The sequence below is a fragment of the Eublepharis macularius genome, chromosome 6, assembly GCF_028583425.1.
Source record: "Eublepharis macularius isolate TG4126 chromosome 6, MPM_Emac_v1.0, whole genome shotgun sequence".
NCBI lineage: Eukaryota > Metazoa > Chordata > Lepidosauria > Squamata > Eublepharidae > Eublepharis > Eublepharis macularius.
In genome coordinates this window covers 140,255,885-140,400,063 of record NC_072795.1, presented here as the reverse complement: position 1 = coordinate 140,400,063, position 144,179 = coordinate 140,255,885, and positions in this window count along the sequence as shown.

The following is a 144,179-nucleotide window of genomic DNA, read 5'->3' as shown; positions in this document are numbered from 1 at the left end:
AAAGTCAGCGAGGACACACCTGATGCCTTTTAAACATTACTTTGTTAGACTTTTTGGTTCTTATTCATTCACTACTTGTCAGTACTGAGCCACTGGCTGCCAAGGCAGAATTAAACTTCAAGATTTTCAGAACCACGCCTCAGCCGGCCTTTTTGCCAGCAAACTCCAGGAACCATCAGGCTGAGGTTCAAGGCATGATACAAAAAGTTGATATCCAATGACTGAGATCCAATGCTTGTGCCAATGCAAGGATGCGGCGAATGTATTCAAGCAGGCTGGGGGTTGGCAGCCACAATAACTCACAAACAGAGCATGGTATCCCCTCCCAAGCCACTATCTGCTTCAAACTTTGCAGCTGTGCAGTAGCCATGGTAATGGAGTTTCGTTTCCTTCTGCCTTGAGGTCACTTCTGCATCTACACAGCAAGTGAAATCGATTAACCTCCAGGGTCATAGGCGATCAGGTTAGATAATTAACAGTGAGGTCCTCAACAGAGTTACTCCAGTCTAAACCTTTTTAGTGGGGTTACATCAGAGCAAACCTGATGCAGGGTGAAGAAATTGTGACTCCCATAAAGTTGTGAGAACGCACATGCATGAACAGTCAGTAACACAGACTTCAGTACAAAACAGTAAGACTTTAAAATAATACTGTGTTCTTTTATAATCACTAACTGATTGATTTGTTTACTTGTTATTTAAGCAACTGGCGGCAGAGCAGTGCCCAAGGACAAGAAGTCAGGGGTTGGAATTAGGACATCCCAGGGCATTTTTCTGGGGAAAGAGTTGGTGGAACTCAGTGGTGGAACTCAGGACCGCACAATGACTCACTTTGGGTCAGCCAGAACGGGGGGGGGGGGAGTTTTTTAAAGTTTAAATCGCCCTCGGCGAAAATGGTCACATGGCTGGTGGCCCCGCCCCCTGATCTCCAGACAGAGGGGACTTTAGATTGCCTTCCACACCACATGGCGCAGAGGGCAATCTAAACTCCCCTCTGTCTGGAGATCAGGAGGCGGGGCCACCAGTCATGTGACCATTTTCTCCAAGGGCAACCCACTGAGTTCCACCACCTCTTTCCCCAGAAAAAAATCCCTGTATCCACCCATATACTGACTTCCCCTTTCCTCAAGGCCTTTGTATTTGACCTTCACGGAGTCTCCCCTTCAGAAGAACTATCTTGCCCCAATTCTGCTACAGTTCTGATTACATGTAGCTATTAGAGTTTTTTTTTCCTTTCCCTATTTAAGGAACAAGGATAATTAATCCTCTGAAAAGCATTGCTGCTCTAGGAGATGCCGTAATCTCAGTTGTGATTCCCTGAAGACTATTTTTGCAGACTACAAAAACTGCATTTCAAGTAGGAGCAGTATTTAAGAAGCAACGTAGAAAACAGGCATCTCCTCAGTTCATTTATCAAAGCCCTCGCAGCTTCCCTTTTTGGAGCTGATGGAACAATAAATACCCAGGAAAGAAAATTTATCTTTATTCTAGGCATTTTAGTAAATTACACTTATTAACAACAACCACAAAAAGATTCAGTGTTGGTTATACTGCCTTGTGACAACTGTTTTGGTTGTAGTTTGTCATGATTTCATTTCCTGGGTTGAAATGTAATGAAAACCTTGAAATTTACAGAGTCATAGCTGTAGTTATTATTGCTCAGTTTCTAATACAAGGTTCGCCTTTGACAGCTTGGAAGGATGGTTGCAGGTTGGAGTAATTAATGACACTGAAGGAACCTTGAATTATCCCCTATGGGCTCATTGCTTTATGCAACACTGTGGACTGCAGGAAGAGGTGGGGAGAGGCTGCTGTAGACCCAGGAGCTCCATATAGCCACTTTCTGCTTTCCATGTGGCCTTCAACAGAAATCGTCATCACCGGGATCGCTTAACACCACCCTAGTTCGAATGAAAGGACAGACACCAAGTTTGGCTATAAGGGCCATTTTATTAACTTCATACAACTAGAACAAGCCAGAACAGCAGCAAGGGCCTAAAGTGATACAGGTCAAGCCATGGGGTCCACCCTGGACCACCGCCTTGACCTGTCTGGGCGAGCCCCGAAGCCCCGGGTGCGACCCGTCCATGGATGGTGTGGACTCGGCCAGCCAGGCAATTTGGTCGCCCCCTTTCAAGCTCCTGAACACCTCAGCCGCACAGCAGTGAGGGAAGGACTTGCACGTGGGGTTCCCGAAGGCAGCCTGCCCCTGCAGCTGGCAGCCGTCAAAGCAGTACCAGCCCTTCAGGCAGGCCCCTCTTCCCACCAATAGGGAAGCGCCAAGGGTGCTCACTGGCCCACACCCTATCTCAAACTCAAACCTGTCAACACCAGGGCCAAGCCTCTGCTTAGGCCTTAGCGACCCCACTGGCAGCCTAAGTCTAACCGGAGCCCTTGCCGCAAATCCTCCATAAATTTTTTTATTGCCGGCTGAAGAAGATGTCTTTGCCCTTAGTGGCCAGGTGAACCCCCATTACCTCGGTAGAGGTTGGCAAATTCAGCCTAGTATGTGGAGGTGTGGCAAATAAAGGCCCATACCGTCCCCGAAAGCTTTCTCTATGGCTCCGTTAGCCTTTCGCCTAGCCCTCTCGAGGGCTAACGCGTCCCAAGCTTCCCACTGCACTGACATGGAAGCATTATGGACCAATCATCAACACACCAGGCCACTACTTGCCTATGTATTGCAAGTCTCTGTGAGCCTGTAACAAAAGAGCCATGCCCTGCAGCCAAGGTCATGCCCAGCAAACCAAGGTCATTACCACGCGGTGAATGACCAGAATGTGAGGCGGAGGACTCCAAGGAAACTCCTCTTCTAGGTGCCAACACCTTGGAGACAAGGCTTGGTGCCCCGCCAGCTGCTGGAGCTCTCATAAATGTAACAAGCAAAGGCAATCCCCGGTCAAGACTGGAAAACAGAATGGAAGAACCACCCAGGGATAACAGAACAATATGAAAGTGTATTCACTAAAGTTATACCAAATTGTGTTTAAAGTGACAGTGCTATATGTAAACATATACAATAATGCTTACACTAAATACAATAAATACAATTTACAGAGACGTAGTTCATATAATAATGTCTCTCAAAGCTGTGTTAGAGGACTAACAGCCCTGTCCCGTCAACTGTAAGAACAGGGAAAAGAGCTCTGAGTTCAAAATTAGGTAAGTCTATAATGTAAATGTTCCAAATACGTTTCTTTTCTTTGTTGTTGTAGGTATCTTCCTATTTTTCAAACTGGAGATCCTTTAAGGTGGTAGCCCTAGCTGAGGCTGGCTGATCGGCAGATTTCGTCACTTGGACTTCATCAGGGGCTGTAAAGGACCACCATGTTCAGTCTCATTATTTCACTGAACCCAGAGGGTGACGGAGATCAAATAAACCTCACATGCTAAACTGTGAAACATGAAGGCAAGACCCAAGACAATACAACTCAGGAGTCTGAACATGGGAGTCAGGAGACTGTTGCCTGACCCACCCACCCCGAGCCCCCACAGCCAAGCACTAGGGGCCAGTGGACTTACCTACCTTGTCAATCATCCACTGTCACCTCAACCTGACTGGATTACAGCAACCCAGGCCAGATCTGCTACCGGAAGTCAATTGTGTTAATCTAGTAGAAAGAGCAGATAACATCTTAGACTTCAGTGCCCTGTGTGACAGCATTGCAGATTTCAGCAGATGCCATAACACAGCAAGTCATTAGGTGGCCTGAGTGACAAAACCTAAAAAAACTGCTCTTTAGGCCACCGAGGCTGCAAAATTGAGCAGGGAAAAAGGAGGAGGGGTTTAACCATGAAGCTGAAGTTGGTTCCCAGTTCCCAGTTCTTTATTCGCAGTTCCTAGTTCCTTGTTCGCAAAGCCAAAGAAAAATATTTTGGGGAAATTGAAAAGCTCTGAACCCCAAAATGAAGCTTGCATGGACACGTATACACCTCCAGATTCAGCAGACTCGGCCCTCTAAGTGGACCTATACTGGGTCATCCTACAAAACCAAGACCTTGGCCGTTTCCACATGGCTCCCCGCTGCTCGTAAGAACCCGGAATATCGCGAAAAACCGCGGAAGATCGCGTTTACTCGCGCGAGATTTGTGCGACATAAAATCTTGCACGAGAAAATGCGATCTTCCGCGGTTTTTTGCGATATTCCAGGTTGTTACGAGCAGCGGGGAGCTGTGTGGAAATGGCCCTTGAGTTAACAGCTTCAAAATAGAGTGCCCCCAGAACAATTCAATAAGAAGAAAGGGGTGGGAGCTGCAGCAGAAAAAAAAAACTTTGGATCACCCCAAATCACACAGCTTTGAATTCCAGAAACTGTCCCCTAAAAGAGGACATGTGCTGGTTCTGATCCAGTCTCTAGTTCTGGAGCTGAAGCCTACTATTTCACCTTTCTCTCAGAACCTTGCATCAGACATTGCTGTGAATAAGGAACTGGAAAATATAAGAGGCCTCTGCACCCCAAATAATCTTTGGATCACCACAAGTCAAACAGACCTGAGTTCCAGAGCTTGTCCCCCACAACAGGATGTGTTCTGGTGCTGATCCAGTCTCTACTTCTAGAGCTGAGGCCTTCTATTTTACCTTTCTCCCAGAACCTTCTTTCAGACATTGCTGTAAATAAGGAAATGAGAAAATAGAAGCCCTATAGGCCTCAAAACAATCTTTGGTTCACCCCAACTCACACAGACCCGAACTCTAGAGACTGTACCCTACTAGAGGACATGTGCTGGTTCTGATTCAGTCTCTACTTCTGGAGCTGAGGCCTACTATTTCACCTTTCTCCCAGAACCTTGCATTAGACGTTGCAGTGAATAAGGAACTGGGAAATATAAGAGGCCTCTGCACCCCCAAATAATCTTTGGATCACCCCAAATTACACAGCCCTGAACTCCAGAGACTGTCCCCTACAAGAGGACACGTGCTGGTGCAGATCCAGTCTCTGGTTCCAGAGTTGAGGCCTCCTATTTGGACTGCCTCTAAGAACCTTGTTTCAGAACAGCTGTGAATAAGGAACTAGGGAAAATAAAAGAGCTCTGCGCCCCAAAACATGCGCTGATGCAAAACTGCACCTTTTGCTCATAAAGAATGGCTTAATGGTTGTCTCTGGTGGAGACAAAGTCAAACTGTCTTTGAGGTGGGACAATGTTGTAGGAATGTTTGATTGTGCCTCCCTGTGAGGAACTATAGGTGTAAAAAGATTGTCTGATGACCGATGTTGTCTGGATGGGTGAGTAGTTAGTCAGTCAGTCAGTCAATCAGAGTTTATTGTCTATAGCCATAGGCTGTCACAAATTTTCCCAAACATCAAGTCAACTAATAAACAGTTAACTTCCAATATCAGTAAAAACTTCCAGTAAAAAGTTAATTAAAACTTTACCGTATACCAAACTATCCCAAGAGTCCCGAAACAGGTGAGGCTATAGTAGGAAAGGGGGTAAAGATAGATTTCGAAAGATGTGTGAATGAATTCATTCAAGTTCTTCTGGAGGCCTCCATTGTTCAATGGTTATGCATAAGTGTGTGGTGTGGGGCTCAGTTAGTCTGACCTCTCTGCTAACATCTCGTGTCTAGCAAAGCAGCTAGTCTGTGTTTTAAAAACATAAGAGGGGCTAATGATATTGCCATAGTCATAAGCCTTCTTAACAGCGTGAGGGCAAACGTGACCACTTATAATTGGGCACTCAAATGGATAAGTTAACACTCTAGTCCAGGCTGAAAATCTTAGGAGGTCCAAGACCAGGCCTGTTTTGAGACAGAAGCTGTTCCCAATAAGAGCTACAGGGATGCAGCCCAAATAGGAAGTCATAGCACCAGAACCAATGTTTAGATCAGCACCAACACATGCCATCTTGTACGGGAGTGTCTCTGGAGCGCGGAGCTGTGTGATTTGGGGTGATCCAAAGATTGTTTTTGGGCACAGAGGGCCTTTATTTTCCCCAGTTCCTTATTCATGGCAATGTCTAATAGATGGTTCTGAGAGGCAGTCCAAATAGGAGGCCTCAGCTCTGGAACCAGAGACTGGATCAACACCAGCACATGTCCTGTTGTGGGGGACAATCTCTGGAACTCAGGTCTGTGTGATTTGGGGTGATCCAAACATTATTTGGGGGTGCAGGGGCCTCTTATGGTTCCCAGTTCCTTATTCAATGCTATGTCTAATGCAAGATTCTGGGAGAAAGGTGAAATAGTAGGCCTCAGATCCAGAACTAGAGACTGGATCAGAACCAGCACATGTCCTCTTGTAGGGGACAGTCCCTGGAATTCAGGTCTGTTTGATTTGTGGTGATCCAAAGATTATTTGGGGGTGTAGAGGCCTCTTATATTTCCCAGTTCCTTATTCACAGCAATGTCTAATGCAAGGTTCTGGGAGAAAGGTGAAATAGTAGGCCTCAGCTCCAGAAGTAGAGACTGGATCAGAACCGGCATATGTACTCTAGTAGGGGACAGTCTCTGGAGTTCAGGTCTGTGTGATTTGGGTTGATCCAAAGTTTTTTTCTGCTGCAGCTCCCATCCCTTTCTTCTTATTGAATTATTCTGGGGGCACAGTATTTTGAAGCTGGTAACTCGAGGTCTGGGTTTTGTAGGATGACCCAGTATAAGTCCACTTAGAGGGCCGAGTCTGCTGAATCTGGAGGTGTATAATATGTGCCCCTGTAAGCTTCATTTTGGGGTTCAGAGCTTTTCAGTTTCCCCACAATATTTTTCTTTGGCTTTGAGAATAAGCAACTAAGAACTGCTAATAAGGAACTGGGAACCAACCTCAGCTTCGTGGTTTAAGCACTCACCACTCTGGGACTGTATATCCTTGCTACACCAGTAGAAATAAAGTGTGAAGCAAACCACTCTTCAGGTGATTGCAAGCCCCCCACCCCCACCCCGGCCTCAGCCAGGCCTTCACTGCTGCTGTTGCTGCTGTAAGTACACTCTCCAAATAAAGTGAAAACAGGGAGGCCTAGATAGGCTGGAGGCCTGCAGGGGCTGGGCCTAACCCTGCTTCAGCCCTCCTGACTGAGAGACACTGATAGCCCAGTATTTCCCTCCTCCCCTCGGCCACTTCATCATCCTCAAAGGAAGAGTCTGCAGGGCCGCTTGGCAGGAGGCCTATTTTCTGGCTTCTTGCCCTTAGCAGGGCTACTACCCTTTTGGGGTGGCATGATGGAAATGTACAGTAATGTAATGTAATGTACTATAAAATAACTGCTTTTAGAGCTTCGAAGCCCAATAGGGACACAGCACCCCCAAAATGGCAGCCCAAACCCTGTGTAGCCTGTAGAGGCCTCTATAAAATGGCCACCAGTGCAAGGAGGCTAAGCAGGCCGCTGTGAGACACACTCAAAATGGTCACTGCCAGCACAGGAGAAGCTGCAAAAAGCCCACAAAAATGGCCACTACTGCCAGTAAGCAAAAGGCAAATCAGGCCACACAAAGCCCACACTCAAAATGGCTACCCCTGATGATATGCATATTATAGATGCCTTCACAACATGGCCACCATTGCTAGGAAGCTAAGCAGAGGCGCCCTTCTCAAAATGGCCACCCTACCACATGATAAGCTGCAAAAGCCCCACTAAAATGGCTGCTACTGCCAGTAAGCAAAAGGCAAATCAGGCCACACAAAGCCCACAGTCAAAATGGCCACCCCAGGTGCTATCCATATCATAGATACCTTCACAACATGGTCAACATTGGCAGGAAGCTAAGCAGAGGCGACACTCTCAAAATGGCCACCCTACCACATGATAAGCTGCAAAAGCCCTACTAAAATGGCTGCTACTGCCAGTAAGCAGGAGGTAAATCAGGAAACACAAATGCCACACTCAAAATGGCCACCTCCCAGAACTCTGCATATTGTAGATGCCTTCACAACATGGCCACCACTGCCAGGAGGCTAAGCAGGTCACCGGGTGCCACTCTCAAAATGACCGCACCCAACTGAGTAAACTGCTAAGCCCTCCTGCAAAATGGCCCCTGCTGCCTGAAGGCCTAGGCTGAGCTATTGCTGCTTGAAATGCTCCCTCCCAAGTAAGTGTAAATGGCAGGGGAGGGAAAAGCCTAGACGGGGGAAGGGGGGCTACCAGCATCCACCCTGCCAGGCCAGTAGCAATAAAGTACTAATTAATCCACCCTTCAGATGGCTGCATCTCACCCCTGTGGCCTACAGCAAAGCCTGCTGCTGTTGCTAGAAGTCCTCTCTCCCAACAAAGTAAAATGGGGGGGGAGGTGCCTAGGTAGGCCAGAGGCCTGCAAGGGCTGCGCCTCGCCCTGCTTCAGCCCTCCTGACTGATAGACAACAGCCCCCCCCCCATGTAAATAAGAAAAAGCCTCTGCCAAACCCCTGAGCCTGGCGCTGGGCCCTGGCTCTCCTCCTGGAGTCTGAAGGGAGCCAGCAGGGGAGCATCACAGCTTCTCCAAGGCAGCTGGCACTGCATAACCAGGAGGGCCTTTGGTAAAACAGCCTCAGGGGAGCTCAGCTGAGGGAGCTTGAGATGGCCTCTGCTCAGGCCGGGCGACTCTTCCCCACTGCGGCTGGGCAGGGCAGAGCAGCCTCCTCAGGCCCTTGTTTCTCTTCCCTCCCAGCCAACCCCTGGATTGGAAGGAAGGGGTGCTGCTGCCTCCCTCCTTCCAGGGCGGCAACTAATGCCCCCCAGCTTTAGCAGTGTAGCTTCATGCCGGGAAGGGGCCATATTCACCTCTGCTGCTTTACCATACAAACTCCAAACACAAGGAGTTTAGCGTGATGGTTATAGAAAGCAGAGTACTGGTTGCAAGGGAGAAAACGCTGTTAAAGTATGGCAACAGATACATACTTACAATGCAAACAACAAACTATTTAAGGCAAGATATTTCATAAACAATGAAGAAAGCATGTAAAGGCAGAAGATAATGCAGTAAAAGCAATTAGGGTTGCCAGTCTCCAAGTGGTGGCTGGAGATCTCCCAGAATTACAATTGCTCTCCAGGCAAGAGAGAGCAGTTCCCCTGGAGAAAATGGCTGCTTTGGAGGGTGGACTCTATGGCATTATGCCCTGCTGATGTCCATCCCTTCCCCAAAACCAACCCTTTTCAGGATCCACCCCCAAAATCTCCAGGTATTTCGCAACCTGGAGCTGTCAACCCTAGCTACCATCTTGGGGTCTTATCACATGTGTGCTAAACACAAGTTTAAGAGGGGGGAACCTTAACTCAACTTGAAGCGTACCTTTAAAAAGGGTGGTGGTGCAAATCTGTTCCTGTGCATACATAGATCTGCCAGTATTGCCTATTCACATCTGGGCAGATATATGGAACAAGCCGCAAGACAAATAGCCTCCCCCATGGACCTTCTCTTCAAGTTAAAGTGCACCAGACGGAAATGAGGGCATGCCGATGCTCCTCCTGCCTCCATGTGTGCATGGGAACTGATTTGCATGCACACACTCACTGCTTTAAAGATAAGCTTCAGGTCGTATGTTGAGGTTTCCTATCAAACCCATATTTAGTACTCAAGCAATGAGACCCTTATTCTATTATAAAAGTACCCCCCCCCCGAACTATTCCATTCCACTACAGTTCTCCTGATCCCTTTATGGGCATGCCTTCCTGAACTTTTCTGTTTGGCACATTCTGCAGAATAATAGAAACATTGGAGCCTTCCTAACCTCCTCAGGCAGGTCGCTAGCTGGGACACACTGCAGAGAATTATTATTATTATTATTAATGTCATTTATAGTCCGCCTTTCTCACTGAGACTCAAGTTGGATTACACAGTATGAGATTAGTACAATCAGTATCAAGTACATTTCAATACAGTGTCAAGGACATTTCCATAAACAATGCCATAGGGTAAATAGATACGAGTTTAAAAGACATAGTATTAGCAAGAATCCAATACAGAGTGGAATGGGTGTGAATGGGCAGCTGCCGATCTTATTCCTTTGCAGGATGGCATCCAGCTGTCCTGGTAGAGCAGGTATGAGGATGCAAGACCATTAAGGGCTTTGTAGGAGATAACCAGTACCTTGAATTGAACCTGGTAACTGATCAGTAACCAATAGTGTGACTGCAGGATGAGCAGTGTACACAAGCAAAGTGTACATGCTTTGCTTAACATTGAACAGTGAACAGACTGGGGTGTTTTGTACCAACTGGAGTTTCTGAGTTGATTTTAAGACCAGGACCATGTGGAATACATTAGAAAAGTATCAAGGCAATGATCACATGAGTCCATGTGGCCCGATCAAACGACTCAAGATAGGGACCCCTCTTCCAGTCTAAATGAAGATGGAAGCAAGATTTTTTTTACTGCTTCTCCAGCAATAATTCTGGATCCAGGCCCTTAACTCAGTCATCAAGCGTCGGTTGGAGCTGGGTGCCATCAAAAATGGAAAGCATGATATCCTTCAAGATCTCAGCCAGTTGAAAATCATGAAATGGGTAAGATCTCCAGCATCCCATTGAACTGGTTCATGGACGGCAGCAAAATAGCTTCAACTGAACTGCAGAGCCGTAGACTGAATCTTGCTTCTTTTTTATTTTCAGTGGACCAATTTAACACGTTTTATAGTGTCAACAAGATATAAGAAATCTATGGGGAATGCACTCTTGCAAGGATTTATTATATGAACTGCATGTATTCTTGACAGCAATGCATTATTAATTAATTTTGAATGTATTGAGATATAACTTGACTCCCATCATGTACTTTTATTTATAAATATTTTCTCACAATTACTTATTTATCACAACTATCTTGTCACTTGTTTTTGGTAAGAGTTTCTCTATTTTTGGCTTTCTTACAGATAAATCATGCCTATCCACGATTGGGGAAACCTGGAAATAAATAACCTTCCTAGTACAGCCGTGCATTATAACAATAAAAAGCATATTTGCTGACACTAATATAACTTCTCTGTGGAGGGAGGAACAAGATGTCTTCATAAACAAAATCTGAAATTTCTTTTTAAAAAAATACAACAAGAAAATGGAATCTCTTCATCTCATCCATTACCTAGCATCACGGTTTCATACTCATAATTTATTCCTTCAGAAGTTAATTTGCACTTTAATTTTGCCAGATATCACAAAAGATTATAATATGGTAAGTAGACAGGAATTTCCAAAGTCATCTCATTTGTAATTTTATTTATTTAGAAAATATATGTGCTGTCTTTCCAGATAGCTGCTCGAGGCAGCTCACAAGAAACAAGCTGTTAAAACCATTGGTGGCATAAAAACAGGATAAAATTAACACTATGCAGCCTAAAATGATATTCATGAAACAGACAGAAGCTGACCATAAAACAGCTGTTAAAAATGGAACTCTTCAATTAAAGTCTGGGTAAAAAGAAATGGCTTTGGTCTAGTGTCTGAGGGAAAATAAGTAAAGTCACAGGGAAATGCTTGGTGCCAGCCAATTCTCAAGGGGGGGGGGACGTTCCAGAGGCAAGGTGCCACACTGAAAATGTCCTGTCTCGAACTGCCATGTTCATTACATCTTCATGTGGGGACACAAGCAACAGGGCATGAGAAGAGGATCTGAATTTATTGGATGGTCAGTACAGGAGGAAGTGGTCTTTCAAGTACTTTGGCCCCAAGCTGTTTAGTAATAATAGAATTAGGCACCCTCAAGTCACTGCCGATTTATGGCAACTGCTCGTGGAATTTTTAAGGTAAGAAATGAGCAGAGGTAGTTTGCCTGCCATTTCCTGCCTCTGCATACGTATCCTAGTCTACCTTGGTGGTCTCCCATCCAAGTATTCACCATGGCCAACCCTACTTAGCTTCCAGGGTCTGATGAGCTCAAGTTAGTTAGAGCTATTCAGGCCGCTGGAAGAGATGGTCCTTCAAGTACTTTAGCTTTTTGTAATCTCCATTCTGTAGAATTATACACAGGCACACGACAAAGTGCACTCTTTGGGAAGATGGCTCGAAAAAAATCTCATACAGAAATATATGTAAAAGTTGGCTTCGTATTTGTCAGATGTAATTGAGTAGAAATAAACACACCCCTATACTGTTGTGAAATAATGGCACATCAGTACTCTGGAGTAGTGCTGTGCATGAATGAAATCCCAAGCTATAAAAATCGTGGAAAAACCTGTCTTTGTGTCTTACTTGTGACTCTCCAGAACAGAGACGATAGTCGGGGCTGCTCAGTAGAAACTGAAATGCCCACCCCAAACGTTCTGTAATAGTTTTCAATTTTGAGTGCTTTCAAGTCTTGACTAGTATTGCTTGCTTCTTCATAGAAAAGCATGCAAGCGCTTCTTGGTTTTCGCTTTAAAAAATATTTCCCCAGGCAACCAACTAGCAGACCCAGGCAACTGACTCGGTGTACCCTTTCTGTGTGCTTTTATGCACAGAAATGCTTTTACACGCAGAGAAAGGAAAGAGGCGCTGATGTCGTCTCTGTGCACCATGAGGCATCAATAGAATCAGGGAAGGAAGCAGATCTCTTCGCCCTGCAGAACAGCAACAGATCATGTTATGCAAATGAGGGTGAAATTTGGAAATAAATGGGGAAAGCCACAGTGATGGCTGGGGCATTAGACTAAGTGGGTGTATGAACCAGGTCCCCCAATCTCCTATTTCTGGGCACTGATAACAGCCACACCAGACTCCTTGGGCAGAAGAAAAGTTTTGTAATCACTCTGGTGGTAATACAATAAATCGCTGTACTCACAGGAGCTGCTGAATGTAACACTGCTTTATTCTCAACCAACAAAGAGCCAAGACAGAAAAGGAAAGTAAGTAAGAGAACAGTCTAGGGGATAGAGTTTTCCTCCATCCAATAATCAGGATCCAGGTAAATCTTTACTATCCATTTTACTACATCCTTCCCTCTTTAGTTTTTCTTCTTCTTCTTTAGTAATCACTGAAATACAGTCTTTCAGATACCCAGGAGGTCTTCTTGCTCTCACTGGATAGCGGTATGCTTCCACTATATCATTATCCCTGGGTCTGGAAAGGTCAGTTACAGTAGAAGTTTCCCTAACTGGTAACCTGGAAGGGGGCATCAAATTACAGTGGGCATCTGTCTCTGAAATGCCACAAGGACTCTGGCTTTATGGGCTCTGGTTTTCTGAGCAATCCTGTTCCTCTCTCCCCTTTTCCGACTCTTGCGCATCAGTGGTCTTGATGCCGCCTCATGACCCACCCATCAGGTAAACCAATCTTAAAAGACAGAGGCCCTGTCTGTACTTGAATCCTACCAGGGATCCAGATAGGTTGAGAGAAACTAAAACGTTTGGTATAGACCAGATCCTGTACTCCCAAGTCTTTAGCATGGTAAAATTATTAGGAAACATTGGCATTTGGTTCAACATATTCCTGGCTGTCTATTGCCTCCTAATATTAGATTTCGCAGCACTCACAACTTCAAAGATATATTAGTACGTTCAGATTTACAGATAGAAGGAGTGGCAACAACCAATACACGAGGTCACTGGTGACCAGAAAAATGCCCACATGTAAAAATACCTACATGGAAAAAAGCCCACACAGAAAGAGAGTCACACAGAGAAAAAAAGCCCACACGGAATGAAGCCCACATGAAAATAATATTTTTTTATTAATTACACCTTTTTAAATTGAATTGCGGAGCTTTCGGGATATATGCTGTTGGGTAGAGCAACATTAAAATAAGTCGATTTCCTATCTCGATTTCCCTTTACTTGCATTTTAACAAATATATTGTGGTGCACCCAGTGACCACGACAAAAGACTACCTGACACTAATAATAAAAGCAACAATTATTTAACAACAATAACAGCAATAATAACAACTCGGATATAATTTTTCATTGCAAATTTACCACTCTCCTTTCGTAATAAAGTTATCTTCCACCTACTCATATTGCTGCACAGAAGTAGCAACCATGTCATGGAGTGCCTCCTATTTCCTCTTTTTCACCTCTAGGTGACCTGCCTGTGCATTAGTCGGTGTTAGTTTGTGGCAAGTCCATCAAATAGAGACCACACACTGGGATGATTGCAGTGGAATAGGGAATTAAGAGTTGTGAAATCCCTCACAAGAGTTTGTAATTTTTGGCGACCGTTCCAGGGCTGCATCATGATGATTCCACATTCTTATAGGAAACTGAGGATCTTCTCTACTTGCTGCACCCTCAATACATGTCGAAAAGAATTACGAGAGCACCTCGTTGTAGCTGTCTTCATCTGGAAATGTGGCAGCAAGCTCATCAAAAACAGTTCTCACATCATTGATTGGGCCAAAGGCTAATGCAGCAAGAGATTTCAGTGTAATTTTTATGTTCATATTAGTTTCATGTTCAGTCTTCAAGCCAATACTGTTGATTTTGCTAATGAGACTCTGACACAGGTGGAAATAACACCCTTTGACCTCAGCGTGTGGAAAGGCAATACTCACTGCATTCATACAATCCTTCTCAAAATCGACCAAAACCTTTCGAGGTGCCAGTGTACAACTAAAAGATATGCCCCTTCCCAACTGCGGAGACTGGCCTGACCCAGCAGGGTTCTTCTTATGTTAATCATGTTACTCAACCCCCTCGGCTGCTGCCACTGCCTCCTTCTCCTTGTCTTTCTTGAATAGTAGGAGTAGTTAAGGCCTCTTAGATCTATGAAGCTAAGCAGGGCTGACTCTGACAAGTATTTGGAAGGCAGGAATCAATAAACATAGCTGTAATGAATAAAAATCATATTTGTAATTAATAAAAAATGATATCGTTCAATGTGGGCTTTTTTCCATGTGGGCATTTGTCATGCCTCAGGTGGGGTGGGCCACCTTATGCTGCCACCACTCTGGGATTTAGGGTCCCTTGGGAAGGCCCAGAGGACCCTCCCAACCCTTCTGGCCTCCGTAGCTTGGCCAATAAACAGGCGTGAGGACCCAGCAGAGTAACAACAAACAAAAGGGCTTATTTACAAGGAGGTCAGTTAATATCAAACAACAAGCAAGCAAGGTGCCTTAGCAACAATGGATAGGTGAAAGTAAATTATACAAAAGGCCCCAGCGCAACTGAATTCCCTGTCCCTCTGTCTGCCAGGCCTGTCTTCTCACCCTCCCTGGATGAGGGCCTCCCTGGGCCTCCCCCCCCCAGCAGAGACCCCCTCTGGCCTGCTGCTCCCTGGGAGAAAGAAACACACAGGCTTTCCCCCCTCCCAGACGTATATAGCACCAGCCCCCTGTGTTCTGATTGGCCAAAAAGGGTGCCAAAATGGCCCAGGGGCTCCTGGGAATTGTAGGTAGGCCTACTCCCACTGCTAACAGGCTTCTGAGGCCTTGCTAGGCCTTCCTGGCACAGCCAGATCACGGCAGCATTTTTCATGGAACCTTTGGATATATGAACAAAATGCAATTTCACCACGGGGTTTGAACCAAACGATTGATTTGTCATGTTATTTATGAAATACTGAATACAACAGGGTAAATTATGGGATTCATATCCCTTTAATTGTAAGCAGCAGGAATGATTCTTATCTCTTAAAAGCATCAGCGGTGGTGGGAGAATTATTGTGCTATGGAGCGGAGGTTGTAATATCAGGAGCACAAGAGACCAATGTGGTGCGAGTATAAGAATTTTATTAATATGTAGAGTTAAATAATGATGAGACAGATACTGTCAATATATTACTTGTCTCCTACGGACACTGAATATCACCTTGAAAAAGTTTGAACGAAACGGAAATTTAGCTAGCAATCTGTCGATACTACGCAGCGCACCTTTTTCCATTCTATGACCCAAGGAGGGATAGTCAACAGCTCGGCTGAGGAACTGCAACTCCATATGCACCTGGAATTGAAACAAAAATAATCATCAAAAGAAGGAAGGAACTGGACTTATTGGCAATAGGCACTGAAGTGCGTGCCCACCTTACAAGAATGATGTTAACTGTTGTGAACTTATACCACAAGAGCATATGGACTATTGTGCTTAAAGGACTACTAGTTCAAGCTGTATTTACTATTGCTATTTCCATATATTTATTGTACAACATTTATTGCATATTTATTGTATAGGAAATATTTATTAGGAATTATATCGGTAGTTTGTATTTATAAGATACATAGAGTTGTGTCTTGGTGGTTGTGATGAAGTATTGATAATGTTATTGTTAAAACTATAGTTCACTCTTACATGCACTTTGCACTTTAAAGAGATAAATTGTTTGAAATATTGTCAGTTGATTGTTAATTCATGGGGACGTCAGTCTTGTTGGTTTTTGCCGCTCCTGATACCAGCTGGGTGAAGTCGGGGGGCGGGCATTGCCACCTGCTCCACTCCTGATCCCAGCTGGATGAAAACAGGGGGTGGGCATGGCCGCCTTCTGTGTGCCTAATCCCGGCCTGGGCTTCCTGCCGTGGAACACTCTCTGGCGGGATTGGCTGCCTCATCTGGGCAGGACTGCCTTGTCTCCATGGTAGGACCCTCTGGAGGTGCACCAGGGTAGGAGATGAATTGTCAGGAATCCGGTTTGCATTTTATATAATAGAATTGAGTCAGTGAATTATTGTGTAATTGGATTGAATTCAATAAACCCAAACTGGCTATCACAATGGCACAGTGAGGAACTTGCTGCCGGCGTGGCATGTGAAAGGACTGCTCACCCCCCACCGTCTGCGGGGGAGCTCGCTGCTGGGAGAGCGGACAAGCAGCCAGGCAGCTGAGGCATTCCTCGTGGTGACGTGAAAATTTTTTGTTTGGAAGCTTGTGCTGTAAGTAACATATTGAAATAATTGCATTTAAAGTATTTTGAAATGGATCATTGTGGATTGGCTATTTGTATTGTTATTTAACAGTAAATATGCCTGTGATGAAGCAATAATGTGAAACGGGATGTGATAAAATTTGCTAGCTGAACCTGTAGGCGTGACCGTCCACAGCTTCACAGCCTTGGTGTGACGACCTGAACAACTTGGAAGTCTCCAGTCTCTCTGCTCCCTAGAGTTGGCTTCTGGGCTATTTCTAGCCTCGATGTTATTAGAAGAGGGCTTTCGCACCGCTGAAAAGGAACTCCCTGTGAATGAATTAACTTGTGTTGAACCATTCCTTCCACCATTTGAAATCGATTATAGATTGTATATGCATTTTGTATAGATATTGTAGTATGAGTGGTTTGTAACGTTTTGTAAATATTTTGATACACTTTTGCACTTTATAAAATTGTTAAAAATTTGTTACAAAAAACTATTTTGTTGACTGTAGGGCTTTTTGCCTGTGTTGTTTCCCCTGGGAATAGCTTGTTGGTTTTCAGTCTGTAATCCCAGGGTTTCTGGTTTCAAGAATGGGAACTACCAGGAAAGGGCAGAGATGAGGGGGTCATGTGACAGTGACGTTACTGGCATCACTACATCACTTCTGGGTACAACATTGAAGTGACAATGGGTAGCTCTAGGAATCACTGCAGCTCTATGGCAAAACTGTATGGATTTAACATAGAATTTCCAGTGATTCCTAGAACTACCAATTGTCCCTTGCAGGATGTGCCTGGAAGAAATGTACTAGCACAGAGGCTGGTGAATTTTTTTTCTGTCAAAGAGACAGTCAATCTACACAGGAGCAAAAAATTCAAATTCAAATTTCCAATGGAAAAATCAGGATAGAGCTGATCAGGCAGGAAAACACTGTTGGACTGTTTTGTCACCTAACCTTTGATAAGCAGGAAGCTGCAATGTAGGGCAGCCGTGCTGAGCCTAGCAAGTGTCGGGAGGGCTGGAGGCAGGAATAAGGGTGTGTGTGTGTCACAGTGGCAATGTTGTTTTCACAATGTTTCTTCCAGATAGAACCCAGAAGTGACAGAGGACCGTCACTAGTAATTGCTGGGAATTCTGTGTTAAACCCATAGGGTTGCTGACAATTCCTAGAGCTACTCTTTTCAGTGAAGTTACTTTACAGTTTTATTTTTCTCCTCCCCTCACTGCAGCAGTGGTCAATGGCTTATGATACTATTCTGGTCACGCAGAGTAGTGGCTCCCAAGCACAGCAGAGAGCAAGCTGGTGGTACCTCCCTCATCTGACAAACTGCCTCCGTGGTCCAGAGAATAAAATTCCGATGCTTCAGTCTCCGACTCCAGACTGCCTGTGGCACCTCAGTGAGCCAAACCATCCCTTTTGTGACTCAGGAAGAAGGAGGGGAAGGGATGGGAGAGAGACAAGACTCCTGATGTTCAAAGGCCGCAATAAAATGGTTTACTAGCGGAATTCTTAATAACATATTTTGTAAACCACTCTGAGTTGACATTAGGTTGTCCTGAAGGGCGGTATATAAATCAAATGTTGTTTTTGTTGTTATTGTTTGTTGTTATATTAGGCTTTTTCTAGTTCAACCTGAAAAACTGCAGGAAGCAGAGGAAAAAATTATCTGAGGTGTATCCATACAAAAGACAGAAAGCATCAGTTCAGGAGATGGTGGATGGTCTGAAAAGATTAAAGGGTGCATGGCAGGTAAAATGCTGTCTTTCCTCACACTGATGGAAACTTCCTAGAGTTTCACAGGGCACTTTTATCATACACAATGAAAAAAAACCCAGATATTCAGAGAAGGCTTGCAAGGGACTGAAAATCACTTGCATCAAAGGAGTCTTGTGGCAACCATAAATCTATTAGTCTTTCAGGTGGCCCTGAACTCCTTTTTCTTTTTCCTGTAACACACTAACACAGCAACCCTTGTGGGAATTATTTACATTAACAACACTGTGCTATTTACAACATTTGAAAATTTGCATCGTCACCTCTGTACATGTGCATTTATTTAGAAAAGGTATGTGCTGCCTGTCCAGAGCATAGGAATGCCAACTTGCTCTTTCAAGTAGGAAACTTATGTGTATGCCCAGATATCGTGAGGAACAGTCACTGCGGTTTTTATGAGGAACTAATGTTCTTGGAGCAAACTCTAGAAATTGATTCTTTATCACCAAATGTTGGATGTTTGAGTTGTAATCCAGGAAAGAAGTGATGTAAGCTATTGAGAGCACAACATCCATGCATAGCTCGACAAACACAATTGCAGCTAGCGTAAGGCTGCAGGTCCCATGCGAGCTTTCTTACCAAACTCAGCAGGACTTCATTCCAGGAAAATATGTGTTGCACTGCCTCTTGTGGAGTTGTTCTTCACTGAATGCTATTTATTATGTGCTGAAGACTTTGCAGCACAATACAGCCCTGTTACTAGGTACTTAAGGTAAAATTCTACCTCACATTTTCTTTTTTCTTTTATGCACCAGCCTGCAATCCTTTTCCAAGGGAAGGCTCGTGGCTCAGTGGTAGAAGACAAGGTCCGAGATTCAATCAGTGACATCTCCAGGTTAAAGGATCAGGTAGTAGATGACATGAAAGATCACCCTGGGCAACCAGTGCCAAAGTAGATTGGAGTGACCTCGATAGACCAATGTTACTATCTTATGCATACTTCCCAAGGCATAAACTTATAGAATAGAGTAACACTTACTAGGGGTGTTTACAAAAAACAAAAATCTGGGAAATCTGGATCCGGATTTCAGGGATCCCCTCAAAATCTGAGATCTCTGAAAACTCAGAAAGATTCTCTGGTCAGGTTTAACAAGATTAGAGTATCCTGAATTTATTTGGACATTATTCCCTGTAGGCGAAACTATCCAGGGGCTCTCTGGGGGGCTGGGGGAGCATTTTAAAACACACTAGAGACCCCCTCAAGTTTCAGGAGGACTGGACCCCAGGGTCCAATTCTATGAGTCCCTGAAGGAGTTGTCCCCAGCCACTTTCCATTGTTAACAAAGAAACGATTCTATTTCCATTTCCTCAGAGCAGCTGTAGCATAGTGGTTAAGTGGTTGGGTTGCAAATCAGCACTCTGTTGGTTTGAATACCACTACTGCCATGAGAGTAGGTGGCCTTGGGTAAGCCGCTTCTCTCGGACCCAGCTCCCCAGCTTTATTGTGAGAATTGACTTTCTTCACTGCTGTGAGTAGGACACTAATCTGTGTAGAAGAGCAGTATATAAGCACCATTATTACTGTCGGTAGAAACCCACAGGGGCAAGGCTGCCAGCAGCCAGAGGCACACTCCCAAATGCAAGCTCTGCCCAGAGAAAGCCCAGCAGAACCAGTCTGAAGCAAGAGAATGGAATCCCTCCAGAAGCCAAGAGAAGCAAGGGGACCAGCATCACATCAGGCAAGGAGAGCTCCTGCATGGATTGGCCACTCAATCAGCCCTCCCTTCTGCCACACACTCCCCCTTCCTCCCCCCTCTCCCCTCTTGGAAAAAGATGCAGGAAGAAGACAGGGGAACAGCCGGCCAAGAGGTTGATGCTGTTTTTCCCAGATTAACCCAGATTTATCTCCGAGTCTTGATCTGGATTCCCGAATTCAGGATTCTCTCATTTGAACTAGAAAAGCTGGATTTAGCCAGCTTGAAAAAAATCCGGCCTCTTGACCTAGTTCCTGGGCCGGGATTGTACACAACACAACACGTTTCTTTGGGACATTTCTCTGAATCTATTTTCAGCATCCCAGACTGCCTGGGCAGTACATCGTTTGCTGTAATGTATTTTCCAAGGTTTCTGTCCTGTTACTTTGAATGAGCTGGAAGGACACCTCAGCAGGTACCTGGGTGATGGCACCTGATTACCAAGGTGCTTCCCAGGGAACCTTTGTGGGAATAATAATGACATACTTTGTAAACCACTCTGAGTGGGCATTAAGTTTTCCTGAAGGGCGGTATATAAATTGAATGTTATTATTATTATTATTATTATTATTATAATAACTTTGGCCTAAGGAAGTTCCCAGCAAGGAAAGCCACTTCCCCCCTTCCCAACTGCAACGGCATCTCATGCTCTCTCTCCTAAGGCCCTCTGAATATTCTTTCATGCTCCTGTTTTCCTAACTGGTAGGAAATCCGTGGGAGGGTGAGGCAGCCTTTTCTAAGCTCGTTTCCTTGGGGCAACCCTAGCAGGTTCCAGTGGTCCAGAGAAGCCCCAATGCAAGACTAAAAACAAATTCCACGTTGCATATAAAATATTCAGAATTATAACTGTTGATGTAAAAGCATGCCTTACTCAAAACTGATGCTTTATAATAGGATATCTCATCATGTTGTGGATAAATCTGCTTTTTACACACAAGCATACACAAAATAACATACCAAATTAAGAAGTTTGGAAGTTTATTTGCAAAATATTTCAGACAACATTTGATTAATATTTTCATAGGGCATAGAACATGTAGGTAGAAATTCGAAGAATGGCTGGCTGATATGCTATCTTCTACTAAATTGAAACTGACAACTGAAGTAGCTCCTAGAAAATAGAAGGAGAAAGCTGATCTAATATCACACAAAGGCAGGTTGTATTTGAACACCGCTGGTGTAGACTTCAGTACACTGAGGAACTTCACATTTGTAATATCAACAATACTAATAAAGTATGTATTTACAGCCTGTGGATTTAAATAGATTCAAAATAAAAACAGCATTTTGAATATATATTTAAAATGATTTTATATGTACAAAGGCAGGGACGGCACAAACTGTTTTAAGGAAACTCAGCTGCCAGACTGTTCCAAACTTCTTTTGGAACCTCAAAATGATTTCCATCAAGGTAACAGTGGAATCTGTTTGACAAGAAAGAAGACTGAGATATTTTCAAAGGGAAAAAACTCAGTTTTGTCAGGAATTGAGAATGCAGGATTTGGAAAGATTTCTCTTGCCTCTGCTCTAAGAGAACTTGATAGACTTCGAGGCTTTTGATTCGGGCTCCTTACAAAGTGGGAGTTATCTGGACTTGACATACTTATGAAGTTAACACCTATAATAATGTCATTCCATTTAACCTACTCTTCCAAATAAGTAATGGTATGATCACAATTTTTGAACATCTGCAGCTGAAAGTTCCTGTCCAAAGTATTTCTAGATATTTAGGTGTCAAGAGTCCTACCAAATTTGAGCAATTGATGATTCAAAGAAATATCTATTATCCCAGGTATATGGAATATTACTTAGACTTAACACCAATAGATGGATATTTCAAGGGAAGTGGAATAAAGATCTTGGATGTGAGATCTCTGAAGGAACTTGCAGATACATATTTCCATATAAAATTTCCTGCTTGGTTTGTCTTTTATTTAAAGAAAATATAATGAAGATGGTACACCAAAGGCACCTCAGGAGACAGAAATTAATCAAGTATAAAAATCGTGGATGGGTATATGTTGGTATTGTAAATCTTCAAATGTAGGTTTTTATGCACATGTGGTGGTCATGTAAATGAGCCCTCAAACCCGTGGAAAATAATAGTTGATAAACTAAATTAAAGTTGAGGAATCAATGTTCCACTGAGGGTCATTCTACACATCTTTCACGGTTTCTTCATAGTGCCAACCTGTCCTCTGTGCGGATACACGTTAGCTCCAGAAATTGGCTTCTATTAAAAAATAAAAATTAAACAGAGTGCAAATGGGCTCAGAGAGCTGCTGCAGGGGGTGGGCTGGGGGGAGATGCTCCTTCCCTCCCCCCCCCCATTCTGCCAACGTGCACACAAGACCTCCACGTGGAACAGCAGAAATGGGGATCTGTCTCCCCTCTGCACTGTTTTTGCACCGGGGGGGGGGAAGCTTGGGAGAAAGGCAGGCGCTCTCCCTCCCCCAGAGGCAGCTTTCAAGCCCATTTGCACTCTTGTTTTTTCATAGCAGCAGCCAATCCCCAGAGCTGACGTGTGTCTGCGCAGAGCACGGGTTGCCTCTGTGGAGAACTTGTAAAACAAGTAATGTATAGAGTGATTTCGAGATCAGAAAGATTAGTACTTAATGAGGTTCAAATGGTCCCCTAAAAGAAACCAGGAGGTAGTATTGAACCCAATAATGGCAGCTGGAATAATTTATGCGAGAATTTGCAAATGATATATGAACAAAGATTGTGTTATGGATCAAAAAAGGGGAGTGAAATTCTATCATGATAAAACTAACTGCAGTTCCAAAAAGAGATGATGCACAGCAAAAAAAAAAAAAAATCATTGTGGAAACATTTAATCGAATAGTTGGGAAAAGAATATCTCTTGTTTTTAGCTTGACTGGTGGCTAAAGAGTCAATTTCTTGGTAATCTTGTAGATAAACTATTTAACATATGTTCCAATACATATGTAATTCTATATCAGATTTGAAATGCTTTGTTTTATCACAGTTTTTTAGAATAAATGTAGACTGAGCTAGGGACATAAAGTACTAAAACATTTAAAGAACAAAGGAAAAAACAACGAGAAACAAGTTGTATCTCTTCACAGTAGTTGCACGCTACCGTTACACACTAAAAAACCATATTTCCCACACATTCAGTTAATGAATTTAGATACTGGATTGCAGGGGCTGAGCTTTTGCTTCTGCTGGCATTCCACTGCTCAACATTACGGTCCTATCGGTCGCAGATTTCAACCCACCGTTTCCTTCTTCCGTGCTTGAGCTGGGTGCTTGAAGCGGCACAGTAATGAATCCAGAATAGTTCATCTCACTCTCAAATAAATCCGTATCATCCAGTAGCGTCGTCTTTCTCTGATGCTTGGTCTGCTGAGATTCCCCCCAGGACTGCCTTCCTCCAAGCAGTCGCCATTAAGGGGTGCGTAATTGGAAAATGTTTCCGGCGTTGTTTTAAGCAGAGGATTCGTCTGAGCTGGTTCTGAATCTAAAGTAACTGGTTATAGTAAAAATGAACTCAAGATTAAAATTTGCATCTTTCTATATTCCTGGAGGATATGTATTAGCTTACTCCATTCTTCTTTGGATGTGATTTCATGCTGTAAAAAATGGAAATTGTCCCCCTAGTTGGAATGAAGAGACAGACACAGGTGTTGGATCTAAGGGCCACTTTATTAAATTAACCTCAACAGTGAACATTAAACCATAACTGCAGCAAGGGTAACAGCGGTACAGGTCAAGCCACGGGGCCACCCCTGGACCTCCGCCCTGAGCTGTCTGGGTGAGCCCCGAAGCCGCCGGGTGCGAGCCCTCCATGCGGATGGCTAGGAGACCCGGCCGGCCAGGCAAATGGGTTCCCCCCTTTGCTCCTAAGCCTCAGCCGTACGGCAGTGAGGGAAGGACTTGCACATGGGGTTCCCCCAGGCAGTCTGTCCACGCGCGCTGGCAGCCGTCAAAGCAGTACCAGCCGCTTCTAGCAGACCCCTCTTCCCTACCAATAGGGAAGCGCCAAGGGTGCTCACCGGCCCGCTCCCTCTCACGAAACTCTATCCCGCCAGTGACACCACTAACCGGCACCACCCAAGCCAATATCCCCAACGCCAGTCAAGGTGCAAGGTAGGCGAAAAACCCCTCGTCCCCAGGTCAATTCGGGATAAGGGGGAAAAATTCCTACCTGGCTCTGAATACAGCAACCGGCTAATCCTGCACCAAAACCGGGTGAGGAGGGTGGGCCGAGCAACTGAAGCGACTGAGGCTGGGCGGGCGGAGCAGCCTGAAGAGGCTGCAAGCTCCACCCACCCCAAGCCAGGACCCGGATGCGCGAGAAAGTGCCTTGCTCTCCCTCCTTCCAGGGAGGCAATGCACGGCCACCCACTAGAGCAGCTTACGCTGCCCGTGGTTATGGCCGAATAAGCAGAGATGAGCAGGGACTCCTGCAGGGGACTTGGTGGTAGAGAAACCTGCCTCTGCGCTGGCCAGCACTGACAGTGCAGATGAGGCTGTGCACGCAAACTCTTGATCGAAGGGTGACACTCTAGCCTATGACTCTATGATGACCATAGAGCTAGGAAAGCAGAGAATGGTGTGTGTGTAGAGTCAAGATTTCAGTTGCCATTTCCTAAAGATGCAATGGAAAGGAAACCCGAAGAAGGTGCTTCTCAAGAGGCCTCCTTGCTTTAGGTCTCAGGAAGGTGGTTGTATGAAACCAGAGAAGGGCGCTTCTGCTTGCGTCTTGCAAAGCTGTGCTGTGTTATGTCTGCACGTCAAGGGCTTTCCTGATATGCCGTCTGGCGTGGAGCTGGAGCCACAAGTTGGATACTATGACAAACATGAAGTTGGTTCCCAGTTCCCAGTTCCCAATTCACAGTTCCTGATTCCTTACTATGAAATCCAAACACAAATATTAGATAAAAAATTAAACTGCTCTGCACGTCAAAATAAAGTTTGGAGGAGCACATATCATACACCTCCACGATCTAAGTGGACCTATGCTGGGTCCTGCTCCAAAGCCCACCTCTGAATTGCTTCCAAGTAGGGTGCCCCTAGGACAAATGCACAAGCAGCATTAGTACTGACCCAAAGATTGGTTCTGGAGAACTTTTCCATTTTCCCTAATATTTTTGTTTGTGTTTGTGAATGGGGAACTGGAACAGATACATGAGGCTTACTCCACCACATATCATTAAACCCACAGTTAGGGGGCTCTGCCCTCCAAGTGGGCCAATGATGCTTCGGGCACCAAAGCCCAGTTTCTGTGTGAAGTCTCCAAAGTGGGCTGCCCCTGGGAGAAATGCACAGGCAGGACGGGGGGAACTTGACCCTCCAAACAATCTTTGGATCACCCCAAATCACACAGCCCTGCACCCCAGAGAATGTCCTGAACAAAAGACATGGACTGGGCCAAACAGGAGCTCTTTGCGCCAGAACCAGCGTTTGAATCGGGTCCAGCCCATGACAGTCTCAGGAGTGCAGAGCTGTGTGATTGGGGATGATCTTCGGGGGTTCCCCCATCCTGCCTGTCATTTCTCTTTGGAGCAGCTGACAGAACCCAGAAACGAGGCTTTAGTGCCAGAAGCCTCATAGGTCCCCCTGGAGGGCAGAGCCCCCTGACTGTGGGGTTTATTATATGTGGCAGAGTAAGCCTCATTTTGGGGGGCGGAGGGCATGTACCTCTTCCAGTTCCTTATTCACGTCTCTTCCCAATACAAGCTTCTGGGAGCAGTCCAACGAAGACCTCTTAGCTCCAGAACCAGTCTTTGATTCGGCACAGAGCATGTCATCCTACTAGGGAACAGTCCCTGGAGTGCAGGACGGTGTGAATTGGGGCGATCCAGAGAGTGTTTGGGGGTGCTGCTCCCCCTCCTTTTCTGCTTGTGCAATTGTCCTGGGGGCTCCCTACTCTGAAGCAATGGATCCAAGAACTGGGCACCGAGTTCCCTTGGCCAGACAAGCAGCAGGCAGATAGGACGAAACTGCACCTTTAATGCAGACAACCCGTCATCTCACCAATAGCTCACTCTGGGAACGCAGCCCTATGGCAAATGGCAGGCAGAGGGCGGCCCGGAAGCCTGGGGCGTGGCTTCTAGCCCACCCTCTGCCCCCTGTTCAGTCCACTTAGAGGACAGACTCCCCTGAAGAGGGAGGTGGATGTTATCTGCTCCTCTGAAGTTTTCCATTTTCCCTAATGTTTGTGTTTGGATTTGTGAATAAGGAACTAGGAACTGGGAATGAAGAACTGGGGACCAACTTCAGCTTTGTCGTCCTACGGCCATTTTGCAGAGGGGAAATAACTGGCAGGCAGAAACAAGACATGGAAGAGACGAGGAACTGTGCTGGAGTCTGAAGGCAGCCTGTCTAGAGGAGAAATCGCGTGTCGGTGTGTTGCAGGTGGCCCTGTGATTGGCAGAAACAAACACGGTGGATTGCAGCCGCTGCAACACCAGACGGCAGGCAGGAATGACAGAATGTCCTCTTACTTGCAGGCAGCCTGATGTGGTGAGCAGAGGTCTCTGGAGGGAGGACCCAGGAAAACCTCTACAAGAAGCATTCTTGCTTGCAGCAGAGTTCCCTCGGCCAGACACGGGGCCTGCAGATCGCATGCAGCTGCACCTTCAGCACAGACAGCCCATCGCCTCACCAATAGCTCACTCGGGAAATGCAGCCTTGCGGCAGACGGGAGGCAGAGGGTGGCTCAGAAGCCTGGGGCGTGGCTTCCGGTCCAGCCGCTGCTCCTTGGCCTGCCGCTTCCGGTTGTGAGCGATGTGGGGCCTTTGGGGCAACCTGTCCCAACTGGGAGCTGAGGTTGTGCCTCCCCTGGGACAGAGGGCTGCCTTTCCTGAGTGGATAACTAGGTGCTTACAAGACTGGCGTTGCTTGCGGTGTTGCTGATGCAGGCAGTGCATTCCCCTTGCCTAGCAAAGGGGGCCTGGCTGCAGGCAGAGACTTGTCTGGTGGAGCACCCGGGGTGGGGGTGGGGTGGGGGGGTCCACTGTCTTCAGTCCTGCTGCCCATGCCACCGGTCTCCCTGAGAATAAACAGGTCTCCCCTGTTTCCAGCCTGTGTTCTGGTGCTGCAGATGTGGGCAGGGACTCCCCGGCACCAGAGGATCGTGGCTGCATCGGGGGGGGGGGGGGTGTTGGCTGTGCTTGTCTCTGCCCGCCATCAGGCTGCTGGGCCAGGATTGCCGGCTGCTGGCAGGGTCGCTGCAGACTCCGGCACATTTGCTCTCCTCTCCATGGTTCGGCAAGGGGTGTGCCTGCCAGTTCTTCCTCGTCTGTGGAAAGGCCAGAGGATGCCGATGGGCAATGCTGGCCCCCTGCCAGAGAGTCTGATGGGAAAGGAGGCCCACGGATGTGTGCAGAGGTGCAACATGTCCTCTATCTCTTGCTGCTGCACAAAAAGAGCCGTCTCAAGATGGATCTCTTCTTGGTTGATCTCCTGGTCTCTGCCGGATCAATTTCCAGTTCCTTGGATTCTGCAGGAACAAGAAGGGAAGGGTGGTTAGTCCACTGCATGTTACCTTCCCCCTTTCCCCGTCAATTCCCCTGGCGGCATCCCTTCAGTTGCTGGGGGGGGGGGAGCTGCCTGGATCCACCACCAAGTCTGTACAAACCCCCCCACAAAGGATTAAAGGTTTTATTTATACAATGGCACTCACAATAGAAAAGGTGAAAAGGCATAAAAAGGACCAATTTTAGTTTCTGCCCCCATGTCTCTGCACATATTCCTTGGTACCAGAGTAAGACTGAGAAGAATGAATGCATGGATGAATGCAGAGGAGGTTTGGACCGAGCAGGATCTCCTCCGAAGGAGGAAAGGGCGGAGCTTCTGGCTTGGGAGCCAAGTTTGCGTCTGGGAGCAAAGCAGGGAAAGGGGTGCAGGAAGGAGCCCTCACAGATCCTGGCAGCCAGAGAAGGAAGGGGGCTGAGCAGCGTCAGGCCAGGGCGCTGGGTCACCCCTCCAAAGGGGCTCAGCCTCCTGCCCAGTCCCCCTCCCGCTTTTTCCTATCCCAGGATTCCCCTTCCTTCCGTTCTCTCTTCCCACCATGCCCATCTGAAATGAAAGGTGTGGGGTGGTGGTTAGAGTGTGGGGCTAGGAACTGAAAGGCCTGGCTTCGAATTCCACCCTCCCCCATGGAAAAGCTTGCCCCGTGATCTTGGGCCAGCCATACTCAGCCTAACGTACCTCGCAGGGCTGTTGTGAGGGTAAATGGAGGCGCAAAGCACTTGGGCGCACCATTGCCTAGAAGGGGGTGGGGTGGGGGTGGAGAGTGCCTTGTAGCCAAAGCTGACTGATGGTGACCCCTGGTGGGGTTTTCATGGCAAGAGACTACCCTGGTCTTCCTTGGAGGTCTCCCATCCAACTACTGAAGCGAAGGAAAATCAGGCTGCACATGCTCCATAGGGGATGGGATACTGAGAGGAGCTGAGAGCCGTTTCAGGAAGGGGTGGGGAGAGAAATCAATCGACTTAATCCCCCCCCCCCAGTTTAGAGAATCCTGGAGGGGGAGGGGCTTTCTGTGCAGGAGTTTCCAGCTTGTGCCCTCTCTTCAGTTCTTGGCACGCACCTTCCTTGTTGTCAATGAGAGAGCACTTAACTTGTGTCCTTTTAAGGACCGTAACAGGCAGATGTCCAATAGGGATAGATGTCCTTAATGTGCTTTTGCTGTAAGAAGCAGCCCCTTTAGAAGTTATGTCTGCCCAAAGTTACATCACGCAAAAAAGACACAATCCTTCGGAAATGTAACCTGGCACCCCCATTGTTGACCGTGACAATAAATATACATTGTTCATGCGGTGAATACAGGAGCAGCGTGGCCAGATCTCACAAAACATACAGCAAGTTCTGCATCCTGCTCTCCACAAAGACCATGAAGGGGATAAAGGCCTCTCCCTGTTTGTGACACTCACACACACACACCCTTAGAAATGTGTCGAGTGTTCTGTTGTTAACTAGGACCGAGGCGGCCCAGATTCAAATCCCCACGAAACTCACTGGGTGACCGAGTACCACTCATTCTCTTCAGCCTGTCCTACCTCACAGAGTTGTTGTAAGGTGTTTAAACATCTGGGGAAGAACCACACATTCTGCCCTGGGCTCCGTGAAGGGAGGGCAGGATGAGGACAGATAGCGAGAAAGAGAAATTACCGTCTTCTGGTTTCGGTGGAGGTTGCCAGTCGGTGTTTGAGGGCCTGACCTTGGCGTCAAGGGAAGAGTCCAGAGATGTGTTTTCCAGAACCTGTGAAAGAAAGGCCCTTTCTTAGCTGCCACGACTGATGCTCTGGGAAATATTTCTCTTTTGTAATAAGAGGGGTCAGGGCCCAGTCATGCCTGGAAGAGGCTCCCATAGCATCGAGTTTGAAGATCAAGCCACTTCTAGAGCGGGTGTGCCCAGGAATCACCGCTGGGATAGCTGCTTAGATGCAGAGATGTTCTTTAGGCCAGCTGCACCTTTCCCCAGCCATGCTGCTTGGAGAAATTGGCTTGGGAGATTCTGGCTCTTTGCAAAATGTTCACAGTCCACCTAGAAACAAAACTGGCTAGGGTCGCGTGTTTTGGGGGTGGGGGTCTGTGAAGAGGAAAACTGTCGGCAAGTAGGAGTGTTTAAGAGATTGTGCTGTTAGGAAGGAAAGTGGAGGCACACAGCCCGTAAAATTAAATCCACATCGTACTTATGGGAGACGCCAGGGGTGGGATTTGGGATCTCCTGCGTGCCAAAGCGAGTTTCCCCCTGAGCATGAGAAAGACGCTTCCCTTTCACAGGCATGCTGTGCAACTATGCAAAGCTGCCTTCGGTGCACCCAGCCCAGTGGCCCATTGAGGTCATTGCACGGCAGGGGTTCTGTCTGGCTGCCAACTCCTGCCTCCCTTTCAAAAGTACAGCCTTTCCAGGATGCTGCAGAGGTTGCCAGCAGTGGACAATCAGGCTATTTCAGGGATGGAGCCTGGGGAGGGGAGGGCTTGGGAGGGGAGGGGAGGGACCTCCGCAGGGCACATTGGCATAGGACCCACCCTCCAAAGCACCCATTTTCTCCTGGGGGACTGGTCTCTGTAGCTTGGAGACCTGCTGAAATTCTGGGAGATCTCCAGACATGGCCTGGAGGTTGGCCACCCACCAGCCCTGGGGTAACAGAGTTCTCCCAGTAGCGGAATCTCTTCCTTATCCACTCGTCTGCTCACCACGGGTGCTCTGCATTCCTCCTCTGCTGTCCCAGCCGTTGGATGGTCCAAGTCAAATGTCCTCTCCTCCTCGGCCTCTTCTCCTCTGTCCTCATCTTGCTGGTCGTCCTTCTCCTCCTCTGCTGCTGCTGAGATTTCACAAGGCATGCCCCATGTCAGACTTGCTTCCCAAGCCATCCCACACTTGTGCCACTGCTGAATGGGAGCAAGATGGGCTACAGAGCAGCTCATCAGCCCCCTGCCTTAGTCCTGGGTCTGGAGAGCGACGGGAGGGAGCTTCGGGTGACCCAATTCATTCAGCCAGCCCTGGGCACACCTGTACTTTTTGAGCCAGAATACCTGGCATCTTCAGCATTTTCGAGCTGCAAGAAAAGCTGACATGCTCGAGAAGCTGACCTGCCAACCTCACATCCTATTCTCCTGCACGCTTGCGGATTTCATGCAGTCCTTCCTAGTATTGTTTAGCCTATACGACATCCAGACCAGTTTCCCAAACTCCAATGGTCATATTTAGGGCTTATTTGCTTTTTATCCCACCTTTCTGCTAAAACAGCCATCAAGGTGGCTCACAAACCCAAAACAGAATGTCAAGCTATGGAAATCGGAAGGAGAAAGGAAGCCAAATCTGGCAGGAAAAACAGAACATCAGCAATGAAAGGAGGAGACCTCCTGAAAAGATGTCGCGAGCAGGACTGGCTTCCCCTCGAAGGAGCGGCAAGCCCAACTGCTCTCAACGCCTTTGAAATTTGGGTGGAATATTCGCCTAATCCTTGATGCCATTTGGCAACCATTGGTCTTTGGAATCAGTATGGAAGGCTGATGTGTAATGAGATTTTCAACTGACAGTTGACACTTCACAAATTATTTGACATTTGTCAAAATCTTAGCCATTCCTAGGTCAAATTTGGCTGGAGAGGGAGTGTGGCACGAGGCAGCATGCGCTGCTGAGACTTACTTCTCATGGAGACGGGGTCCTTGGGGGGGTCCCTGTCACCGGTTGATGAGGCACACTGGAATGGATCTCCTCGGCTCCTGATGATGTTGCAGAGAGACTTCGCCTGTTCCTTTGCAGAGGTATAGATTTCAAAATGGGATGGTCCCACCTCCTCTTCCAGCTCATTCACGATGACCTCCAGAATGGTCAAGATGATCTTTTCTGTGCACCACCTCAGAGTAGCATGTTCTCTTTCGGCGAGATGGGTGGGAAGAGAACCTGTGGCATGCAACAGGTCTGAGTGTAATTGCTCGTTGGCAAATTGGAGCAGCCGGTTGAAAACTTGATCAAACAAGTTCCCCCCAATGTCACCGAGGAACCCATCAGAGTCCACGATGTTATGATTTCTTGGCTCTGCCTCCGTCTGCCCCAAAGGGTCACCTGTCTTTCGAATGACTTCACACAGGACAGACTGGATGGGACGATGGAATGAGGTCTCAGAGTTTGGGGCACCTGCCAGAGCAGAACTGAGGTGGGTAAGAATAGTTTTTATCAAACCGTCTGCAAGGAGCACCGCCTGTCTTTCCTCCAGGGCTTGGTGAAGATGAGTCAAGGTATCAGTTCCTGTCTTTGGCATCTGGAACTGCCCCATTCCAGATGCTTGGCCAGAAGGTGGAAGGGCGCTTTCCACATCGAAGGTGATCAGGTCGTAAATTTTATTCACAGCAGTTGTTACGCTGTGTGGACTTTTGATCTGAAGATATCGCATGTAATTTGGACGTCTCCGAAGAAGCTTTTCCAAAGTGCATGCTTCTTCAACCCAGGGGTGTTGCGTTTCTGACCAATTGTCGCAGGGACTGAAAGAACTGGCCAGAACACTGGCAAATTGGCTTTTGTAAAAGAGAGAGTGGGAACTCCTCTCCATTTGGTTATCAAAAGCCTCTTTGATGTCCTTCAGAACGCACACGGCAAGTTCCTCAGCGTTTTCTTCTAGAATAAATGATGGCATCAGGAGCTGCTTTGTATCATCTTCATCCATGGTGGCAAAATGACCTGAAGCGGTTGCAGGTGTTGGATTCTGGGCCTCTGAACTGAACTCTGATTTTAGTTTGGCAAGAACAAAGGCTTCCAGTTCCGCTAAGGACATTTGTACCAGAACATTTAGCATGTTGGAGGGAGGGCTGTTGTTTTGCTGCTGGACGCTTGGAATTGCGTCATCCTTGGTGGGTCGAAGGCCCCCACGGGAAGTTCCCGGTTGCGAGGACATTTCAGGCTCTGAGGAGTGCAAAGTCGTCTCTCTGCTTGCGGCATTTTCAGCATCAGCAAGAGTGGCACACGCAACGCTCTGTAAAATCCCAACCACCAGTTTGGTTGTCAAATCCGCAGCCTCCACTTCAGAGATGGAAGGCGGGGTGCCGAACTGAAGGTGCCTTGCGGTGGTTGACTGCTCCCCTCGATGGTCTGTAGGGAAGCTCCACTGGTCCAGAGAGGATGGAGAAGGAGGAAGAAGCGTTGGTACAGAAAGCTCTTGAAATTCAGTGGTGAAAATGTACATGAAGGTTTGATGTAAGAGTTCCTGTACAAGCTCAATGATCTCTGATTGTTCCTCCCCCCGAAAGCTTTCTGCGATCGTTGTCAAGGTCTTCGCCAAAGTAGCCGTGTCTTCCTCTTTTCCAATCTCCAGAACTGCCTGCAGGAGTTTTCGGGAACCAACCTTGCTTCTCTCTTGGGAATGCACATCGTATTGATGGCCAGATCTCGCTTGGCCATCAGCCTCCTCTGTTTGTGTTCTTGAGCCACTGGGGGCATTCTCAGAACCCCGAAGGAGCCACGAGCTCCCTCTGATGATGAGCACTCCTTCCTGAGTCATCTGAACGTGGGCGCAGCGCAGGATGATTTCGATTATCTCTTCGATGTAGCTAAGGATAATCCACTCAGGTCTTTCATAATCTGTGGTCTGTGGCCAAATTTGCGCATACATCAGCCTCAGAAGCGCAGCCGTAGTTTTCGTTCTGGCTTTGAGTTCAAATGGTACCAGGGCTTTTTGGCAGGAAGCAGCAAAGTCCTTCAGGGGGCGTTTAGTGATTTCGACAATCTGCTTGAGAGTCTCCTCGGCCAAAGTCAAGGCTTGAGGGCCCCAAACTCTGCAGTAAGGATGCAGGCAAGTGGCAGGGGACTGCAATCTGCAGAGGACAGGCGTGTTGGATTCAATCCTCTCAGCAACAGAAGAAACCTTGTCCAGCACCTTTCGGAGTATGGTGCTGGCCAGAGAACTGAGGGTCCTGGAGATGGGATCCCTCGTGGCTCGACCTGTTGGGTGGCTGTCGAAGCGGCTCTCTGCGATGGACTCCAGCAGGCATTCCAGGGTCACGGCAGCTGCACTAGCTGCAAAACCCATCTCTTTTAATATTTTTCTGAGGACGTTCTGCAGAAGAAGACCAGATCTTTGGGAGAGGGGATGGGAGTTGTCTGTGGCTCCTCTTGAATCTCCCTCTGTAAACGCAATGCCCACGCTGGCCACTGAGAGGCAAAGAGAGAAAGAAGAAGTCACCAAAGCGAAGGGGCAAAGGTGATGGAGAAAGCAATGTCTGGTGTGCAAAAGAAGAGAAGACCCTCTGTGTGGGGGGCGGGGGGGGGGACTAATTGAAACACCCTGTGAAGTCAGCGTCTTTCCTTCTAATGAGTGTCTATTTCCTCATCTAGTCTCCAGAATGCTCTTCTCAGGGTAACATCCGGCTTCTTCTCCAAAACTGGGAAACAGAGACTCTCTCTCAGCCTCCTAGATAGCGAGGAGTCCACCTCTACCTCTGTCTTTACTATCAGGTATGTTAATTCCTGAATAAAACATTCTTTACGCTGTAATTTGTTTGGCACTCTGCCAACAGAGGTGTGAGGGAAGGTGCATGCATGTGAGCGGGTGATGCCACCGGGCACCACCACAACTGCTTTCTAGGCTGGCAGACTCATGCAAGAGCCCTGGGGAGATTCTCATTACCTGCATCGTGGGCGGCCTCCAGCTTTCCATTGTTATCCTCTTCGTCATCATTGTCGTCGTCCTGTAGTTCTTCCTCCACAATCTCCTCCAGGTCTTCATCACTCTCAATCTCTTCCTCGAGTTCTTCCTCCACTGTCTCCTCGCCAGCTGTGGGTGACAAGAACAGAAGAAGTTTGTAGGAAGAAGGTTCAGGTCTTTGGGGCCAGAGAGCCTGGACAGCCACAGTGAAATGGAAAGGGAAAGAGATGAGAAACACTTGATTGGGGGCTGAGGCCTCCCTCACTGAGTGGCTGCTCCCTGGAGTGAATATTTCTTTCTATTTTAAGGCTAGTTAAAAAAACCCTGTGAAATCAGCATCTTTCCTTCTAATGAGGGTCACATCCTTGTCTGGTCTCCAGAATGCTCTTCTCAGGGCAATCTCCCGATTCTTCTCCAAAACTGGGAAAGAGAGACTCTCTCCCAGCCACCTAGATAGCGAAGAGTCTACCTCAACCTCTTTCTTTACTATCAGGTATGTTAATTCCTGAATAAAGCATTCTTTACTCTTTAATCTGTTTGCATGCCCCTTGTCGTGTAGGCACTCTGCCAACAGAGGTGTGAGGGAAGATGCATGCGTATGAGCGGGTGATGCCATGGGGCACCACCACAACTGCTTTCTAGGCTGGCAGACTCATGCAAGAGCCCTGGGGAGATTCGCATTACCTGCATTGTGGGCGGCCTCCAGCTGTACATCATTCTCAGCATCATCCTGGCGTTCTTCCTCTGGTATCTCCTCGATGGCTGTGGGTGACAAGAACACATGGGAGAAGGTTCAGGTCTTTGGGGGCCTAAGAGCCTAGACAGCCATAGTGAAATGGAGGGGGGAAGAGATGAGGAACAATTGGTTGGGGGCTGAGCCCCCCCCCTACTGAGTGGCTGCTCTGCTCATCCACAGACTCAATTTTTCATGTTTCAGGACAGCTACCCCCCCCCCTTTAGCAATTCAGCTGTTTGTTCAGATCTCGGGATTCCTACAAGTTTGCAGAGTTATGAGGTGGTGACTGCACCTGCCGATTGAGCTCTTGGCTATCAGATTGAAGGATCATTTAGCTCTTCTGTCCCCTATAACTTTTTCATCTTATCAACCTCCTTGCAGTGTCATTCCTTTGGATGACTTTTCCTGTTCTATGAAGCTGGTTTTTCTTCCAGAGATCTCCTATCTACTGTTACAAGAGCTCATTTGCTCCACAAGTTAAAGAAGACTGGATTCCATAGGATATGAACTTAACTACTGAAATAACCCCTCAAAAGTGCAATCTAAAGGGCTCTAAGTTCAGGCAGGAGGCAAGGCCCGAAGTGTCGGAGCCAAACACACCTTCTTCCAAGCTGCAGGCCTTCTTTCTAGAGAACACTGCCCGTATTCTCTGGAAGAAAGATGCCTTCTTCTTCTTCTCCTTCTTCTCTGGCAGTTCACCTTCTTGCAGTCCGCAGTTCTTCTTCCTGGTGAACAAACCCCGCACTCTCTGCAAGAAAGACAGCTCCTCCTTACTCCCCTGCAGAATTTCACTCAGCATCGCTTTCAGAATTGCCTGGCACAGCCATCAGACATTGGGGGAAGGGGGGAAATGGTGTGATTGGTTTTATTGGAAAGACTGTTCACCAGGGCCCCCACAACTGGCAAATGCCCACCATCCCTACATCATATCTTCTTTGGCACACGAGAGGCCATCCCCCAGTGGTACAAGGAAAGGCTTTTTTTGCTTTCTAGCCACCCTTCACTCCCCCGTGAAGATGTTCCTCCCTCTCTCTTGCATTCTAGATTGCCCTGAGCTTTCGAGGGGGAGATCTGGAGACCTTCCTCGGTTTTCCCGCAACTCAGGGGCATCCAAACATTTTGTGCTAAGAGACACTCTAAGGAATGATGCTGTGAGTTGAACTAGGGGCTAGATCGGCCCCGTGTTTTCTCCACAGCTGCCCCCAGTTTAGGAGCAGGGAGGATGGGCACTGGTCTCTTTCCCATGTGGCAGCATGTTTTCATGTCCAGCTGTGAAAATGCCCTCTCGCCAATTCCTGCATGGGGTGCAGATGGCCAGGCAACCGGGGCTAGGGGAAGAAGGGAAACCGGCAGATAAAGGAGTCAGTTAACTCCGAGTCAAAGGAACGGGGCTTCATTAAGGCACCCCACTGCCTCTCTTGGTCTTCCTCTTAGGAGTAGACAAATGTCTCCAAAGCCCAGAAGCCAAACTCTCCCTTTTTTGAGCGCTACTGAGTGTCCATTGCTGCACACTTGACAGCCACGCACCACTCGCCAAATTCTGAATCATGCTGAGAAATGTTTGTCATTCCCAGTCTTTTTTTATCATTCTCTGAACAGATCTGAGAATAGGGGAAGGGGAGTGGAGCAGGTAGAGAGGCAATTTTGCACATACAAATTGGGAGTGGTGACCACAATGCTATTAGAAGAGCAAGATTCGGGCCCAGTAGCACCTTAAGGACCCACTAGATACCCTAGAATTCTCATTGGTCTTGAAGGTGCCACTCGACCCGAATCTTGCTCTTCTACTACAGACCAAATTGGCTACCACCTGAAACCACAATGATATTAGGGTTGGCATTCTTGTCAATGAAACGACCCCTCAAGTCCAAAACAGTAACATTTGATTTCAAGAGAGAGAACTTGGCAAAGATGAGGGGGTAGTTCAAAGGAGGTTGATAGGGAAACACAAGAATGTTAAGAACTTAAAGGATGCTTGGAAGCTACTGAAGACCACAGTACTGGAAGTCCAGAGGGAATACCTTCCTCTGGATAGGAAAGGAGTTGGAGCACCTTTCCGGTGTGGAAAGGCTGAAAAGTCCAGGACTTTTCAGTTTAGAATAGATTAGACTAAGGCAGGCATGATAGAGGTTTATAAAATTATGCCCAAGGAGTGTGAATTCCCACGTTTTAAAAAAGTAAACCTATAACCCCTTCTCTTGTGGTGATATAAGGGAAAAGGCATATCACTGCAAGGGAAACATGATTATTACAATGTTATGTTCATATGATGGTATTCGTTTGTCAATTAAAAACACAGCATTGCAAAAGCCCTTGTGGCCTAGGGGAGACGGGGATAGCCACATCCAGGGGATTGAGGCAGGAAAATTGTGTTAGCAGTGAAGCCATACCCTCACACTATTAAAGAACAGCTTAGGCAGGACAGTTCCCAACTCCAGCTGGAGATGGAAAATTACTGGAACATGAGTCAGGAGGCAGGACTGGCTAGCGGCCCCACACCCCGGAGATGTGCACGGATGTAAAGGACACAAAGTCTTCCAGGGGTTCCTGAGCTGATCACCCACACCCTGTCGATTGTCCCCCTTCCTCCTTCCTAATCAGAGTTAATCAGGGGCATGATGACTCTTCCTTTCCACTAATCGTAGGCCATCAATCACTTTTTAAACCTATAATTCCACCCAGGAAGGTATAATCAAACCTTTCCCATTTTATTGACTCACCTCCAGAGACATCCATTAAGCTATTGTTTTGCGGGCAGAGATGTCAGTTTTGCCCCAGGATGTGTTTTGCAGCATAATTGGGCTCTCAGCCACGTGCTCAGTGTGTGTGTTTTGAACCCATGCATGCAGCCTCGAATTCTTCTGAACCCTCCCCTCTTCCCTTCCATGAGACACTGGCCGTCCTCGCTGCCGCTTCCACAGACCTTCTTCTCCCCCCAGAATGGTAAATATAGCCCTTCCCTAAAGCTCTTTCCCTCTTCCCATTTAGCTCTCTCTCTCTGTGTTGTGTGTATTTTGTGTGATTGCTCTCTTGCTGCTTCTTTAATAAAAAAAAAACATTCCTGATGAACATCTGCCTCTTTACTTGAGAGTCCTCTGAGGGAACGATCCTCGTGGAGTTCCTGCTAGTTACCCCTTCTCGATGATTCTCCTTGTATGCCAATTCCCCCAACTCGCAAGGAGACCCTATTTAAGTAACCATTGGAGGGACGCTGGTCATGTGGGGGCCCTGCTGCTCCTATGCTCTCTCTGCAGCTGCACCAGCGGTGGGGAAGCCACAAGACTCCGTCCCCCTGTGGAAGACACCGTAGGCTCAGGTGCCCAGAGAGGGCCCCAACAGTTGGGCACTGCTGCCATGGGCCAATTAGGCTGGGTCGCCAGAAACCGACACATCAGTTTCTCTCCCTGTAGCTTTTGTGCCAAGGGGAAATCCAAGGGGGATATAGACGTGTCTTTCAGTGGGAGATCACTACCTTGGTCTGGGCTTAAGCATTAAACTGATTTTTATCTAAATAGAATTACTGGATCTCATTTGACTTGAAAATCTGGGGCATTTCACTACCATCAGTCTACGTTTTAAAACCCAGAAGTGAGGCATCACCTGAGATAGGCTCTAGGCATGACACCACAGGTCTGAGAAAAACCGATGTTCTCCACAATAGGGAAGGTGATAGGGAAGAATATGCAGAGAGCGAGCTTGTCCTATAGCTGCCATTCTTGTAGGGCCTGCTCAGCAGTGGCCCCACGGGTATTTTGTTATTGGAAAGTCAAGGAGAGTCATGTGCCCCTGCAGCTCGGAAGAGGACACACTCTGAGACCCTCCCTTTGCAAACACTGATGGTGGCCTCTGTCTCTTGCCATCTACCACTACGCCTCAGCTTGGGGTGCCATGGTGGGGAATAGGATCAGGACCCTGGGTGGGAACTCAGAGGCCCTCTCTGTGCATTTGGTGGTGGTGTGGAAAACTTACCCATCTGGACTTTGGGCGCTGTGCCATCGGTGGCCTTTCTTCCATTTTCCTTCTGAAAGAGAAAGCGAGCCTCCTGGGTAGTGTGCAGAGGGCAACGATGCCAGGTGGATCCTGGCACTCAGCTTCTCTCCACCTCCCTCTATCCCGCCCCCCCCCCAAATGTGGTTATTTGCTCTGATCTGCACATACACAGAGAGGCACCCCATAGCCACAACAGACATCTGGTCAAGGCAGACGTGGTATTCAGCAGCAAGCTCACTCAAACTGTGTGTGCCCGTAGACTTCAATCATGTTCCTTTTCTCGGGCTTCTCCCATCACTCAGCCCATGCCAGTACCTCTTTCTATTGGAATATGTAGCCATTCCCATGCTGAAGGGAAATACCTCTTCATATTTCGAGACAAATCTTCAATGGATGTTGTAGGTTCAGAATGACTGTAAACCACACAGGAAATGCAGGGCTTCCAGGGGGCACTCCCCAGGCCAAGTCACATGATCGCATCTCTTATGGGAATGCCAGAGGGCACCTGCTGCTATCACAGGCTCAGGTAATCAATGGCTTGATGGCCAATCAGTGAGCCCAGAATGCTGCAGGAGTCTACAGCCCGTAGGCCACTGCAAGCAGGCATTTCCAGGCGGCTGCACTGCCTTGGAGAAAGCCAACCCATGCAGCGATCCAGAGGCATTTTGACAGCCATCCAGCCTCCTCAGCTTGGATAAGGACTGTGCTTTGGCATGGCTTCTGCTCATTTCAATTAAGGCAGCAGAGGAGACATTCCCCTTAGATTCGCTGTGTTCATAGGAAGCCATACATGGAAGAGCATTTATTTTACGTGCAGGCAGTCACTGGACCAATCAGGTCACAGGGATGGGGAAGATAAATACAGATTGACTTACTTCCTGTATTCCCTGACTTTCTCCCCACTGGGGTACTGAGCAGTTTCTCCATTTTATCCTCACAAAAGCCTGATAAACTAAGTTGGGCTGAGAGTCTGTGACTGGCCCAAGATCACTTTGAAGGCTCCCATGGCGGAGTGGGGATTCGAACCTGGGTCTCCCCCATTATACACAGCACTTCCTGGTTTTTTCATACTTGAGACCCTGGAGAACCAGCCAGATGCACCCACGGTCTGACTTGGAGCTCAGCTACACCTTGGGAATCTGGGTTTTTTTGTCTCTTATCTGCACCTGGCATTTTCCTGCGCTGTTCTGCAACTGTGCAGAGATTAAAAAAACCGTCTCCCTCCCCGCCCTGAATCCATCAAGTGGACCAACAAGAAAAGGAGGGCATGGCAGGATCTGTCCAGAGGAGAGCTGCCAATACCAATGTAAAGGATTTCCAGCACATACTTGGTAAAGGGGTCTCACGCTGCTCTGGAGGAGGCGGGCAGGTGGGCAGAAGGCTGGCTTGGGCATGCGGGTGCCGGAGAACCTGGCAGGCTGGTGTACCACCATCTTAAGCCAGACTTCACTTTTAAAAAAATGTTGTTGAGGCAGGAGCAGAGATGAGAGAGAACTGAGGGGTTGGGACAGAGGGGGTGAAGAGGGTGAATTTACCTGTCAGATGGAGCCTCCTCAACAGGAACCCTGACTGCCTACTTCATCCAAAGTGACACGGATGGCTTTGATTTTGAGTCGCCAGGGCGACGCCGAAGTTCTAAACTGCCTAGAACTTCCACAATGGAATTCAATTGTCTCCCCCTCCTCAGGCCAGAGGCAAATTGGCCAATATGTGAAAGGAAGGGCAGGCAAAGATATTGCTGGACATTGAGGCCTCTTAGACACACCTCCCCAGGCTCCGCCCCCAAATCTCCAGAAATTTCCCAACCCACAGCTGGCAAGACTGGATTAAGGGCCTTGTGGCACACATGACCTCTTACAGCTGGTTCAAATGTTAAAGTCCCTGCTGTGGACAGAGGCAGTCCTTGGCCCTTTAGTTCATCTATGCACTTGCAGCTCTGTGCTGGGAACTCAATTCCATGTGTGAGGGGCCCAACTTGGATCACAACCTTGGTGCATTTTGCTGAGCTGGAATGGCTCTGGAGATCTGCTAACTGCCCATTGGGTGCTGATGGGTGAAAAGCAAGTTTCCCCAGCGGAGCAACTGGCAACTCCTGGGACTTTTTAAGGTCAGGAAGGGGGAGGGGGTTAAGCACTACAGTTGCCAAGTCCCTGTCCACTTCTGGGAAGTGCCATCATCGAGTCAGAAGGACACATGTTCTCTCACTTTGTGCAGGGCCAATTCAGCCTGTTGGGAGTCCAAACTGGCCCCTGCAAGGCGCATGCCTGCCACCTGCACAATGGTGTCACTTGAGGACTTGTGGCTCAGCTACACCTCGGGAATCTAGGGCCGTCGTCACACAGCCATAAATTTAGCGCCAAACTAGCGCCATCTCCCGCTGAATTCTCACCTTATTCTGGCTCTCTTGCGATTTCACCATTCTCCCCAATTCAGGCTTTGTGACTCTTTATGTCGTCTTTATCCACTTCCATGTGAATGCCCTGGATCGACTATGAACACTTTGCAGCACCAAAACACTCACTCTCCCTGATCATCTGTCTCACCTAACACTGTCTCACCTGCCCTACACTCCCACAAGCCCCAGTGCGACCTGCAATTATACCTCAAAGTAATTTTAAAAAAAACAACCATCAGCCTTATACCGCTATAACGCTATAGTGCTATTCTGCCATGGGTGGGAAACCTCTGCTACCTATCACGGTTGGATTTGGGCTGGCCCAGCACAACATTATAATAGAAGAGTGATATAACGCAAATACGCGAAAAAAATTTATAAAGGGGGGGGATTTTTAGGGCCCCGTTTCCGGATGCAATTTGACTGACCGTTGAATTGCGCTTTTCCCTTTTAATGGGACTGACTGGAAGCGCAAGCAGTCATCAAGAGATGGGAGAATCCGTTCTAATAACGATAACAGAAAAAAAGATTTCTAGTGCAAAACTGACAAAATAAGGGCCCGTATGACGACAGCCTAGAACAGTTTATCCCTTCTCCACACCTGGCATTATCTTATGCTGCACTGCAACTGTGCAAAAATAAAAAAGATTGTGACCCCTGTCCCCTTGGACCCACCAGGTGGGCCAACAAGAAAAGGAGGGCAGAACAGGATCCACCCAGAGAGGAGTTGCCAATACCAATGTAAAGCCCCATACTTCATGTCTCTTTGCTCTGGAAGGCACGGGGAGGCAGGCAGAAGATGGGCAGCCAGGTCCCCTTACCCTCCCAGTGGGAGTGGGGGCCCAGCGCTCACCTTTCTCCTCTCCTCACATACACGCACTCCAAGTGCAGCACAACAACCTCACTCTCAGGAATAACACCATTGCACAGGACCTGGGGGCACTCCCATGTTTGTCACCAGGCTGATTATGGCCCCCAACATTTGTTGCCCAAATCAGCCCGTTGTGAGGTGTGGAGTGCTCCCGGGGCCTGTGTGATGGCATCATTGAAGAGAGTGACATTGTCATGCTGCCCCAGGAGGGTGCCCGGGTGGCCTGTCCCCCACCAACCCCCCCCCACGAGCCAGATGCCAGGGGCTGGGGGTGGGAGTAGGGGAACACTTGCCCACACTGGGAGACCTGGCAGCCCTAGGCAGAAGTATGTCTTGGGCATGTGGGCACTGGAGAGCCTGGCAGGCTGGTGCGCTGCCATCTGATGCCAGCCTTAACTTTTAAAAAAAGTGTTCCTCAGACGGGCCAGAATGAGTGTCTTACCGCCAAATGCATAAAGATTGTGACAGAGTGCATGAAGAGGGTGGATTTACCTGGCAGATGGAGCCTCCTCGACAGGAACTCTGACTGCCCTCTTTAGCCGATCAACCAAAGTGGTTAGTTGAGTCTCCTCAACTAACTCCCTGACCACTCGCTTCAGCTGATCAGCCAAACTGACATGAATAGTTTTGATTCTGAGTCGCCAGGGCAACGCCAAAGTTCTAAACTGCCTAGAACTTCCTCCATGGAATTCAATGGCCTCCCCCTCCTCAGGCCAGAGGCAAACTGGCCAATTTGTGAAAGGAAGGGCAGGCAAAGATATTGCTGGACATTAAGGCTCCTTAAACACACCTCCCCAGGCTCCACCACTAGATCTTCAGAAATTTCCCAACCCACAGCTGGCAAGACTGGTTTAAGGTCCTTGTGGCACATGACCTCTTACAGCTGTGGCAAATGTTATGGAAGTCCCTGCAGTAGGCAGAGGCAGTCCTTGGCACTTTAGGTCAGCTATATGCTGGCAGCTGTTAGCTGGGAACTCAATTCCATGTGTGTGAGGTACAATTTGGACCAAACGCTTTGTGCATTTTGCTGAGTTGGAATTGCTCTGGACATATGCTAACTACCTATTAGGTGCTGATGGGCTAAAAGCAAGTTCCCCCTGCAGGGCAAATAGCAACTTCTGGGACGTTTTCAGCTCAGGAAAATGGGGGAAGGAGTCTTAAGTGTGGCCCCATTCGCACATGGCTTCCAGCACTCAGCTCCCGGCAGAAGTCTTTTGACAGGCCACCACAAGTGCGTGTGTCATGTATGCCTCCTGCATTACATGCCGTGTGTATGTTATATGCTGCCTATTAATCCTCTGAGACTATGGAGAGTTCTGATTACCATTCAAGGCCTGTTACTGGGGTGTTCAGTGTGTAATCTATGCTTTGAAGTTAAACATTCTCACTGTGAAGTTTCATGCTTTCATTTTCAGAGCCAGCGTCCTTGGAGGCAGCTACAGCTAGTCTGATTTGTATCTTCTCTGGGAACAGGGGTGATTTCATACCCATCTACTATTGTAGTCTATTGTAGTCTAAACTGTGATACTTTTTGTCTCTGGCGTTTGCTCCAGAATTTCAATGGGTCTCTGACCTGGGGTACGGGACATTACTCTATATCTAACCATGCTTCCTCTTAACACGTCACTTCTGCCAATTTTCCACTGTCTGAGCACCTTGAACTTGATGGACCTCTAATAAAAGTTACTTCAACAAAATCACGTGTGTTTGCTCTTTACGTTCTCTGAGTTCATTCTCTGGGTTTCAAGAAATGCAAGCACTGAGCCAAGAGATCCTGAAAAGCCCCTGAGGAAGGTCTTTATGATGAAATCTGCCATTCAGCCGGCCCGAGCCGTAGGGCTACCTTCGTGTTGGATCCTCAGTGTAACGTCTTGGAAGACACTTAAAAGAAAGGAATAAGAACTGTTACAATTACTTTCATTGGATTTACTTGCCTCTTTGGACCTGGGGCACCTTCCCTGTTCCTTAAAGGATTTGGAATCGGGCATACAGTCCCTTGTTTGATTTTGACTGTTGAATTTTGTATTAATGTACCTATGAATGAACTGAATATATGAATGCACGATATTTATGACAATTGTTGAGCGCACCCATTGTATAAACCTTTGAGCTTTTTGCCTTAATACATAGTAATAATTTTCTATTTCCCTGGGTGGTTGTCCACTTATCTTATACTTTGTCTATACCGGGAAATTGTCTTGTCCTTTTGACGTGCTCCTGATCCTGGCCGGATGAAGAGGGGGGGGGGGGTTGCCATCTGCTCTACTACTGATCCAGCCTGGTAAAAGGGGATGGGCCTTGCCTGCTTCACCATGCTTGATTCTGGGTGAATGGGGGAGGGCATTGCCGCCTGCTCCACACCTGATCCAGGCAGTGTGAAGGTGCGGGCTTTTCCACTTACTTTGCTCCTGGGTGAAGGGGCGACATTGCCCTCTGTTCCGTACCCTGATCCCAGCTGTGTGAAGGTGGGGGTGGGTGGGCATTGCCACCCTCTCTGCTCCTGATCCTGGCTGGGTGAAGGGGATGGTCATTACAACCTGCTCAGTGCCTGATTCCAGTTGAGTTTTGGTGGATAGTGGGCATTGCTACCTGATCTGCTCCAGATCCAGGCTAGGTAAACGGGAGCGGGCATTGCCACATGCTCCACTCCAGAGCTAGGCCAGGTGAAGGGGCAGGCATTGCCTCCTGCTCTGCTCTGTATCCCAGCTTACAAATTAGATGGTCGTTGGCTCATTGATCTTGCCCTGCCATCTTTGACAAAGAACAGAAACGGGATTGAAAAGAACTGGTCCACCAGTTAGATGGTCAGTTTTGATTGGGTTACTATTCAGTGCCCTCTACAGCACCCTTGAACTGTACACTAAATTGGACTTCCTATGGACTTAGAACCTTGGTGCATTGATGGGTGAATGACATTAATTGGCATTTTTGCCTTGGCGAAATGAAAGTCTACTACTGTTAGAGAATCTGTTACTGTTATACTATATACTAGTACCTTAAGAATTTAGTTCACAGGATTTGTGGAATTGCTTTTTGTATTTATGCACTAGCACTTTAGTACATTCTTGGGTGTTGCTTTTGCGTGTGTGAACTTGAGAGGCAGCCTGTGTATGTATGTATATATGTCTTTAAATCATTTTCTAAATAAGTAAAAATATCATATATAAATAAATACTGGCTTGTCTTAGTTTTCACGAACATTTTTGGTATTTTCATTTTCTCATGATATTCTCTGTGTGGTTATACTGCTCAGTATCCCAGCTGGGTGACATCAGGGTTGGGCATTGCCATCTGCTCTGCTCCCGATCCCAGCTGGGTGAAGGCGGAGGGTGGTCATTGCCACCTACTCCACTTTTGATCCCAGCTGGATGAAGTTGGGGTTGAGAATTGCCACCTACTCTGCTTCTGATCCCAGGTTGGTGAAGGTGGGGGGCAGGCATTGCCACCTGGTCCACTCCTGATCCCAACTGGGTGAAGCTGGGGGGTGGACATTGCCACCAGTTCTGCTCCTCATCCCAGCTGGGTTAAAGTGGGTGTGGGCTTTGCCATCTCCTCTGCTCCTGATCTCAGTTGACTGAAAGTGGGGGGGGGGGCAGGCATTACCGCCTACTCTGTAATTGATCCCAGCCTTGGCTTCCCACCATGGTGTGGTATCAGAGGGGTGGCTACCTCTTTTCAGCTTCCCTCCATGACAGTGCCTTCTGGAGGAGCACCAGGGTAGGAAGTGGGTTGTCTGGAACACGGTTAGCCTTTTATATAGTAAGACAACTAAAAACCTTTTTGCTTGAACATCTACTTGTTTATTGGAAGAGTTCTCTAGAGGTACAATCCTTGTATACACAGGTGGAGATCTTGCAGTTACCCATCTCTCGCAGCCTCTCTTTACATGTCTGTACGCTCATTTGAAGCAGGCCCTATTAGCTGTTTATTTAAAACCACCATGTTTCAGTTTCTCAGACCAATAACATAAAATAAGCAATCGGTTCATGAAAACTCTTTTCCCTTATACTATTAATATAAATTGGTTTGCTAAACACAGTAAGCAGTGCTCACCCCTCTATCAAGCTGGAAACCTTTATGAAGAGCAAGATTGTGGTTAGATGGTTGGCATCCTGTATGACTAAGGGCAATGTATTGCCAGGGACACTGTTGTTTGTTGCTGTAGTTTCTGTCTGCTGTTATTTTTTCTGTAGTTGGGCAGTGGCTCAAAACAGTTGATCGACAGTGCAATCATTTTTCTTAAGAGTTATTTTTTCATTTTATTGTAGAAAAGTTAAAAGATAGAGCACCTAGATAGAGTTAAAAGATAGGAAAATAAAACGTAACAAAAACACAACTACCAAGTGCCAACAGTGACCTACATACAAGTAAAAGAAAAAGAACATTAAAAAGCATAATGAGCATATTATTATAGTTTTTCACCTACAACACTTCCTCCTTTACTAGCTATCAGCTTCTGGTGTCATTAATATCTTTTTTCTATATCTCTTCTTCTTGATATCCCAGATACTTATTCTTAAAAATCAAAACCACAAATCATTAATTCATTTTTCTTTGTCTATTGTACATAGTCTATAAAGGGTTTCCAGTTTCCCATGAATACAGAGAGTGTATTATCTCCAATTGACATTGAAAATTTGACTATCTCAGCAAAGTCCATCATCTTTCCAGTCCAATCTTCCAGTGAAGGTAGATCCTTGCACTTCCATTTTTGAGCATATAAAATCCATGCTATTGTTACTATACATAGCATTAAAGTACCATACTCTTTTTACAATTTTTTATCCATAATTCCCAATAAATAGAACTCTGGTTTAACCTGTAAATTAACAAAACAAAGTTCCCACACTAGGTTCTTTAAGCCTGTAATGTGAATAATGTCCTATTTATATAAAGTGCTCAGTGCTTATTGTTGATAGAACAACATACATTCCAAATTTTTTTTTTACACTTCAATGCATATAACAATAAATACAAGTCAATAAATAGCAGTTACTTCCAAAATACAATATTAACCAGCAATAAATAAACGCATTCAAAGCACAGTCCATATAAAGTGCAATCCATTTATATCTTCAAGGTTGGTATAAGTCTTTCCTCCTATGGCTCTTCACACCCCTCAATCGTGTAGCAACTTCTAATGAAGCACAATGGCTTGAAGCTTCAGATCTCACAAGTTCCCGTGAAGAGCTCAGCCCAACAAACTGTTGGCCAAGTTTGTTTCGCACACACCGGCTTTTTCAAAGGCAAATAAAGCATCGTTAACAATGTTTTCACTTTGGACGTACTGACTCTTTCTCTCGATGGATGCCTCTTCCATTCTGTAAACTAACCTTCAAGATTCTCTGTATTAACATATGTAATTGTAACCAATTTTTTAAGCTTTGTTGCAGGTCCACCAAAGATGATAAAATGTTCCTTCATGTTGTTCACATTTCCAACATTTATTTGAGCCACCTTTAGCCATTTTTGCAAAATTTGACGCCCTTAGCCCACGTATTTGCCCTTTGATCCATTTGTATGTTATACCCAAAATTCTTTGCTCATTTTGTCATACATTCTTTGACAGATTCTTCCTCTGTATCAAATTTCAACAACAATTTATACATTTTCATAATTATATGATCATCATTTGAACATATTTCTTTTTCAAAATCTGCCCTCTCTTGATGAAATACCCATTCTTTTTTATCCAATTTAAACCTTTCTGGAAGTTGTGCATAAAAGAACAATTGACACTTTTAGCTAATAATTCTTCCCTGGTCTTCAATTTACACTCCTTTTCCAAAAACACTACTAATCTTCATAACTCAACCAGTCCTGTTTTGTTACCGTTTCCTTTCCATAAAAGGCTTCTTGTAATGAAATCCACAATGGTGTCTTCAGGCACAATCTTGGTTTGTACCATTCCATATTCTCAGAATTGCTTGTCTTATATTGTGACTTTTAAAATTGAGAGTGCAATCCTAAGAAGAGTTGCTCCAGTCTAAGTCCATTGAAATCAGTGGGTTTAGATTGGAGTAACTCTTCTTAGGATTGCACTGTAAGGGCTTTATGGCTGGTAGCCAGGGCTTTTTTTCAGGGGGAATGTGGGGTAATGGAGTTCTGGAACCTCTTGAAAATGGTCACATGGCTGGTGGCCCCGCCCCCTGATCTCCAGACAGAGGGGAGTTGAGATTGCCCTCCGCGCCGCTCAGCGGCGCAGAGGGCAATCTCAACTCCCCTCTGCCTGGAGATCAGGGGGCGGGGCCACCAGCCATGTGACCATTTTCTCCGAGGGCAACCCACTGAGTTCCACCACCTCTTTTCCCAGAAAAAAAGCCCTGGTTGACTGTATAAGTTATACCCTGCACTCCAATGACTGCTTTGCACTGACTGTCGTGAAGATGTGAGGAAAGGTGTTCTACTAACCTGCAGGTGCCTTACACCAAAGCAGAGTGTTAGTCTTTGTCTTATTCACTGACGAAGTATATGTCATTGTGATGGACAGGCTATGTCTCAATGTGAAGCCTGTATGTTGCCCAATCAAAGCCCCAGCCCACGAGGTCTCTGTGAATAAAACCAGGGCTTTTTTTCTGGGAAAAGAGGTGGTGGAACTCAGTGGGTTGCCCTCGTTGAAAATAGTCACATGGCTGGTGGCCCCGCCCCCTGATCTACAGACAGAGGGGAGTTGAGATTGCCCTAAGCGCCGCTGGAGCGGTCGCGGAGGGCAATCTCAACTCCCCTCTGTCTGGAGATCAGGGGGCGGGGCCACCAGCCATGTGACTATTTTTTCTGAGGGCAACCCACTGAGTTCCACCACCTCTTTTCCCAGAAAAAAAGCCCTGCTGGTAGCATTGTTCCAACTTACAAGGTTCTCAGAAGCCCCTTTATTGGATTCCTCACCTATCATAGTGATATGGAATCTGGGGGACAGCTTGCTAGCAACAGCAGAATAAGATCGGAGCTGATTAAGGGCTTTCCCACCCCTTTTCCTTTTTGCTGTTTGCAAGTATTTAGCCTGGGTTGGGCCAGAGGCTCAGGTGTTTGACACCAACTGAAGGGCCAGAGCCAAAAGGGACCATTGTGCCTGGGTCTTAGCTGGGCCTCCCAGTCTGAGGCTTTGGAGCCAGCTGGTCCCCGGGATCTAGGACTAACCTAAGGCATAGAGTAGTCTTGTCTGGTTGGGTGGTCCCATTTGTTTCTTTAAATTGTATTAGCCGTATTATTTATTTATTTATTTATTTATTTATTTATTTATTTAATCGCATTTCTAGACCACCTTCCCCATCAGACGGGCTCAGGGCAGTTTAACAACAGCTTAAAACAATAAAAACATTATAAAAACATTAAAACATCATACTACTATAGGGGAGAGAAACAAGGTAAAATTTCCTAAATCAGTTAAAAATCAGAAGCCTCCACTGATGTCACTGAACTTTGGCAGATGCAGGGGAGTCATGATCAGAAGAGAACCACCCATTGTGTGGATGGGAAAATCCAGAAAGTGGTAGATTCCAATGATGCCATATCAGCCGGTGAGGGGAGTCCCTAATTCCACAGACAGCTGAATGCAGAAAAGGAACAAATGAGTAGCGTTAAAAAAGGTTGTTGTGTGGAATCACTGCCTGTCCGGCTCCTTAGTCCTTCTTACCACATATTGACTAGAGTCTGGTCTACACGTGAAACAGAATAACAAGGTAGAATGGCCTGTACTTAGCACTGCCAATCCTACACTGACACCCTCCAGGAGCTTTTGGGGTGGAGCTTGAAGAAGAGGAGCCTTGCTGATGCAGTGGTCACCTGGAAGTGACATCACCACCACCCCTTCCACTCTGCTCTATGAATTTCCTCAGTCTCTAGCATAAAGGGGAAATTCCTAGAGCATCACAGATGTGATGGCTGGAAATGATATTGCTGCATCTGTGACATTATCCCAGGGGAGAGCAGAAGAGAGTGGGTGGGGCCAGGGTTTGCTTGCCACAGTAGGCAACTTGGTAATCCTAACTGTACCACTTCAGAACACAGAGGAGGGGATTACATTTTTAATTCTTCCCCTATGTAAATACTTCCTACCAGGGCCGATTCCAGACGGCCCTCCCCATTCCGAAATGTCGCGCGTTGTCACGCAGAAAACGTGATATTTTGTGTTTTCCGTGCGACGACGCGCGACGTTTCGGAATGGGGAGGGCCATCTGGAATCGGCCCAGGGCTTTTTTTCAGCGGGAACGTGGTTCCGGGACCTCTTAAAAATGGCCACGTGGCCGGTGGCCTCGCCCCCTGATCTCCAGACAGAGAGGAGTTGAGATTGCCCTCCGCGCCGTGTGGCGCAGAGGGCAATCTCAACTCCCCTCTGTCTGGAGATCAGGGGGGCGGGGCCACCGGCCATGTGACCATTTTCGCCAAGGGCGATTTAAACTTTAAAAAACTCTCCCCTTGTTCCAGCTGAACCAAAGTGATGTCATTGTGCAGTCCTGAGTTCCACCACTGAGTTCCACCACCTCTTTTCCTAGAAAAAAAGCCCTACTTCCTACAAATAAAAAAATTAACACAGCATGGAGAAATTTCCGCCTTAACTCTTCAATTACCGTCCTTAATTCCTACTTACAGGGATGGTTATTATATAGGAACTTTAAAAAAAAAAATCTGCCCTCATTACCGTCTCATGTGATACAACCTATTTTGCAACCCTAGCACTCTGTCTGCTCTTTACCACTTCATTCAGCTGCATGCATAGGCTTACAACAATTAATTGGATGGAACCAACCCTCATCTGGCTCAAATTACTATAACAGCCTAGTGAGTCACAGATTTGTGCTATGGCACATTTGTGAAAAGCCAGTTTATTTTTAGGAGATTGGGACATATGGGTTGATTGCAATTCAAATTATGATGTTCTGCTGCATTTTCACATTGATCTGACTGCTCCGGTTAAAAAGATTATTCTTAGAAAACTAGTAAGGAGCTAAAAAAAGTTTCATTCTGAAAGTTCTGTAAGTCTACATTTCTAGAAGTCATAACTTTCTTATGATTCTGCCATTGCAAGCTTCTAGTTCTTCAGGGGAACTCCACCTCTGGGAACACAACATGCAGTGGGAACAGCTGTTCCTCAAGAAAGCCTGATTATGTTTAGCATAATCCTGAGATGTGGGAATTGGTTGACATTCAGTAGAAAATTCAGGGCTATGCTTAAGCTTTGCAAACACACATAGAGCAGGCAGGCACACGAAAAACTTACAATTTACAAGATTGAGAATGAGGAAACATTCCAGGGATTGATTTGAACTGATTGGTTTATGAATAAGGAGGCCATGCATTTCACGGCAAGTATGTTCAGCAACTGAATATACTAAGGGCTTTTTTTCAGCAGGAACGCGGTGGAATGGAGTTCCGGCACCTCTTGAAAATGGTCACATGGCTGGTGGCCCCGCCCCCTGATCTCCAGACAGAGGGGAGTTGAGATTGCCCTCTGCGCTGCCAAGCAGCGCGGAGGGCAATCTCAACTCCCCTCTGTCTGGAGATCAGGGGGCGGGGCCACCAGCCATGTGACCATTTTTTCTGAGGGCAACCCACTGAGTTCCACCACCTCTTTTCCCATAAAAAAGCCCTGAATATACTATTTTTAGCTGTCATGAATAGAGATGGACTGATCCCCCGATCTGTTCAGCTTAGCTCCTATGACTTAAGCAGTTGCCCAATAGAAGCTGCCTCCCGAAATTCTTATTGGGTCTTGGCATGTCAGGCCTCCTGCTGAAGTGGGAGGTCTCCCACCAGCCTGCTGCTGCTCAAAGTGGTGGCAGGAGAAAAACCAAACAAAAAACCAGTGACATCACTGGCATCACTACATGACTTCTAGGTACAACTCGATGGCTTTACCATAGAGTTTTCAGCAATTCCTAGAGCTACTTTTTCTCCATTCTGGATTGTACCCAGAAGTGATGTAACAATGTTGGTGATGTCAATGACATCATACATACCCCCTTGTCCCCACCCCTAGCCCTCTTGCCACTCGCCAGGCTTGGCTTGGCAATCCTGATTGCTGATTCTTGCAACAAGAAGTTCGGAGTGACAGATGTTATTTTCTAATGTCTCATATCAGTAATGCAGGAAATGTGATTACAGGTGGGTGTGTAATTTTTGTAAACTAGATCTTGAGTGGAAGCATTCTGTGACAACAGCTTGAATAATTTACATTTATTTAGATGGAGCTTCCCCAGACAGGTTCTAAAGAAAAGTCCTAGAGGAGGGAAAACTGAAGCAGTATTTCAATGGATTTTTCTGCTTTTCCACATTCTGGGCTCAGTTTTCTGTAGGTATCTAAGCAATAGTAAGAATCTCCAGATAATTTCTTTAAAAATAGGTGAATGGGTGTGTGAGCATCTCCAAATTTAAAACATCATGTTCACTGTTGGGAATTACAGATATGCACTAAGAAAGTTTCCATTTCGTATCTGGGGGTTCCAAACTCTGTCCTGTTATTGATTTGTTCCAACTGGAGCATTGCTAGCTCGGATCTTATCAATTTGTTTTTTCTCATTATCGTGAGTTTCGGCTTGTTGTGTGTGTGCAAGTGTTGGCTGCACAGGCACGCTGTTCTTTTCAAGGGAGGTTGAGGAAATGATGCTCTGGGGAAGCTATTTTTGAACTTAACAGAACCAAATTAGCAGAGGACAAAGTCCTCCCTCGAAACCATTGACCTACCACATTTTTTCTCAAGTATACTACACACTCGCAACAATGGACTCTGAAGAAGGCAAGTGTTGGCAGTCAGGCACACACTATGGTGGGAAACTGGCTGGAAAAGTGGTAGCGGCGATGCAGCAAGAGTCCAACCAGAGTAGCAGACAGATAGCATTACAAAAAAAGTCCCACTTTCTGTTCCCCCCCCTTTCCAAGTGATGATCCAATAAATTATTCTTACCTTTGCATCCTTGCCTGTTACTTGTTGCCATATTTCCTTGTGCTTCTCTGCAGTTTTGTCCCAGTCCCATGCTGAGGGGCAGCTGGAGATGAATCCTTCCATTTCAGCATTCTACTGAAAAAGGGGATGTCTCACCTTAATCACCAAAGAAAAGGAGAACCCACTCCAAGAAGACCATATAAGATAATTTATATCAACCAATGTACAGTCCGAGAATCTTTCTCAACGATTAAATTGCAGCACTAGAAATTACATTGTATTCCATTCTATTTTTGTGGTGTGCACACGATCTCCATTACCACAACACCCCTTCAGTGCAGTTTCCCAACCGGCGAGCTACCCCTGAGGTGGTGAGCTTCCAGTGGAAAGATGGCAACGGGTTTGCCGGCCTTGGTGTTTTCCCGTTTCGCAGCACCTTGCTTCTTCACCAGCCTTCACTGTGTGCCTGAAGGACATACAATTCTAATCAGAAAGTTTGCACCAACACGCAATTCCTCATATTGAAGCATATCAGTGCTTGCAATCAATTACATATATGTACATATAAATTCAGTACATAAAACCACTACTGATGAACTATTTTAAATGCGCATTACAACATCAATGGTCACACGGATCACGGGCACTCTGTACATATCATGGCAAAACTACTTACAGTGTCCTCGTTTCCTTTCAAATTCAATGCGTCCTCTTTTGCATTATTTCACAGTGTGACGTAGCCCTTAAACTCAGGGCTTAAATACAAAATGTCAAGTCATTCAATTACACAAACTGTCAAGTCATTCAATCACACCTAACAGTCTTAAAGGAACCTACTCCTTTACAACAAAAATCTAAAATGCCAAGTCATTCAATTATTTGCACCCAATGGTCTTAAAGGGACCTACACCTTTACAAAAAAGGAGTGAAATCCATCTCCTGATTCAGGCCCCTAGGAGCCGTAGTGTTAAGTCTAAAAATCCACTCTGCCTCCAACTGCAAGAGTGCTCTACGGGCATCTGTGATTCATTTATTATTTAATACTCTGAGTACAGAAAACTTCATTTCCCGTGCACTCTGGGGGAACTGGATGAAATGATGTTTAAGCGGTGCCTCTGTGACTCTATTCCTAACCTTTGACAGATGTTCTTGAATGTGGAGCTTGACTGGTCTGGTCGTACTACCTGGTCGTAACACACATGAACATACAATAACATAGATCACAAATGGTGTTATACATGTGGAGAAATCCCTTGTATACAGGTTCTTTTTGGTCACCGGATGTTTAACCGTGTCAATGCTCACTGATAGAGGGCATACATTGCAGTGGCCACAGGGGAAGTGCCCAACCAGTGGACACCCTCTCCTGAAATCGGAGTGTGTTACAATGTCTTTTATGTTTTTAGTCCTCCCAACTACTGGTGGGAAAACCCAACTACTGGTGGGTTTTCACATCCAGTAATGCTACTTACCACATGCCAATTTCGTTTAATGATATTCACTATACAGGGAGCCAAGGTAGAGTATTCCAAAGACCATATAATATTGTTAGAGGTCTCCCTAATGGCGGGAGTCAAAAGGGAGTCCCTAGACACCCCCATGGTACGTAACCTGGCTTGTTCCACCACCCTGGCTGGGTAGCCCCTACTAATGAACGCCTCTCGCTTTCTCCACATTTTTCTATTAAAATCTCTAGCGTCAGTGGAGTTTCGCTTAATCCTCAAGAATTGTCCATAAGGAATGTTACGTTTTAGACTGGTTTTATGAAAAGAGGTGTACTGTAAATAAGACCACCTATCTGTTGTCTTTCTAAAGGGTCTTACCCCCAAGCTATTCTGAGATTTCTTATAAATGACCACATCCAAAAAATTTATGCATTGCAAATGCATCTGCCAAGTGAACTTAATGTTATTGTCCACAGAGTTCATCCAATTCACCAACCCTTCAACATGTTCACTCCCTGTCAAGACCAGGACCAGATCATCAATGTACCACTTGAAATATATAATTTCGTGATGGAAAGGATTCATGTCTGGGTTCCTATATGATTTCATTTCCAGATCCACCATATAAAGATTTGCAATACTGGGTGCTGCCGGGCACCCCATGGCAACCCCTTTACATTGGTAGTAAAATGTGTCCCCAAATCGGAAATAATTCCTTTCTAGCACAATGTCAACAAGTTGCAACAGTAAATGGGTTGGGGGACTATTGACGGGTCTGGAATGGAGACCCTTTTCTATTTCCATCCTGGCTCCCTCATGTGGGATTGAAGTATAAAGTGCTTCCACGTCCATTGTCATTAGACAAGCCCAGGTTGGAATCCACAACTGTTCAATAGATTTAATCAGAGAGGTAGTGTCCTTAATATATGTGTCAGTGCCGTGCATGATAGGCTGCAAGGCATAATCCTTAAAAAAGGATAGAGGTTCCAAAACCGAATTGGTACCTGACACAATGGGGCGTCCTGGTGGTGGATGCTTCTTTTTATGTATTTTGGGAAGTGTGTAAAACACTGGAGTTCGTGGAGAGTTTTTTTTTATCAATGCCTTAAAGGAGCTATCATCTATTTCTCCTGCTAATAGTGCTTCCTCTAGTACAACCTTTATCACCCTTTGTATATCTGCTAGGGGATCCTTATCAATGGGACTATAATTCTCCACATTGTTCAGTTGAGACTCCACATCCTTAAGGTAGTCTGCAGTGTTAAGAATCACTACTCCACCACCTTTGTACTCTGGTTTTAATATTATGGAACTGTCCCCATCCAAAGATGCCAATGCCTTACGTTCTGACAAAGTTAAGTTCTGTCAAGGTTTTTTTCTGTTGTTGTTCCAGTTTCTCAATATCCAAGCCCACCAGATGTTCAAAAGTGGCAGAACTTAACTTTGTCAGAACTTAAGGAGAGCAATCTCAACTCCCCTCTGTGGAGGGCAATCTCAACTCCCCTCTGTCTGGAGATCAGGGGGCGGGGCCACCAGCCATGTGACCCTTTTCTCCAAGGGCAACCCACTGAGTTCCACCACCTCTTTTCCCTGAAAAATGCCCTGCTGAAAGGCAATGAGTAAAGTCTTTCAGGCTTTGATAAAGTTTGATGGGTTAACTGACCACTTCTTCCACCCCATCCAGCAGCACTTTTCCTCACAATGATCCATTGTGCCCTGACAGACCTACATAATGGTGCTCACTCACTCACTGATGCAGAAGCCGAAACAGGGAATGACCACACCAAGCCAACTATGTCAGTGGCTTTATAGGTTCTTCTTTCTCAAGCTGATAGGCAGGGAGGATCATGCTCCTGGGATGTGATTGGCAGGGAGACAATGCTGTGGCAGTACAGTTCCCCCTGAGTCTCGATTGGCAATTGTTGCTCCAAAACCACACAAAGCACACCTTTGCCCCTCCCTTCCAATGGAGTTATATTAAAGAAATATTTCGATGCTATTTAGATGGGAGAGGGGTTGGAGCTCCTCCCCTTTCAATGACCCAATCAACAGGAAGACAATGCTATTGCCAAGGAAGTGCTGAACAAAAAATGCAGTCCTGTCACTGTGTGCAGTACACACTCCCTTTTAAATAAACAGAGTGATTTGGTTTAACACTCAGGACTCAGTCTCTCCTATTGGAATCCAATTGGTTGTTGGCAGACTTCCTGTTAAGGAAAACAAGCTTCTGCCAGGCTGGCCAGAGAGCCTGCCTGCACAGCTGCTACTCATGTAAGAACTGAAACAAAAAACACAATCTTTCTGTTGAGGGGGACACATTACAGCTTTGTTTGCCGGATTCAGGCCATTTCCACACTACCTTATTTATCCACTTTTATCATGCCATTCTGGATGTTGTCTTTTCACAACCATGTCCACACCATCAGGGGAAAAACGATTCTGTCCCACCACCCTCTGTGCAATCTGTCCCACCACCCTCACACAGCTCAAAAGAGCGCCATTTCCTCCAGACAGTTCTGAAACATCATTGCTGATGTGATCTAAGTCACGCCTGCAATTTTTTTGTTTCCTTATTGCAGAATAGTGCTATACCGATCTGTCATTAGACTTGATATAGTTCTAGATTCCACCCAGCACTTACATGATTGGTTGCCCGTTTGCCTGCCACTTTCTTCAACATTCCATTGGTTCTTTTCTGTGGTGGGCTGATCCAAAGGGGACACAGTCCATTCTGTGTGCTCCGTAAGTTCTGAAGAAGGTGAGGCAAGGGGGATTTTTAGCATCCTCCCCCTACCCACATTCAGAAAGAAATTGCTTCAACCAACATAATCTGTGGAGGTGTTTACAAAACACATCCTAACCTACCCACTGAGCATGGTGTTGATGTTGTGATATGTACAGGTTGCAAGCCAACACACTCATGTGAGAACAGCTCTTCAGACCTCTCCTGCAGCTCCACAGTTTCTCCTTGGCTCCTCTATGACCTGTAAGACAATGCTCTGAGACACCCTTTTTTGGCCTGGCACTGGCATTCCCTCTGAGAATGCTGTCCAACTCGCTGAAATAAGGGCAGGTAGCAGGAGTATTCCCAGAGTGATTGTTATGAGCCAGTACCCATTTATACTCCAACCACATGGTCTTGGTTTTCATGCGGCACTTGAGCACGGAGCTATTATGACCTCTGAGGGCCATCTGTTCTGCCACTTTAATGAAACAGTCATAGTTTCTATGAGAGCTTTTCAGTGCCTCCTGAATCTTCTCTTCTCCCCAACAACTCAGGTGGTCCAGAATCTCTTTCTCCTTCCATGAGTCCCCCCAACCCCAACGGCCTTGCTCTGGTCAGTCATCTCTTTGAAACTCACCCACTCTTTGTCCGCACAAAAGGACTCTTCCCCTGGTTTTCTGTCTGGGCAGTCACGAATTTTGAATTGTGTGCCAAAGCAGTGACTGTCAGGAACAGAAGTTTCACTTTCTGATTTTTCAACACATGCTCAATAGAGGTCCTGGAACATTACTTTCCCACTTAAAAATCAAATTGGGCTTCTGAACAGTTTGGCGCAGTAGCGGTATCACGAACTAAAATAGGTGTGTTTTTTTTTTTAAGGACTAAGCAGTGTAAAGAATTGAATGTGAAGGAGTTGGCAAAAGTAATCCCACACATCTGTGGAATCGCAATGCCCAAATTAAAGAACTTTGAAGCTCGAAATATACATGAACCATTGGCCTTACTTACAAGACATCACAATAGCGCAATTGTTTAATGTGGTTTGGTCATTGGTCTCCTTGCCAGAGGGAGGCCATCAAATTTTGAATTCAGATATTAGCTGTGAGGCTTTTGGGAGCTTTTTTGCTGATAAAATCTTGTCTCTTCGCCATGACTTGCCAGCCACAGTTGATTCAGTGAATGAGCTAGAGACCCCTTGGCTGCCTTCGGGGCCAATATTCGATCATTTCAGCTCACTCTTTGGGGAGGAGATTGACAGGACCCTGTGATCAGTTAGGCCCACCTCATGTCCCTTGGACCCATGCCCATCGTGGCTGGTAAAGGCCAGTGCCGATGGGCTGTGGTCCTCAGTGGAGGCCATTGTTAACCTATCCTTAGGCTCTGGGGGTTTTCCTGGTCCATTAAAAGAAGCCTCTTTTCAAGAAACCATCGCTGGACCCCACTGACCTGGTCAGTTACTGCCCGGTTTCGAACCTCCCATTTCTGGGAAAGGTGATTGAGCAGGTGGTGGTGGAACAGCTGCAGGGTTTCTTGAGGGATGTCTCAGCCCCAGACCTCTTCCAGTCTGGGTTCCGTCCGAGACATGGGATGGAGACATTGCTGGTCGCCCTCACAGACAATCTTTGTAGACATCTGGATCGAGGTGGCTCAGCGCTGCTGATATTATTGGGTCTGTTGGCAAGGTTTGATACAGTTGATTATGATTTTCTGATTCACTGCCTTGCCGATGTGGGGATACAAGGGACTGCCTTACAGTGGCTTATCTCTTTTCTCCACGGTTGGGGACAGAGGGTGGCACTTGGGGAGAAATTGTCATCCCGCCACCCTTTTGTGTGCGGGGTCCCACAGGGAGCAATACTCTCCCCATTATTGTTTAACATCTATATGCACCCCCTTGCCCAGTTGGTGCAAACTTTCAGACTTGGGTGTCATCAATATGCAGATGACACCCAGTTGTATCTGATGATGGGCGGCCAGCCTGGCTCAGCCCCAGATGTCCTGGAACACGCTCTTGCAGCCATGACTGGTTGGTTGAAGCAGAGTCCGCTAAAACTGAACCCCATAAAGACGGAGGTCCTGTACTTGAGCCATGGGGGATTAGGTTCGGGACTCCAGCTCCCAGCCCTCGATGGCGCACCGTGCCAGTTCTGAGGGTTGATCTTGGATGCCTCCCTGAAAATGGAGGCACAGGTCCAGCGTATCTATGGGACCATCTCTCCCCATATATTCCCCGGAGGACAATCAGAGGACAAACAGCTGTTGATGGCCCCTGGCCCCAAGGAGGCCTGCCTAGCCTCGACTAGAAGTGAGGCCTTTTCGGTCCTGGCTCCCACCTGGTGGAACACTTTGTCTGCTGAAATCAGGGCCTGGCAGGATCTACTATCCTTTTGTTGGCCCTGAAAGACAGAGTTGTTCTGCCAGGCATATGGCTAAGGCTGGGCCTTCACCGGCCTGAAAAAAGGGGTGTATTAACCCTCCCTGTGAAGGCTGTCCACCATCCTGTTTTAAATGTGTATTAATACACTGTTTTAATGTAGATGAATTTTTTATTGTATTTTAATATGTTGTTATCCGCCCTGAGTCTGCTTGCGGGGAGGGCGGAATAGAAATTCGAAACAAACAAACAAACAAATAAATAAGACTTTTAAGAATTTTTTTAAAAAGTGCAGTGGTCAGATGTCTGTGAAACCAGTTTTGGATGTGAGTGTTAGGATTGGTCATCAGAGGGGCTATGGAAGTCTGAGTCAGTAACAGTGGGCATGGCTAGAAACCTATTTGTGGCTCTACTTGGGAAAAATCAGTTTCAAGCGTTCTCATGCATGAGGCAAAAGTCAGGAAAAATGTGTCACAACTCCGAAGAAGCGGAACAAGTTAAAACGGCACATTGAAGGGGAGTTCATGGATCATGCATGGCACTATCATGAAGAGGGGTGAACAAATGCACCTAAAATGGAAGATTCGTGCTACCGTTCCACTAAATAAGGTAGTGTGAAAACGTCCTTGGTTGATAGTTCCAGAAGCGCTTTAATGAAATGAAACAGGGGCTTCCAGGTGTATTTCCAATTTTTTTTGTTTCGTTCTTGCACATCCGTGGGGAATCGCATCTATAAACAGCGAAAAGAATATTGAAGGAAATTTATTTATGTACTGAAATTCACTTAGGGCTGCATTGTATTCCTCATTCAGAAACACGTCTAAGCAATAAGAGTTCTATTCAGGCAATTCTTAGGGCCCAAATATATGCATGTTCATTTCAGTTGAGTTCATTTCTACCTTGCCTGTCTCCCCTATGGGGGCCTAAAGCTGTGTTAGGTTAGTGGGGACCCTTCTGCTCGTCTGTTGGATTACTACAGATTACATGGATTTTTCCATTGGATATTCTTCAACGGCAACAGCAATGTATCGTCAGTGCATGGACCCTTAAAGTGTTAATTATAAAGAATCACAGTGTACTGTGAAGCTCCAGTTTATTGTAAGGAGCAATATTGTTTTGTCAAGCTCCTAAGAGGCATTGTCCTTGGTTATTGGCATTGTTTTTGTATATAGGATATTATCAATTGGTTGCCCAATGGTTAGGGCAGATAAAATGGAGCTGATTTTTTTCATAAATTTGGTTCCATATACGGGGACACCCGTCTTTTCTTGCGTTAGGTTAGACTGACAGGGCAGGACTGGTCCAAGATCACCCAGTGGGCTTCCACGGCAGAATGGGGATTCGAACCTGGGTGTCCCATTATCTATAGCAATGGTGGTCTATGACCTGAAACCAACACTCAGGAGAATTGGGAAGAAAGTTGTTTTCTGCTATTTCTCCTTTGCACATGTGAACTCAAGAATCTAATCATTCTCCCGCACACCTTGTTGGAAACACTGATGAGATTCTCATATCAGATGCAAACTCAGAACGCTTTCTTCTAAACCACATATGTGATATTCACAAAAGGGAGATTTTCACAGCATCCCTCTGCATTCCCTTAAGCTCTTGCCTATATCATTAAAAAGCAGAGTTCTTGAAGTTTAATGATTTCCTCTCCTAATTTATTTGGACTTCTTAAATGCTGGTATTTTCAGCACTGATTGCAAGGAAGCCTTTGTTTATTTAGTAGCTCTGCCACATTAATTTTTACCTTCTAAAATTAAATCTGCTATTTTAAAATCAGCAAATGGTGTGGGGTTTTTTGCCTGCAATGTGTAATTACAGGTTAATCAAGACATCATACAATGCCCCCTGCCTACCTAGCTCCATTCTGATCTCATCTCTCTCTTTTTATTCTGAGAATGCTTAGTAAGAACCCAGGAGTCACACTCTTTTATAGTACAGAAGGCACAGCTTTTAAACATAACTATTGACTACATAAGCAGTTTTTCTCCAGTCTTAACTCTGCATAGGTTTCTGGGAATGAAAAGCTGGTCAACGGTTGCAACAGAGACATGCTGAGCCCTGTTCCTTTCAGGATGTCCTGTTTCAATTGCCTCCGTCTATAATTACACTACAAGCTGTTTGTGAGGACCTAACCGTATTCAACATTCATTGTTATCTGCTCTGTCCCCAGTGTTGTGACTGCGTCCATTCCACTGAAGGGAATGCCAAAATAAAACTTGTACAACCGAGTTATCTGCTTGGTTTTGTTTCTTTTTATTAAGTTTCTGTAACAATCTGCCAGTGTTCTGATATTAGCTTCCTATGCTCCTGTGGTACTAAAGTCTGTCTGTCTGTCTGTCTGTCTGTCTGTCTATCAACAGTGTCGGTCTGTCGGACGGTCGGTATTAGCCAATAAAGATTTTTTTTTTGTTCTAAAGCTCTCAGACAGCAGCCAAAAAGTCCCCTCCCTCACCACCAGCCTGGCCATTGATCCATACATAGACCCAGGGCTTTTTTTCTGGGAAAGAGGTGGCGGAACTCAGTGGGTTGCCCTCGGAGAAAATGGTCGCATGGCTGGTGGCCCCGCCGCCTGATCTCCAGACAGACGGGAGTTGAGATGGCCCTCCGCACCGCTGAGCGGCGCGGAGGGCAATCTAAGCTCCCGTCTGTCTGGAGATCAGGGGGGCGGGGCCACCAGCCATGCGACCATTTTCAAGAGGTTCCAGAACTCCATTCCACCACATTCCCACTGAAAAAAAGCCCTGATTAGGACTGATGTAAAAGCATTACTGCAGCAACAATACTGTACCACCACCAACAAGAACAACCACATCTGCATTTTAAGAACTTTGCTTTCCTTGTCTTTATCATGTACCCAAAAAAAATGTCCTACTTTAAGTGTAATGCTGACATTGTAGAAACCTTATTTACTTTCAAGTGCATGAAAGTCAAAAGCCCTGTCCAGGGACCCATGACCAGCTTCAGATATTTCAAACACACTTTAAAAGGTTGCCTGCTCCTAGTGCTTCTTTCTTCTTTCCCCCTCCTGCGTCTCACTTCTTTCTTTACAAGGCAATTTTTTTTCTGAATCAAAACTTTTATACCCTTTTAACAGATTTATCTTTGTTTTTGTTTCCTTCTCTGACAAATTGATCATTTGTGCAGTCTCCTCTGAGTGTTTATAATCTTGAAGAAGAAAATCTCTTTCTTCAAACAGAAATATAATCAAGAATTCCTCTGAACCCACTTCATATATATCTTTATGTATATACTTGTAATAAAGCCCATTGTGGGAAAAAAATACAATGAGGTCTAGAAAGGAAAGGGCAGGCAGGCGGGCATTACCTCCACCTCCTCTGTGACTGATCTTGGCCAGGTGAAGGCAGGGGGCAGACATTGGGGGCATTGCCACCTCCTCCATTACTGATCCCAGCTGGGTGAACGGGGTGAACATTTCCTCCTGCCCCACACCTGATTCCAGTCAGATGAAGGGAGGGGCATTGCTGCCTGCTCCACTCCTGATCCCTGCCAGATGAAAGGGGGTAGGCATTGCAACCTGCTCCATGCCTAATTCCAGCAGGGTAACGGGGAGGGGGGGCATTGCTACCTGATCCCAGCAGGGTGAAGGTGAGGGGTGGGCATTATCACCTGCTCTGATCCTAATTCCAGTTGGGTGATGGTGGGTAGTGGGAATCACGACCCACTCCGCTCTTCATCCCAGCTTGGTGAAGACAGTGGGTGGACATTGCCACCTGCTCCATTGCTGATCCCACCTGGGTAAAGGTGCGGGGGGGGGCAAGCCTTGCCACCTACTCTGCTCCTGATCCCAGCTGAGTGAAAGTGAGCGGCGGACATTGCCCCCTGCTCCACTCCTGATCCCAGCTTGGTGAAGGTGTGTGTGGTGGGTGGACATTACCGCCTGCTCCACGCCTGATCCCAGCCTGGGCTTCCCACTGCAGCATGCTCTCAGAGAGACGGGCTGCCTCTTCTGAGTTTCCCTCCATGGCAGCATCCTCTGGAGGTGCATCAGGGTAGGAAGTGAGTTATCTGGAACATGGTTAGCCTTTTATATAGTAGGATAATCTCTGTAGGTTACCTTTAAGCTTATATGTAAATGGCAGACCAAGGTCTTGCAACATATGGTTATGCACTGAAAAAAATTCTGTTTCAAGTTTCACTCCTAGGTTTCCAAAAAACTGTGTACTGTTGTTGTTGTTTTCCCGGTGGATTGTTGCTGGCTCAGATCTAATCCATTCAAGGTTTTTTTTGTTGTCATGAGTTTCAGACCTGTTCTTTGTCACAAGGGCTTCCAAGGCCCTTTGGGGCAGCTGATTTTGAACTTAGTGGCACCAAAATTGCACAGAACACAGCCCTCCCTCTCTAAACCATCAACCCACCTATTTTTTCCTCATTTACATTACACACAGCAACAGACCCTAAACAAGGTGAAGGTTCATGAGTGTACACTATGGCAGGAAACTGGCTAACAAAAGGGTAGCAGGCCAACGATGGCATCAGCATTAAAAACAATCCTGCTTTGGGTTCACTTTTCTTTTTCTATAGTGCCAGTAAATTATTGCCTTTGCATCCTGCTGTTGCCTGTTGCTGCCATGTTTCCTTGTGCTTTGCAGTTTTGTTCCCACGTTAAGGGGCAACTCTTTCCTTTTGACATTTAGCGTTCCACTGCAAAATGAAATGTTCTCATGTTAATTGCCACCAAACTCCATCACCCAAATGAATACAGCCAGGCAAGAAGCATGACTGTCTGATCCCACTCCATCCCCCGCCTAAATAGATTTATGTTTTTTCTGTATATTTTCCTTTTGCTGTAAGGACAGGCAGGATTGTTTTTTGAAAGGGTAGAGTAGGTGAATGGCTTACAGGGAGCTTGACTTAAGCTTGATGTGGAGAATTTGTTTTTAAGTAATGTTTTAATGGATGCTGGATGGAGGGGGAACAATCCTAAACAGGTCCACTGAGATTTAAGTCCCAATATTATTCAATAGTACTTACTCTCAGGGAAATAGATCAAAATGGGTAGCCATGTTTGTCTGTAGCAGTAGAAAAGAGCAAGAGTCCCATAGCAACTGTAAGACTAACAGAATTTGTGGTAAGGTATGAGCTTTTGTGAGTCACAGCTCACTTCTTCAGATACCTCCCAGAGAAGTGCTTATATGTCAGGATTTGCCAGGTATTTCCCCAACTCACAATACAGTGAATGTATGGCAGATATACTGGGGCTTAGCTGACACTATAGAATTGCAAAAAAATATAAGAGGCACTTTTACCTATAACAACTATACATACAAGTACAACTCTACACATGAAGGTATCTAAAGGGATTAACATAAATACAATTCTGGCAAGAACACTAGAAAAGAATCAATCTCCACAATCAAAACTAATTCATAAATTTGTATTTCAATATAACTAATCAGAAAATTCAAACTCCCAGAAAAATGGTCATAATCAGTGTACAAATAAGTCCATGATCATATATCAATATACGAATAGTAAATAACTCAAGTACAAGCAGTGCACTCTCTCCCCACTGCTATACATTCAATTAGCACAAGACCTTTTCCAAGGGCAATGGGAGAACATCCAGCGGGTAAGTCTCCAAGGTTGCTTATTTGTTAATGATACTTTTCTACTCTTTTTCAGATGATAAAGAAGAAACTCCAGACGCCTGGATAGGCGTCCCTCGCCCAAAAATCAAGGCCGGCATCTGTAGCCTGTTGTTTCGTCCTATGACCTCTTCTGAGGCGATTATGATTCCAGTGAAATACTGTTAATAAATATCATAAAATTTAAACTCCTATGACAGTGTAAATCCTAGGGCAATTCAAGGAATAAATAAATTTACAATTACAAATATCCAAATATACCTGTACATTCTTTGATATTATCTTAGTAAACCATACGGTACATTCACAAAGTCAGAAGCAACGGCTGGGGAGCACCCCACCCCACAGTTCAAAATCTTTTAAAGAGCCGCCAATCAACCTATGAACTACAGACATCAAGCAAATACAATAAACTTCAGGACTTAAAGAAGCAGGTTAAGGCCTTTGAGGATAAGATTAGGGAAGTAAAGGTGAAGAAGCTCAAAAGGGACAATCAGGATTATATAACAGGAAAGGTATATGCATGGTGGGACAACTCTGACACCACTAAACGTAAGTGAGTCACCTGGGTGAGACTGCTACAAGAATTCTCTGACTTGGACACTTCAGATACTTCAGATGTAGATACATCTGGAGATGAAGGTCCTAGCTCCAAAAATTTAAGGAGCAGGACTGTACCCTCGAATTCTAGATCCTTGAAGTCATATTTTTTAGGGAAACAGTCACGGTTTCGAGGGAGGAGGAAAACTTAGTCTTTAATTTATCAGGGCATCCTTTGAACCAAGCCAAGGTCCGTCTTTTGAACAAAGATACAATCAAGACCCTGGTTGGAATGTGCCAATCCTATTATCACCTGGAGCTTGGTTTACCCCCAGAGTCCCCAACATGGTGCCTGTGGGCATCATGATGCCTGCCAACACCTTTCCTGATGCTGAACAATTGTTTTTAGAAAGCAGGTGGGACCACATTGTTACTTAGATGTGTCTCCTTGTGAGTAGGGAGAATTAGAAAACAAGGGGAAGGCTGCAAGAGGTGGTAACAAATGAAATCCTCCACCAATGTGAACCAGGTCACCTCACCCAAAAAAGTAATGAGATGGGTGTTTTCTAAAGCAAAGAGTAGTTTTATTAAAAGGGGAAACTCAAACACACAGTAAGAGGCAAATATAAAAATTACTGCCTTACAAGAGTCCTAGGAAGGGCAGTGAGAAGATGGGGAATAGTTGTAGGATTTGGGTAATACTTATCTATTAGAGGTGTAGAGAGGTCCACGGAGGAAGAGAGGCTTGGACAGCCAGCATTCCTTGCAGAAGACTCAGGGATTCTGAGGGCACAGCATTTGGATCCAAGTAAGCATGCACTGTACAATTTGGTTGGGGCAAAGCCAAAGTAATTATAGGGCAAACTATGCCCTGAGGCTGGACAGTGACTTCAGCCCATGAAACAAAGACCTTAGTGGGTGTCTCCTGGAATGGACAAAAGGCTTGATTAGCTTTGATTGACATGCCAGGGTATGACAAAAGAGTTAGTTTGCCTGCTCCTGGTGCCTGTCAAAGAAACTGTAGTTTTAATTAGGTGTCCCCAGGGACCACTGATGAATTTAGAGATTTGATTAAATGTTCCCAGGAAGAATTTAAACTTAACAGAGCTGGCCCTTGATTGCTGGATTGGATTTTAGCCTGGGTTGTAGTCAATGGAAGAAAGAAGTTTGGAATGGCTGAAGGGATAAGCCCTCAAGCACCTTTCTTGTCAAAGAGGCTGCATATTCTAAGGCTGGGTGGACAAGAGTCAATGGCACCTAATCATTTGGTATTCCATTCACATGCCATGTGCATTCCAGTCTCCCAGCTGGTAGCTGGCAATGTTTTGCCCAGTTGGGCAGCTTGCTTCTGGAGCGTGAAGCACATTAGTTAGAGGCTTTATGACTAGAGATTCTCACAAAATGGAAAAAAAACAAACCCTGCGTTTCATGGTTCATTACTTTCCATGAACCACAAATTTCATGAAATTGTCCCATTTTGTGAAACGATTCACTAGGTTCATGATTTGTCAGATTCTGGGGGCCCTACAATAGCCCCCTTCATACCCAGAGATGCCAAACTCACAGGGAGACTTCAGCCACCCTCTAAATTTTGTGAAGATTGCAATAAGTTGACCAGGAGACTGCCTACTTTCTGTCCCCCTGGGTGCCATGGGCTCAGGATGGGGAGGGTGGCCTCAGTCAGGCAGTGCCCTGAGGCTGGGGTGAGGTGGAGGAAAAAAGGCACTCTCACCCAACAACCTTCCCAGCAAGGACAAGAGCAGAAAATAAGAGGCTTTTCAGTCTCTTTTGAAGCAGCAGCAAGTCGAGCCAAAAGTTCCCAAATCTACTCTCACTCTCAATCCCAGCAACAGCTCCTCCCTCTCCCTATGTCCACTGAAACTGAAAGCAGGAGGCACAGAGTTGTGCCTCATATAAGAAACACTCACATAGAGCAGAACAGGATCTCTCTGGTTGGCAGACAGACCTGCCTAACAGGGTCTGAAGGGATGAGATTGGTGTTCCTATGGCTACAGAAGGCCCATCTCCCCCCTGCTTGTTGCTCTCATAGTACAGAATTGGAGCTCTCAGGATGGCAGGGTGAGCTGCCTATCAAGGTTATGTGGGTTTCTGTTAAGTAGTGGGTTCAGACTCTTAAGTGATTTTAACAAGCTCTTTATTCAGCAGGAACATCACTGAAACACAGGCGTCAAGCTGCAAATATTTATACACAACTTCAACTCCCAAACCACACCCCAGCTTTGTTAACACCCAATAAGAATCACATAACTAGAAGCCTTTGTTTGCATCAACTATATACATTGTAACTTATTTACAGCATAGCGACTGGTCTTTATTGTGCTGTTATGATTGGCTGCTGCCGGCACTAAACAACCAATGACAATCCAGACTTCAGAAGGCTTGTTTGTGATAGAAGCTTGACCAATACATAACAGTTTCCATGGCAACAAAAGGTCTGCAGAATTCCAGGCCTATGTTGCCTAGGGAATCAATGGGTCGGCGCCAGCCTGTCTGGCATCATGAAACATTCATGAATCAAATGAATCGGCCCCAAAAGTCGTAGATTTCATGAAAAACTCAGCCCCCAAAATGCGTTTTCACGATACACAAATCGGCACAATTCGTCACGAAATTTGATTCATATTTTGATTCGTGCCCATGTCTACTTATGACTTTGCCAATTGTACGTGCATATTAAACAGCAGAGAGCTAGGCAGTCTGCTCACAAGGTGGGGCTTTTACCTAGCAAGGGTTCTGATTGGCCATGGCCACTGGAGATTTTATTGGCTGTGCAGGTTTTTAAAAATGTTGCCTTTGGCAGCAGCCACTACTGCAGTACGAGGATCTTTCCTTTGTGACTGAAACTGTATCAGAATTCCAAAATTGCCAACAGGCTCAAAAAGTTTGAGGTCCCCTGACTTATTCAATAACAATAACTAATAACTGTACTGCACTCCTAACATCACTACTCTGCAAACTTTCTATGTTCAAAGAGCTGTTTCTGCATCTCTTTGACTTCTGAGGAACCTCTGTACGTTGTTCATGGAACTCGGATGCATTGCAGAAAATTCTACAGCTTACTCCTGCTGAAGATTGGCTAGGCTTACATGTCTCCTGGTTGGTTGCTCTATATGAATTGAGGGTGCACCCTGGAACATATCCTGCACTTGTGGTGGCTATGCGCTGCAGACACTAATCAGTCAACCTGATTCTGCGGCACTGTAGAGCTGCCATAAAACTCCACCATTCTAACCAGTCATCAGCGCTGCTGTCAATTCCCAGGGACAGTCTGAAGGAAGGGAGAATTTCAGCATAGCTCTCTGCCTGCAAATTGCATCAACAGGACACTTGACTCTGCACTTCTCAGTTTCTAACAAGAATAGCTTCCATCTTAAATGTGGGCCAGTCACAGTTCTCCGGAGCTCTCTCAGCCCCACCCACCTCACAGGGCGTTTTGTTGTGGGGATAATAGTAGCATGTTTTGTAAACCGCTCTGAGTGGGCATGAAGTTGTCCTGAAGGGCAGTATATAAATCGAATGTTATTATTATTGTTATCAGGGCCTAATGGGTTCTTTCTTACTGTAATCCCCCCAAAGGAATTCCATGAACAACAATTCCATCTGTCAGAAGAGTTACTGAATGAAAATCATCCTGGAAAAAAGCATCCGTCATGTATCAGGAGACTGTGCATTAATTTATAACAGAAACATTCTATTTGTGTTATGATACACCAATTATGACATCACCAATTAAAAGAAAATTGGCTAGCAAGACTAGGAAAGACCTGTACTTGAGCCACTGGAAAACCAATTTGTCAGTCCGAGTTGAAAGCCAGGGTGGGTCAGTGGTTAGTGTATTGGACTAGGACATGGCAGCCTCAGGTTTGATTCCCCCCGCTCTGCCATGGAAGCTTTCTGGGTGACTCTCAAAGTACACGAACCGATGGTTTCATTTGATATTATGGAATGCTGTCTGTTCATCTCACATGTTTTGTGTCTTTGACACAAGTGAGGTTGAAAAAATTCCAAATCAATAAAATTAATAAACTGAAGAAGCAACCTCATGGCCTAGTTGTGATTTGTACTAAAATCTCCTATCTGCTAAGATTTCTAAAACATGCAGCTGCTGTAGCACAGCAGTTAAGTGGTTCGGCTGAAAATCAGCACTCTACTGGTTCGAATCCTATGAGCTCAGTAGGTGGCCTTGGATAAGCGCCTCCTCTCAGCCCCAGCTCCCCAGCTGTATTGTGGGGATAATAATAACACTAACTTGTTCACCACTCTGGGTGAGGCACTAATCTGTCTAGAAGAGCGGTATATAAGCGCAGTTATTATTATTTTATTAATTCTTAATATAGCATACAATAATATCTCAGTGGTATCAACATTAGCATAAGTACACCCTTCTAACTCTACTGAAATCAGTGGGCTCAGAAAGGTGCAACTCTACATAGGGTTCCACTGCTAGTGACTTCCCTTGGCCATCTTGCCCAGTTTGAGAGGCGGCTCTTGTCACTGAAACAAGCTCTTATTGAGGCTTCATTAGTGACCTGGCCATTGTATTCTAGGAGCTGATTCCTGGTTCATATATTCTTAATTGTTTTAAGAAACAATGCAAATGCTGAGAGTAATTTAGTTGTTCTTCCTTAGTCACCATGGGCATCATTCTAAATATACGGTCAGTGTTGGCATGTCTGAAAAAAGCCATCATTTTATTGATGACGGTAACCCAATTTCTCATTTCCCATAATTATGGGCAACAAAATGTTTGACTAAAAACAAAGGGAAAAGGGGGGGGGGGCTCAACCCAAAAAAGTGAGTAGGTTGAGAGGGCCAAGCTAGCACTACAAAAGTATAACAAAATTACATATATTTATTATAGAGTGTATTATAGATAGAATATTATTATAGAGTGTACACAAAAACAACAAATAAAAATTTTAAAAAGATAAAAGACTGAATATCTGACATACAGAATTGTAATATTTCATACACAAAGATGGATCGCCCAATGACCAATAACAATTACCTCCAAATAAATAGTTTCTCATAGACACTTGATGGACTACTTAAAAACAAATGGACCATACACGTTTCAGCCGCTAAAAGGCTGCCCTCAGTGGTCAATGTATTATTGTGATAAGCCATACACCTCCAGGAGTAAATAAATCCAATAATAGTTATACCAAAATTAAAAATTAAAAAACAGGTGTTGATGTCTGCAACTGTCAAAGAGAAGAATAGAAAACAAAATTATTATATATTCAAAACTTGTTAAAATGTTTTTTATGGAATTTATAAACCAAAGTTTTAGGTTAAAATGCATATGGTCCATTTGTTTTTAGGTAGCCCATCAAGTGTCTATGAGAAACTATTTATTTGGATGTAATTGTCTGCAGTTTCCTTGAGCCCCAATCAGCCCACATATGTAAATGACCTTGAAAGGCTGGCCCAATCAGAGAAGGGCCGAGCTGGCAGTGGGCAGGGGCACAAGCAGGTAGCAACCTGCCAGCCACACGGGGAAGCTATATCCCTTTGGGAAAAAAGAATATTTGATCCCTTTTTACCCCTTTAGGGGGTAAAATCTCTTCTTAGTGGGTGTTTACATCATGAAAGGAATGTTCTCTCCAAATTTCACATTTCTAGGTCCAGGGGTTTGGGCTGGGCGTTGACGAGTCATTCAGGAGGACACTTGTCTTTATATATATAGATAACACATGTTATTGGAATATCTGGTTTAAACCACTTGATTATTTATTGTACATGAGCACTTCAATTCTGTGGATATATTCCTTGTAACTAAAGAATTAATTGTATCTATGCCAATGAGTTTTGATCACGGGAAGGTTGATTACCTTTTGTGTTTAGTTCTTCAGGGAAGTGAGGCAGGGGCTCAGTGTAGTCTTAACTTGTAAAGTCCTCTGGGGGTGAAAAAACAGGGAATGGGGAGTCATAGGGGGAATCTCACAGGGGAGACCTTCAGAGTGTCCGTACATTGTGCTGGGAATGACATAATCCCCAGTGTGACACAGAAGTAATGAGTCCTGCCGGGGGGGGGGGGCACAATTGAGTAAGAATCGATCTGAAACACTAAATCAGGGGCTGATTTTTACTCAATTGGTCCCAAACAGGGCTTTTTTTCTGGGAAAAGAGGTGGTGGAATTCAGTGGGTTGCCGTCGGAGAAAATCATCACATGGCTGGTGGCCCCGGCCCCCCTGATCTCCAGACAGAGGGGAGTTGAGATTGCCCTCCATACCGCTAGGCAGCACAGAGGGCAATCTAAACTCCCCTCTGTCTGGAGATCAGCGGGCAGGGCCACCGGCCATGTGACCATTTTCAAGAGGTTCTAGAACTCCATTCCACCATGTTCCAGCTGAAAAAAAGCCCTGTGCATACCTATTATATTGTTAATTGAATGTCCCAGCTATTGAACACATGAACTTGCATTATGTAATCCACTTTGAGTCTCAGTGAGAAAGGTGAAATATAAATGACATAAAAATATATAATAACTGTATGTGTGTCACTTTTTTCAGATATTATTTTTTCACCACAGATATAGGAAACTTATTTTTTAAAAAATCTTTTCAACCCCAATCTTTTACTGTTAATTAACAGTAAAATTACATTCACAAGAAATAGAAAAGAGCAAGAGTCTAGCAGCACCTATAAGACTAACCAAGTATCTGAAGAAGTGAGCTGTGACTCCCAAAAGCTCATCCTCTACCACAAATTTTGTTAGTCTTATAGGTGCTACTGGACTCTTACTCTTTTCTAGTGCTGCAGAAAGGCTAACACAGCTACCTATCTTGACCTATTTGCAAGAAATGAGAGCCTGTAATCAGGTTGTACTAATACCAGTTGGGAACAAGGTCACATCATATACACATTAAATTAAAATGAAGTATAAAAATGTATAATTGGTTGTCAGTGCTCACCATCACTGCCGCTGGGTGGGGCATCAGCCAGGCCAGCCCTGACATCAGAGGGGTGCCAGGGATGTCGCAGGACCCTGCTCCGTGGAAGGAGGGGCAGTATACCTCACCCAGACTCCCTCTCAGTCCACTCGCTGGCCTGCTCAACCTGGACTGCTCACCCTCTGCAATTCCCACCCTGCCTTCCTCCAAGAACTCTTCTCCAAGCCTCTGCTCTTGCACGGCACTGTTCTGCTCCAGCTCCACACCATCACTCCTCAAACCCACCACCCCAGAGCTCTTCCCAGTCAACCTTTATAGAGCTTCTTTCACTGCCCCGCCCTCCTTGCAGGACCTGCCTGTCAGGCCACACCCCTCCTTGGCCTCCCAGCATTGGCCAGGGCTGTCTCAAGCTGCTGCAGCTGGGGTAGCTGGCTGGGCTGCCTGGATCAGCAACAGCTGTGTCTTGTTGGCTGGCTGCCAGGCCTCTCTGCCTGAGCTGATTGCTGAAGGCAGGCCCAGCTGTGGCCCCTTGGCTGGCTGCCCAGCCCTTCCCACAGAGTGCCTCCAGCAGCTCCACCTGGAGGGGCTTGGCTCTTAGCATCTCCTGAGCCAGGTTACTGTCCTCTAGCTGGGGCGTGGTTCTGGGCTGTTGTGGCTGCTTCTTCTTCTTGGCTGGAAAGGGCTCTGTTTGGACTGCTGCTGGGTCCCTATTCCCCCTGACTTGGCCCTTTCCCTCTGGTCTGCTTAGAACCCTCTCCTCCCCCTGGAGGGTGGGACTAGCTGGTCTCTCCCTGCCCCTTCTAGCCCTCTGAGGCTTTGGCCTTTTGCCCCTTCCCCCTGGTGTAAGCAGGTTCTGGCCCTGGTTGCCAGCTGGGGCGGCAGGGCAGCTGTCTCCCAGCTGCCTCTCCTTGCTTCCTCCCGGCAAGGCCGGGGGCTGAGGCTCAGACCCCGGACATTGGTTTCTATTATTATAGATCTGTAGTTTGTTTTCTTGTTTGTAGTTCACCAGAGAAGATATTTGTTGCTACTCTTTTCACCATGAACATGTAAGTACTCCCCTTTCCATTTCTGTTTGGTGTTCTAATATTGTTTAAAACTAATATAGTTTCTCTAGGTCTCACTATTGAGTAGCATCTAGAATACATGCATTAACCTTCACAGCAGAAACAAACAAGCCCATGGGACAGGCTGGCAGGATAAAATCAAACTAGCAGCAACCAAGGGGAAGCTGGAAAGAAACAAACGAGTTTCTCTTCACAGGACTGAATACAGTATACCGTGCACTGAATGTTAGGTTTAAAAGAATAGGAAGAAAAATGCCTAGCAGAGCAATCTGTCCATACATTCAGCAGCAAAAAGAAAAAAAATTGCATTTGCAAATGAGTATGGAGGGCAGAGAACCAAATCAGCTGTTTTTGCAGTAAGAACTCTCAAGGGCTCCTCTGACTTATCAATTTGCATTTCTTTAAGATGTAAAAAAGAGCAAGAGTCCAGTAGCACCTATAAGACTAACAAAATTAGTCGTGGTGAGCTGTGGCTCATGAAAGCTCATACCCTACTACTAATTTTGTTAGTCTTATAGGCAGGGCTTTTTTTCTGGGAAAAGTGGTGGTGGAACTCAGTGGGTTGCCCTTGGAGAAAATAGTCACATGGCTGGTGGCCCCACCCCCTGATCTCCAGACAGAGGGGAGTTTAGATTGCCCTCCACATTGCTCGGCGGCGCAGAGGGCAATCTCAACTCCCCTCTGTCTGGAGATCAGGGGGCGGGGCCACCAGCCATGTGACCATTTTCAAGAGGTTCCGGAACTCCATTCCACCGCGTTCCAGCTGAAAAAAAGCCCTGCTTATAGGTGCTACTGGACTCTTGCTCTTTTCCACTGCTACAGACAGACTAACACGGCTACCCATCTTTAAGATGTGAGAAAGTGTCAAGATTTGCATTTCAATGAATAGATGTGGGAGAAACTGGCAATTGCACAAAGGGAGCTTCCATGAAAGAGGCAAGCACATGTGCCAAGCAAGATACAGCCTGCACGTGAATTGAGGACGACACATAAAATCCTGCACTTGAATGTGCATGCATGTGACACAGAGACTGCTTCTATGCATGCAATTGAGATTAAAAACGAATGCTCAAGTAGCTCATAAACTACAACTAGCTGGTCAGCAATTTATTTCTGGTTCTCTCAATATCTCTGAAAGCAAAATGTGAAAAAAAATATTTAATCCACGATGACTATTGGCATAAAATTTAAAACTATTCTGATGTTGCCTGGAAGGCCTCAGAGTCCAAAGCTTTTAATATTGATTGATTTTATTCCTGAAGGCCTGTAAAAATAACACAAAACCCTGTTCAAACTGAGTAGAATAAATGAATAAGTTAAATAATGTCATCAAGCCAAAAGAAAACAGTGCATTAAAAAGCAAGTTCTTCTTCACAGGACTGAGCACAGTATACGGTGCAGTGAATGTTAGATTTAAAAGAATAAGAAGAAAAATGCCTAGCAGAGCAATCTGACCATACATTTAGCAGCAAAAAGAAAAAAAAATTATCTTAATAATGGTAAAAGTGAAACGGCTTAGTCAACTTTAAATCAGCTGATTGTATAAAACAGTAATATATGTTCTCTTCAAAATGTTTGTTATGAAATATTAAAACATTAACAACTTTACTTTTCCCAGCACAAAAGAACACCCTACTATATCCAACTATATAAAAGGCTAACTGCATTCTTGACGACTCACTTCCTTCCCTGGTGCACCTCCAGAGAGTGCTGTGGTAGGAAGCCCAGGGCAGGAGCAGGCATGGAGCAGGTGACAATACCTGTCCCCCCGCCTTCACCCAGCTAGGATCAGGAGCAGAGCAGGTGGCAATCCATGACCCCCGCCTTCTCACAGCTAGGATCAGGAGCAGAGCAGGTGGCAATGCCCACCCCCCGATGTCACCCAGCTGGGATACTGAGCAGCATTTTGTGGAGCAACATCCGAACGGGGATGATTTCAGATTTACAGTTCTGTATGTAGCTAAGCGAAGTCACCCACAGGCATTACAACGAGACATATTGCTCAAGGAAGTGGAGTGGATTCACATGCTGGGGACTTTAAAACTGGTGGGTCTAAACAATGATCTGGTTTTGACTTGCTTTTTGTAACATCACTGTCATGTCTCTGTATATCCATGCCATGTTTGTTTGTTTATTCTGTCACTAATGCCGCATTGAATAGCTAATGTTTAACCTACTGTATTCTCTCGGTAGCCATGCTCTTTTCATATTATTACTGTCTTTCCTCTAGCCAGGAGGGGCCTCATGTTATCCTCATGTTATCTTACAGAACTATGCACCTCTGAGCTAGAAACGACCTTGGAGCTTCCAGATGCTTGCCTTTGTTACTTTGCCCAGATGCTGGGAATTAATTGTTGTGTACTTTTTCTTTATCCATAACTATAATGGGTTCTCACAGAACCAGTGTAGCCCTGCATGCCAAAACGTAACCGTTACTGGGACACGGGAAAACTCATGTATAACATTGATCTCTTGTTTTGAATTGTCACTTCTACCAAGCTCTGTAATGGAGTTCACACCTGAACTGTAAAATCCTGAATAAAGCCTTTTCTATTGGAACCAATGTGTGTTCACTGGAGAGGGACTGAGGGATCTACCTGCCAGGACCTGACAACCACATCCTTGGTGACAGATTCTTTAAACAGTACATTGTTTGAGATATAACCACATGTCTTTTAGTTGACTTATTCCTGCAAGTAAGGTTTATTATGAAATAATAAATGACATATGAGAAGAGAAGAAGGACACACACATCCCTACACTCGCTCGAATCATCTGCTCACCTTCTCATTCTGGGGCTGACCAGACCTCTGCATGAATTCCTGGAAAATGGCAGCTTGTTGCCCTGTAGTCTGTGAAGAATATTGGTCCTAGAGAAAGTTTTATAGTTTGAAGAAAGTCAGTCTGAAGAAAAACTTGTGACGTGTAAGATTATCCCATGTGAAACAGAGAGAGGAAGTCCAAGAGCAATATAGACCTGGGCAGGGCTTTTTTTCTGGGGAAAGAGGTGGTGGAACTCAGTGGGTAGCCCTTGGAGAAAATGGTCACATGGCTGGTGGCCCCGCCCCCTGATCTCCAGACAGAGGGGAGTGGCGCGGAGGGCAATCTAAACTCCCCTCTGTCTGGAGATCAGGGGGCGGGGCCACCAGCCATGTGACCATTTTCAAGAGGTGCTGGAACTCCGTTCCACCGCGTTCCCGCTGAAAATAAGCCCTGGACTTGGGCATCCAACTGGAGCAGGAGACCCAGGAGGCAATCGGTGCACCAATTGTGTCAGGTAGATAAGGTAGAATCCTCCCAACGTGCTTCGTATTTCAAGGTCTTTACTTGCCTTAGAGAAATTCCCCCTTTCAACTAGATTCAAGCAACTTAACTTGGCTCACCATCTCATGCCTGACCCATAACCCCTTTAGCTCTACTCCTGCTTTTAACCTTCTGGTCTGCTTGGTCTTCTATCATAACTTCATAATTTTTTGCTTTTAGCCACTAGGCCATAATGTTCTTTCTTACTAATTGGCACATACTTTCTGTTATCTCTTCCTTCCACTTTATATGTCCCTCTTTCTGTTTATTCCCATCCGACTATTGATTTTCCAGGGATTTTAGTACATTTATTATTACATCATTGGTAATCTCTCTGGAATTTCAGCCTTTTGATGTTACCTCGTTTTCATACATACTTCCTTCTGTTCCAACATGGTTTTTTTAGTGATGTTCCAATGCACATCTTGAATATAATCTGTATACCAGTATATTGATTATATAATAACAAATGGGGGACCAGAGGGAATCTCATTTTCCCACCCCCACTATTTCCGCTTTCCTTTCACTGAAAGCCCCCAGAGCATCTCCTCTTTTCCTGCTTCCTTTTTTACTTCCTTCCCAGCAGCAAAAATACCTTCATCTTGTCTTAAGCAGTCTATGGCAGACTGAGGATTTGAAACTGCATCTCCCAGATCCTAGTCTGATATGCTAACCGCTACACTACAATAGCTTTTGTGTGGTGGCTGCTGTTGAACAGTAGTGAGAGCTGGGCCTGGTGAGTTGCATGGTAGCAAATTACCCAGTGGTGGCTGGTGGGCATGACCCAGATAAGTTCTCCCTCAAAGCCCAAAACTGATCTTGAAAGGACTCATGCTTCCACCTTTTATTGGCAAGCTAAAAATAAGGCTTGAAGGCTGACAGTACTGTTGTGGTTGCCCAGCAACAGCCACTAAGGGCATTCATTTCTTAAAGCAACTGGCTCTGCTTTGATTATTTTTGAGGTTTTACTCTCCCCTAATGAATTTTCTTTTTTATATTTCAGATTTTTCTACAAACCTAGATTTTTCCCCCCAGGTTTGGGTAGGGAGGGACCTCATTATGGTATAAGGCCATACAGTCCACCCCTCAAAGCAGCTGTTTTCTCCAGGAGAACTGATCTTTTGAGATCAGTTGTAATTCGAGAAGATCTCCAGGCCCTGCCTGAAGGTTGGCAACACTACATGCTGGCCTTGAACTCAAAAAGGTGTGCCTTGTTGAATCCAGAAATTATACAGATCTGTTTTTATTTGACCAAATTCAAACTATTATAACTTCATTTATTTATTTATTATGTAATCAAATTTATGCCCTGCCCTCACCGTGAAAGGGGTCAGGGCAGTTAAAATATATTCTACAATTAAAACCATATACATATCTAAAAAACCATAAAAACAATACAGAAAAAAACAATACAAACAAACTTGTGCCATGATCAATTCTTTTACTTTTAGAGTAGTCTTATTTAGAATACGTAAAGCTTTAAAAGTTTAAATAGGAATAGATTGATATTATTAATTCTTCTGTTTATAATTATTGTGGGACAAGCTGTTTGGTTTAAGTAACACAAATTTCATTCAACATGGAAAAATTGAAATTGTTCCAGATGAATGCAAAGATTCAGGAAACCTTACATAAGAAGGCTCTTTTAAGTATAATTCTTTTGTATAGGATCATTGCTGTATTTCCTGGAAGTCTGCTTAGCTTTGCAGTAAATATTTCTACATTTTTTAATTACAGCTTTGGGGGGAAATAGATATATTCATAGAATTTAAGATTTATTCAAGAATTAATGGAATCTAGTTTGTGTGATCTTGTTTTCTCATGAGCACATTCCAATTTCTTAACCTCAGAAGAAACACTGAAAGAAGTCTGCCTCGTTCCCAAAGCAAAGGATATTAAAATTTTGTATTGTGATAGCAATTATGTATTTGTTTCTTTTTAATATTTATAAACTTTCCTTTAATCAAAAGGATGCTTGTGAAGGTTTGCAATAATCAGGAAAGCACTAACATAATGAAATGTTAATGAAAGGAGTGACTGCAACTGCTGCCCTATTGACTGCATAATTGGAAATTTGGACAAAGACATATGGAATAATCCTATGTAGAGTTAACTACCTTCTAAGTTCACTGAAATGAATGTACTTAGAAGGGTGGTAACTCTGCTTTGAATTGCACTTGAAAATTGCTAAATGTGATAAATGTACATTTAAAACAATTAGTCACCGAACCACAATTGACTCTTGATTTAATTTAGAGCTGTGCCAAATTTCTCTGGATATTTGCTTATAAAGTAGCACACTGGAATATAGCTGAACAAAGTGTTCTTTTATTTAAAATACTATATACACTTTCAACTTGACTCCTCTGGTGCTTTGCAAAATAATTTAAAAATGGGAAGTCAGGAAGATTCTCCAGGTTCCTTAAAGAACTGGGCCGTTTCCAGATGGCTTACCTGCACCTGCAACATCGCGCCACGTTGCAGGGAAAACGCGAAATATCGCATTTTCTCATGCGAGTTTTGCGTGACGTCGTGCAAAACTCGAGCGAGAAAACATGATATTTCGCGTTTTCCCCGCAACGTGGCGCGATGTTGCGAGTACAGGTAAGCCATCTGGAAACGGCCCTGGTCCACTCCCAACTGCTTGAGAAGAAACTGAACAGACTTATTTTCATATGATTAGGGCTAATGGGTATGACTTCCCAGCAGCAGCTCCTGTTCCCTACCACTGCTTTGTAGGGTGGCAAAGAAAAAAAGAGCCAAAATTCATGCTTGCCTCAACAGCGTGACATCACTTCCAGGTTTACCTGGAAATGAAATTATACCATCGATGATAACTCTACACATAATACAACTTGGGTCTAGATCCTCGAATTGCAGCAATTCCAGCAGCCATATTTATAACAATACACAACAAAGAGGGATAGTTATGGCCAAAATGCTCAATGAAAAAAGAAAAAACACCACCATAACTATCTATTTACACTTTATACTCTCAATCCAAATATTTAAACAAAATCGTAAAAAATATATAACCACTTATCAATCTCTTTTCCCTATACAAGTTATACAATGTTACTTCTCCAAATTCACAGTTATAAAAGGATCACCCAATTATTTATTTATTTATTTATTAGACTTATAGTCTGCTCTCCCCACAATGCAGGCTCAGATCTGATTAAAACACAATACAATATACAATAAATAACATATAGCTAAAAGCAATTTAAAACTGGCAGCAAAATTTAAACAGACAGCAGATTTCACAGTCCTGCAAGATCACTGGGTCTGCAGAAGCTAACATACAGCATTGAGCTAAAAATCAGGAGGGGAGTCTTCCCCCCGCCCTCGGTAGGCGACCGAGAGGAGGCCCGCCCACCTCAACCACCAAAAGCCTGGCGGAACATCTCTGTCTTACAGGCCCAGTAGAATGCTAAAAGATCAGACAGAGTTGTCTCAGACAGAGTTCCACCAGGTTGGGGCCAGGGCCAAGAAGGCCCAGGTCCTGGTCGAGGCAAGACAGATCTCCTTGGGGCCGAGGATCTCCAGAAGATGTTTCCCTTCTGAGAGAAGTGCCCTCTGGGGTATATAGGGCGAGAGGGGGTCCTGAAGTTATGCTGGTCCCAGCCCGCTAAAGTCTTTAGAGGTCAAGACCAGCACCTTGAATTTGATCTGGAACTCCACTGGGAGCCAGTGCAACTGGTGCAAGACAGGTGTCATATGGGCCCAGAATGGTGTGCCGCTGCATTCTGGACCAGGGCCGTTTCCAGATTGCTTACCTTCACGCGGGACGTCACGCCTCGTTGCGGTGAAAATGCGAAATATCGCGTTTCCTCGCATGAGTTTTCTGCGACGTCGCATGACGTCACACAAAACTCGCGCGAGGAAACGTGATATTTCGCATTTTCCCCGCAACGAGGCGCGACGTCCCGTGTGAAGGTGAGCAATCTGGAAACGGCCCAGGTGTAATTTTCTATTAATCAGTCAAATAATATATTTTTCTCTTGCAGGAGAAATTCATCATTCCAGACACCGTCCTACGAGGGGCCTGGCTTGTTGTTGCCTTGTTTCCCGCTGCTTTCTCAAGAACATGTCTGCAATTCCTTTCATATGCTGTAAACGTAACCACAAAAACTTCAAAACCACTATTCCAATAAATATTCCAATAACCATATCATTAAATTCAATAAATACAATAAAATATTAAAACTTACAATACAGGTGTTATGTTCTACAGTTGTATCATCCAAGGGTTTCTTTCAAATACATTTAGTCATTACATCTGGTATGCGCTCCTTTATATAATAAATCACCATGCAATTTAAAGTGACAGGTGCAAAACTGACAAATGCAAAGGTTAACAATGGCCTGGCTACTTCCTATAAATCTGAATATAAAGAGGCACCCCACGGGTAATGCTAAATCTGAAATGCTGGGGGAATTCCCCACAACCAGTGGTATGAACAATATCAATTCCTCAAAAATGTCACAAACATGAAGTACTGAATTTTTATCAATTTATCAGTAGCCCAAAGCAAAGTGCCTAAAGCAAATTGCAAGAATTTAATTTGTCATTTTTGAACGACTTAACTAATGATAGTGCATAATAAAGGTGACTGTGCATACAATAAATAGTTACAATAAATAATCCTAAAATCCATACAAAAGCCTTATCCAATTTCATCAATATTGCACAATCATATCAACGTATACAAAAAACTTTCTTTATTCAGTAGACACCGGCCGTGCATGTTCACAATAATAAACAATATCAGATGAGTCCTAGATTGTGATATAATAACGTCTCTTTCCTCTTTTTACAGGTGTGCTGTAGAATAACTCTCATGCAGCCATCCACAAGCCGAAGGTAAGTAATCTTTAAATTTGAATTCCAGGATGAAAATCTGTAACTATAATGTTTTTTTTTTCTTTTCCATTATGTCAGGGGGCACGAGAGCACACCCATTGGCCCTCAGCCCAATGAGGAGCCAGCTATTATACAGCTCATTTCAGATAAATGCTTTGTCAAGGGCATCGGATTGGGTCCTGTATATTTCTAAATCACATCCTGGAGCAAAATTTTTCAAATATCAAGCAGCAAGACACCAAACGATGGACATGCAGGGATAAGAACTGCTGAAACCATACAGATGTGTCTACAACGTGGCCCTTAAATAGTCAAAAACAGGAGATACTGTAACACAAATAAAATGAGATAAGTCACTGAAGCTCAGCTCTAATTTAATTCTATGTCATCACGTGTTCCTTGAGACCAGGGCTTTTTTTCAGGGGGACCGCAGGGGAACAGAGTTCTGGAACCTCTTGAAAATGGTCACATGGCTGGTGGCCCTGCCCCCTGATCTCCAGACAGAGGGGAGTTGAGATTGCCCTCCGCGCCACCAAGCGGCGTGGAGGGCAATCGCAACTCCCCTCTGTCTGGAGATCAGGGGGCAGGGCCACCAGCCATGTGACCCGTTTCTCCGAGGGCAACCCACTGAATTCCACCACCTCTTTTCCCAGAAAAAAAGCCCTGCTTGAGACACTGCCCCAGAGAGTCAGGCTCCCACAAAATGAGGGACCAAGAAGATGGGAAATGAAACTTCATCCCGAAATCTCCCACAAATTCTCTATGGCAACCTTTTGTTTCTCAAGGGAAGAAGCACCTTCCAAGTTTGATGCACTACCTCAGCCTCCTCAGTTTGGTTCATGGAGAGATGGAGGGAACTGTTCACCTCTGCTTTCAAAATAGACATAATTGCAATAGGCAGTGAACATTTGTTCTGTAAAATATAATAATAATAAAGCACATCAAATCCCTTTATTGGGTCTGTGACCATGGCATTTATTTGAAATGTGTATGGCCTTTTCAAATATCCATCACAATAACAGGTGCAGTATCATAAGCATCATAAAAAGGAAGGAGGGCCAAGAATTACATTGCTCTTGCAGAACAGAACTGCAGTCATTTAAGAGGAAATCCTTTTCCACGCTTCTCGATTTGTAAGGACTTTTCTGTGTTACGGGCAAATTAAGTGGCGCAAGCACTTGTTCGCCCACCATATGCCTAATTGCCATTTCACATTTTCCAGTAAAAGAATAGCAATAAGGATTCTGTTTGTCTTCTTAACTACTGGAAGCTTTACTGAAGTCAATTATGTTTTGCCAATTTATGAACAGTGCAATGCAGGAATATGAACAGAGAATAGGAATCAGATTGGGCTACAGACATACACTTCAAAGATTATGTAAATATTTCAGAGATCAGGATGCATGGGATAGCAGAATGGTACAGCAGCAGGCGTAAACACACATCTCAATAAACTGTTCTGGCCCATTTCCAGAAGGGAAATTGATGGAAAAGAATACAAGACTTTGTATTGTCGAAGGCTTTCATGGCCGGAGAACGATGGTTGTTGTGGGTTTTCTGGGCTGTATTGCCGTGGTCTTGGCATCGTAGTTCCTGACGTTACAAGACTTTACTTCATCATACCCGTCAGCTCTTTCCTGTGAATGTATTTCTCTCCTTTTGCTGCTCAAGGCCTGTTCCTATATGCCTCTAAGTTACTGACCTCATCAGCTGGTGGCTCACAGTGGAATGTGTGAACTCTATCCAGGCTGTGTCAAGGGAATTGTAAAGAAAATAGGGGGTTGGATCTAGGGATGCTGTGAATTGCATGGCAAACATTTTTGGCTGTCCCAAACCACAGGTGAGCCAATCACCCAATTTGTTCAAAATCTGATGAACAACTTAAATGGCTGCCCAAGAGGAATTGCGAGTTGAATCACCACGTTTCAGGGACCTAGCAAGATGTATGAAGGTGGAGATCGAAAGCCAGTATCAGCTGAGCTTCTCAGTCTGTTCTCCATCCCACTGCACAAGGGAGAAACCCAGGGTAGAGAGAAATGGAGTGATCAGCTTCTTTCCCCTTATGCATATCAAAGTTTTCAGGTGTAGATGAAAAAATGACAAAATGGGCTGCAGAGAATAGGAGCAATCTGTTTTGTCCCCCCGCACCAGACTGCAGAAAATAGAAGTAGATCACTCCTATTGTCCACAGCCCAAGCTGTCAGCTTTCGGGAAGGGGGAATCTGATGTGGAATAGAGAGATCAGAAGCGGACTTCCATCCGATATCTTGTCAATTGGCAATTGAGTTCTGATAGGCTGCAAGTATCCTGCTCCTGTGAACAGACATGAACATACTGTGAATAGTTGAACGACCTGTTGGTTAATTGGCTGCCTGATTGCCAATGGCACATGGGATGTGAACTGAACAAACAGGTATTGGAATATCCCCAGTTGTATCCAGACAACATTTTTGTTCAAACTTGGCTAATTTCCTTACTTCACCCCTTAGCTGATATGGCTTTTTCCCAGACAGATCCCATAGCCCCACCATAGTATTTTTGGTGGACAAAGGTTGCTACCTGCTTCCTTCTCTTGGTTAACTGTAAAAAAGCTGATTGGATCAAACCAAGTTACTACTCATACTATTCTACAAATCCTTGTTGGACCCAGTGCTCTGCAAGAATTGGCACACGTAAGTTCTAGAGCAGTTCTCATGTTGTTGCTTCTAAAGAGATTGTCCAAGCTATTGAGCAATTTAACTATTAAGTACTGGGGTAGGCCCCGCAAGTGATTCAGCCAGGCAATGACTTCAGCTCATAGTATAGTTTATTGTACAAGAGAAGAACAACTGGCCCCGAAAGGGCCACAATATATACACTCCCAACTCCACCCCATATCCATAACAACCCAATAAGAACGTGGGCTTTAGGATCCTTCATTTGCATGCACACAACAAAAGACATCCTGTTTACTTGATTGCAATTGGCTCCTGTCCAAGGAATAACGATTGGTTGCTGACATCCCAATTCCTGATAGGATTGGTTACCTTAGGAGCCTAGTTCTCCTTGAAGCTAGCTCAATACATAACATTAACCTTGAAGTAAATGTTTGGATTTAGTTTCATTTCCCTTGCACAATGTTCCAGAGAAGCAATTCCCATTATGGCACACACACACACACCAATGTTTTTTCCTGACACTTGGTTGCTACCTGCTTCCTAATCCTACCTTAACCCTTTTCAAATTCCATTCTCCACTTTGTCCTCTTTCATCCTCTTGGCACTCTTTCATTTCCTCTTCTTTCTCTTGCCACCTTTCAGGTTCTTTCCTTCCCCTTTTTCTGTCCCTCTTTCTCTCTTGAGTCTCCTTCTCCTTAACCACTACCCTACAAAAGTATTCTGCAGCCAGAGGGAGCTGAGCGTGCTGGCGGTGGCGAGAGGGACAAGGAGCCGATCACCGCTGCCAACTCCCTCTGGCTGCCACTGGCACAATTGGCTCCCTCTTGCTGCTGCCCACATGTTCAGCTCCTCTGGCTGCTGAGTGCTTTTAGGGGAGCAAGGGAAGCTGGCGGCAGTGAGAAGGAGACCCGCAACCTAGACAAGATGCCTAGAGAAAGAACATCTACCAGGGAGAAGAGGGATTCTCTCCTTCCTGGCAGAGGTTCTTTCTCACTACTCACCCTGTGGAACTTTGCGGGAAACCAGGGCCGTTTCCAGATGGCTTACTGGCCCCCGAAACGTCGCGCCACGGTGCGGGGAAAACGCGAAATATCGCATTTTCTCGCGCGAGTTTTGCGCGACGTCGCACAAAACTCACGTGAGAAAAAGCGTTATTTCGCGTTTTCCCTGCACCGTGGCGCGATGTTCCAGGGGCCAGTAAGCCATCTGGAATCGGCCCAGGTGTGTCCTCCATGCATCAGGTGTCTCATCTGTTTTGACTCCGTGTTGCTGCCCTGGGGTTTTCTGCTGTATGCGGAAAATATCCCTGCTTTCAACGCTCTAGGAACCCTTGAAGCTGGTTGAGATTTGGAAGACCAGTGACTTTCCACAAGCACTGGCAGAGACCAGGAGAATCTTGGTCTGAGTCACGGATGATTTTCCTTTTCAACCCCTGCAAAACTAAAATGATTATCTGATTATATTTTGCTCAGGACAGTGGCAGAGTTTAAGGATATCTGAACCCTCTTTCAGAGCTGGTTTTTAAAAAATCATTTCAATCTGTCATTAGCCATAAAACTTTCATCTCCTCCCCCACCGTAATTAGCAGTGGCCACATCATTAATTTCTGAATTAATAAAAAACAGTTGGTTTAAATTAGAGCATCAATGAAAATGAATGCTAGAGACAGGAGATATTTCAGAGCCTTGATGGTGCATTTAATCCCCTGGTTTGGAGAGGACAATGAAGCCCCACGCAGTCTCCGATGCCGGCAAGAGGAAGCCTGTAAAGCAGTGAAGACGGTGAGCAGGGGTTCGACTGCCTGGGGCTTGGGCAAGAGGAGGATGCAGCAGGCCGATGGCGGGGAGAGGAGAAATTCCTGGAGATTTGGGAGTGGAGCCTGGAGAGCTCAGAGTTTGGAAAGCAAAGGGATCTCAGCAGGGCATAAAGCTATAGACTTCACTCTCCAGAGCAGTCATTTTTTCCAGGAGAATTGATCTCTGCCATTCTGGGAGATCTCCAGGCCCCACACGGAGGCTGGCAAGACAGCAGGAACTCGGTCTGACTGACTCCAGACCAAACCCAAGTTTGATTTGGACGCTATAAAACCACCACCACCCCCCACATGCGAAGTCACAGAAATAATATTAACTGTGCCCCCCTTTCTTTATATTGTGGCTCGGGAGAATGGAGGGGGCCGCCATCTTGAGACCCTGATTGTATATGTATTTGTTTTTAAACGTTTTTAAATTTTTAAATTTTTGTACTAATTACATTGCTGTAACCGGCCCTGAGCTCACTTGTGTGGAGGGCAGGCTAAAAATCAAATAAATAAATAAAATAAATAAATAAATAAATAAATAAATAAATAAATATGTTCCTAGATCCCCCTGATTAGTGGCCTTCTGAAATGGGTTATGTCAGCCTACGGAATATGTTATCGCCTTCAGAACATTGCATTCTGCTGCCCTAAGGGGTAGCAAAAATGTCGTCCCCTTAGGGCAACCAGTGCAGACCATATTTGTTGCTGCAATTTGTTGCTACAGCTGTTAGGAATTTGGTGTGGTTTCCAAAGGCCAATCCCTTTACAACCCAAACTCCCCACTGAATTTGAGCTTGGCTTGTAGTTCTGGTCAGCACCTACTGTTCCTAGACATCCTTGCTTCTAGTTTGCTTCCCTTTTTCAAAATTAGTGTGTGGGGGAAGTGATCAGCGGCAGAGAAAGCTGGGAGAGAGTTCCTAAATGGGCCTGATGATCTTTTTGAGCATTCACAGAAGACTCAGAAAAACCCTGAATATTTTCTAAGAATTTTCTGGCAAAGCTCAGATAAACTGAGCCAGTTCTGAGTTATGATGATTCAGCCCTAGCTGATCAGTACAGTGTTAGTAGAACCTCACAGTTCAAATGACAGATCCTACTTTATTCATATTAAGCATTGCAAAACATTCCCCATAGCATCTGTACTGTACATGGCTCTAAATGTGCAGATTGGACTTGCCTGGTACATACATGCATCTAAATGCCACTGGCTATATTTCACTATGACAAGACATATTTTCAATATCACATAATACAGATGTAAGTCTATTTTATTTTGATATGCTCTAGCTTACATTCTAGGGGGAGTGCTCTGAATAGGAGCTGTACAAATGGCTTCCATTTATTATAACCCAGAAATGGACGAAAGATTGAGGATGTATGAGAGTTTTCTCACCTCCCCGTGCCTTGCCATCCATCATTGCAACAGAAAGTAGGGTAGGGACAGGCCTGGGTTGTCAGATCTGGATGTTCCATAAACTTTACAGGGCAATGATAACAGATGCCAGAAACGAACATAAGGAATGCTTTGTTTCCCCTTATTGGAGCCTTGTGATATATCTAGGCCTTTTTTTCAGCTGGAACGTGGTGGAACGGAGTTCCGGAACCTCTTGAAAATGGTCACATGGCTGGTGGCCCCGCCCCCTGATCTCCAGGCAGAGGGGAGTTGAGATCGCCCTCGGCAGCGTGGAGGGCAATCTCAGCTCCCCTCTGTCTGGAGATCAGGGGGCAGGGCCACCAGCCATGTGACCATTTTCTCCGAGGGCCACCCACTGAGTTCCACCACCTCTTTTCCCAGGAAATAAGCCCTGGATATATCCTTCCTGTCAGACGAACCTTTTCTCCCTTTCTTCCTCCCCAAACAATCACAGTTAAGTTCCAACTCATTGTTTGTCTTCTTCTTCTTCCACGTTCTTGATTAGCATCCAACCCAGTCAGCCTCCTCCATCTTTCCTTACTCCGAATTGTTCTCCACATCCTCCAATAGTGGTGGTAGCATTAACAGCAGCAGATGCATTGGGAACAGCTTCAGTAAAGCGGTTACTCCAAAACCATCGTATTCTGCCTATGATGGAGGAACACTAGAATAAACACTATTGGACACCTTCCTGAATTTTGTAGGCTGACAATCGTAGCTGTCGGAGAAGGTAGCCCAGCATGAGGGAGGGGAGAAGGGTGATGGGCTGGAGTTGCCATGTTACAACCCGGTGCCTGTCACCAAACAAAGTGACGGAGGAAGACAAGGTAGCTGTAGTTTTTCTCACTCATTTTCTTTCTGGCCCTGATCTCCCCCCACCAACACCACCACAAACACCCTTGCAGTATGGCACAACTGGAGTCCTCTCCCTGCTGGACCCCAGATGTTGCTATCCCACTGCGGCAGGCCATCAGAATCTTCATTACCCCTCCCCCATAGGTTTACTTTAAGCATGGCCTACATACCTTGAACTGAGCACGGTAGCTGATAGGGAACCAATGGAGTGACTGTAGAATGGGGGTGATTTTCATACTCCTGCTCGCTCCTGATAGCAGTCGCGCTGCAGTGTTTTGCACCAATTGGAGTGTCCTAGTTAATTTGGATGGGAGACCCATGTATGGTGCGTTACGATAGTCAAGTCTTGATGTTACCAGAGCATGGATCCAGGTGGCCAGGTCAACGATGTCAAGGTAAGAAGCCATATTTCAGGCTAGAGTGAGTTTGTAAAAGGTGTTTTTGCAGCTGCTTTAACTTGTTGTTCTAGTAGTAGCACTGAATCCAAAATAACCCCTAATCTCTTAACCGTGTCTGCAAGGGTCAGACGAACTCCACCAAAAGGGGAAGTACAATGTCCTTCAAGATCTCTGCCTTCCCAATAAGCATCACTTCTGTCTTGTCCTGGGTTCAATTTCAATGTGTTCATTTTTAGCCATTTCATACAGCTGTCAAGTAGTGATTCAAGATTTCTACTGCATCTGGAGGGGACCTGGATAGCGAGATATAGAGTTGGGTGTCATCTGCATATTGGTGGCATCCAACTCCATAGCTGCAAATGAGTTCTCCTAAAGGCTTTACATAGAGGTTGAATAACATGAGAGATAGGATTGGGCCCTGCTGAACCCTGCAAGATAGCTCCCATTCTGGATAATACCATGTTGGCGACATGACATTACTTCCGGGTATTTTCTGGCAGTGACATTGCACAATAGGCGTGCCACCACTTTTCCATATATTTTTTCTCCGGCAGCTCCACAGAGAGATAGCAGAAAGAGAAGAGGGAGGCCGGGAGAACCAATAAGGATTGGCAGAACCAGTCAGATTAAACAACAGTGTTAGTGATTTGGGGTGAGAACTTGTTGGGTGGGGGCTGCATATTATAATAATGAAAAGTTAGCAGAGTAGGTAGCAGAGTATATTAGAGCTGTGGAAATAAGTAGACAGGCTTCTGTGGTTCTGCTCTATGAAAATACTTTACTACATAATGGGGTAAAAAGGGTACTTTTGGTAGGAGAAATAATAAACACTGACTGACTACATCTTGGTGGCTAGATTAAGGAACTTAGAGAGAGAAAAACTTCGAGACTTAGGGCCAAACTGCAAGTGACGAATGACACAGGTTGGACACTTTGTCAGCTTCCCTCAAGTTTTGGCGGGAAATGTAGGCAGCTTGGCGGAATGTTGGACAATTGACAGTTGAAAACTCCATTGGACAGCAGTCAGAGAGCGAAGCTGCAAGACCAGGATGCCTACATTTCCCATCAAAACTTGAGGGAAGCTGACAAGAGTCCAACCTGTGTCATTCGTCACTTGTAGCTTGGCCCTCAGTTAGAACATAGAGAGCACTGAGTATTGAACAAAGAGCAATAAAACCTTGTATATGTTGCTAGCTAATTGCCCCCCAACAAACTGCCTCATCCAATGGACAGTCCAAGATTCCTTCATTAAGACTAAAGACGCCCACTTTCTCTGGTGGGAACTTCTCTCGAAGCCTAAGTGGTCCTATGCTAACTAGCTATCGGACTAAACAAACAGAATAACAATTTAACTTTTTCCATGACTGAGCGTAGGACGATGGTTGTTGTGGGTTTTCTGGGTGTATTGCTGTGGTCTTGGCATTGTAGTTCCTGACGTTTCGCCAGGAGCTGTGGCTGGCATCTTCAGAGGTGTAGCACCAAAAGATAGAGATCTCTCAGTGTCACAGTGTGGAAAAGACGTGGCAGGTCATTTATATCTACTCAGGAGGGGTGGGACTGAGCTGAGTCATCCTGTAGGAGTTTCCCAGGGTGTGGAATGCTAATGGCGGGAGGCTTCACTGTATCCTGAGGAGGTTCTTTTGCATATGGATTGGTGCTTGATGTGCTAATCTTCTCTGCAGGGCTATTGTCGGGGGTGGAGTGTTTTGTTAGCCTGGTGTTTTTCAGAACTGGAAACCATGCTCTGTTCATTCTTAAGGTTTCTTCTTTCCTGTTGAAGTTTTGCTTATGCTTGTGAATTTCAATGGCTTCCCTGTGCAGTCTGACAAAGTAGTTGGAAGTGTTGTCCAGTATTTTGGTGTCCTGGAATAAGATACTGTGCCCTGTTTGAGTTAGGCTATGTTCAGCCACTGCTGATTTTTCCGGTTGTCCAAGTCTGCAGTGTCTTTCATGTTCTTTTATTCTTGTCTGGATGCTACGCTTTGTGGTCCCGATGTAAACTTGTCCACAGCTGCAGGGTATGCGGTATACTCCTGCAGAGGTGAGGGGGTCTCTACTGTCTTTTGCTGATCGTAGCATCTGTTGTATTTTTCGGGTGGGTCTGAATACTGCTTGGAGGCTATGCTTTTTCATAAGCTTTCCCATCTGATCAGTAATTCCTTTGATATATGGCAAAAACACTTTTCCTGTAGGAGACTGTTTTTCCTTGGTTGTTTGATTCATCCTGGGTTTGATTGCTCTTCGGATTTCATTTCTGGAGTAACCACATCTTTTCCACACTGTGACACTGAGAGATCTCTATCTTTTGGTGCTACACCTCTGAAGATGCCAGCCACAGCTGCTGGCGAAACGTCAGGAACTACAATGCCAAGACCACGGCAATACAGCCCGGAAAACCCACAACAACCATCGTTCTCCGGCCGTGAAAGCCTTCGACAATACATTGAGCGTAGGACACTTGCAAAAAGTTCAACAGAACTTTATGGACAAAGAATAAAAATGAAACGGATGCTAGGACAAAAGGGAAGAAATAATATTAAAACAATGAGATTGTTTTGCATGGGGTTGGGGGCTCTTGATGTTTTGTTTGGATCTGTCAGATGTGCGCCTTTTAAAGCGCGCATCTTCTTCAGTATAGGCCTTTTCCTATATTGTAGGAACAGGGTGGAAGTTCCCAAGAATGATCCTTTCTTCCCAAAGCACCAAAAACACACACACACACACAGAGAACAGTATTCGTTCCCATACAAGTAATTCATTCCACAGCTTATTAATTTAAAAAAGCCCTTTCACCCAAGCTCAGATGTTGTGAGACGCTGCAAATAAAATCCTAAGAGATAAAACAAATACAGCCCATGTCCCATCCTCCAGGAGTGCAGAGGCCGTCCTGCTTTGCTATGCTCCAGTAATGGACATAATGGTTTTATTTGCATAAAACCTAGATCCCATTACACAGTTCTTTCTACTTGTTAAGGGTTACAATTAGACTAGTTTTCTGAGCATTCATGGCTCAGGGAAGGACTCATTCTGCATAAGCATTTGTTATGGTTTTTATCTGCATAATATGCTCATGCATAATTTCAGAATATCCCAAGCAAAAAAAGCATCATAATAATTAAAGTGCAATCGAAGGGTTACCTTCTTGCTATTATGGCTAGGACCTGTTTCAAATGTGACACTGGTCCAGGGAAAAACACTCATTTGTGGGATTTTGTACTCCTCGTTTAAATTGGGCTATGACCCCTGCACTGCAGCTGTTCATAGAGCACTATGCGCAAATGCAAAGTCCACAGGGAAGTGCTTTTGCTGCAGTCAGAGGCACATTCAAATCAAGCCAGACAGTGCAAATCATCAGAACATAAAAATTTAAGAGTCGATCACACTAAAGTCCGTCTAGTCCAGTGCCCCCATTTCCCATGCCTACTGATATCTGACAAAGGGAGCTTTGACACTTAAAGGCTTACACCCTGGAAATCGTCTTTGTCTTCAGGGCTGTTTGGGATGATTCTGGTCAGTCCTGATTCAGATATAGGCTTGCGCTTAAGAAGTCCCGACTATCTAGTTAGCTGTCCTGTGTCAAATCATTTAACTCCTAGCAAGAGGTACATCACAGAGAACATTTTAGGTTTGTTACTGGGTACTGGATACATGTAATACAATTATGGAGTCTGCTTCCATTTTAAAGTTTTATCTATATATATAAAGACAAGTGTCCTGATTCATCAGTGCCCAGCCCAAACCCCTGAACTTAGAAATGTGAAATTTGTGAAGTAAAGGGTCATTAAGAAGGGATTTTAAGAAATTCACCCCCTAAGGGGGTAAAAGGGGGTAAAACGTGTTTTCCCATAGGGATACAGCTTCCCTGTGTGGCTGGCAGGGTGCTCCTCCCCCCCTGCCAACTGCCACTCTTTCTTGAGGTCATTTGCATATGCAGCCTGATTGGTCATCTCCTCAACATTCTAAAGATTATACAGTTGCTATTGGGAGTCAATGAATGTGTCCTAAGGTAAAAATACACCTTCCAGTCTCCCCCCAATCTCCCTGTGGGACTTGGCTTGCCTGTGTGGCTGGCAGGCTCCTGCCTGCTGGCACTCTCCCCCTCCCTGATGTGTCAGCTGTGGAACTCTGTGTTCTGAGGTAAAATTCAGGTAAAGGAAATTGCAGACAGTTGAAGAAAGACAGAACAAGACTCATAGAATCATAGAGTTGGATGGGGCCATACAGACCATCTAGTCCAACCCCCTGCCCAGTGCAGGATCAGCCTAAAGCATCTCTGAAAAGTATTCATCCAGCCTCCTCTTGAAAACTGCCAGTGAGGGGGAGCTCACCACCTCCCTAGGCAGCTGATTCCACTTTTGAACTACTCTGACTGTGAAAAAGTTTTTCCTAATATCCAGCCGTGCCTTTAAGCATGTAATTTAAGCCCATTGCTTCGGGCTCTCAACTTCACGCAGCCAACTGGAACAGCTCCTTGCCCTCCTCCAAATGACAGCCTTTCAAATATTTAAAGAGAGCAATCATGTCCCCCCTCAATCTCCTCTTCTCCAAACTAAACATCCCCAAGGCCCTCAGCCTTTCCTCGTAGGGCTCAGTCTCCAGACCCCTGATCATTCTCGTCGCTCTCCTCTGCACCCTCTCGATTTTGGCCACATCCTTTTTGAACTGAGGCCTCCAGAACTGCACACGATACTCCAGGTGTGGCCTGACCAAGGCAGTATAGAGAGGGGCTATGACCTCCTGCGATTTCGACGCTATGGCCCCTTTGATACAACCCTGGATTGAATTAGCCTTTTTTGCCACCGCATCACACTGACTGCTCATATTTAGTTTACAGTCCACCCTTACCCCAAGATCCCTTTCACATATACTACTGCCCAGAAGTGTGTCCCCCATCCAGTATTTGTGCTTCCCATTTTTGTGGCCCAGATGTAATACTGTGCATTTGTCTTTGTTGAATTGCATCTTATTCACAGCTGCCCACTTCTCCAGAGTATTCAGATCTTGTTGAATTTTAATTCTATCTTCTTGGGTGTTTGCTACCCCTCCCAATTTGGTATCATCAGCAAATTTAATGAGCAGCCCTTCCACTCCTTCATCCAGATCATTGATAAAAATATTGAAAAGTACCGGGCCCAAAACTGAGCCCTGTGGCACCCCACTGGACACCTCCCTCCAATCTGATGAAACGCTGTTGACCACCACTCTTTGAGTGCGGTCCTCCAACCAGTTCCCTATCCACTGAACTGTCCTATAGTCTACTCCACAGTCTTCCAGTTTGCCCATCAGAATGTCATGGGGGACCTTATCAAAAGCTTTACTGAAATCCAGATAAATCACGTTTACTGAAATCCAGATAAATCACGTCACGACTCCTGAAAAGGGATTTTATATAAAAGTCAGTATAGCAACTGAGTTTTTAAATGTTCATGGGGAGATGGTGCATGAACTTTCTAGGGGCCATTTCAATGTGAACCTCTCACATGAACCTGCCCACCACACCACCCCTCCCTCAGTCCAACTCCACCTCACACCTCTCGCAGCCATCACCTCTTACTGCCCCCCAAGAAGCCTCCTGGCAGAAGTTGTGCAAGATATACCGATGCTAAAAGGAGGAAGCAACTTAGAGATGCGGCAAAGAAATATTGTTATATCTGTCTGACTACATACATGCCATGATTGTTTTGTTTTGACGTTTACTGTTTCCTGCTGATGCCATGTTTCATCATGCTAAAGTCATACCACTCTGTTAATGTATCCCTATGCACTCTCTGAGACTTTTCGCACTCGGGTTTTAAAGCGTGTCCGTACCTGTTCCGCATCCCATGTTTTCAGGGCTTTCACATTTGCAAGCTGGTCACAGGACGCAGTGCCGCTCTTTTCCCCCATTACTTCGATTTTTCTCCCTGCTGATATAGCCCGATGTTAATTTTTAATCAGCTGCCCAGTCGGGGCAGACGCAATTAATGCCAATGTGAACGTTTTGCGGCGCTCCCCCCTTCCTCTTCTTTTCCTTGGTTGCTGATTGGATTTTGTGAAATTAACCACACCCACATAATAGCTCTCTGAATTCCTCTTTTCCGCCATTTTTTTGGCTGCACATCTCTCTTATGACTCTGAGATACTTTTCCTTTGGGTGGGACCTGCAAGGGACGGGGGGGGGGGTTGTTTTAACTTCATTCCCCTTTCTCCGCTTTATGTGCTCTCTCTGTGCCCCAGCGCGTTTCATGCGAGCGCTGCCTGTTTACTCTTTAAGCCGGGTTGTTTTCCTCCCCTTCTCCTCAGCGTGGATCAATTCTCTTTTCTCTCCCTCCCTCAAGAGCGTCTCTCAAAACGCTGTCAGTCAGAGTGGCGGGGCTTTTCTTTCATGTCCCCTCTCCACCCTTCCAAGCCAGCGAGAGAGCGTGAGGTGGGGGCGGAGGATTGGGTGGCGGGGATGTTAAAGTTACATTACTGGTGTGAGGGAAAGGGAAAGAGAGAGAGGTGTACACACACACGCACACACACACACACAGGCTCTCAACTTCACGCAGCCAACTTGCTAAGCTCAGCCAAATTGTTCCGGGCTCAAGAGCTGCTGCAGCCTCTCCTCTCTGGAGTGTGTGCGTGCATCCCCACACGAGGGAATTTCCAGCCCCTCAGGAAGCACGCCAAGCCCCGGCTCAACGCGTCTCAGCAGAGCCAGAGGCAGGTATGAGTGTGCTCCCCCCCACACACCATGCAAAACCGCTGGGGAGGCAAGTCCTGCCTTACCCCGGGAAGCGTAAGGTGGGAGGGGGTGGTTGAAGGGGCACCATGGGAGGAGGCTTGTTTGTCCTAAGATGTAAGGCAGGGTCATTACCACGCATGCTCAAAGTTAAAAAAAAAAAAAAGCTGACGTGCACTGTGATGCCCCGAAAGTCCGAAACTGAACAGAGGCTTCCAGGCAGAATCACAAGAGGCCAAATCGAAACTGCTGGGAAGTGTGAAAGGATCAGTGCCAAGCCGACGCCACTGCGGTTGCTAAAAAAAGGCGCTTTAAACTGTGAGTGTGAAATCTCTCTCTCTCTCTCTCTCTCTCTCTCTGATCATGCATAACTGTATTGCAGTTATGCGTGATCATAGGGAAGAGGGCGCAAGCTGGATTCCTGTTTCGGTATAGCTTTCTCAAGAGCGTTGATAGACAGCTGAAATATTTATAAATATTCTCTCTAGGCAATGTGATTGAGAAAGCAGTAGCTGACCAGCTCCAGGTCTTCTTAGATAACTCTAGTTCTTTGAACCCTTTTCAGTCTGGATTCAGGCCAGGCCTTAGGATGGAGATGGCTCTAGTAGCTTTAGTAGACGATCTCTGTCTGATCTGGTTTGATCTGCAGCCTTTGATAGAGTAGGTCGTCCCATCTTGTTGAGTCATTTGGAGGCAGAAGTGGGTATCAAAGGTTGTGCTTTGGACTGGTTTAAATTGTTTCTCATGGAATGGATTCAAAGGGTTGTTGTTGGAGACCCGCTATCTCCAGAGTGGGAATTATCTTGTGGGGTTCCATAAGCCTCAGTCTTATTCCCCACGTTATTCAACCTCTATGTAAAGCCTTCAGTATAACTCATTCGCAGCTATGGAGTTGGATGCCTCCAATATGTGGATAATAACCAACTATATATCACTATCCAAATCACTGCAGGATGCCGTGGAAAACTTGGCGCTCAACCTGTTATCTTTGAGGAATTGTTTAGTCAAGTGACAGTTGCTATACCTGACACAGTGGTGGCACCTAAGGGGATCGTAGCAGACAGTACCAGAGAATGAGCAACCAGGTCCACACTTTAAAGTCACTTTAATGAACTGAACTAGTGATTTCTAGGTGTATTTCAGGCTTGTTTGTTTAGTTTTGCTATCAAGCACTCAGTGCCTTTGCAAAATTGGCTTCTAGCTAAGGTTGCCAGGGCAAGCCGGACAACCAGCGGGAGGGTTGGGTGGCAGGGAGGGTGCATCTGATGTTGGCATTGACATATCATTACATCACTTCCAGGTATGTCTGGGCAGAAGACACCTGATGACAGAACGAACAGGAAGGAAGGACATTGAAAAGAAGAGCAGTCCACTAAGTACAGAGCAGGCTAACCAATTGTGCACTCCCAAACAGTGGTCGAATCCACATTCACCCATTACCCGCATGTTTATTGGATATCTTCCGTTTGCCTCCAATCCGCGATTTTTCCCTCTTCATTCACATTCCTGCTTCCAATCCGTCTTTCTCCCTCCGGTCACACGGCTGCTCAAAAACTGCTTTTTTTGGCGGGACCTTTTTTCCCGCCCATTTTTTTTTTGAGCGCACTTTTCCGTTATTTCGATCTTGCCTTATAAAGAAACATCATTGAAGATAATGAGGCCTCTCTTTCCCCCACTGACAGCACTGATGGCTCTCTCTCGTTTCTTTTTTGGAAATTTGGAAGCGTGTGGGAAGCTTTCGTGGGCATTTCCTATGCAGGACAGTTCAGTGCCTGAATTTTACTGAAGTTTCACTTCCTTGGAGTGTCATTATTTTGATATTTCATAATTTCGATATTACAGTAATATAAAATAAAAAACAGTTAAAAAGGAAGTTTCGCGAGTCCGTTCTGAGGATGGATTCACCCCAAAATGATTTTTCAAACTACCAGATTTGATTCAGAAACAGCATAATCAATAAATCCAATGCTATGAAGTCAAAAACAGTCTTTTGCAGACTACGGAGCACTTGCAAGTAGAATCAGCCAATAGGAACTCTCGGAACGGCCGGAGAGACAGGAAGGGGGGTGGTTTTTAAAAAAACCACGTAAATTGCGCATTGGCCCATTCATGGCCACCGTGAAACTCCCGTTGAAAACCTGTGACCACATATTCGGGAGAAATGCGAACGAAATGCGTCTGTTTAATGAGGTAATGTGACCGGCACTCGGGATTGCGTGGGGAATGCGTCCCCGCATGTGACTTAGAATGAGTAATGTGGATTTGACCAGTGTTATACCCTTCTAAGTCTACTGAAGGCAATGGGTATAATTCTTCTTAGGGCAGTACTTCCCATCGTAATGTTGCCTAGACTGAGGGAATGTAAAAGGCCTTGAAGCTATATAGCAGGAGTGTGATTGGCTGTTCTTGATCACCTGACTCCTAAACTCTGGAAGGTCCTGGCAAGGCGTGTCAATTGCGTGGTGCAAGGTGCTGCAAGTTCTCTTCATCTGCAAAGTTGTGCCAATGGGATAGGTCAGTGGTTCCAAACATTTCAAAGTGAAGCCCAATTCCAAACTTACTCTGCTTTTTCAGACTCACTTGCAAAGTAATTTCCGCACTATTCCATCCCCCTCTGCAATATAAAGCAAAAGGATCTCACATCAATTGACACTGTGTGTGTGTGTGTGTGTGTGTCTGTCTGTAATTGCCATCAAGTTGCAGCCAACTTATGGCACCCCTCCCCTGGGGTTTTCAGGGCAAGTGACTAACATTTGCGATTGCCAACCTCTGCAACATAACAACCTTGGCCTTCCTTGGTGATCTCCCATCCAACTACCAACCAGTGCAGATCCTAGTAGCTTCTGAGAAATGACAAGATTGGGTTTCCTGGGCCATCCAGGTCAAGGCAGTTGACACTGACCACGTTCATATTTCATTCTTCATTATCACTGCATATAAATATTTAGCCTCACTTAGCAATAGGATGTGTTTCACAGCTATTTCCACACAGGATGCAGAGGAACACCCAAATTGGCCACAGAACCTCCCAGAATGTCCTCTATCAGCACACTCTGCTTCTGTGCCTTCCTCTCGGCCTTACAACCCACCAGTATGACCCACCTCACCTTTGAGTACTGACCCACAGGTTGAGTACCTGTACTATTTTAGGTAGGGGATCTTGCTCCTGAACCAGTGGGTTTGAGTACTGTACGCGACCATGTCTCAAATGCTGTAACAACTGATGCTGCTATCTACTGAGAATTAAGACTCAAAAAGCACAAGGTGCCTGCTAATTCCCTTGCCACCTGTATAAAACTCTTCCCCAGTTCTAAAGTTCTATAAACAGGTCCCACCTCCTTTTGCTAAGACTGATGGGAAATGATCACACGGCATCCAGTCTTTCAGGGTAAAGTTGAGTCTTTCATGTCAAAAGAGGACAATCAGGAATAGATGGATACTGCTTAGAGGTGGGTGAGCTCCCACTCCCCAACTCACTTTGGAATAAGACAGATAAATTAGCACATAGATGAGGCTACTCTGAGCCCAATTCCAGAGTGTTCAAAACACCATGGCACACCCAATTACATGATTAGGAGTGCCACGGGGTCCTTGAAGTTCTCCCCCAATTTACCTGCTGCTGCTACACAGTCATGCAAAGAGGGTACATTTTCTTACTTTCACCTTCTCTTTCTTTCTATGCCCCAGGCGCCTTGCATGCGTAGTGTCTGTGGCACTGCATGCACTTTGAGAAATGTGGTTCTCAAAATGCCTGTCATCAAATTTTGGGGGTGGTAAGAAAAAGGAATGACTGAGGTCCTCTTGACTTTCCATCCAGTTGGCCTGGCCACTGCCTTGTAACCTGTGGCTGTTCAGTGGCTATTCAGTGGCTACAGTGCAGAAGGGTGGAAGAATTCTTTTGGAGACTGTAGGATGTACTATCTTAACCCCACAAGAAGACTGGAGCTGTAACTTTCACTTCGCTTTTAAGACAAGCATTACAAAGTGCAGAAGCTATGAGTCAAAGGAGAAATATCAGTGTGACCTCCAGTGCTGCTTTATTCATTTCTAAATAGTACATATTGTTGAGGCTTCGTGCTTCTTTTACATCAAAATGGAACCACATTGCATATTTATAGGACAGGCTGAAAGATAATTTCATTTTTAATGCATACCTGTTCCCTATATTTGCACCATAATGACATCTTGACTGGTCTATTAATCTGTTCCATTATTGTATCTCATGAAAACATTACACGGTCTCAGCATTTGGAATTATTCTTTTCTACTGATTTTTTAAACCCAAATCATCATTTGAATAAAATTCTGAAGTTCAGTTCAATGACAACATAAAAATACCTTTTAGGGTTTTTTTTTTAAAAATCCATTGGGATCAATTCCAGGTTTTCGCCAATAATAAAAATCAGAGGAACTTGGATCATGGGTAGGGAAGGAATAAATCAAAGTCCAGACAAAAGCCAGTTGCATAAACCAAATTCTTCTCACCCCTAAATCCTGGGCTACCAATCTTACTCTGAAAGCTAAGTTGGTTATTGTAGTTTGTAGTTAGCATTCTGAGGTAGTTACCACAAACCACACAGAATGGTAAATCTTTATTTTCTGTCTCCCCTGGGGCAGAAAGAAGCATGCTAACTTTCTCCATGTTCTGTGTTTGTATGTTTAGAATAAAGCTGAAATAAATTCTCCACTCTCTGTCAAAATCTCCTCAAAATTCTTCTCTAAAAATATTGATGATTAACGTTTTTGATGAATATTTGAGAATTCACATTTGATATGTGAAAATTTCCCTACATTTGGTAATATCTGAAGGCCCATATATCATAGCAACCAACATTTACAGTATCTGATAAATGACTTTCAATCAAATTTCATTTAATAATTAGTTGTAGCATTGTTATAGGAAAGTGAAATACTTTTTCAAAAATTCCGTTTTTAAGATACAACCATTGAGTTATTTTATTCACTTTTTTCTCTTTTCAAAGAGGGTTTTTCTTTCATAATGAGCTTATTCATAATTTCAGCCCTTGCTGTTGTTTTAAGTTAGACACCACAAGGTGTTGCTCTAGCAGGAGGAGTAGGAATGTCAGGGAAAACTTTGCTGGCCTCTGAGCATCTGCAGAGTAGAGATGGGCACGAAATGGGAAAAAGAAATGAGCGTTTTGAGTTTCATTGCATTCCACGAATCATGAACTTTCACAAAATTGTCCCGTTTCGTGAAATGATTCATTTGTTTCATGATTCATCAGAACCCAGGGAACTTCAATGGCCCCCTTCATACTCAGAGATGCCAAACTCGCAGGGAGACTTCAGCAGGCTCTCCTCCACCTACCCTCACTCAACAAGCCAGCAAGAACAAATGCTCTAAATAAGAATATAACAAAGAAAATTAAAGGAAAAAAAGGTCAAGCTAGGCCCCAGAGCCAGGCAATGCCCTGAGACTGGGGTTGGGTGGGGTGGAAGAAAGAAGGCACCCTCACCCAACAACCTTCCTAACAAGGCCAAGAGCTGAAAATAAGAAAGTGGCTTTTCAGTCTCTTTTAAAGCAGCATCAAATCCAGCCAAAAGCTCCCAATTCCACTCTCTCACTCCAAATCCCAGTAACAGGTCCTCCCTCTCTATCTGTCTATTGGAACTGAAAAGCATGAGGCAGAGAGCTGTGTGTTATATAAAACATGCTCACATAGAGTAGAACAGGAGGTCTCTGGTTGGCAGACAGACCTGCCTAACAGGGTGTGGAGGGATGAGATTGGCGTTCCCATAGCGACAGAAGGCCCATCTCCTCAGTTGCCTAGGAGATAACCCCCCCTGCTCCTCGCTGTATAGGGCAGAATAGAAGCTCTGCAGTTGGCAGGGAGAGCTGCCTATCAAGGTTATGTGGGCTAAGATTGGGGTTTCCAATGGCAACAAAAGGTCTGCACACATTGCAGGCCTATGTTGCCTAGGAAATCAATGGATTAGCACCAGCCTGTCTGTCATCATGAATCATTCACGTATCAAACGAATCGGTCCCCAAAGTTGTGAATTTCATGAAAACCACAGCCCCACGAATTGGCCCAATTCGTCATGAAATTTGATTTGTATTTTGATTCATGCCCATGTCTACTGTTGAGTAAACTTCTGAAACGTTGCATAACCTCCCTTTCTGCCTTTCTTCTCTTTGAATTGATTAGAAAAAGACTCCATATTCCTAAAAGGAGAAAAAGAAGTGGACTGTTGGATTTCAGGGAGAAGAGGAACTAAGAAATTAAAGAAGAATTGAGCAAATTTCTCTAAATAGAGCTGTTTAGCTGCTACACAAACTTTTTTTTACACTAAATTAGTTTCCATTCATCCAGATTTAGAGGGAAATTGTGTCCTTTTTGTTCCCTTCTTTCCTTACAACTACTGGAAACTTTTAACTTCACTTCATGAAATAAATGTCATACCGTGGATGCATCATTTATTGAGGAATTAGCCCACAGCTTATTAGCCCACAGAACACTTGTGCATTTCAAACATTTGTCTTGCCCAAGTTGTATCATGCTAGCTGATGCAAAAAGTAACTGATTGCAATGTAAAAAGGACTGTGAACCCTGATGAAGCAGATCCCTTTGTCCTACTCCTGCCAGAATCATTCCCAGTAGATGTTTCAGAGATGAAGAAACCACCCTCCTGACAGGTTCCCTGGTTTGATCCATTTTAGAATTATGTGGACTCAGCCCTTCAGTTTCAATGAAGTTTAGCAGGCTTCACTCTTCATTGTATTAAAAGGTAATGTTCGTAATCATTGGGCAATTCCCTCTAAGAGCAAAATTGCAAGTTGCTTGTAGTTCCCAGGATTATTTATGTTTCCCCCTCATTTTATACCATGCAGCTGCTGAGGCTGTGAGGCAAACGAAGATGAGTGCACGGGGAGAAGAGTTCCATAATCTGTTCCTCACTGGACCACTTTCCTGCCAAAATTCATTATCCCCAAGCTGTTTGGCTTTTGTTGGAGCAAATGTATCTGCACTCATTTGTTTTCCCCAGTAGGGCGTAAGGCAGCTGGGATGGGTCATTTTCAGCAGAAAAATCAGACAAGGGGGGAAGGATCTTTTCTCCTCACACTAGTCTTCATTCTAAATTGCAACTCAGGTAGCATCAGTGTAAAAATAATTTTAAAAACCAGTAAAAAAAATAATAATGGAACTAGAAATGCTCACAAACCCACCACTTTGGCTCACATTTTCATTTCCAATCTAAAGCAAGAAGCCAATTTTAGAGCTTTTTAAGAAACAGCCATTGATTCCTCTTAGTCTCTTTTTCGTTTTTTAAAAGAAGTGCTCTTTCACTTCTCTTTGATTTTTTTATTTGAAAAGAAATCAGTGTGCCTTTTTATAAATTCAGCCCTTGTAGATGTTTTAGTTTATAAACTACAGGGCTGTGCTCTAATAAGAAGAGAAGAAAGTTGCCTCTGAGAATCTACAGAGCAGAATTCTGAAATTTTGCAGAACCCCCCTTCCTGCCCCTCCAAATTTCTCTTTGATCAGAATAGATTAGAAACTGTTTTCTGCACTTGCACAGAAAATGCACTCGCCTTCTCCATCAGCAGGTGCTGTGACATGGCTAGCCTGGGTGTGGTGGCCCCGGTACAGTGACCCAGGCCTCACCTTGTCCCCCACACCAGATCTGCTCTGGAAACAATTAAAGAACACGGAGGGAGGGGAGGGTCTTGGGAGGGGAAAGGTGTGCTTGGGAAGGGCATCCCCTCAAATTCATGAGGCCTCCACTTGTGGGTTACATATCATATATGGGTTGGATCCAGCCAGCTTCTTAATCAGTCTTGTATATTTCCTCTCCTTATTACAACCACCATATTACATGGCTTTTGTCCACCCAACATAGCCTTTTGGGCGTGGTCAAAGGAGACCTCTCCTTCCTTTTTCACCAGCGGAAAAACTGGTTGGATCCAATCCCATATTTCCTATTTTTTGTTTTGCACTAACAAAATTGGTGCAGGAGCCTTTGGCCGATTCCAGACGACTAACCTGAAGGCGCTGCATGCCGCCATGTTCCAGATCGCGACGGGGAAAATGCGAAATATCGCGTTTTCTCGCGCGAGTGTGGTGCGACGTCGTGCCAAACTCGCGCGAGAAAACGCGATATTTCGCGTTTTCCCCGTCGCGATCCGGAACATGGCGGCATGCAGCGCCTTCAGGTTAGTCGTCTGGAATCGGCCTTTGTTTTAGGTATGAGAGGACTACACTGAAATGGTATGAGGACAATTTCAAATGAGAAAAGAGATCATGCTTTGACTTTTACTGATTTTTCTATTTTGCCGTATCATAGCCATATGGAACAGACAGACACTGTGATTAGGTACTTCATCACCTCCTTGGTTTAGAACTCCTGACCCAACTGGGAATTCTGTTAGTTGCAAAGGAACATGAGAATCTGTACCTCCCCCCCACAAATTTAACTTAAAATAAATAGTTATAGTTTATTATTACGGTCAAAGACCAGCACAGAACATCCAAAAAGTGTTCCTTTAGGCAGAACATATAAAATTACAAAACATAAAACATAATTTGTCCATGAATTACAATATAAAATCCCCCATAATGAATATTTAAAAATCAATTGCATTACATACTATTTGCTTACAAATTTTACAGGCTGCTGCAAGGAAACTAGCACAGAGAGCAGCAATTACTGGGTTGACGCCTAGAAGAAATTTACTAGTAAGTTTCGTATCAGAACAACCCATGACCTACCTAGGAAAGGAAAGATACACTTTGCATGGATTTCCATGTAAAATCAACAGTGGAGCAAAACATGCTCAATTGTCTCTCCACCATGCCGTATCCCCAAGGGCAGACCTTCTCTTGCTTAGGGATCTTTCGGTATTGCCCTTGCTTGATATTTTTGTGCTGATTGTGTAGCTTGTCTTGTGACAAGTCTCTGTTCATCAATGATATTTATAAACCAATAGTGCAAATGACAACTCATTCTTTATGTCAATGAGAGGTTCCAGAGATAACTTCTCTCCTTCCTAGTATATTAACATAGGGCCTCACTGGATGATACATGGTTGGGTCCAAGTATGCTGCAAGGACTGCCTGTCAGATATGCAGTTGTGAGTGCCCAGCTGTGTGGGAGGGCTTGGAGGGATAACATATCATGTAGTTAGGCACAAAGACTGATGTCCTTTGCTCCATCCTTGTGTCAGTGCAAAGGAAATGTTTAACATTAGCAGAAGTGATTAAATTTAATCATACATATTGAATGACAATAGATTAATTAATAACCTGGAATGCTGATTTCCAAGATAGGGAAATATACTTCCAATGTGACTCTATAAACCTTGAAGGTCAAAGGTGAAAGGTCTGTTTGTCCACTAATCTTGGACAATAGGAACCAGCAGGGCTTTTTTTCAGCTGGAACACGGTGGAACGGAGTTCCGGAACCTCTTGAAAATGGATACATGGCTGGTGGCCCCACCCCCTGATCTCCAGACAGAGGGGAGTTGAGATTGCCCTCCTTGCCATTCTAGGACATCACTGCTGCCTTTGCATTCATCCTCTGCTCAACAATCCATTGGGGATTCCTGATCCCCCTCACTCAACACAGCCACAGGCAACTGGCTCATCGATACCAAGAATAGAAATTGGCATCAATTGGAATCCTATACGTTTTTATAAACAAAGGAAAGCACTTGCAGATGTCAGAACTGCCCCTAAAGGCATGAAAGATAATGCCAGGCAGGTGAAATTGGGCACAAACTCGTATTAGTTATGGAAAGGCTCACAGGCAGCACCCAACAGTGTGCAATCTGGCTGCTGAATTCAATATGTCTGTATTGACTAATAAAGGGAGAGAGAAATGGATTATTGGTGTATGCAATTAGAAGCATGAAGACTTTCTGCTGAGTGAAATAAACAGCAAAGCGTTTTCTGTCACAAACCCAATAATTTGGGAAGCCTGTAGCTCTATGGCAAGCATTAGCAAAAGCCAAACACAAGCAGCTGCATGTTTTCCTTTGGACAGGGAAGACAGAGCTCAGCTGTTGAAGACACACAGCTGCACATATAGGAAATATATAGGAAAGGCCTCTGGAGATGTACTGATAGCTCACTGTAATTTTAGCCCCCTCCAAATCTAATCAATCAGTTCTACCCAATACATTTAATATTAGGACAAAATGAAATGGGTGGAATACAAGAGAGTTCAGGGATTTTATCATATGCATTTGTCAGATTTAACTCTAGATTGGAATAAGGATCTATTCAGACACTCTTCAGGCTGCAGGGTTTGTATGTAGCACGCTCGCCAATGTGTCTGGAATTTGTACCACTCAGTTATCACTGATGTACTTAAGTTACCTATTTGGAACATTTATATGCTGCCTTTTCAGAGGCATGTTTATGGTACCTCATACACTAAAGCAAGTCACAAAAAAAAGTAACTTTATACAAAAACAAGCAAATAAATCCCAGAAAATAGCAGCACATGAGAATTGAGCACGTCAAAGTAGATTAAAAACTCAAAGCATCTGTAGAATGAGGGCCAAGCTACACGTTTCCTTTTCCACAAGTTCTCCACAGAGATTTGCATCTGTTGTGCTTCTAACTAGAGGTGGGAACGAACAGCAATACAAACAAAAAAAAAGCCACGAACAGCCCGATCAGCTGTTCGCGAGCAAGCTGTTCATGAGGCCCCGTTCCCGACGAACATGTGTTCATTCCAAGCCCTGTTTGTGGTGTTTATCAGCCGTTCGTCAAGCCAGACAGTCTGGGGCCTTTCAATCAATTCCCTTGGCAATGGTAGGCATGGACTTTCTGAACTCTGTCTGAACTCCTGTTGCCCTGGAAACCCCAATCTAAGCCCAGGGGCACTTCACCCCCGACTCAGCCACTTGTCAGGGGTTTCCCTGACAAGGGCTGATTGCAGCGTTCCGGGGTGAAATGCCCTTCTCCCTGCTGCTTCATAGGAGCCGGGAGAGGGGCACTTCACCCTTGACTCAGCCACTTGTCAGGGGTTTCCTGACAAAGTCTCCCCCCTCCCTCCATCCGGCTGGAAGGAGGGAGACTTTGAAGGGAAGGAGGTTCCCCACGCCGTTTGCAAACAGCACGGGGAACTTTCTTCCCAAGTCTCCCCCCTCCATCCCATGAACAGTCAACTGTTCGTGCCATCTGCCACGAACAGATGGCAACAAACAACAAACATCATGTTGGGGTTTTTTTCCTGTTCATGCCCACCTCTACTTCTAACTGGAGTTGTTTCTAACTCCAGTTACAAGCACCACAGGGGCCTAGTTCAATTGGCATCATGGTGTGGGGGGAGTGGGGCTCCTGCCTTCCTTCTGTACTATTTTCCTGACCTAAATGTCATTGGGGGTTATTTGCCCCATTGAGGAGTCTGCTATGTTTGTATGGGCAGCTCTCTCCATGGGGCAAATAAAACACCAGAGCTGTTTCAGCTCAGGAAAACAGCACAGGGAAAGCTACTGTTTGTGGTCTCAACCCAAACAGGGCCCCTGTGGCATTTCTAACTGGAGTTGCCACCAAGACCTCACAGCTGCAATATGGCTACAAGTCCCCATGGAGAACTTGTGGATAAGGTAATGTGTAGTTTGGCCATGAGAGATCTATCAGCACACTGAGCTCATGTAAGCCTTCTATCACAAAGAAGGGCTGATTGGTTTATGAGAGTGGTGGGCTTGTTTCCCACGCTTTCCCTTTTCATACTAAAAGTTTGCATATACCCTGGGAGGGATTATGCACATCATCTGAGCATGTGCCCACAAACTCATTGGAAGGAAGACCTACCTTTGGCATTCTAAATACAAGCAGTCTCATTCAAAGGAACATAAGAGCAACCTTGAGAAGAGAACAGCCGCACAATAAGCAACGCATTCAGTATGGTTAAGTGCTCCGATTAGTCACTCGTCAAAGATAGTGTTTGAAAAGGTCTATTGTTTTCCTTCCATGGCCCATCCTTGCCTTTCCCTGATCTGCAAGTGAAGGCAGAACTATTTGTTTATGATGCTGCTTGGTTGTCATGGAATCCATTATTGGGCGTACAACTTTGGTATGGTGTGACTTCACTGATCGCTAAGGCCATGTGCAATCTGATGGAGCAGTGTTTGTTGTAAGTGAACTGGAAATTAGCAACAGAGGAAAATATGAAGAGCAGAGCAATTTTGCAGACATCTTTCTGGTCTCCTGTCTTTCCACCCAGTTATTAGATTCTCTGGTCAGTATCCACTTGTTGGAGAGGCGGTGGCCATTTGCAGTATACTAAATGTACATCCTAATAAGTCATCTATAGCAAAGCAGACAGTAGACTTCAGACCTTTTCAAAAAGTTCCTGATACAGCAATGTTTCCAAAGAATACCAAGAGACATTTCATTACTTCTCTTTAAACTTTCCCAAATATTAGGGTCTCAAGATGGGTTTAATATAAACCATCTTGAAAGCTTTTGATTTTTCACTCTGACCTCTGAAGGATGTACCATCAGTACAACCGGTTCAATTTTTTAGTAGATATTCTAGTGCCGGGTTCTCCAACATGGCACTGATGGGCCCATGGCATCTACCAGAACTTCAGTAGCGCCCATTGAGTTTTTCAGCAAGTGGGTAGTGGCTTTGTAAGGCAATGCTTGTCATTGGATGCCTTAATTCAAATGACAAGATATTCTGCTGCAATTGTAGCCATGGGAGAATTCAGAAGACTGGTAAACTTATAGGCTTTCCACAGTCAGTTTGTGGGGTGCTTTCCTTCATTTCCTTCTGTTTCCCAGTTTCTTTTTCCTTCCCTCCCTCACTCCTTAGACTTTCTTTCATCAATGTATCTAATTCTCAACATGGCCCCATCTGTTGATACTTAAATTCTGAGAATGAGAGCATGGATAAACAAGTCAGATCTATTTATAAACCTAAGAAAAGCCCCAGTATGCTGAAAAATCTGAAATCTAAAAACAATACATTTTTTTAAAAATCTCCCACAGTAATAGAAGGAGTATGTGTAGCTTTAAGAAACAAATGCAGTGTCAGTGGCATTGTAGGGGTTGCTAGGCAACCCGAAAAAATATTGTCAACCTTCAAGCCCTTGTTTCTTTTAGTAAAAGGTGGAGGGGCACACAGGGACCTTTTCCTGGGCTGTTTTAGCCTTTGAAGGTTGAGGCCAGGCCTGGAAGCAACCACTGAGCAACTATGAAACAGACACAACTCATCCAGGGCTGGCTGCCTGGTACTATTCAACTACACGACAAAGGAGTATCATGATAAGTATAGATAACAGAAAAGAAACCAAACCCCCACCCCCCACAATAAACACTTTTTAGGGAATAGATGTTTCACTGCAGCAACACTTAAAGAGCAATTAAAGAATTGCAATTTATAATTGTAGATCCATAAATATTTATGTAAGGAGCTAGTGCAAGATATCATTAGATTCACAATGATCCACCATTAATGTCCTATCACAATTCATAACATTCAGTAACAATATAAATGTAACATTGTTTCTGACTTCCAATTCCAACAAAAAGGTTCCAGTCTGACGATTAACTAGATAAGTCCACATGTAGTCCAAATTTCCTGTTGGTTCCTGTTTAGAAAGTGAAAGAAAGACATCACACATTATGGAGCAAAGCCTGCAGCATTCTTGAGAAATATCACAAAAAAAAAAAAGGATCAACCCAGGCTCCTTGCTGAAGTGCACAGCTACTACAGTCTTCAGCTGTCTGCAAAATATATAAATAACACATTAGAAGGAAATTTGGACTGCACATGGACTTACCTTGTGAACTGTGATAAAATGTTGATGGTGAATCTAATTGATAACTTGCACTAGCACCTTACATAAACACGGATCCACAATTATAAATTGTAATTCTTTAATTGCTCTTCAAGTGCTGCTGCAGTGAAGCATCTATTTCCTGTGAAATGTTTATTGTGGGGTGTTTTTTTTGTTTCTTTTCTGGCACCATTCAACAGTAGCTGCCCACAAATCTTGTGTGGCACAGTCGTTACAGTTTCAGACTAGGTTCTGGGGGACCCAAGTACAAATCTTCACTTTGCCATAGGAGCTTGCTAGGTTCCAGTCGCAAACTCTTGGACTAACTTACCTCAAAGGGTTGTTGTGAGGATAAAATTTGTGGAGAATGGTGGGATATAAATAAATATATAAGTAAATACAGAGGACTTCTGGTTTATGGCAGTGATTAGGCATTTCTAGACTGTGCTCCTTTGTGGAGGAGTATTTTTTACCTGATTTTAATTGATTTTAGCTTTTATTTTAAATATTTTTAATTTTATTTAATTCTTCCCCCTTCCTTCTGGTAAAAGAGGAGGAGAGGACAAACTTTAGTTTTGTCTGTTTTGTAAGTGAGAAGCAAATGCTCTCAACACACTTTTATCTCAAGTACTCCCAGCAACTATTTTTTTAAATTGATTAAAGCTGCTCCTGTAGTCGTTCATTTGTTGTACTTAGTTAGGGCTCCAATTCCTAGATAGTTTATTGTTTTCTGAAACCCCCTTCTGCTATTTCATTTTATTTTCCTCTTCATTCTACTTATATGTTATTAGGTGAAAGATTTATTAGTTTCTGGGAGCAGATAGGGTGGGGTCAGGCAGCTAAGAGGATAGCTCATCTTTGCTTTTGTTATTTATGTTAAGATGTTATATATACTTTCAGGGCTTTTTTTCAGTGGGAACGCAGTGGAACGGAGTTCTGGAACCTCTTGAAAATGGTCACATGGCCGGTGGCCCCGCCCCCTGATCTCCAGACAGAGGGGAGTCTAGATTGCCCTCTGCACCGCTGAGCGGCGTGGTGGGCAATCTAAACTGCCCTCTGTCTGGAGATCAGGGAGCGGGGCCACCAGCCATGTGACCATTTTCTCTGAGGGCAACCCACTGAGTTGCACCACCTCTTTTCCCAGAAAAAAAGCCCTGTATACTTTTATAAATAAGGAGAATTGAGTAAGCTACATTTATTAATTTACTTAGATAGCCAGTTGATAGACACTGGGTGGTGATTTCTCTGTTTATTTTAGTTTTCTTCTAAAGCTGTTTTAAACTCTTTTAAGTGGTTTTAAGTGGTTTTAATTGGCTTCAAGCTGTCTCATTTTAGTGAATAAATTTATATGGGTGATTATTGAAATGGGTAAAAAGTAGGCCCGCCCCTTTGCTCCTAATGATTTTAACATGAAATTAAAACAAAGCAGATTAGATAATTTTCTTATTAGTGTTTCTCCAGTTTCCTTAAAGAATAGGTTTCCCCCTTTAATACATTATAGCCCGGTGGTGGCTGACGAATTTGATACTTCCCACTCTTTGAACCAAAAAGATTAATTTTTATTAATGGGGAAAGATGATACGGTAATTCCTGATGAGAACACTGGGAAGGGATCTCCAGATCTCAGTCTGGTGGAGTCACACCAGCCATACTTATAGCAGACACATTGAAGCTTATTTATAAGAGGCTTGAGTTTATTACAAGCTATCTTCTCAAGATAAAACTATTGAACCAGGAATACTCATTACAAAGAGACACAGGTAAAATGGTAAATGGTAAAAAGCGGTGCTACAGCCAGTGACAGGCCTTTCTATCACAATAACATCAAGAAAGGGACTTATTCTCCTTCCCTTTCAAGAAATAAGAATGTGCTCCAGTTGAATAACCTGCTGATTGTAGTGACTGTCTTCCCCTTTAAAGAACAAAGGACAGATTGGTGGGGAAAGTGGAATACTAAAAAGCATTTGTCCTATTTGTTGGAAATGCCAGCTTCTTCTATTAATCTAAACTTTATTGAAAAGTTACAAGGGCCAAACCAGGGGGAGAGAGAGCTTTTAACCTTTCGCTCATTTAGGATCCCACTAGGGCTACTTACTTTAAAAGGCACAGAATCCAACTATCACATTTTCTGTATAATCCGATCACATGTAGCCCCCTTAAGGACAGGAAAACTATACACTTAAAGAGGATACCATCTTCTACTAGTGATAGAGCCTTGACTGAATTGCCACAGACTAAGAATGCCTATGCTCACGAACCAGACTTAATAGAGAGGATGACTTATGAGAGCTTTAATCAACCAGATGAAGTCAAAATCTTCTCCCCTATGCCGTCCTCTCTAAAGGATAATCAGCTGGACTTAGAGGATGCGAACCTTCTCCAATCATTCTGCGCCCTACCTTTTGAGGAACAAGACAATATAATTGCCCGATTTCAGAATCTACTGCATACACTAGTACAAATTAATCAGGATCAAAACCACTTAATCAATGAGAAAATGCTAATATTAGCAGCCCCATACAGGTCCCCTGATAAGAATATGAATCACCCTTGAGACAATCTGCTAGACACAATCACCCACTTAGTAAGAAGCCATGTGATTCAAGCCGGACAAGAGGGAAAATTTGTGTTCCTCTTGAGCCAAAAATTATAATTAATTTTGGGGATAACCCCAAGCTGTCAGTGCTAGATATTTCAGTATTTAAAAACTGACTAACTGGGATTCGTAGACTCCATATTTTGAGTTGGAGTACAGCTGGGTGGGCTTCAAGGGTTTGCTATAAGAATACTAAATTATTTATGGCTTCTTTTGATATTCTACTTCTTCTGGAGACCTCATTAATGAATGAACCTTCCTTTCCGGGTTGCTCTCTTCTTCAAATTATTAGGCCCAGAGAATGATGAATTTCTTAGCCCTGTTTAGTATTATAGAAAATCTAAGGATGCTGTAATAAACAGAAGTGGTTTAGAACTGTTTAGAACTGGTGCCTGAAAATCCCCCCATGCTGCCGCCACTGCCGCCACCGCCACAGCAAGAAACAGGATTCCCCTCCCTGAAAAGTGGGATCTGGCGAGGGTCGCACTGACAGCCTGCAGCACTTGGGATCAGCCCCCAAGTTCTCAAGAGGCAGGAGGGGTTATCCAATGAGTGACAGGAATGCCCATTGGAAACCATGTGAGAGGCCAAAAGGGAGTGAAAAGCACCCACAGACTTGCAGCAGTGCCATTTGAAGACATCACTACATCACAACAATGTGAGAACATGGGTTGGACCTCGAGAGCCATGCCCCGGTCCCCCCAGAGTGGACTGACGGCCTGTAGCAGCAAAGAAACTGCTCTGGGGGCTGCCATCCACCTCCTCCCCATGCCAGATTTCCCAAAGTCCATCCCTGCTTCCTCAAACAGTGAAAAGGAGAGTGGTCCTTTTCACTCCTGGGGGAGGAGCCCTGGAGATCCCAAGATGTTGCCCCACCTCCTGGCAGCAACTTCCTCCTTCCCTCGCATGCTGCGATCATCTGCCTGGCTTATCAGATTCCAGTAGCTCAGTCTGTCAGAGAATGAGAGTCCTCGGTGGATCCCCTCCCTGCTCTGCCAGACTTCATGGGCCACACTTCAATTCCCACCCCACTGCCTGAAGTTACATTGAGGGGTGGAAGGGGGCAGGGAAGCTGGACAGGGTGCCACTTGATGCCTGCTCCTCCTGGCAGCAGAGTCCACCTCATTCATCCCAGCCCTGAGCCAGGAAACATGTGCGGGGATGTATGAGAAGACATCCCGATGGGGAATTTTGTGGAGGTGGCTACTGTCAATGTCAGGGAAGCAAGCAAACAGACAGCAGTTTGTTGTTTTTCAACACGTATTTTATTAAACTGGAAAAGGAGCAGAGGTTGTCTGGATGTGTTTTCTGCCAATGTCACTTGGTTGGAAAGGCAGCAAAGGCAGTTTGCGCAGCAGTCAGAGCCGCAAAATCCATTCCTCGTCCTGCCCTCACAGGGGTGAGACTGAGATGCAGGCTGCCTTGGGAAACTGCTCCCTGGGCTGGATCTGAATGTCACTTGCGGAGGATTACCAGGGGCTGAAACAGCCATGCTCCATGGTCTCCTATACGAGTTGTGACCTGCTTGCAAGGGAAACGGACACATGTGTTGCAAGTGACCCAGCCCAGTTCACGGCCAAGAAGACCAAAGCCAATATGCAACGTCTGAGAAGATGGCCATGGCTGGGAGCAGCAACGGCAGCTCCATAGATGCAGCTCGCGTCCAGATGATGCATGACCCTCTGGTGAGAAAGCGCTCTGCCTTGGGATGATCTTATCCTGTGAGGGAGAAAATCAAGGGGCTGAGCACCCTTCTGCCACAGAGAGGTACAAACACCCAGTCAACCCGACCCGTGGCCACACTTCTTCCTCTGCTGGGAGGGCCCCGGCTGAGGGAGTCTGAACAGAGCACCGAAATGGGTAGCTGGTGCCCCCACCCCGAACGGCTGTGTCAAGAGTAGTTTTCTGGGCAACTTCCTCTGTGGCAGGCAGGGGCTACTGCCGCTGCCCCCTCCTCTGCTGAGCCTCACCTGCGGAGCCTGGTGGACAGGAGAGTTCAGGTGAGAGGGGCAGCTGGCATAGATCAGTGAGCTGCTGAGTTGGCTGCCGCTGCAGCTCCTTCTTACCTGTCAGGACTCCCTTGCTCCTTCCTGAGCTGGGACTCCAGAGTTAGATAACCTGCAAGGGAACTTGGGTGGTTATCATTAGTTAGTTAGACATTCTGGACTTTGCCCTTCTTCCCTTGAGTGAGTGCAAAGTGCTCCCAATTTTCTGCTAAGTCCCTCCAGTACACTCATGGCCCACCACCGTGAGTACACACTCTCTACCTCATGCACCAAGTCCCTGCAGCAGGAGGCTGCCGGGCAGAGCCTCCAGCCACCACCCACTTACCTGAGTTCATGAGCAGTGCAGCTGGAGGTTTTGTATGGGGCGTGGGCAGGTGATTGGGCACGTGGAGGGAGGCTCGCCCACCCTGGAAATGCACACGGATTGGTCCCCACAGTAGTCGCCATCCTATGCCCCGTTCGTGCCATGGGGGCAAGGCTGGGCCCAGGGAGCTCAAGTTTTCCCATTCAATGGGTGCCTAAGGGCAATGCCTCCTTTTTTCATGGCGTAACTTGCCACCACTTCAGGGGGTGTTCCTGGGCCTGGGGCAGCTTAGGAAGCCAACTTACTTGTGGCCTGTCCCCTGCCCAGTCTTCTCCTGCACTGGCATGGGGACTCCCACCTCACTTACGCCTCCACCCAGCCACCAAGTGTCCCTGCTTTTGGCAGCCCGGACACGGTAGCATGCCTCAAGCGGACACCGGTGGAGAGGGGGTTACATCCATGTGGAGCCATTTATGCCCGCACAAGCCTTAGTTTTCTCCCTGTGTGCTTTCCACCACCACCCACCCGAGGATTGGGCTGTAAAAGTTGGAGACTTTATGGGGAGTGTTCATCTCCCAGACTTATTCCAGAACAAAGCTTTCCTCTTTCCCAAAATCTAAATAAAGTTTGTCGATTATGCTAACTCCAGTGAGAAGGCTCGAACCACAATGAGCTTCATCCCCTGTAACACATTAGTCAACAGGGCTTTGCAATCAGATTCCGTGCATGATTGTTTGCATAACTTGGATGAGGTATTAGAACTGTTCTGACTCCATTCTGTGAACAAGAACCTTGACAGGACACCTTTTGAAGTTAAGAGGAATAGTTGGTTTAAGAGTGCTTGTGAAAGAATGAAGAGGCATATTCAACAGAAGTATTGTGAGCTTAAAAGTAAGTGTACAATATTAGTCCTTCTAGGGCTGAAGAAATTTCAAAAGATGTATGGAGAACTGATCAAGACAAGGAAATGGATTGCCCTTAGGAAGGAATAGGGACTTCTTATCTCCGCTATTAATAGCAATGATAATAAGGCTTTTTGGTCTATCATCAGTACCAATATAAATCCACTCTCTAAAAGGAACAGGGTGACATATTATAATAACAACTCATTATTTATTGCTTGAGAACTGCCACTTTTAGTTCAGTGATGGAATGTCCTGGAAGTTTAAAATGGTCTCCCAGAAAAACTTTACCCGAGATGCAGAGGATAGAACAAGTATGGAAAGGAGTCTCCTTCATGTAGAAGTAGTTACAAAGCATGCAAGCATGACCAGCAGCCTCTATAAACTTCACTTGAGTGGGGAGAGAGGGGAATATTTTGCACTGTCAAAGCAAAATTAGTTAACATGCACATAGTAAATCTTTAAAAGCCCTTTTCAGCAATAAAAATCAAGTACAAATATAATTCCTTTTTAGAGGTGGGCATGAACTAGGGAAAAAAGAACCGTGCGGTTCATGGTTCGTCCCATTTCACAAACCACGAACTTCCATGAACTTCCCCAGTTCGCAAACCGGTTCGTGGGATTTAAATGCCCCTTTCCGCGCTGCTGCAAAGTGGCATGGAAAGGGGCATTTCACCCCTGCCAGCTTGGATCAGCTGCTTGGCAGGGAGATCCCCGACAAGGAGCTGATCTGGGGGTTGAAATTCCCCTTTCCCTGCCACTGTGAAGTGGGATGGAAAGGGGCATTTTACCCCTGCAAGCCTGGATCAGCTGCTTGTCAGGGAGATCCCCAACAAGCAGCTGATCCAAACCTGCAGGGGTGAAATACCCTTTACCCTGCTGCTGCCAAGTGACACGGAAAGGGGCATTTCACCCCTGCAGGCTTGGATCAGCTGCTTGTCGGGGAGATCCCCGACAATCAGCTGATCTGGGGGTGGAAATGCCCCTTTCCCTGCCACTGTGAAGCGGCACGGAAAGTGGTATTGGGGTTTAACACAAACCAAACGAACCAGCAGACCAGTTTGTGGAAGTCTGTGGAAAACAGGCTTCCATGAACCGCTTGTCGTGAAGCACGAACCGGCCCAGTTCATGATGAACTTTAGTTCATCTTGCGGTTTGTTCCGATCTCTATTCCTTTTATTAGATACACATCAACTTTTGCACAGGTAGTTCACTTTCTTTTTCTCTTGTTTTAACAAACAACATCGTTTGTCACGCACACACCCCTCACAGAACTTGAAATGTGTAACTAGGTACTGACTTTTGTAAGTGCTGCTGAAGTGAACAAACTTATTTTACAGTTAACGGATGGCCCGTGGTATACTCCTGGCTACCACAAACAATAAATAGAATAAATAACTGCTTCTATGAAGGGAAACTATCCGTCAGAAAAGTGTCTTCTTACCTAACACTCAGTTTAAGATTGGCCACAGCCCAAAACATACACGAGGCACACATTCAACTGCAACATTCTGCTACCTCTCACTCAGAGCCAAGCTACAAGTGACGCCTGACACAGGTTGGACACTTGTCAGCTTCCCTCAAGTTTTGATGGGAAATGGAGGCAGCCTGGTCTTGCAGCTTGGCTCTCCAACTGCTGTCCAATGGACTTTTCTTGTCCAACATTCCACCAAGCTGCCTACATTTCCCATCAAAACTTGAGGGAAGCTGACAAGTGTCCAACTAGTGTCAGGCGTCACTTGTAGTTTGGCTCTCAGGGCCAGCATGCAGCAGCTGCACATTTGGCCAGGCTAACTTCCAGAACTGTCTTGAGACAAGTCATACCAACAATTCCTCTTGTCACGTACAATGTCTTCCAGCAATGAAATTCTACTACTATAATCACTGTTTTTTCCCTTTATTATTTGCATCATCATTAACTTGGCTTCAGTAGGGGTGATGATTGCCTGTTTTTACCTTATAAACAAAATGCTTGAGGAGAACAAAAGTTAAAAGTTTTAATCCCCAAAGGTTTGGATAACTTCAGAACTGAGAAAGGTAAACAAAACCCCAACTGGATCTTAAATTGCAAGCTGTTTATACAAATTTCACACAGAGAGATCCAAGATCAAAACATTTTCTACCAATGTTCGATATAACATTTTGATTCCCCCCGAGCATTCATTTAGGGAGACACAAATGGACAGAAATACAAATGAACCGAACAAAGCACAGAAGTTCTAATGTTTACTGGGAGTTCTTTCTCACTCTGGACATCTGTCATACTTTACAGATTATCAGGGGAAATGTTCAGTAAGGATGTTGTTCATACTTTCCATTGCAAAATCTCTTATTTTTTTGTGGAGTTGGCACCAAAATTTCAGGGGGGAAACGGGGAGGGACCCTCTCCATCTGACTCAGCCGCAGCTTCTCACATTTCTCATTGTTGGTCTGCTACGGCCTGTACTGTCCTTTCTGACTGGCAGTGCCTCTCTAGGCTCTTGAGTGGAGGTCTTTCATCTCGTCTGATCTTTTAGCTGGAGATGCCAGGGGTTGCACCAGGGGCAGTCTGCATGCCAAGCAAGTGTTCTTCCACTAGCTACAGCCCCGTCTTAAGTTTAGAGGAGGACAAAAGACATGGCAAGGCCAGCAACATATCCATGGAAGCTAAGTGCACTTTTGGTCAAAGCAAAATTAATAGTAATTGTGGAGATGTAACCTCAGGCAAAACATTTGAGGAATGCCAAGATAATTCAAAGGAGCTTGGATAAGACTAGATAAATTGGGGGATGGATGAGATCAGACATCCTTAATTCTCTGTTGGTTTAATAAAAGCTGTTTCCCGTGCAGACAACCACTAAGGTATTGGGAATATTTACCCCTCATTAGTATCTAGCCCGTTGCCTTTGAACGTCTCTGCCAGATTGTCCAATGCAGTTTGTCACTGCAACTTAACAATTCTCTGCCTGACAGGTCTAATGCAGGAGATTGGCATAATAGTCCACTTCAGGTTCCAGCGTTTAACAGCTAGAGAAATTTAGGGTGATGAGCCTCTGGCCAGGGGGCCTCTGAGTTAATCGCACCCCCATATTGTACATAGATAGCAACGAGTCAGAGAGATGTCAGAAAAGTCACACGCCCTGCCGCTGAGAGAACCTGCCAGGCCACTACCCACTACCTTCAAACACCACATTCAATTGAACACATCGCTTATATGAAAAGCTATTTAACCCATTTAATAGGTGCCTCCCACCCCCATAGACAAATGGAATGGTGGACTACATCGAGTATTCATCCAGCCTCTTCTTGAAAACTGCCAGTGAAGGGGAGCTCACCACCTCCCTAGGCAGCTGATTCCACTTTTGAACTACTCTGACGGTGAAAAAGTTTGTCCTAATATCCAGTCAGTACCTTTGTGCATGTAGTTTTAGCCCATTGCTTCGCGTCCTACCCTCTGCTGCCAACTGGAACAGCTCCCTGCCCTCCTCCAAATGACAGCCTTTCAAATATTTAAAGAGAGCAATCATGTCCCCCCTCAACCTCCTCTTCTCCAAACTAAACATTCCCAAGGCCCTCAGCCTTTCCTCATAGGGCTCAATCTCCAGACCCCTGATCATCCTCGTCGCTCTCCTCTGCACCCTCTCGATTTTGTCCACATCCTTTTTGAAGTGAGGCCTCCAGAACTGCACACAATACTCCAGGTGTGGCCTGACCAAGGCAGTATAGAGAGGGGATATGACCTCCTGCGATTTCGATGCTATGGCCCCTTTGATACAACCCAGGATTGAATTAGCCTTTTTTGCCACCGCATCACACTGACTGCTCATATTCAGTTTACAGTCCACTCTTACCCCAAGATCCCTTTCACATATACTACTGCCCAGAAGTGTATCCCCCATCCAGTATTTGTGCTTCTCATTTTTGTGGCCCAGATGTAATACTGTGCACTTGTCTTTGTTGAATTGCATCCTATTCACAGCTGCCCAGTTCTCCAGAGTATTCAGGTCTTGTTGAATTTTAATTCTATCTTCTTGGGTGTTTGCTACCCCTCCCAATTTGGTATCATCAGCAAATTTAATGAGCAGCCCTTCCACTCCTTCCTCCAGATCATTGATAAAAATATTGAAAAGTACCGGGCCCAAAACCGAGCCCTGCAGCACCCCACTGGACACCTCCCTCCAATCTGATGAAACGCCATTGACCACCACTCTTTGAGTGCAGTCCTCCAACCAGTTCCCTATCCACCGAACTGTCCTATAGTCTACTTCACAGTCTTCCAGTTTGCCCATCAGAATGTCATGGGGGACCTTATCAAAAGCTTTACTGAAATCCAGATAAATCACGTCAACAGAGTTCCCCCGATCCAGTAAGCTGGTCACTCGATCAAAGAAGGAAACCAGGTTGGTCTGGCAGGATCTGTTAGGAACAAAACCATGCTGACTTCCCCGGATCACTGAGCGGTCCTTCAGATGCTTACAGATTGATCCCTTTAAAATCTATTCTAATATCTTCCCAGCAACAGAAGTCAGACTGACCGGCCTGTAGTTTCCCGGGTCATCCTTCCTCCCTTTCTTAAAGATTGGGATAACATTCACTCTTCTCCAATCTTGTGGCACATCCCCAGTCCTCCAGGAGGCCTTGAAGATGATGGACAGGGGTTCTGTAAGTTCTCTGGAAAGTTCTTTCAGCACTCTTGGGTGCACCCCATCCAGCCCAGGGGATTTGTATTCATCCAGTGCAGCCAGATGCCTCTCCACTACCTCTCTGTCAATGTCAATTAGCCACTCAGGTGTCCTGCCACATTTTCTACTATCTCTAGATGTGCCTGAGTTCTTCAGGGAGAAAACAGAGGCAAAAAAGTCATTAAGTCTGTCTGCTTTTTCTCTGTCCTGCATCAGAATTTCTCCATCTACTCCCAACAGTGGTCCAATTGCCTCTTTTACCTTGCGTTTGCTTCTCACATATCTGTAGAAGTTTTTCTTGTTGTAGCGAGCCCTCCTGGCCAGACCCAGCTCGTACTGAGCTTTGGCCTCTCTGATGGCTGATCTGCAGTGCCTAGTAACCCTCATATACTCCTCTTTAGAGGTCTGTCCTTCTCTCCATTTCCTGAACATTTCCTTTTTCTCTCTTAGCTTGTTCTGGAGCTCTCTGTACATCCACATCGGTTTCTTGGAGCCTTTACCATGTTTCCGTCTTGCTGGGATAGTGAGGGCTTGAGCTTCCAAAAGCTCGTGTTTGAGAATGGCCCACCCTTCACTCGCTCCTTTTCCTTCCAGCACACTCCCCCACGGAATGACTCTCATCAAGCCTCTGAGTTCATCAAAGTTCATCGAAGATAAATCCAGTTGAGAGATGGTCTGAAAGATGCTTCTTCTTCTTCTTCTTCTTCTTCTTCTTCTTCATCATCATCATCATCATCATCATCATCATCATCATCATCATCATCATCATCATCATCATCATCATCATGCAAGTCAGATTACAAACAAGCCTATGGGAAGTTATTACATTTTCATTAGGATCAAATAAAAATAACATAATTTCTGTTATGGGATGTCAGGGTCTTTATTTTTAGCTGCACAAATGCAAAAATAGAGGGGAAGGAAATCAACGCAAACTTTGTAAAATATTATATCTGCTTAAGGCATCAGTTGTGCGCAACCTATTAAACCCAGGAACAGACACGACAGGAAGAGCAGAGTACGGTCAGGATGAACTTTTTGAAAGAAAAGCTTGATTGTGGCATACCACCAGAAAGATACCAGCACCCTGAGGGAATGGAATAACTTGGGAGACTGAAAAATGGATGCTACGTGTTTTTGTTTTATGTCAATAGTGACCAAAAGTAATTACCTAATGACAGCCTTTGTGAAACTGACCAATGACCTCCAACATTGAAAGGGCCTGAGCAAGAGAAAGAAAAGTAATCTGAATGTCCTATAAAATTGTGCTATGGAAAGAAACTCTCTCTTGAGCATCGCACATATTTATTTGCGTAGTCATTTTTTAAAATAGCTTTGTTAGATCAGTCCAGAATTCTGCTTCCACCAGCAGCACCCAGATATTTCTGGAAGTTCACAGAAAGGATGTGATGGACATTCTGTCTTCAGCATCTGGTAACCAGAGATGTACCATCTATATCCATGGAGGTTCTGTTTTCAGCTATCCTGACAAACTGGTTGTGCATAGACCTCCTCTTCATGAATTTGCCTCTGTGAAAACACCTGTGCCAATAGCTAACAACAGTGATGTTCAGCAACTTAATTGCATAATGTACTTTTTGGGTATATCTTGAGCCTACTACCATTCACTTTCATCATTCCATTGGATTTTATGGGTGAGGAAGTTCTCTTTTCAAAATTCACATTTTAAAATATAACCATTGCTGTTTCTCTTTCATTTCTCTTTCCTCTTCAATCAAGGTGCCCTTTTGTAACTTCAGACTTTCCAGTTGTTTTATATCACACACCCCTAGGGTGTGTGATATAGGAAGACACTGCCTGTCTCTGAGCATCTACAGAGTGAAATTCTGAATTTTGCACAAATTCTCTTCCTGCTCCTCCTCTCTTCAAATTTCTCTTTGTTCAAAAAGGAATTGATTAGAAATGGACTCCAAATTCCTGAAAAGAGGAATTGAAAAGGATTATTGGATTACGGGCCCAGAGTCAAAAGGGTGAATTAAAAAGGCCACAACTTTATTGGTTTACAGCTGATGGAGCCTTAGTGCTGAATAGGGCACGGATCCAAGCATTGGCTGTCCCACCTGCCAGCTGATGGCTCCTGCCTGCTGAGGGAGGGAACCACGGAAGGAGACTAAGTGTGACTCCACAGGGATGCACCTCGCTGCATATATCCCCTGCCACCTGGGAGAGAGCACGTCCCAACAGCCCTGCATCACATTGAGGGGATCCCCAATTATGGGGAAACTGGGCTCAGGGGCCATGTTTCCCCCCAAAAGGATCCAAGCCCAGCGCCAAACCCACCCGTAGCTAAAGTTGTGATAAAGCAAGAAAACAATTAGCAAACCCAAAACTCCCCTGCAAGTTACAGAAACTGAAACTACTAGGCAAGGAAAGATATTCAAATCAGATTAACAACTCAACCACCAGCAATGCTGAGAGGGAAGGGTGAGTGGGAAGCCAGTTAAGAGCCCAGGACTGAAGAGGCCTGGCCAGCTCCTGAACATAAACCCAGCTGGCAGACCAGAGGGAAGACTGCATCTCCTGATCTGCCAGCTGAAAAGCCCCCTCCCGCACAAACCCAGCCAGCCTCTTGCTGACCCAGGCTGTCCAGGGGTTTTGCAGCATTGGCTGCTGGGAGCCAAAGAGGCCACAAGATTAATGGTGGCTAACACGCATCACACCCCTCCACCCCCATGAGCTGCAAATAGGGCCCCAAGTAAGCCTGGGGCTGGGGGGTTTTGGAGGAGGAACTGGGCAAAGAGGAATTAAGAGAATTTCTCTTAATAATCTGACATGGTGAACCACCTGCTTTTGAGATTGTAAACAGCCGAAGTGCTCAACAAGGGCTGCTAGAACAACAAAGAAGCGAGCAGTAGTTGAGCAGCTGAAATACTTCCCTAGGTGACTTCTTCCCTGGCCGAAGAGTCGTAGAGGGTTAGAGGTGTGAAGACCCTGGAGGGACGGCCCTCTGCCGCCTCATTCTGCTGCATGTGTGACCCAGGCCTGATTTGGCCAGGCCACTTCTGCATCTGTTTCTTTACCTGAAGTGGAAGAACGTATGCACCAAACTGGGTCCAGGTTGCCTTTTTAATCGCTTCTTCTGCTGTTGACGTTCTGGAACCCAGCAATTCCATTTTTAAACCTCAATTGTCACATTGAGTCAATTTGGATTTTTGTCTCGGCAGTCTCTGGTGCTTCCTTCTCTCTCTCCCTGCCCTCCAAGTGGGGAATAAGATGCCTGTCATCTCAGCTGCAAAACAGGCCATCACAGCTGAGGCTTTTGCCATATTGGACAACTTGTTTCCTTTTAGCTGACACCTATGTAAATCACTGCAGTTCATTGCCTTCAATGGATCTGTCAATCTTCCCGGGCACCCAGTCTGGCCCTTGGAGCTGCATGAAAATCCAGTTGTCAAGCAATCTGCCAAGATGTTAATGCTGTTCACATTACCCCAAAGTGGCAGGGAGGAAGCAGAATTTAAAGCAATTGTTTGCCTTTCAGACATTGTGATGCTTTATTTGCTGTCTGCATCTGGCTGCGGCCAACTGCACTATAGATCAACAGGTTGGCACCTGGAGTCAAGCCAGCAGGATAAAACTTGACGGTGTATGTGTGGGGTGGGATGGGGTCAGATCCTTACAGAAAAGCCTATTGTCCTGATTGCCTTGTCACTACAGAAGTTCTTGGCTTAGTCTGGCCGTAAGCCAACACAGTGAACAAATAGCCCCACGCCTTCCAAACATCAGCAAGCATCGCCTGGCAGAATGCCGGCTTAGAAGCAGGGCTACAGCAGGCTTTGTGCAACGCGCAACTGACATTGAAGCTTCCCTTGTTCACAGAGCCTCTTTCGAGTCAAGTGGACCGCCTTGCATGATTTCCATGATGACTTTTGTTTTCTGTACAAAACAAACAGCCTTTCAAGTATGTTTGCATCTGGGCACAGGGTGGAACTTGGGGCCGCTAAATTCAAGGGTCCTGCCTGTTTGCAGCTGTGAAGGAACTGCCTTCTGCCGAGAGGGATGGCGGAGAGTGCTCTCATGTCATAGCTGACTTATGGTGACCCCCCCCCCCGGTGGGGTTTTCATGGCAAGAGCCTTAACAGAGGTGGTTTGCCATTGCCTGGCTCTGCCTTTAAACCTTTAAAATCTGTTCCTGTTGTCTTTTTCCTGCGGAATCACGCTCCCTGTGGCTCCCCCTCACAGCCACCTCAATAGCTGGAGAAGATCCCTGTTCCCACTTCCGGCACAAACAAGTATGCTAATTCTCCATACCAATCTGAAACCGCACATGTTTGCAGAGCTGCGGTAACAGCCGTTTCAAAATGGGTAACATACGTTCCCAGCAGCTAGCCCCTGACAATAGCCAGGGTCTGTTTGTATAGTGCCTGAAAGGAAGCAACCTGAGTAACGCCATGTTTAATTCTGTAGTTGTTTAGTCTTCTTTTCCCTCTAGGCCCCACCACCTGCGAGGAGCCGATTCCATGGGAGAGGATACTGTCTTATCTTTTCTTCGAGCCGATTCGACCTTGGCTGGTGTTCGCACAGAGAACTCTCCTCCTATGTGAACTCTGGGGGGAGGCTGGGCTCTGAGAGTGTGAAATGTAACAACTTTAGTTCTGTGCCTCATTCCTAACAATGCTTTGTTCAGCCAGGATCTCTAATCCTGGAATATGGACGTCTGGGCCTGAATGCTGTCTTTCAAAATAAAACCTTTTGAAATCAAAAGACCTTGTCTTCTTGCAGAAGGGAGTAAGACAGACTCTCGTGTCTGGAATGCCATAGTCTGACATGGACCAGGACCAAAGTTGTAATTTCTGGGTTGCCTTTAGGGGCAGCCCCATCTGGAGCGCATTGCAGTAATCCAACTGTGAGCTTTCAGAAGCATGGATCAGCATGGCCAGATCAGATGAGCCTAGATGCTGAGAGAGTTGGCACACCAGATTCAGCAAATAAAAGGTGCTCCAGGCCACCCTTTTCAAACAGCACCACCAAGCTCTTGACCTGCTGTGAGAAAGCCAACTTCACTCCATCTAGGAGTGTCTTGTCTGGATTCAGTTTCAGTTTTTTCTGCCTTAGCCCCTGGACAAGAGAGTCAAAGCACCAGCTTAGAACCAAGAAAGACTCATCCAGAGGCGTGGATAATGAAATATAGAGCTGGGTGTCATCTGTGTATTGATGGTGGCCATATATATATATCCCTCTGAGTTGATTTTGCACCCCCTGTGGAGACTCCTTATGAGAAAAGAGTGAAACCACTGAAGGACAACACCCCCAACACCATCCTCCTATTCAAGTCAGTGGATCAGAATGGAGTGGTCAACTTTGTCAAAGGCTGTGGAAAGATCTAACGGTATCAACTGGGAAGATTGTTCCCTGTCCAACTTCAAGACAGCTTTAAATTAGAACAAGGTCCATGGAGGAAAGGTCCATCAATGGCTGCTAGCCATGATGACCGAAGGGTCCACTGCACACATATCCAGAGGCAGCATCCTGTTTGTCGGCCCTCCCGGGCAGCTGGTTGGCTGCTTAGTGGAAAAAAAATGCTCGCTGAGATGACCACTGGTCAAATCTAGCAGAGTTATTCTTGTGTTCCTACAAAGCCAGTTCAGTTTGAAATTACATCACAGCAGAACTTCTTGAGCTGAAGCCCTGAGTGGTTCACCCCGAAGTTCTGAAGGTCCCCGGATCAAGCCCCACCAACAAGAAGATAAAATGGCCGTTGCCTAATAAACCGTGTCCAATTACTCTTCCGCTGACCATGAAAAATGAATGTGCTGCTCTTTCTGCCATGTGTGTGGGGCTCAAAACATTTCCTGCATTTAAAAAAAAAAAACAGAACAACCGCTGCACAGTGAGCTGTAAAGGTTAATTAATTGGGGACAATATCACTTTGACAAGGCCCGCCTCACTAATGGATTCTTTTTTCTCCCCCTTCCTAGAAGTGGTAAAAACCCAACCACATTGATTGAAAGCAGCCGTTTAACAGCCTTTTTTTATCAGTCTTCTTCTTGAAGAAAACATTATATACACCCGTGCTGACAGGCCGAGGGGTTTTTGAAGTGTCAGAATTCTCTGAATTATTAAGCACTTCCTGGAAGGGAGATAAGATGATCCTAAGAGTGGACAGCACTGATATCTTCTGGCACTCAGTGCTTTAAACAGAGCTGAATTCCATGTCGAGTTATCTACCATCAGCAGCTTTTCCAGATTCCGAGACCAGTACATATATTCTTGTATCTGTATGAAAGCTATAGAGGGTATTGCTTGTTTCTTTTTCTGATAAATGGTTTGTACATTAGTTAAGATATATCTGCTATTCATTTGGTATATTTGTTGCTGTATGGCCAAGAGCGTCTTTTGTTCAGAAAGGTGACCATCCCCTAGCAGTTTTTATTATATGAATCTCCAGGGCTTTTTTTCTGGGAAAAGAGGTGGTGGAACTCAGTGGGTTGCCCTCGGAGAAAATGGTCACATGGCTGGTGGCCCCACCCCCTCATCTCCAGACAGAGGGGAGTTTAGATTGCCCTCCGCGCCGCCGAGCAGCGTGGAGGGCAATCTAAACTCCCCTCTGTCTGGAGATCAGGGGGCGGGGCCACCACCCACGTGACCAATTTCAAGAGGTTCCGGAACTCCGTTCTGCTGCGTTCCTGCTGAAAAAAAGCCCTGTGAATCTCATTGCTACTACCGCCACTTATGCTTGTTGTAATAGTGACGATTAAGCAAGTAAGCTAAGCCATGGTTTCCTTGGTGCTTAGCTTAGCACATCTGTGTTTTGTGCTGAATTACCTTTCCTTAACTTCCAACTTCATATGTCTCCTTTGAGGTATTGTAGCCTACATATGTGATGGCCTTTGGCCATATACAATTAAACCTACTGCTGCTGCCTACATATGAAATGCTATGTTTGATCCAAAAAAAATACTGTGTTTGATCAAAGAAAGTTTGCTTATTTTGGTTTATGAGATAAGCAGTCCCACAAATGCCACATTTCTGGCAATTTTGTTACCTTTATGAATTTATGAAGAATAACAAACACCTTTAGGGCAAAGATTCATCGGTAGATTTAAGGATGTCACAGCTATGGTTAATCTTATGGTTTAACCCTACAAAGAAATGTACGGAACTCCATTTTTCTCACATTAATCTCTAAGTGCCACCCAATCAAGGATGTATGAGTATGAGGACATTTTTTGTTTCCTTGTTGGAAAAAAACACACATTTTCATCTCACTTGTCCCCATTGGCAAATTTCCTTTTTCCAATTTGTTTTATTCATGGCATTTTATGGTATAAGCAAAGAACATGAAAGAGGAATCAATTTTAATATTTTATGTCATTTTAATGCCCTGACCTGGATAGCCCAGGTGAGCTTGATCTTGTCAGATCTCAGAAGCTAAACAGGGTCACCCTTGGTTAGTAATTGGGTGGGAGACCTCCAACGAAGATCAGGGCTGCAGAGGCAGGAAATGGTACACCACCTCTGTTAGTCTCTCGCCATGAAAACCCCACCAGGGGTTGCCATAAGTCAGCTGTGACTTGAGGGCAATCTCCACCACCATGTCATTTAATATATCTTTTAGATGCTGTTCATACTGTCAGGGAAAAGGATGACTGCATTTTTGGGAGAAACACAAAAATAAACTTGAGCTTTCAAGTCAGCACAGACTTGTAATGAAAGGACCATGCAGTCCAAGCCTACTGGAACTGGATTTGGTCCCATTTGAATGTCAAGCCACCATGTGGACAGAGAGTGGTGTCAGAGGCACAGAAATCACACCAGGTGGGTAGGGAAATAAGGCACGCTCTCACTCATTTCTCTGCTCCCCACCACATGAAGATCTTTCTGTCATCCCAATCAATGTTTAGTGAGTTTAGCAGTAGGTAGGCTGATGCTCAGATGTTGGCCACTTATCACAGGTTGGTATTTGCATACTTACAAGGATTTTATCAATTCAGAGAAAGCAATTAGGTGTATGCAGAATGAAATAAATCAGCTGGAAAAACACATGGAATTTGCTGTTTTGGTTTGTTCAAGTGGTTTCAGGAATGGTGAACTGAGGGCCAAGCTACACATGACGAATGACACTTGAACGGCAAGTGGATTGAGTGGAGGGCAAGTGAACAGGGAGAAATACACTTGCCGTTCAAGTGTCATTCGTCATGTGTAGCTTGGCCCTGAGTCCGGGAAACCGAGTTACAATGAAAACCCTGCACCGAAAAGTTTGTGGGGTTTTTTTTGTTTCCAGCTTCTTACTGAACAGCACAGGAATGCACTGGGCCAGCAACATCATACTGCTAACTGGGTCCTTGCAAGGGCAGAGGGCTCTTCCTAACAAACATCTTGGAAATGTATGTTATGCCACCTAATGAATTGTGTTGGAGGGAATGGGGAATGTTGTACATGAGTACAGCTTGGGTTTCTTTGCAGAGCTACCAAGACAATGGCATTGCCTCCCTGCCAATCAGGTCCTTGCGAGGGGAGGAGCACAGACCTCTCCTCACCTATCACCTTTGCAAAACATACATTTATACCTCTGTGCAGGGCTTTTTTTCTGGAGAAAGAGGTGGTGGAACTCAGTGGTGGAACTCAGAACAGCACAATGACATCTCTTTAGGTCAGCTGGAACAAGGGGGGAGTTTTTTAAAGTTTAAATCGCCCTCGGCAAAAATGGTCACATGGCCAGTGGCCCCGCCCCCTCATCTCCAGACAGAGGGGAGTTTAGATTGCCCTCCACGCCATGGTGCGGAGGGAAATCTAAACTCCCCTCTGCCTGGAGATGAGGGGGCGGGGCCACTGGCCATGTGACCATTTTTAAGAGGTGCCAGAACTCCATTCCACTGTGTTCTGGCTGAAAAAAGCCCTGCCTTTATGAGAGGGAAAGGGGAATGTGCATTTTTTTTTGCAGTGCTGCCTACTGTCTCCTTGCCAGCTGGGTGCTCGTAAGGGGAGGGATGCAAGAGCCCTCCCTTGCCTATCGCCTTTGGAAAGGGGGGGGGGAGTCTATTGTGGCGTTGGTTTATGCATATTTTTTGAAGAGAACTGTTGCTGTGGGAAGAGGATGTAGGAAGTAGGAGTGCATACAGCTGTATGATGTGTTTTAATTGTGATCTTGTCATAGACTTCAATAAATGGATTTTGTACCTGGCACAGAGGCTTTATTGAGCAAAACATAACAAACTAGTAACAAAGCCCATTGTGGTAAAAAATGCAATGAGGTCTCAAAAGGGGAGGGTGGGAAGGCGGGCATTGCTTCCTGCTCTGTGCCTGATCCCGGCCAGGTGAAGGGGGGGGGCAGGCATTGCAACCTGCTCCACGCCTGATTCTGGCTGGGTGAACAGAGGGTGGGCATTGCTGCCTGCTCCGCACCTGATCCCAGTCAGGTGAAGGAGAGGTGGGCGTTGCCTCCTGCTCTGTACTTCATCCTGGCTGGGTGAAGGCAGGGGGTGGGCATTGCTGCCTGCTCTGCTCCTGGTCCAGGCTAAGTGAAGTGGGGGTGGGCACTGCCACCTGCTCCACCCCTGATTCCGGGGGGTTGAAGAGGGAGGACATTGCCACCTGCTTTGTACATGATTCCATCTGGGTGAAGGGGGCAGGCATTGCTGCCTGTTCTGCATCTGAATCTGCCTGGGTGAAGGTAGGGGGCATTGCCACCTGCCCGCTCCTGATCCAGGCTGGGTGAAGGGGTGGCCGGCATTGCCTCCTGCTCTGTGCCTGAATCCATCCAGATGAAGGATGGTCGGCATTGCTGCCTGCTCTGCGTCGGATCCTGATGGGGTGAAGGGGTGACAGGCATTTCTGCCTGCGCTGATCCGGACCCAGCCAGGTGAAGAGAAGATAGACATTGCTTCCTGCTCCATGCCTGATCCCAGCTGGGTGATAGTGGGGGGTAGGCATTACCACCTGATCCACTCCTGATCCCAGCTGCGTGAAGGCGGAAGGCAGGTGTCGCAAGCTGCTCCATGCCTGATCTCAGCTGGGTGATGCCGAGGAGCAGGGCTGGGCTTCCCACTACAGCGCACTCTCGGAGAGACAGGCTGCCTCTTCTGGGCTTCCCCCCACAGCAGCGCCCTCTGGAGGCACACCAGGGCAGGGATTGATTTGTCTGGAACATGGTTAGCTTGTTATATAGTAGAATTGGTAACAAGGCTGGCCCTTTTGCCTTTGAACCTACTGACACTTTTCCTGCAAAGCCCAGGTGAGCCTCCAAATGTTTTCACTTTGCGGATCCACAATCGTGCCTGACGAAAGAAAACTTGCACTGCTTATTCACTCCTTGGGAGTAGAAGGACAACATATTTTTAATACAGTTCCTCTTGCTGATTATAAATATGAGACTGCTTTTACTACATTATAGAATTTTTTTGTACCCAAAGTTAATGTGGTAGCTAATTGTTATAAATTTTGCCAGCATGAAAAGAAACCGGGGGGAGGGGGAGCCAATGTTACAATATATTGCTGTTTTGAGAGACCTAATTGGCCCCAGTGAGTTTGGAGTGTTGGCTGACGAGATAATTAGAGATCAGCTGCTTGAAAAGACAAACGTGCCTCATATAAGAGAACGGTTCCTTTCAGGACCAGAATTCTCTTTGGAGAAAGCTATAGCTACTGCAATTGAAACAGAGATGAAGCGACGATTGGGCATTGGAGACAGAATGCAGAGTGTGGCCGTTTCCACACGGCTCCCCGCTGCTCGTAACAACCCGGAAGATGGTGCAAAAAACGCGGAAGATCGCGTTTTCTCACACGAGATTTGCACAACATCACGTCGCGCAAATCTCGTGCGAGAAAACACGATCTTCCGCATTTTTTGCGTGCTCTTCCGGGTTGTTACGAGCAGCGGGGAGCCGTGTGGAAACGGCCTGTGGCTGTGTTGCAGAAAGCGTCAATGCAGATTCAAGATTCTACTAACAAACTGATCGAGAAGTTATGGAGGGAGGAAAGCAAGAACGTCAACCAAAATGGTTTTTTTCCATTGTGGTTCTACACAGCGTTTTGCGAGTTACCCTTAAGTGCCCTGCAAAAGGGAGCACACGGCAACAATTGCGAGACGACGACATTTCGGTAAGGCTTGTCATAGCCAACAAAGTAATCAACAAGTGCATGCAATTCACGTGTCTGGTGTAAATGTTTTGAGTGTGGATGGAAGTAGAAAACAAGTACATGAGATTAGCTATGTAATTTAGAGTCTATAAAAGACTGAGAAAACCCCTACACAGCAGAACCCCGGCTTAGTCTGAACTGCAGTGCCACATTAGGCAACTGAACCGAACCAGGGGGCTGCCATTGTCGTTTCTTGGGCATCCTGACAACAGTATAGGGGTGTAAGCATATTCTCTGTTTCCTACTTGTTTATTTCTGTAAACTTATTTAGAATACTTCAATAAGTCTGTTTTCCTTCAACACTTGTGTGTTTATTGTCATCAAATCTAAAAGAGCAATGGCCCTTCGGCAACACAGGGCTGTGTTCTCAGTTTCATGAAGGTAAGGTGGAAGAGACAGATCCATTTGTGTCAAGAATACTTACTCAGATGAAGGTCACTTCATTAACTAGATTTTGTTATGGTCTATCAGACTGAGGTCTGAAGCCAGGATTGAAGTTGGCTTATTGGCCACAATTAGAGTGATTCTGCACACGTTGGATAATGCACTTTCAATCCTCGTTATAGATCATTTGGAAAGGATTTTTTCATGTGCGGAACAAAAAATCCACCTCGAGTGATTCCACACATGTTGGATAATGCACTTCCAATCCTCTTTATAGATCATTTGGAACGGATTTTTTCATGTGCGGAACAAAAAATCCACCTCAAACGATTGATAAAGTGCATTGAAAGTGCATTATCCAACATGTGCGGAATCACTCTATAAGTCTTAAATATGATTCCGCATGATGTCTCAGTTCTGCTTTAATCCTGGATTGCTTCCTGGCAGTGCTCTCCCAGGCTACAGAGAGAAGGCAACGGACACAACATTTGTTAGGGGCAAACCAGGATTGGAATGACATATGAGCTGAATCCCAATGCCCAATAAGAACACATAGGCTGTTTTCACACACACATCCTTGGATAATGCACTTTCAAAGCACTTCCAAACGATTGCTAAAGTGCATTCAGAGTGCACTATCTAATGTGTGTGAAACTATAGTTAAAATAAACCACAGTGTTGCTTGAATTCTGAGCTCATTTGCCTAGCTCCATTGACACGAGTGTGGGGTTGTATAGTCACAAGACTTCCTAAAATACACAGAATGTCGGTCAGCCCACGTACACAACCACCCATTATAATGAAGGCATTTCGCTAATATGTAAAACAGGAATTTTACTGAAATATCTTTACTATAAAGCAATGTTGTAATTAAAGTGTGTGGGGAGGGGGGAATGGATACACTTATCTTGTGTTCTTCGGCTGCTCATCAACATTCTACAAGATTCAAATTACAGGAGTTCTTTATCAGTTCTTAAATTGCTCATCGTAACCTCTCACCCCATTGCCCGGAGGTATACAGTGTAAAGCAGCAAGAACATTTTTCATACATTTCCATGTTCTTACAAGGCATGTATAATAACAGAGGAGGGAGCAATCTTTATGTAAGAATATGCATTTGGACTGGGGGCTGAGGAGGAATAGTATGGCTATGAATTTAAAGCACGCACACCTGCTCTGGTATGTGGCATTTGGATTGCTAAACGTCTTTAAGTGCCTTTAGGAAATGTGTGGAGGTGGGCTCGCTCTGTAGCAGGGCCATTCATTTATTTTCAAAAATTGAAGGAGTCATGGCGGAGAAAAGTAGTCATCCGTCTCCCATTGCGTTCCAGGTTCAATGCACAGGGTTGGGGGTGAGAACAGAGAAGGCAGGGGCCATGGTGCCAAACACACTTCCCAGTTTGCAAATACATTGAGGTTAAAGGCCTCTCTCTACCCCTTGCTTTCTATATACATATATTTGTCCCTTCGCAGAAGGTTGAGGGAGACTGTATATTTCTCAGAGCCAAGCTTCAAGTGATGAATGACACATGAACAATAAGCGAACAGACTCACGTGCATTCCTCCCTGTTGACTTGCGCTCCACTTGCGCTCCACTTGATCATGTACATACAATAGTGCGTATGTGATCAAGTGGAGCGCAAGTGAACAGGGAGGAATACACGTGAGTCTGTTCACTTGCCGTTCAAGTGTCATTTGTCACTTGTAGCTTGGCCCTCAGTCGCAGTGCATAAACTTGGGACAGAGACTATCAGGATGTGAGTGGGCTCCCTAAGTCAGCATTCAGTCTAGGATTGGCACTCAGTTAAATCACAGCTTGTTTACTGACATTTGTGTTAGTCAATGGAGTGAGTAAATCTGCATAACATTTGCATATGAATGGAAGTGATTTACTTATTGGGTCCTGACCATATCAGATTGGAAATTCCAATTCAGGTAACAGTATGCTGCTCAGGAGCATCCCTACCTAGGCAGGGACAATGCTACCACAGCCTCATGCATCCCTAGGTTTCTGATCAAGAGCAAAAGAAGGGGTGGGATGGAGCCAAATTCTCCTTGCCACTTAGAAGTGCAGGATGGACAAATTATGAAAAGTGTAACCCTGTTTAGATTTGCACTGAAATTCTACTGGCTTCCAAAGGGATTATAAGCACACTGTGGTCAGACCACAAGCTTTCCATCGATAGCACATGGCTGTGTCTTTGGCCCTGCCAAGCTTGCAGGATCCCTGCCTGCCTCACACGTGAGTGCAAAGCCACGTTTTCTTTTGTTTTTAGTTGCCAGCAGTAGGGGCGTCCCTATGACTAGACACAACTCAGCTCCCCCACGTGGATGCAGACTTGAAGGACAGATTGGGATATGGGAAGTTTAGGTTGCAATCCCTGTTGAAATTTAAAATGTGCTAGTCTATTTTGCAGAATTAGCCAATGTGACAGAGAGGTTAGGTTGTTGGAGCAAGACTGGGCAGAACTTGGTGCAAAACCTCACTCTACCCTGAAGCTCACAGGTGATCTGGGGCCAGTCACTCTCACACTCTCAATGTGGCATAGGATTGTTGCTAGGACAGAATCACAGAATCAGAGTAGGAAGGTGCCATAAAGACCATCTAGTCCAACCCCCTGCCCAATGCAGGATGAGCCTAACGCATCCCTGACAAATATTCATCCAGCCTCTTCTTGAAAACTGCCAGTGAAGGGGAGCTCACCACCTCCCTAGGCAGCTGATTCCACTTTTGAACTACTCTGACCGTGAAAAAGTTTTTCCTACTATCCAGCCGGTACCTTTGTGCATGTGATTTAAGCCAGTTGCTTCGAGTCCTACCCTCTGCTGCCAACTGGAACAGCTCCTTGCTCTCCTCCAAATGATTAGGGCAAGGAGCCTTGCATCACTCCAGAACCAAACGGAGCACCAGAGTGCTTTCAAGATGCGTTCCTCAATTCTTCCATGCAATTCTTCCGATAGTCCAGTCCGCAGTCTTCCAGTTTACCCGTCAGAATGTCATGGGGAACCTTATCAAAAGTTTTACTGAAATCCAGGTAAATCACGTCGACAGAGTTCCCATGATCCAGTAAGCTCATCGCTTTATCAAAGAAGGAAGCCAGGTTGGTCTGACAAGATCTGTTGGTGACAAAACCATGTTGACTTCCCTGGATCACTGAGTGGTCCTTCAGATGCTTACAGATTGATCCCTTTAAAATCTGCTCTAATATCTTCCCAGCAACAGAAGTTAGACTGACCGGCCTGTGGTTTCCCAGGTCATCCTTCTTCCCTTTCTTAAAGATTAGGATAACATTCGCTCTTCTCCAATCTTGTGGCACATCCCCAGTCCTCCAGGAGGCCTTGAAGATGATGGACATGGGTTCTGCAAGTTCTCTGGAAAGTTCTTTCAGCACTCTTGGGTGCACCCCATCCGGCCCAGGGGATTTGTATTCATCCAGTGCAGCCAGGTGACTCTACACAACCTCCCTGTCAATGTCAACTAGCCCCCCAAGTGTCCTGTCATGTCTACTACTATCTCTAGATGGGCTCAAGTTCTTCAGGGAGAAAACAGAGGCAAAAAAGTCATCGAGCCTGTCTGCTTTTTCTCTGTCCTCCATCAGAGTTTCTCCTTCCACTCCCACAAGTGATCCAATTGCCTTTTTCACCTTGCATTTGCTTCTCACATATCTGTAGAAGCTTTTCTTATTGTAGCGAGTCCCCCTGGCCAGACCCAGCCCATACTGAGCTTTGGCTTCTCTGATGGCTGATCTGCAGTAACTAGTAACCCTCATATACTCCTCTTTAAAGGTCTGTCCTCTCCATTTCCTGAACATTTCCTTTTTCTCCTTTAGCTTATTCTGGGGGTTTATAAATGTTTTAAATAAATAAACGGGGGATAACCTAGTATATGTCCTGACCTGGATAGCCCAGGTGAGCCTGATCTCATCAGATCTCAGAAGCTAAGCAGGGTCAGCTTGGGTTAGTATTTGGATGAGAGACCTCCAACAAAGACCGGCAGGTAATGGCAAACCACCTCTATCAGTCTCTTGCCATGAGAACCCCACCAGGGGTCGGCGTAAGTCAGTTATCCACCATCAACATAGTATACAGTCCTGAGCTCTACCAGGGAAGGGCAGCGTCAAAATGTTAATTCTCTCTAATCGACCTCACAGAACTGTTCTGAAGAAACAACTTCATTAATCTGAGCTTTGTGGATAAAATAAAGGCTGAAATTCAGCACGGGAGGAGAGGGGGGAGGGATCGTGTTGTTGTTTTTAAAGGCAATACAACTAAAGAACAAACAATATCTCTTTTTAAAGAAATCATCACTGCTAACGAATCATCTCTGGTAGATTTACAGTACCTTGATATGGGAGAACAATGGAAGCGAATTGGAAGGAGAATATGTATGCTTGTATATTTTAGTGTAAAGCAAGAACATGTCATAAATTTTGCTTTTTCCGCCTCTACAACAATCAATAGCTTGTTGGCCCTATTTGAGCACACCAATAACTTGGATATAATTCAATCTCCAAAAGCAGCAAACAGATACAAGGGCACAGCAATAGGGACAGAGACAATACAAGCCAGAGAACAAAAGGGAGCTGCCTCCAAGGACACATTTCACATTTAGCTTATTGGATTTGCCTTGTAGCAGCTAAAGATGCGCCACAAAAACTTTACGTACATGCCTGTTCCACTCTCATTGCCTGCTGCATCAATATTTCCATATTTTTTCATGCCGGTTGTATTTCAGCCTGGAAATGGCAAGAGCACAGCTCCCTGGGGAACTGTTTACACTTAATATTCATTGATCAGCTCAAGGTATTCTGCAAGACTCATACTAAAATGTCCAGGATATTTATTGCAGTAACAATGGTCAGCAAATGTGTGTTTTATTAGCTTGAGCCGGAGAAATGACGGAGTTACCCAGGATTTTCTTTTTAAAAATCTCACACAGTAGATAGAGTCAGGGAAGAAGTAGCAGATTTGGCTGCCTAAGGCGATAATACCTCCAGTGGGTCAAATGCATCGTTGGTCAATCAGGATTTATTCATTTCCTTCATTTATACCCCTCCTTTATCCCCAACGGGGACCCAAAGCAGCTTATATCATTCTCCTCTCTTCCGTTTTATCCTTACAGCCACATTGTGATGTAGGTGAGGCTGAGCATGCGTGACCGGCCCAAGGTCACCTAGCAAGCTTCCACGGCAGAGTGGGGATTCGAACCCAAGTCTTCCAGATCCTAGTCCAACACTCTGAAGCAGTACACCACACTGGGCTTCAGCGGTGAGGACCTGAGAAGCCGTAAGGGCCTAGTTAGCTTTCCCTTATCGGAGCATTAGTTTTCTGGCAAGAGGGATGTCACTACAACATATTTGGTTCATTCTGGATAAAGTACACAAGTAAAAATATTAGTAGAGAATTCTTGCTTTCATTGTATGCTTGTATTACGACACAACTGTTTGCCTCTTTAGCACAGACTAAACAGATACCTAATTCTGCATAGATATCTAAAGGACAGTGATTACTTGAGTCAGCTAATTATTTTTTATCAAAAGCAAGTAGGAGCTCCTCCAGAGATGGAGCTCTAGATCAGTTCGGGCTTCCATGTTTTCAAAATTCTCTTCCATCTAATAGGGTTCATGTTCTTGGCTAACTATTTATACTACCAGAGCAATCACTAACCATTGCAAGAAGACCCAACACACTGCCTGGTGTTAACCTATATACAGTTGTATTCTGAGGAAATTAATCAAGAATAACATGTCCTAAATCAAACTTCATCTATTCCAATGGAATTAACGAGGTAAGTCCAAAGTAATGTTCAAAAATTCATGAATGATATAGTTCATATCTCTTTTCTTCCTTTTTGTCTTTTTTTCTTGCCAACCGATGGGAGAGCAAGGCTACCTCGGTGAACACCGGAACTATATCAGCATCCACCTGAAAAGAAAAAAAATCTAAAACAGCAGGTAAGATACTATAACACAGCAAAAAGTTTCCCAAGGCCACAAGCATCAGCAGTGCCAGAGGGATATAAACAAAAGATATTTATTACTTGTTATCAACGTCAATTCAAAGTAGATATCAATACATGTTCACTTTTCACATTACAGAAATCACCCACCCAATGGTTCCATTGATTAACATGTTTAGCAGTAGGAGTGAGAATGAATTCATTTTTGCTCCCATAAATTACAGTGAAGATTTTTAACCTCACCGAAATGGGAATCCGAGGAATTACCCTCAGTTTGTCATTGGGATTAATAAACCTTAGTATGTAATCAGTCTTCAGAAATTAACATTTTATTATGTACTCACAAGGGAAGTATATATTTATGTATATATGCATATATTTTAAATTTTATATATACATATGCATATATTTGAAGTTATTATTAAGTTTATAGTATACTGTGGAGGAGAAAAAAATTAGTTTAACTGATCAGAAATAATCTAATTAGTGATGGATGAATTTTATGCTTAATTGTACTTTTTCATGCCTGCAGCTATTTGTGTGTAGTATTTTTGCATGAATATTTATTAATACAATAAATTTGAAAAAGGAATAAAAAGTAACCAAACTTTTGTTTAGTGTCTGAACTGCACTGAAGCATTAAAGAAATACTGAAAACCTGATAAAAACTCAACATTAACTTGCTTTTCTTCTTACTTCTCATTCTTTCTCTAAATCCCCAGATCCTGAGTAAACTCCTAGAGAGGCACTGCTTTAGGACCAGACTAGTTCAAGAACACTAATTTTAAAAATGACTCCTTGCAGAATCTCATCTGTCATTTGGGTAGCTGTAACGCCGTATGACTAAAAGCGTCATGAAGTAAATCTTGAGTTTCAATTTTTAAAATTGTTTATGGCAATTTGAATCCCCTTTTCTCCTTGCATCAAAATCTGAAAAGACTGACAACGTTAAGGAACAGTTACATTCTTTAACAAAGTTAAATTCCATAAACAATTAAAAGCCACATTATCTATCCAGGGCCGTTTCCACACGGCTCCCCGCTGCTCGTAACAACCCGGAAGATCGCGCAAAAAATGTGGAAGATCGCATTTTCTTGCGTAAGATTTGCACGACATCATGTGACGTCGCGCAAATCTCACGCGAGAAAACACAATCTTCCACATTTTTTGTGCGATCTTCCGGGTTGTTATGTGCAGCGGGGAGCCGTGTGGAAATGGCCCTATTAACAAATTCCAACTAACAAACTGACCCACAATTCAGCATCATGAAATGAACTTGGAAAAAGCCCCCTAGAGCAATTTAGCTTAGTAAAGTCTTCGGATTTATTTCAGCATGAAGGCCTTTTGGCACCACACAGTGAAACAGAACAAGGACTATAGTTAAGAGAACACCGTGAAAGCTAACTACAAACAATCAAGGAATTGCCAAGTATATTTAAATGTATTTTTGGTGAATTGCAAGAAAGAATAAATATGTCTGATTTAAATAACTATATCTTGTTTTTATGCAGTGATTTCAAAAAACACAAATCACAGTTCCACAAGTCTCATTTACAGTAGAAAACAAACAGGTACAAAAAGTCAATGCTAAATAGAAGAGAAACACAAATCTCTATCAGTAACCTTGCAGTTGCAGGAAACCTTACTTGATTAAAAGTGCTCGTGTCAGTGTGCCCATTCATAAATAAGTATCAAAGAGCATTGGTGAAATCCTGCTAACTGAGAAATAATCCAGGGGGATCCCAGAATCACATGAAGAAACCCCACTCCAACAGTGTGACATCACTTCCAGGTTCCTCCATTAAAAAATATTATCCCATCGCTGCTTCAAGAGGCAATGGGAAAGGGGAGCAGGAGGCCGGATGGCATTCATAGGTAAGCACTATGGTCCTTCAAAGAGGCACAACTAGGCACCTAGCAGGTTATGTGCCAAGGAATGAGGCTCTAGGGCACCTTCACTGCACCCAAATTTTGTTGTTTTTGCATTGCTCAGCAGCAGTCAGCAGAAATAAGATGTTTATCATTCTCTCGGTGGACTGTCATATACTCCACTTGGTGGATCCCATGATATGCAGGACTCTGCTATGTCAATGAGATTTTTTACTTTGGTTGCTTTTACAAGATTTCAAAACTACCAGGCACCCTAGAACTGAGTACATGATCATCAGTTTTCAATGAAAGGCTGTCCTGAGGTAGAGGACATGTCTGTATTGCAGTGTTGGGTAACACTGGGCCTTCTCGCTGAACAAGTTAGACGTTGGCTACCTTATCACTCAATAACCAAATGGATTGCTAGTGTGGATATGGTGGACATTGCTTTTGATACAAGTGGATTTTCAAAGATACGTTAATCTGATCTTACTATGCAAATTTGCCATATGGATTTCTTCAGCCGTAAGTAAGTTAGTTTATTATTACGGCACTGTGCCAGTATAACATACATCTAAAAGTTGACAGACAAAAATATTAATAAAATAGTCAGATAAAAATAGATTTTAAAAAGAAAAAAATTATACGGTGAACTATATACAGATAAAAGGGTAGGTACATACATGCAGATGTGTTAAAATACCCAGAAGAGACTTGCAGCGAGGCGTCATCCATTAGCAAACATGAGGGAATTTACACGACTTTTTCGGGTTTTGTAACAAGCGGCACAGAATTTGGCTACATTAATGGTAATAGTTTGAAATTCATCAGATAACGATATAATTTGATTCTGACTGGCCTGGCCATGCTTTTGTTAGCAGTGAAATATATTTGACATGGGCAAACTGGTACCAGGAACACCTAAAAACGTGCTCTATGGTTTCGACTTCCCCTGCGTCACACTGGCCAATGGGATCCCCTTATACTGACCCTCTAGCACTGCCGAGGGAAGTGCTGAACACCTAGCTAGTGTGAAAGCTCTCCTGAGCTTATGTTCCTCAATATGGGTTAACTAAGCGAGGGGAGCCAGGCGAAATCTAATTTGCTTAGGAGCAACAAAGGCCGGGTATCTAGCCAGATCAGCCTATCTGTATCGAATAGTCTTTGTTTCAGGATGGCCTGGTCCCAATTCATAGCCAAAATAGCTTGGGGGGGGGGGACACCCAAGAAGGTATAATTTATTCTGGACTGCCCTCAGGCATTTGGATTGGAAACTGTACTTCCTTCAGCCGAAAACAGTGACATTGATAAGTCTGGTTTTAGCTAAAGAGTTTTACCATCTGGCAGCTGGGTAAGTGTGAGCTGAGAAATTCAATCTAGCAAGCCCAGCTGCGGCTCACTCTTGAAAGAGGGAATCACACTGGACTCAGTATGGACAGTGGATGCCTTGCCAAGGATAATCAAGATTGTTTAGGCAGATATAAATCTAAAAGAGGGTGAGCAAAGCCTTCGGTGGCAAATAAGCTTCCCAAATGTGTAAGGATGATGGTGGCAACAGAAGCAATATGTTTCTGTGTGCCGGGGAACATTAATGTGCTACAAGAGAACCACTAATGTATTCTGGTAAATAAGCCAACAGTTTATTTGATAGAGGAGACTGCCTGCCACAGCTCTGTATGATCCACTGCTCGAGCTTTCCCTCTTTCAAAACAGCCTTTGCTGGGCAGATGCATTTAGCTTTGTGTCTGCATTAAGTGTGATTATATCGGTCCATTTCCAAGAGAGAGATGCATTCGAATTATTCCCTGTAGGCTGTGCTTTGCCCACTGGCGTGCAACCTGAGTTGCAAATGGCTTCCTTCACCAGGAGACATGCTCAAAACAGTGATTAGGAAGGTGGCTTTTCTGAGCACAGGTCATTTTCACTCCTTCCTGTGCTAAATGTAAATTTTTGCAATGTAAGAGTGAAGTGTCCCTCCTTTAATTCAGAACAAAGAGGTTCTCAGTTAAGGACCGCCATCGAAGTCTACCTCTATCAAGTCAGTCATATCTGGTTCCATTTGGCTTGTACCCAACTGCAGGACCAAACAGCATTTTACTTCTCCAAGAACCCATTTTGAAAGAAGCACTGCTGAATGGCATCGAACGGGAGATGGATAAAGGAAGTATTTTATCTAGTTGTGCTAGGAGCAAAGCAATGGTCAGGCCCTTTATCCTGACATGCCTCCACAACAACCAGGAGGCAGGCTAGGCTGAGAGATTGGTTGGCTCAATGTCACCCAGTAAATTTCAGAGTAGAGTGGAGATCTGAACCCCCATTTCCTCTGCCCTCATCCAACCCAACGACAAGGTGCCCTCCTTACAGGCCCAATGAAACTTCAGCACATTTGTCCCTCTTAAAGATGGAATTAATGTGTGAACCGGCTTTCCAATGACAGCTGTCCTTGATATTTTCAGTATAAGGAATCCTACCAGTCATGATGACCATTGTGTGCCCTGACTCTTGATCTCTCTTTTGGCTGTATGATATGATAACATGCTTTTAAGTTGAGAATTGTCCTGCTTCAGCACTGAGGCTACTCAATTGACATCTCTTTTCAGCTGTTATTTCTTTGTCAGTATAAAGTGCCTTAGAGCATTTTATGGACTTCGTACCACCACCGCCACCATCCCTGCATTTCATGCTTTGAAGCTCCAATCTAATAATCTAGCAGAGCTATATTATTTGATGCATTCAATTCAAACAATAGAAATAGCAAGGAAGTGCAGTTGTTTTCATATGTAGCACTGGATCCTTTTACTGATTTCCTTAAAGTACTTGGTTTTATTGATTGGGTTAGAACATGCGCTCCGAAGGCATAAAGACCTGAATACATATTGTTCATTCCACTGTTTATGTTTAGAAGTCTTCCCCTTTAAACAAAGAAAGGACAAAGAGTAATTAAACAGATCGGTCAATCAGTTATTCTAAATAAACACTATAGTTTTTAAAAATTCTTAATTTTTCAATGTTCATCTAAGTCTGTATTATTAATGTTCTTTTTATTATTTCTCTATTTATTATATAAAACTGGATAGCGGGGTGGTGAGTGGGTGTACTGGTTCTCGTCCCATGAATATAGCAGTTTTGCTATGCTTTGGGCCAATTCCTTCATGACTTCTGGTTTAAACCGCAAGAGTGACATCATTGGAAAACCCATGGAGTTCATGCACATCATATCACCATGTGCTCCAGCCAACCTTCTGATACCTTCCCCTCTTCCAGCCAGGTGAGCAGCGGGAGTGGCAGCTGGGAGCAGATGATACCCAAAATTGAGCAAGGGGCTGGATACTATACCTCCTATCCAGACACAAACCAGATCCCAACTCTGCTTAGCCTCAGCAAAGAAATTGTGTCAAGTACTTTTCAACGATACCCTTGCTATATATTTCAAAGTTGATTTTGAGTTTCCTCCAAATGTAACTCCCTGCATCTTAAAAATGCTAGTATGCATGACAATGGACACAGTTTGAATATAATACCTGTATATGGTCTTTTCCCAACAATTCCTTTTATTGCAGATAAACCAAATGTGTTTAGCTTTCCTAACACAACAAATAAATGGTTTTCTCCCTATTTAGAGGATTCAAAACCCTTCACAGTATTAATTTCTATTTTAATACCAATAAAAGCTTTGTTTTTTGAACTCTGTAATTTAGTAATTGTTGTAGCACATAGTTTTATATTTGCCTTGGTTTCCCCCTTTTGCCCCCATTTTCTGTACCCCCTTTTGCTTGAATAAAATAAAAATTAACCCCCCCCCCCAAACCCTTCACACTGAGTATAAATCATTAATCTATCCACTGGGGATGTAAAGCTCAGTGGCTGCTTCAGCAAAAAGACCTAAGAAACTGACTACACTTTTAAACAAAATTATTTTATTTAAATAATACATATAACATACAGAACATATGACATCAAAGAAAGCCAGCAAAGGAAAAGATTGACAATACCACTGTAATAATCGAGAGGCAAATACTGTGCTCTGACTACTAGGGGTGTTGAATCAGTTCTTAGCCCCATCAGAGAAACAATTAATGTCCTGCCCTCAAATAGAAATCCAGTCCCAGTGGTGTACATTAGATGGAATAATCTCATTCTCAGCAAAATATTGCAGTATAAGTCACCAGGTACTTACAAAACTGTTGTTCCTATCATCACAGAAGTGAAGATTCAAGCCATCTGCAATCTTTCCCATCACAAATTGACTACACAATAATGATATTGCCATAATGATGAGAGAAAAAGTAATATATTTTCTCAATTGCCCTAATTTGCATTGTGAACAGAATTCTGTTTTTTCTGAATGTGAGAGTGGAGACCTACTCCATCCCCCCCCCCCCCGCCCCAATCCCATCAACTTCAGAACAGGAATATTTCTGAATTTTAGGGGCTGAACAGAACATAGACGGTCCATGTTTCTGGTCCAGAAAGTAGTAAATGTTGCCTATATGCAGTCCTACTGGCTATTGCACTGAATCTGAGAGAGATCCCAGATTGTCACCATTTTATGGATAGCAGTATTTCTTTAGCAGTGGCATGAAAGGTAGAAAATAGAATTGAAGTTCCCACCTGGCATAGATGGCATGATGAAAATCCTGTAGTGGCCAGGCCTTTCCTTGGCCCTTCCTTGGCCCTTCCTCTGAATATCAAGCTTTCATTTCAAAAAGGGCAGGCCCAACGCCCTTATGCCCATTCCCCTCGCCACGTGTTGATTTGAAGGTGTCGTCTGACGAGGGTTAATATCTAATAGCAAATTGGCTGGGCCCATGCGGATCATGAAAGCCACACAGTGAGGCCACCCTG